Raw genomic sequence first — 115,676 nt, 5'->3', positions numbered from 1 at the left:
CGGGTGATCACCAAATCGAGTGGGTGGCCGTGACTGTGAGTGGGGGAGTTTATGTGTAAGGAGAGGTTGAGTGAGGAGAGCAGGGAAGAGAAGTCTGTGGAGATGGAGCAGGAGGGGGTGAAGTGTAGGTTAAAGTCGCCCAGGATGATGAGGCGATCAGAGCAGAGGCAAAGAGATGTGAGGAGTGTTGAAATGTCAGAGATGAAGGTGGGAGAGGTTTTAGGGGGCCGGTAGAGGAGGAGGATTTTAAGGGAGAGGAATGAGGGGTGGGAGAGGGTGAGGTGCTCAAAGGAGGGGAAAGAGCCAGTGGAGTAGGGGATAGGGCAAGTGGTGTCCTTGAGATAAGGGCAACACCACCGCCACGGCGGTTGGGGCGGGGGATGTGGTGGGAGGTGTAGCCGGGTGGCGTGGCCTCCGTGAGGGGGAAGGTGTCGCCTGGGGTGAGCCAGGTTTCTGTTAAGGCCATGATATCAACGTTCTCATCAAGGATGAGATCGTTGATGACCAGGGCCTTGTTGCAGAGGGAGCGGACATTTTGCAGTCCGATGTGGAGGGAGCGGTTGACAGAAGGGTGTGTGGGAGGGGAGGGGGTCCAGGTTGTGAGGCAGGGGTGGGGGGATTGGGATAAGGAAGGAGAGGTTGACTCCCCGGGTCTGTGTCCGGGGTGGCTGGCGAGAGTGGTGGGGAATGGGGCAGTCGGTGTGGCTGCTGCTGGACAGCCAACGCCGAGTGCCACGGTGAGCCCGGCGGAGGATTCCCAGGCTGGAACAGAGGGAGGTTGTGGGAGGGTCAAGTGGGGATAGAAGGCGAGAGGGACGGAGAGAGAGGAGGAGAGAGCGGGAGAGATGCAGAGGGGGAGGGTTTGGGGGGAGAGAGGAGGGGGGCGGGAGGGAGGGGGTGAGGGGGCTCGGGTCAAAGCGGCAGCCATAGTGCGCACGCGGGGACCGGGAGCGAGCGGTCAGGTGGATGGCATTATCCCGTAGATTGGGGCAGCCAACCCAACAGGACCATAGTGGGCTCTGATGTGAGCCCTGGGGGGGGGGCGCAGAGGTTTTTTTTTGTTTGTTTGTTTTTTGTTGCGCATGCACGCGCCTGAAAAATAATCTATGACGTCAGCGGTTCCCCCGCTCCGCCCCCACACCTCCCCCCCCACCCAGCTGATCTCGCTCCGGCGTCGAGTTTAAGTACCTGGGTCAGTAGGCCCAGGCTCCTCCCCGCGCTGTCCTGCCGCCGCTCCCCGACATAAAAACCTAAATGGAGTAGAGGAGCAAAGGGATCTAGGGGTACAATTCACTAAAAGTAGCAACGCAGGGTTCTAGACGGTTAGAAATGAAAAGCAGGGAAGTTATGGTAAACTTCTACAGAGCCTTGGTTAGACCACACTTAGAATACAGTGTGCAGTTCTGGTCCCCACATTATACAAGGGATGTAGAGGCACTGGAGAGGGTGAAAAGGAGATTCACAAGGATGATCCCAGAACTGAGAGGTTATACCTATCAGGAATGGCTGAACATGCTTGGACTCTTTTCTCTTGAAAAGAGGAGTGTAAGGGGGTGACGTGATAGAGGTCTTTAAAATGATGAAAGGTTTTGATAGGGTAGACATAGGGAAGATGTTTCCACTTGTGGGGGAGACCAAAACCAGGGGCCATCAATATAAAATAGTCACAAATAGATCAAATAGGGAAGTTAGAAGAAATTTCTTTACACAGAGAGTAATGGGAATGTGGAACATGCTCCCACAAGGAGTTGTTGAGGCAAATAGCTTGGATGTATTTAAGGGAAAGCTAGATAGATACATGAGGGAGAAAGGAATAGATGGTTATGTTTGAGGCCTAGTTGAGGAAGGGCAGGAGGAGGCTCATGTGGAGCATAAACACCAGCATAGACCAGTCGGGCCGAATGACTTGTTTTTGTGCTATATATTCCAATGTATTCCAATGTATTCTAGGATATTGTATAGAAAGGTGATCCTAGCTGGAGAAGCAGCAGGAAACTTGCCAGGTAATGTTCTCAGTGGCAAGCTGCACTATTTTAGCTTGTTAAACTCCAGTCAAACCCCAATGCACACCTTAAGGCCCCTAAGCCCTTGTTCTTGCCATTTGTGCCTAATAATAATAATAATCCTTGCATTTGATACAGTGCCTTATCACATCTTCGAGAAGTCTCAAAACGCTTTACAGAATATACTGTAAAATTAATTGACTGTATATTTTGTGGGCGAAACATACAGACAATAAGGCACAGCAGTGACCCACAAACAGTGACCAAATTGAGTGACCAAATTATTTATTAGTTTATTTTTGAAGGGAACTTTACCCCCAGAAAAGCGATCTGCCAATCGGCTAACAATGGGGTTCCTACTTACTGCTAGGTAAACAGGTGTGTGGAGTAAGAAAACTTGCCCAATGCTTCGTTTTGCCCGGGAATCAAACCCAAGTCTCTCGCTTGTGAGGTGAATGCTCTAACCACTGAGCTACAGGACCCCGTGGAAGTGAGCAGGGAGCGTCCCTCCAGGGGGAAGGAGTGCACACTTCATTCCAGCAAACGGCCAAATGAAAATCTCCATGCATACGTGGAACTCTCAGTAAGTTTGAGTAAGTTTAAGTATGATTTTCGGCACCCAGCTTACCTAAAACAATCTCACAGGACAAGCCTTCTCAGACCTAAATGTATGCTTTGTCATTTATAAAACGGATACAAGTTGTGATTCTGAGAACATTAATTGAGTTACTGACATAGTTAATATACTTGCTGTGTTTATAATGCTGTCTACTGGAAGTAATAAAATCTCTTTACTCCTATTTACACAACTAGTATCAACTCGTATGCATTGAGGCGTGGAAGCTGGACATGTCCCAAATGTTTCTTAATGTGGGATTCCTATTTGGGGCAGCGTTCACCAGATATTGTGCAAACAGGTGGGCTTTAGGTGTATTCTAATTAACATCAAAGATGTTATTAACCTGAATTTTTACTTCAACAAGAATGTGGTTTCTACTGAACCCCATGATTCCTTTTGCAGGTACGGCCGTAAATCTTCCATTCTTGCCTGCTCATTTGGAACGGGTCTTTGCGATGCTTTGGTCGCTGACACACCCAACTTCCCGATGTTCTTGACTTTTCGCGTCCTGCATGGCGGATTTGGAAAAGGAATGTGGGTGACGGCCTACATCACAGGTAAACCTGGAAGCTCAGGGTGGTTGAGGAAAGAGCTAAAGATTCTCCTCAGTCAAGGATCAATAAGCATATAGTCCCTCAGCAACAATTTGCACTTCAATACCACCTTTCACATAGGATAACAGCTTGAAGAGCCTTATAGACTTGGACTGAACACCCAAGCAAGATATAAATGGGGGAAGGATAGGAAGAAGTTGACCAAAGGTGAGGTCAAAGAGATAGGTTTTTAGAATAATTTTAAAAGCATAGAAGGAGGGTGCAAAGTGGATGGATTTGGGGAGAAAGTTCCAGAGAGCAGGGTTTAATTGGTTGATAGCTCAACCACCAAAAGTGAGGCTGAGAGGGCAGGTCATGCAACAGGTTTGCAGAACTGAGGAATGGGAGGAAGAGTGAGGGATGGAGAAGATTGTGGAGGCAGGATGGGGCAAGGGCATGGAGGCTATTGAAGGTCAGAACAAGGATCTTGTCTGTGTGAGAACAGGGAGCCAATGGAGTTTGGCAAGTATGGGAGTTATGGGTTTAGTGTGGGAGTGAATGTGTAGTTGTGGATTTTTTGTGTCAGACTTGACAATGAATATCATTGCTTTTGAACACATTGGTTGGTTAGTTAATGTGATATTATCACTGATGATACTATTGCCTGCTGCAGTTTTCCATCCTTTTGTGGAGTCCTGTAGCTCAGTGATTAGAGCACTCGCTTTGCAAGCGAGAGACCTGAGTTCAATTCCAGGCAGGGCGAAACTTTGGACAAGTTTCCTTACTCCACACGCCTAATAATAATCCCTCCAAAACCAAAAACAATAATAAATTGGTCATTTTCAATCTACGACTGTTTGTGGGACATTGCTGTGCGCAATTGGCTGCCGCGTTCGCCCACAAATATACAGTCAATTCACTTTACAGTGTATTCTGTGAAGTGCTTTGGGCGTCGTCCTCCCAACGTGAAAAGCGCTATATCAAATGCAAAGATTATTATTATTATCCTGTAATCTTGAAAGTATATCTCTCTTTGACCATGTCTTTGGTCAACATCCTTAAATCTTCCTTTTCCCTGCTTGGGACCAGCGCTTTGGGACGTCCTCCTGATGTGAAAGGCACTCTATTAAATGTAATTTTGTTGCTGTTGTTGTTACCAGTATATCCAATAAACACTTTAAGAGGTGAATGGGGCTTTACATGTGTAAGTGTAAGTTGTTGTTGTTGTATATTGATGTAGAAGCACAGATGCACTGTTATGATTCTTCAGTCCTCTGTTTTATTTTATAGTGTACGTATCATTGATTTTAGGTTTGTGAGTGCTGTGGTGTTTCAAGGACTTGTTATGTGCTTGGGACTGCTGGCTGGTAATCTTTACTTGGATTCTTTCACCTCTGGAGTCATGGAGCTACCGGCAGCATTCTCTTCTTCTCTGGCTGCCAGATTGAGTGGGACGCCGAATACCTTTGGCAATGTCGAACGCAGTCAATGGGAGTGGGTTGTCTCATAACCATCCTTATACCAGACAGTAAGCTGTTTCCAATTGCACGCTATCAACGCATTAAGATTGGAGCCACAGTGTTTTAGAACAGCATCATTTCCTCCTCAGGCCTCGAGTCTGATCTCAACCCACAGAGAAGCAATGGAGAAAACAAAACTCCTTTTCTCCACGCGTTGTTAGAGGTCCCATGAGGTTCCTGTAGGTTTAACTTCCCAATAATGTGGTGCCCATTTATGAAATTGTCCTCAAGGCTGACATTTGATAAATTACAGCTGATCTTCATAGATCTCATTTAGTGGTGCAGGGCTGTGCTCAGATTCCCATATTAGTATTAAACTGTAAAGTGAATTGACTGTATAATTTGTGGGCAAATTGCAACAACCAATTGCACACAGCAGTATCCCACAAACAGTCATGGATTGAGTAATCAAATTATTATTATTATGATTAATTTTGAAGGGATTATTATTATTACCCCCAGAAAAGCAATACGCCAATTGACTAACAACCGGGTTCCTACTTACTGCTAGGTAAACAGAGGCATGTGAAGTAAGGAAACTTGCCCAACAATTCAGCCTGCCTGGGAATCGAACCCAGGTCCTCTCATTTGCGAGGCGAGTGCTCTAACCACTGAGTTACAGGACCCCATGCAATTGGAAAAGAAAAGGGAGTTTCACCCAGTGTCTTAGCCAACGAATGGCCTGTCTCTGTGCTGTATATTCTCATGTATTCTAATGTATTATTAAAGTTAAGCATCTATGGCTGCAAGCACTTCTTAAATGTGACCTAACATCACATAAAAGATTACTGTATTTTAGGCTGATTCCATTAACATTTAATAATATTGTGGTTTACTATAGGTTTTTTTGCTTTGCTATGTGGTGCTTTGTTATTCCTTTTGCCAGAAACAAGAGGCGTCGATTTGCTGGAAACCATTGACGAGGTGAAAAACATGGGAAAAAAGGTACATTCGATTTGTTTTGAGAACATCACTTAAACTACAAGTGGTTGTTTCATCTGTTTTCTTTATACAGATTATATGAGCAAGACAATGGAAAGGAAATGATCGCACTTAAGTCTTCTCGATAGAGAAGTTTCTCTTGGAAGAAAATGTTGGTGTTGAGGTTTCATTTTCCATGTAGCTTAACCGTGTGGTTTAAATTAAAAAATTAATTCGGTACAAAATATAACTTAACCTCATATGTTACAGACCCTTTTTACAACACGCAGGATTATTTGCACAGGAACAGATTACTGGGAAATGTGGTACAGACTGTATTGATTATGAAACGGCTCAATGCTGTGATGCGAGGAAACTAGAGTTGGCATTCTGGAAAGATGAAATCAAATGAGCCAAAAGGGTCTTCTTTATTTGAATTATATTGTGTATAAAAACGTGTTTAAGCAGCTAAATTTGACTTGGCCACTTTACTGATGTGACTGGGTCAATCTACAATATCTTACATTTGAACAGTCCTAAAATAGGCCATTAGGTCTAGTTTTAATCAGAGACCAATATTTATGTCAGTTGTAGAATGGAGAGACAGACATTGGTCACAGAGGAATGATGGTACATTATTGCCCATTAAGAAAAAGTATCAAAGAGTGTAGAATATCAATCTGTCTAATACCATATAGAAGTAAAGTTAGAATAATGAATTGGAGAAGAAAATAAAATTGAGCAAAAGGAAAAATTGAGCCAACAGAAGTTACCGTATCACCACCAAAGTGATAACATTGCAGCTCACACATTAACCAGAGCAGATTAACTGGACACTTTGATGAGATAATTCTCACAGTCAATTACACTGCTTACAAAAAAAATATTTTCATTTATCTGCTGCCCATCTAAACTGATTTAAAAAATTGTGCTCTTTTTAAATTCAGTATTTCACAACTTCTTTGGATAACACTTTTTTACCCAAAGTCCTAACCCTAGCCTTGGCTGTGAGGTGATGCTGGATTTCCTTGAGTCCAAAATTGAGGGGATCCATTCAGCTGCCTCCGTCCTCCCAACCACCACTCCCTCCCCATCTCCCCCCCACACTCCGCCCCCTACCCATCCCTCCATCCACATTTTCAAACCTGTCTCCCCCTCCTCTCTCATCACCACCATATCCAGCATGAAACACAGCACCTGCTCACTTTACCCCATCCCCACCCCTCTCACCTCCCAGCTCCACCTCCTCCCCTCTACTCTCCAACACCGTTGATCTCTCCCAATCATTTGGCACCATACCTATCCCCTTCAAAACAGCCATAATCACCCCCATCCTGAAAAAACCATGGACCATCCTGGACCCATCCCTGCTTTCTAACTACTGGCCCATCTCCAACCTCCTTTTTCTTTCCAAGGACCTTGAAAGAATCGTTGATTCCCAGCTTCACTCATTCCTGTCCTACCACTTCCTTCACGAGCCCCTCCAATCAGATTTCTGTGCTGCTTACAGCATGGAAACTGCTCTGGCCAAGGTAACAAATGACATCCTGTCCAACTGTCATCAGGGCTCCCTTTGTCTCCTTGTCCTTCTCGACCTCTCTGCTGCCTTTGATATAGTGGACCTCTCCTCTCACCTCAACCTTCAACATTCTGTCCTTGAACAGTGCAGGTCTTAACTCTCACACCGTCTCCAGTTTGTTTCCGCCAACGGTTTCTCCTCCAGCCCTCACACAATTTTGAGCGGTGTTCCTGAGGGCTCTGTCCTCGTTCCCCTCCTCTTCAACCTCTACATGCTCCCCTTTGGTGACATCATCCAGAGACATGGGGTCAACTTCTCTCTCTGCCTCCATCTTCGATTCCAGGAAACTGACATTTTGACATTAAGTCCTGAATGAGAGCTAACTTTCTACAGCTGAATGTCAGCAAGACCGAGGCCCTCCTGATTGGCTTGTGCCAGCGCCTCCGCACCTCAGGCACCGGCAGCAACAGCATCCTGGAAGCACACTCCACCTCGTCAAGCCAGTCAGGAACCCGGGGGTCTTGTTCAACCTCCAACTATCCTTTCTCCCCCTTATTCCCGCTCTGCCATACCCCACCTCTGCAACATTGCCCGAGTCTACCACTGCCTCACCCCTCAAGCTACCGAAACCCTCAACTCCCTCCTTGTCGGCCTCCCCAACACTTCTCTCCACAAGCTGCAGATCATCAGAACTTTGCAGCTCATGTCCTTTCCTGCACTAGGCTCCGTGACTCTATCACCCTCACCCTCACCAGCTCCACTGGCTCCCCATCCCTCAGAGGATAGAATTCAAAATCCTCATCCTCACTTTCAAGGCCCTCCATGGCCTTGCCCCCTCCTACATCTCAATGCTACCCCCTATCAACCATCCACTCCCTCCGCTCAGTGAGCTCCAGCCTGCTCCATGTCGCCCGCCCGACCATCGGCGGCCGGGCTTTCAGCCTCTCTGCCCCTACTGTTTGGAATTCCATCCCACAATCCCTTTGCCTTGCTCCCTCTCTTGCCTCCTTCAAGCACGACTCAAGACCCTCCTTTTCGACCATGTCTTCAGCCGCCCTCCAAACTCGCTACCCTCCCTCACCCCAACTCTGACCCCCATGCTGGGGTCGACTGTTCAGCGCCTTGGGACGTTCTCCCGCTGGGAAAGGTGCTTTCCAACTGTAATTTTGTTGTCATTTTAATTATACATCTGTGATTCTCTTCATGGCAGTCTGCACATAAAATCATTCTCAAACCCAGGTATCAGAGTCCAGTTCATGCTGATCTCATGGTCTCACAGGGTTAGGCTCACTTAAAAGTATCCCACCTCACAAATTGTTCCTTTTTTATTCTGCATTTTTGCCTGCAAATTGCACACTCACTACACTTTGTAGGATGTCCTCTCGCATTGAATGGCTCTCTATCAAATGTAAAAACTATTTTTATTTTGCTGCATGGTTGACGGGGGATATCTGGCGGGAGTGGAAATCTTTGAGATTTTGGTGGCAATTCACTACCAAAGCTGGAGTAAAGTGAGTCTCACCGGGTCTGACACCCAAGTGAGTCTCATACAGTCTGACACCAAACAGAGGAGGTAGTTTCAGAAACGGAGAGATTGACACTCCACAGTATAAACCTGGGAAGTTTGAACTACGAGAGATTTCTTTCTTCACACTATCCGTCCAACTGTTCGTTGGTATCACTTTCACCTTTGAGGCCGGAGGTTGTTGGTTCAAGCTCCAAATTGGAACTTTGAACTCATGGTCTGGGCTGATGCTCCAATACAGTGCTGTGATGTCCTCTTCGTTGTTGGAGGTCCCTTCCTTTGGATAAGGTGTTTAAACCGAGGTTCCATCTACCTGTTCAGGTGGACATTAAAGATCCCATGACATGATGGCTGTGTGTGGGAAATCGCTCTGCGCAAATTGGCTGCCGCATTTGCCCTCAAAATACAGCCACGACACTTTACAGTGAAATCCTGTGAAGTACTTTGAGACGTCTCAATGACAAGGCATTAAATAAAATGCAAGGTTTATTAGTATTAAGACGGTGAAAAGGATTGCATTTACATTGCATTTACATTTAGGTCCGGCACATGTGTTTCACTTTGTATACATGCGTTTACACAAGGTTAACAAAACTTGTAAATTAGAGCTCAATTGGACACAAAAGGTATGAAAAATAGATTAGATGGGAGCCGATGCAACTAGGATTGTTTCCTGCTCCTGTTTCTGATATCGCTGACAACCTCCACCAAGTAGAATATTTCCCCCAGATTTCAATGATTTTTCCCTCCATTTATTCCTTGCAGGCTGGAATATTGCAATATTCCCATCTTGTTTTTAGATCATTGGTGTAACACCAGGGGATTACCTCGCCATCAAATTTCCTGCAGTAGTTTAACTTCAATCCTCTGAAATAATCAAAGAGAAATAATCTGAGGTTAGTATTCCTTTGTAACTCCTTCACCTTGTTCAAGGTCCATTTCAAGACCTACTCTGACTGCACTTTTAGTCACCTTACCCCTTCCCACCCCCCTTCGCACCCACTCCCAGTTTGGGTACCAAGCCAGGATTGTTAAGCTCCTTGGGACATCCTCCTAACATGAAAAGCACTGTATCAATGTAAATGTGTATAGTGTCTTTTCGTAATTCCATTGTTTTTAAATATTGGAATCAATATTATCGATTGAATTCCATTGGCAATGTCAGAATCAAGTCAAACCAATGTTGCAGTTTTTTTCCAGTTCCAGAGTACTCCAAGACACTGCTAATAACAGTCCATCCAGCCTGGCACTAAGAGGAGTGATTCTTCCAACTCAGTTCCTATGAATCCTGCATGCCAAAGATCTCACAGGCAGGTGATCCTAAATGGACAAAAGTAGCAAAAAGCTTGCCATTCACTCTCAATGGCAAGCTACACAGATTTAGCTGGCTAAAGACCGACAGTACACCAACACACAGTCTGTGGTCCCAAACCATGACTCTCACCAACCTACAGCTAATACTGTCCAGAATTAAGTAAGCAGGGAAAGAGTACACATTCCATTTCAGATTCAGGGAAATTGCCATGTGCACATGACTGACATAAATGAAAATCTGTCCCATTTAAGCATGGCGATAGGTTACCATATGTGTCAGGCACCAAACAACACCTGAATTAAACTGATAAGAGTGAGGATAATTAATGACTGGAATAGGTTGCCAGGAATGTTGTTCGAGGCTAGGACACTGAACTCATTTAAAAACTGTGTTAAAGGGATGGTAGGGTGGGTGCTCTGGAAGGTTTAGATGATTGCCCAAGAGGAGTGCAGAGGAGAGCAATGAAGATGATCCCAGTGCTAGAGGAATGAGCCATGAGCAACAACTAGTCAAGCTAGTGCTCTTCAGTCTTGAGAGAAGACGATTCAGACAAGTCGGGATCGGGAGCAGAGGGAATCTCATAGAAGTGTGTAAAATGTGAAATGGGATTGAAAAAATAAACCCAGCTCATTACTTTAAGATACATTGTGATAGTAGAACAAGAGAACATAGGTTTAGAGTTATGAAGGGCAATTTCAGGACAGATACCATGAAGTTATTCTTTACATAGAGTAATCAACAACTGGAACAGGTTGCCAGGAGAGGTAGTAGAGGCTGGGACATTAGATTCATTTAAAAGGAGCTTGCCGGAGTGATACTGGCACAGTTGGATGATTGTTCTGGAGGGATGAGTTCAGATGGGCCAAAGAGCCTTTCTGTCAAAACCAATCTTGTGATGTTTCGATAAAATGAGAAGCATTCAGCTAATTGGGCTGCATGTGGAACTTCACCCACAAAATATACAGTCAATTCACTTTGCAGTATATTCTGCGAAAGGCTTTGAGATATCTCAAAGACGTGATAAGGCGCCATATCAAATGCAAGGATTATTATTATTATTAACACTACATTTTGTGTTCCCCGAATAGACTATTTATTCTTACTCATAAGGGTAGTTCTCAGGAGTTCTTGAATGCTCGTGAGGTGCCTGTGATTCCCAGCACTGACATGTTTTACCAGACACAGTTTGCGATGCAGTCCCCCTGTATGTGGCGTCTTTTTTATAACAAAACGCATCAACATCAACTGCGGGCAGCTTGCGAACTTTGAAAAAAAAACATAGACACATATGACTTGATCAACTATTTGAGTTAAACAGGTATAAATTAATCGATGAATGAAAATAAATGTTATTTTAACATTTTAATTCAAACTACCCGCGTTTGTTCTTTTATCCCATTTGCTGTTATTTCTTTTTCTTCCTTGTCTGTCATTTCTCCTCATCCCAATTTCACATTTCCCTTTTTCTCCCCTCATTCTCTCTTGAATAGTGTTAACTCTTTCCTTAGTGACAGTTCCGCAATCACCAGTCTTAACGAATGACTATTCCTCATGTTCAAGTGTAGACTGGTTGATGGATGACTTTGAACCAGAAGGGACATGGTAACTGTGTCCAATTTTATCCTCATCCGATGCCAAAACACTGCACTTTCCAGCACTACTTTACTCACTGATAGAGCTGACGGCAATTGGTAGCCAGAAGTTTTCATTTAAATGTTTAATGTTTAAATGCACTCTTTCCAATTAACTTATGCTCCCATTCTTTCCTCTCACATGTGCCCTTTCCACCTCCATCTCCCCAACCCAGCTCTGCACGCCACAAGCTCAAAATCATCCATAACTCTGCAGCCCACATTCTCTCCCACACAAGGTTCCAAGATCCCATCACCCCAATCCTCACCTGACTATACTGGCTCCCTATTCTACAACAGATTAACTCTCATCTTGAAATTCAACCACAGTCTTGCCCCACTCTACATCTCCAGCAGTCTTACTCCCCTGCCCCGACCCTTCTTCCACACAGATCTAGAAACATAGGAACAGGAGGATGCCATTCAGCCCGTTAAGTATGGTCCACCATTTAATTAGATCATGGCTGATCTGTACCTCAACCACTCCTTTCAATTCCAATTTCCCACTTTCTCCCCATATCCCTTAACACCCTGACCTACCAAAGATCTATGAACCTCACTCTTGAAGGTGTGGATGGATCCAGCAGTGGTTGGGGGAGACAATTCCAGATTTCTACCATCCTTTGAGTGGAAAAAATGCTTCCTGATTTCACTCTTAAAAGGCCTGGTTCTAATTTTAAGATTAAACCTCCTTAGTTTAGATTCCCCCACCAGAGCAAATAGCTTCTCTGTATCTACCCTATCAAATCCCTTCATCATCTTCAATACCTCAATCAAATTACCCCCCAACCTTCTAAACTCAAACGCAAATTTCGATATAAAACTTTCTAGTCCTTCATCCAAGTCATTTATATATGTGGCGAATAGCTGGGGTCTCAGTACAGACTCCTGGGGGGCACCACTTGTCACATCCCGCCAATCAGGGAACATTCCCTTTATCCCCACCAATTGCCAAGCCACATCACAAGGTTACCTCCAACTCCATGGGCTACCATTTTCGTTAATAATCTTTTGTTTGGACCCTTATCGAATACCTTCTGAAAGTCCATATAAAGTCCATAGACACTCTCTTATCTAATATTTTAGTGCCTTCCTTAAAAATTTAACTAGATTAGTCAGAGACGACCTACTGTTCACAAACCCATGCTGATTCTTTTTGACTAGCTCATAACTGTCCAAGTGTTCATTCACTCTGTCCCTGATGATGGATTCCAGTATTTTCCCTACAACTGACATTAAGCTGGCAGGTCTGGTGTTTCCTGGTTTCTCCCTCCCTTCTTATATAAAGGGGTGACATTTGCAATTTTCCAATCTAAGGGCACAATTCTCAAATCTAGTGAGCTTTGGAAAATGATGACGAATGCATCTGAAATTTCCTCTCCTGTTTCCTTTAACACCCTGGGATGAAAACTCTCAGGTCCTGGAGATTTGTCTATCTTGAGTCACATTACTTTCTCCATTACCATTTTTTTATTTATATTAATTTTATTAAGCATTTCTCTTTGACTTATTTTTAGGTTCCCCTGTATGGCTGGTATTTTGTCCTCATCCTCATCGGTAGCAAAGTATTTATTTAACAAGTCAGCCATTTCCTTATTTTCCGTTATAGTCTCACCTACATCTGTCTTTAACCACCCCACATTCCCCTTGACCATTTTTTTTCTCTTAATATATTTATAAAAGCTTTTACTATTGATTTTAGCAACCCTTGCAAATTTTTCTCATACTCCATTTTTGCTCCTCATTACTTTCTTATATCCCTTTGTTGCCTTTTGTAGTTCTCCCAATCCTTTGCATTCCCACTTTTTCTTGCATTTGAGTAAGCCTTTTCTTTTAGCTTGATACAGTCTCTAACGTCTTTTGTCCACTATGGTTACTAAAGTGCACAATTGGAGCTTTTGCGTTTTAGGGGTATATACTTGTTCTTGTACTTGTATCAAATACTTTTTTGAATACTTCCCATTGTTCATCTGCAGATTTACCCACTAATAGTTCAGCCCAGTTTACTGTGGTTAATATATTTTTTATCCCATAGAAGTTTACTTTACTTAAATTTAAAACTTTGGTTTGGTACTCTCCCTTTTCTCTCTCAAATCCAATGACAAATTTAATCATGTTATGATCTATATTTGCAAGATGTTCCCTTACTGTCAGATTGTTAACTAGTTCTGGCTTATTATTCATCACCAAATCCAGCATGGCTTGTTCCCTTGTTGGTTCTAAAACATATTGTTGCAAAAAAACTATCCTGAATTAAAAAAACTATCCTAGAAATTTGTTGCCTTTACTACCTGAGGTGTAAAGACAACAAATACTTCTGCTTCTCCCAGTCTATGCAAAATTTCAAATCTCCCATTATAACCACATTGTTTTTGCTGCATGCTTCTCTGATTTCCATATTTATAAAGTTCCCCACTACATCACAACTCTCTGGAGGTCTGTAGACTACTCCCAACAGAGTCTTACCTCATTTGCTGTTCCTTAATTCTACCCACAGTGTTTCCACTACCTGATCACCCTTACTGAAATCTTTCCTTTCCACTGCTGTAATGTCTCTTTTATCAATATTGCTACTCCTCCTCCTTTCCCAATGTCCCTGTCTTTTCTAAAGATTTTATAGTTTGGAATATTTAGCTCCCAGTCCTGCCCAGATTGTAACCGGGTCTCTGCTGAATTTGTGCTTCTAACTCACTTATTTTATTTCTTATGCTTCATGCATTTGTATACATAGCTCTTATTTGGGTAATTGCCTATGCCCCCCGATGATGTTCTTCTCACACATTTTAACTTGTTACACCTTTTGTGATAAGTTTCTATTAGCTTTTTCTTTCCTGCAGTATTTATGTTATCTTTATCACTATTTTTATTCTGACCGTTGCTCTCATCCTCTCCTTGCCTTATGTTTTAGTTTCCATCCGAACTCCCACCCTTACTGGTTCAAAGCTTTTTCTACAGTTCTATTTATCCTTTTTGCTAGTACCTTGGTCCCAGCCCTGTTCAGGTGCAGCCCATCCCAGCAGTACAGCTCATTCCTGTCCTAGTGCTGGTGCCAGTGACCCATGAAATGGAACCCCTCTTTCTCATACTACTGTTTCAGCCACACATTCATTTCCCTGATCTGTTTACCTCCATGCCAATTTGCACGTGGCTTGGGTAGCAATCCAGAGATTAACACCTTTGAGGTCCTGTTTTTTTAATTTAACCCCTGGCTCTTGATACTCCCTGAGCAGAACCCCCTTCTTGCTCTTTCCTATGTCATTGGGTCCCACATGGATAACAACAGCTGGTTCTTTCCCCTCCCTTTCCAAGTTCCTTTTCAGCTGCTTTGAAATATCACTTACCCTGGCACCGGGAAGGCAACACACCCTCCTGCAGAGGATACTCAATCCCTTAATTATTTAATCCCCTATAACTACAACATTTCTATTCTGCTCCTCCCCCACTAGCACTGCCTTCTGCTCTATGGTGCTTTGGTTTGCATTCAGGCTTCCTTCCCCACAGACTTCTCCTTCATCCAATGTAGCAAATACATTGTACCTGTTGGACAGGACCAGTGCCCCCTCCTTTGCCTCTACTGAGTAAATGCTACCCTGCTGGCTATCAATCTCACACTCCTCTTCCTGAACCTCTGAATATGATGTGGCTATGATCTGAAGTAAATTGTCCAAATATTCCTCCTCCTCCCTTATCCTGTAGGGAGGAGTCCTGTAGCTCAGTGGTTAGAGCACTCGCTTTGCAAGTGAGAGACCTGAGTTCAATTCCAGGCAGAGGGCGAAACCTTGGGCAAGTTTCCTTACTCCACACGCTAATAATAATCCCTCCAAAAAACAAAACATTAATAAATTGGTCATTTTCAATCTACGACTGTTTGTGGGACATTGCTGTGCGCAATTGGCTGCCGCGTTCGCCCACAAATATACAGTCAATTCACTTTACAGTATATTCTGTGAAGCGCTTTGGGACGTCCTCCCAACATGAAAAGCGCTATATCAAATGCAAGGATTATTATTATTATTATCCGTTGGAGTGTCTCTAACGGGCACTTCAGGTCAAAAACCCTGAGCTTGCGTGACTCAAGACATATGCACTTCTCACAAATGTGACCATCAGGGACAGTCTTACTGTCCACGAATTCCCACATACTGCAGGTCAGTATTACTTGTGTTGCCATTATCCCTCTATAGCTTCTATTCCACTTCATATTTAGGATTATTTATATATATATGCTTATTAATATATATTATATATTACATTTATTTAAATTTACAAAGCTTTTCCTTCATCTTTTATTTGTTTTTAGTTATTTTCCCCTCAATCTATTTTACCATTAACAATTTCAGGATAAATAGGTAAAGAAGTAATTTTGCGCCTCTTGTCCCTTGCTCACTCCTTAATATTAACACCTACTTACTCAGGAATGTTACCGTTGGTCTAGGAGCCCTTGTGTCTAGACCAACTGAAACTCCTGTCTTCTACACTTGACTTCACTCTCCGATCCCCCGCAAGCCCCGAAAAGGCTCCCGCATTGAGCTCTCTCGCTGTTTCTGTTTCTACTTTACAAGCAAATCAAAACAAGTTCCCACTCTGCATTCCTTCACACTCTGCACCTCCTTCGCACTCTGCACCTCCTTCGCACTCTCACCAAATTCCTTAACAGAATTCTCACTCTGTTCCACCTCACTCGGTTCCCTCCTCACGCTGCTGGCCACTCTGCTTCATGTTCCCCAACCACCATTGATTGATGAGCAATTAGCCATTTTATCCAACTCTCTGAAACGTTCTCACTTAAATCCATCTGGCTCACTCCCACTCTCTCTAGTTTCAGAAATCAAAATCTGCTTCGTAACTATACCTTCAGCAATCTTCCCCCCTTCCCTCCTCCCATCCCCTCATCTCTCACCTTGCTCAGACTTCATCCTGCAAAGGGTTTTGAGATGTTTTCCTATGTGAAAGATGCTAGATCAAATTATTATCTCACCAGAGTTGTATTCCTCACAGGACAGAATTGAGCAATATTCCCATCTTACATCGGGGTCCATGGTGTAACACCATGGAGCCTCACCATCACCGGGATTTCTGCAGTAGTTTTCTATTAGCCCTCTGAAATATTAGAACAAGACACTGTCACTCTTTACAAAAGTTAATTTCAAATGACGATGGATGTAAAATGCGATTGTTTACAAACCAGAAGATCCTGAATCTCACTTTTGCCAGCTTTTTTTTTTTGGTGGGGGGGGGGTGTGCGGGGGGAGAGAGTTTGCAGCTTTGAATTTGCAATTTGTTGTTTTTATGAATGTCGCTGTGAATGTTGCTATCTGATATATTTGTACTTCTAACCACCATCAAATTGAAAGGTCTCCAAATGTTTCACACTCAGTACAGTGAAATGTAGTCATTGTTTTTGTAGGCAATCACAGCAGCGATTTGTCCCAGCAAAGACCCACAGACATCTATCAGGTGAATGAACAATTTACTGTATAGATGAGCACTCCAGGATGCTACCCCACGTGAAGGGCGCTATATAAATTCAAGTTGTTGTTGTTGACCAATTCAGCTGGAGGGTTGTTGCCCATGACATTGGGAGACTCTCACTTTTCTTTTCAAAGAGTGTTATGGGATATTTTATGTCAAATAGGCAGATGGGACCACAGATGTCTCATTCCAAAAGACAACACTTCTGACAAAGCAGTGATCCTCCCAGCAATGTAATGAAGTACCAGGCTAGACTAGGAACTCAAAATCCCAACCTGGGGCTTGAACCCACAACTTTCTCACTTGGAGGCTATCCACTGCAGCAGGATAATGCCTTACATACCCATAGTAATAATAATAATAATCCTTGCATTTGATATAGCGCTTTTCACCTCTTCTAGACGTTCCAAAGCGCTTCACAGAATATATTGTAAAGTGAATTGACTGTATATTTGTGGGTGAATGCGGCAGCCAATTGCGCACAGCAATGTCCCACAAACAGTCGTGGATTGAAAATGACCAATTTATTATTGTTTTGTTTCGGAGGGATTATTATTAGGCTCTGTGTGGAGTAAGGAAACTTGCCCAGGGTTTCACCCTCTGCCTGGAATTGAACTCAGGTCTCTCACTTGCAAAGCGAGTGCTCTAACCACTGAGCTACAAGACTCAGTGCTCTACATCATTACATGGTTACATCAGTGCTTGAACTGCTTAGCTTTGGCTAAGTGATCCACTTTGGTTCAGTGATCAATATTATTTTTCTTTACAATGGGATCTATATGTGATGAATTATATAAGATTTCTTATTAAAGAAATGTGACAAAATCAAGTTGTTTTGATATGCAACCAATTTCCTTATTAAGGGAATCCAGTTAGAAATGACCAATTAATAAATCCCATAGAAAAACAATGTAGAACTCCCATAAATGTAGACTCTCTTACTTGTTAGGATAGTCTTTATATATTCTGATATGCTGATGGGGTTTCTGTGAGTCCCATCGTTGGCAGGTTTTACCAGACTTGGTTGTTTGCACAATCCCTCGATATGTTGTACCAGTTTTTCCTGTGTAACACTGCATCTCTGTTGCAACAGAAGGGAGTTTGAGGATATTAGGATAAAAATAAAACAACCTATCTTAAGAGTAGATTACCTTTCTGTTCAATAAAGCTGACAAACCACAATAGCTGATGTTTCTAAACGCATTGTACCAGTGATGTGACCTTTGGTAATTTTTGCAAAGAGGCAAATTTTGGCCAATTTAACACCATTCACTCAGACTGCAAGCTCTCCACATTGTTCCTGAAAATGTGATTCTCGTATTTCAATAATCTAGTAATTATGGGGTGAAAATGCAATACTCCATAACATAGTTGATAAAACATGTCAAGAGTTCTAATTTGAGAAAAGCTCTAACCTGGCCAATCTTTCTTGATACTACACATCTTTGGTAACATCCTTGTAAATCTAAATATTTTACATACTAAATAGTACAATTTACACATATATAGCTTCATTCAAGACACAAGGGTGTCTCAAAGCTTTAAATATTAATATAAATAATTTTTTTGTTTACTAAAGAAGATTTGTATTTTTTTCACCTGGCTGATAGTCCTCACATTTTGGAATAGGACAATATTCCCATCTTTTTTGGGGGTCAGTTGTGTAACACCATGGTGCTTTTTCATCGTCAGGATTTCTGCAGTAATTTTCTGTCATTCCCCTGAAATATAAGATATTGTCGCTCTTCTTCAGCTTTAAAATTAGGTAAAAAATTATTCAATTCTAAAAGTTCATTTTCCAATGAATTGCACTTAAAACATATCCTGAAGGAATAGACCATATTTAACTTTCTTTGTGAAAATACTCTTATCTTCACCTATCTACAAAAAAAACCAAGATTAATTTGAATGCTCTTTGGCTCTTTTGATACTATCTTTCCAGAATAGCAACCATACCAGCTTTGAATTACATCACCAAACTGCTTCTTGATTTGATCAAATGGGTTCAGTATCCTGGCCTGAACCACTCTATCTGGTAATCCTTTCCCTTTGATTACTCTCTATGTAACAAAATGCTTCCCGGTTTCTATCTGAAATTAACAACCCTGAACTTGTGCTCTTTTGTCTTGCTGACTTAGTGTATCTGAATGTTTTTCTGGTTTATTTCACTATCCCATCTAGCATCTTATACACCTCCATAAGTTAGAGGAGTGGGGTGTAAGCAGATCAGCGAGGTAGGGAGGTGCCAGGGCATGAAATGATTCAAACATGAGTGTGAGGATCTTGAAATCGATCCGTTCTGTATTAGGAAGCCACTGAAGCTTGGCAAGAACTGGGGTGATGGGGATGTGGTTTAGTAGGGGCAATAACATTTTGAATTAATTGGATTTTATGAATGGTGGTGATGGGGAGAACTACAAGGAGGGTTCTGGAAAAATCAAAGTGGGAGGTGACAAATAAAAGATGAGGGTTTCAGCTGTGTTCCATGTGAGGTACAGTCAGAGTTAGGTGATTCAGGGGAGGCGGAGGAAAGCAGTCATATCCAACACTAAGGATCAGCCTCATTGCTCTGCACAGCTAGATATGTACAGAGTCTAATACCAGAGATCAGCCTCATAACTCTTCTCTGCTAGATTCATACAAAATCTAACACTGCAGGTAGAACACATTGCTCTGCATTGCTGTACAAATGCATACAGTCTAACACTGGGATCAATCTCATTGCTCTCTGCCCACCAATGCTTGACTATATTCAGTGATCAATGCTTAGCATATATATATTTAAACATTTTGGTGTTTCTTACTTGTAAGGATAGTTCTGAACTGTACGTTGATGCTCATGGGGATCCTGTGAGTCCCAGCGTTGGCATGTTTTACCAGACACAGTTGTAGACACAATCCCTCTGTAGGTACTACCAGTATAACAGTCTGCCTCTGTTTAGATGATGAATAGACATCATTTTTAAGATATCAGTGAATTGTTTTAGAATGGAATGTGAGGTATAGAATTTTTTATAAAAAATATTTTTCTAGTAAAATTGATTGATACAACTACTAAATACATCATCCAAATCAGAAGCTAGGTTTATAGTGAATACAGCTTCTATAAACTGCCTACCAACATGCCGTTCAGCGGTCTCTGGTCTGCTCCATGTCTCCCGCCCTACCATTGGTGGCCGGGCTTTCAGCCCACACTCTGGAACTCCATCCCACGGTACCTTCGCCTCGCTTCCTCCCTTGCCTCCTTCAAGGCCCATCTCAAGACCCTTCTCTTCGTCCATGCTTTTGGTTGCCCTCCCACCTCTCTGCCTTCCCTCACCCCTACATCACCCCTCCCCCATGCTCCGACCCCGACACCTGACTGTTCAGCGCTTTGGGACGTCCTCCCGACGTGAAAGGCGCTCTATAAATGTAATTTTGTTGTTGTTATTGTTCCTCCCCAGACATAATCATCATCCTTGCTTTTGATGTAGTACTTTATCACATCATTAATGTCTCAAAGAGCTTCACAAGATTTTCTGTAAAGTGTAGTAACTCTGTATTTTGTAGGCAAACACTTTAGCCAATTTGTACACAGCAATGTGCCACAAACAGCAAGCTGGTAAATGATCAATTTTACTTTGAGGACTTTTGGCAAGGAGACCAGGAGAAACTCTCTTCTTTTCGAGTAGTAGCATAAGAACATCCACCTGAACAGGCAGACCGGACCGAAGGCCTGAAGGATGGCACCTCCAAAAATCAGTGCTCCCCCAGCACTAGAGAGTCATTCACTTCATGACTGTTTGTGAGACAATACTGTTTGCAAATTGACTGTGCATTCACCTACAAATATGCAATCGTTACATTTCACAGTAAATTGTGTTTGAGAGGTCTTGATGATGTGACAAGGCACTATATCAGTGGAAATATTGTTATTATTATTATCACAAGCCATATATATCTAAGGTATTAAATGGTGAAAAAGGGAATAACCTGGAGTTTCATCATTACAGTATAGTATTGGACAATATTCCCATCTTGTTTTGGAGTCTGTGGTGTAACACCAGGGTATTTTCGCCTCAACATCTCTACAGTAGTTTTCTGTCAGTGCCCTGAAATATCAGAACAAGATGTTGTCAGTGTTCCAGCATGTCCAAGATTCTGTGGACAAATAACTAACCCTCAAAATGTCATCTCATGGAGAATAAGGTGGATAATGTAATATTAGCAAACCAAAAGGCACTGTACTTTGATGTACAATTTGTGATGAGATTAGATATTTGGGGAAAAAAGGGGTAAAAATCTGATTTGAAAAACTGCAAAGGCGGTTTTCAGTACGTTGTTTTGGATTATGATCTATTTCCAAAAAAAATCTGGTTTCCAATGAATAGGAGCTGATGGTGACATAACAAGTCAGGAGTCAACACCCTTTAACTTGGGATGTCAAATTCCTGTGTGCTATAAAGCAAGTGCTGCTGACTATGTCAGATGGAAATGGAGCTAACCCACATCTTTAGGATTTTTTGAGAAAGTAAATGTTGAGGTCCATATCTCAACAATGTCGGACAAAACTGCAATCTAATGAAGCATTTTATAATGCTTCCACTTTATTTGGCTAACCAAAGCATTTTTCACAAATTCAGAAATAATGCAAATTCAAATATTACACAACATTTAGTAAATTGAAAAATCTCTTACCTGCCAGGGTAGTTTTCAGGTATGAACTTATGCTTATGAGGTTTCTGTGAGTCCCAACGTTGGCAGGTTTTACCACTCACAGTTGAAGACACAACCCCTCGATATATAGAACTGCTGGATTCAGTGTAACACTTGATTTCTTGTACATTAGAAGGCAATTTGAGAACATCAATAATTCTTAGAATCATAGAATTATAGAGCAAAAAAGAGGCCAATTGACCCATCCTTTCTATCCCGGCTCTTTGAAAAGAGCTACCCAAATCAATCCCACTCCTCCACGCTCTCCCCATAGCCTTGCAAACTTGACCTCCCCAAATAATTATCTACTCTCTTAAAAGTTGTTTTAATAGTTGTGAAAATCACACTGAAATAAACTATTGAACAAACTTGAAACAATGTCAGTACTAAATCAGTTAATCTCTTCGTTCACTCTTATATAGTTATGAATATTTCAGAAAACAGTTTTTCATACAAAGGGTTATGAAAATGTGGAATTCAGTACCCAAAAGATTGTGGATGTCTGGCGAATTGAAACTTTTAAAAGGCGCCAAATGAATGTTTGGTGATGTATTGTTTCAAGGGAAATGGTATTAAGTTGCAGATCAGCACAATCGAATAAAATAGTGGAGACGACTTGACAGCTGGGCAGTCTCCTCCTATTCCTCGCTTATATTCTTATGAGTGTGTTTTGATTGCTCAGTTTTCTTTGATAAACTCAGCCACTCAGAAATGAAAGATATCATTTACAATCTGTGCTAAATTCTGCAGCTCAATGGTTGGAGCACTCGCCTCACAAGATACCTGGGTTTAATTCCCTCAGGGCGAAACTTTGGGCAAGTTTCCTTACTCCACACGTCTGATAATAATCCCTCAAGAAAAAATAACAATAATAAATTGGTCACTTCAATCCACGACTGTTTGTGGGACACTGCAGTGTGTAATTGGCTGCCACTTTTCGTCCACAAATATGCAGTCAATTCACTTTACAGTATATTCTGTGAAGTGCTTTGAGATGTCCCAAAAGACATGAAAAGCGCCATATCAAATTCAAGGATAATTATATATTATATAAATCAGCTGGGCTATGGCTGGGGCGGGGCTGGGGGCAGGGCCCCCCAGCCCCGCCCCAGCCATAGCCCACAACACTGATATATTCAGTAAGTCTTTTATTCTCTGCTCTCAATACTCCAATCATAAACCCATCCCTGGTTCCCTTCCCAGGATTGTTTTATGCTTCTATTTCAGTGAAATAGAAAGGTCAAACACTCAATAGGAATTCTAACGGGATTTCTTATGAACGTTTTTTCTGATTCCTGTGCAATGTGTTTCAATTGACAGAAGGGTTAAAAAAATGAATTTATGAAGAATGTTTTCTTTTTCACCTGTGTTGTAATCCTCACACTTTGATATTAAGCAGGTTTCCCATGTTGTTTGGGGGTCAGTGGTGTAACACCAGGGAGCTGCCTCACCACCAGGTTGTCTGCAGTAGTTTTCTATCAGACCTCTGAAATATGAGAACATTCTGATTTGGGAGTTTGAACCACACAGAAATCAATGAACTTGGAGATTTTCTGCAAAGGCTCATTTTATGGACAATATAGTAAAGCTTAAACCATTTACTGAGCGAAAAGATGAATGGTAATTTTCCTCTCTCTGACATAGAACAATAGAAATTTACAGCACAGAAGAAGGCTACTCAGTGCATTATGTCTGTGCTGACTCTCTTAAAAGGCCATCTTGTTGAATATTGCTTGCATTAGCCATGCTACAATTGAAATACAAATTATGGGCAGATGGCTGTTTAAGAGTGTCCAAACCAGACTGAAAGTTCACACATGGAAATTCCTGTATTGGAATGGAATAAACACTCTCTCCGCAGATGGACATGCCCTTCTTACCTAATTCCGGAGATTATTTGGTGAAGGTTAAGGTCAAGAGCCAAGGCTTGGGGACTCGAAAGTACGTGTTGGAGTAGAGCATAGCATGGTTTGCTAAAAGTGAACTCTCAGTCTAGGTTTGGACACTCTTAACCATGTTTCAGACACCCTGCTGCCCATAATTTTTATTTCAATTGGAAGCCTTGTTTGGTAAGATTCCCACTTGTGCAGATGGGAAACCAGGGCTTTGGCTGGCATTGTTAACAGGAGGTGAAGTCAAAGACTCACTGCCCACAGTGACTGGTCTGCCCCTCCAAGTCCTGAGATGAACCAGGGTGACTGGTCTGTTATCAGCAGTGCACTAGAGTACTTTTGGATCTGACTGGTGCAGGAGCTGGATTACCAAGACCACAAAAGAGGACTGACTCAGCTCTAACATTCTTCTGCCGAGCCACCTGATTACAAGGTGCCATGTCACTTGTAGCCAGTTCAGCTCCAAGGAGATCTCCCCCCCACCAACCAAAAAAGTATAATCACAATATTAAATTATAGAGCAATTGTCTTAAGAGTCCTCTGAAGTTCAGGACTCAGAAGTGAAACTTTACTCTAGTAGCAGATTAGGTTTCCTAAATCTTACTGATCAGTGAACTTCTCAGGTGTTATCGTGTGTTTATGAGGTGCCTGTGAGTCCCAGCGTTGACAGTGTTTACCAGACACAGTTGTAGACACAGTCCCTCGATAGGTAGTCTCATTTCCATTGTAACAACGTGCCTCTGTTGCAAAAGAAAGTTTCGGAAAACTTATAAAAGTGAGAAAATAACTGTCTCTCAATCCCTATGCCATGTATTACTTCTCTTCAAACCGTTATCCAATAACCTAATAAATCTATTAAATTTTGACTTACTTTTTAATGATTGCATATACTACACAATTACTATCAACATAAGTTCACAATTAAGAACTTTTCAAATTCTTCCCAGTGTTTAAATCAATGTTTTGGGCCTAGTTATCTTTCTAAATGGCCTGCTAACATATCTCTTCAGCTGAACCCTCCACAAGCTCCAAATTCATCCAGACTTGCATAGCCCCCATTCTTGTCCACACAAGGCTCTGTGAGCCCATTGCTCTCCACCCCACTCTCGACAGGCTCCACTGATTCCCTTGTCAGATTAACTTTAAGATCCTCGCCCTCACCTTCAAATGCCTTGCTTTGCCCCATCCCATTTCTTTAATCTATTACAGTTTTATTCCCCTGCCCCGTCCATCAACTCTGGCGTACTTCATGTCCCCAGTCCCCTCTGCATGTCCCCAGTCCCCTCCTTATTAAATTATTCATTAATAAATATCATAATGCATGCATTTAATCATGTATAAGGTCTGTTTTAGAGCCCTCATTAAAACAAATCTATAGATAACATTTTCAGTGTTGTCACCACCTTGATTTTGATGCCAAGGGTCAAGACATACAATTTCTCAATCTAGATGCTGCCTCTGGAGTTGTTTTTATAGGATACTGGCTGAATAAAGCCAATACCCTATTTTTAGTTCATAAAATCTGCCATTTTCCACTATCAGGTGGGTTAAATATCCCATTGACACTCTAATTTAATTTTAAATCCAGGAGCTATCCTAGAAAACAAATATTAAAGAATAATCACCAAGTTCACTTTAAATTCAAAATTAATGTGTTGTTTTATTCAACCCCTAAGGTGTGCACAACATTTGGATAGTTCTGGCTGGAAATCATTTTACAAATCAGTAGCAAATATGATTATGGAGGACTACGCTGTGGAGGCATCTCTAATGTGTAACAACATCTTGGGAATTAGTGTTAAAGAAAGGGTACATGCATAGACTAAGAGAAAACAATAAGAAAACCCATTGCTAAGTAAGAGAGGCAAACAGTGAGATGTTAGCAAGTGAGCATATCTTTCTGTATAATATCCTGTGTTGTTCTTACCTGGCTGATAGTCTTCACATTTTGGTACTGAACAATATTCCCATCTTTTTTGGGGGTCTGTGGTGTAACACCACGGTACTTTCTCTTGATCAGTTGTTCTGCAGTAATTTTCACCAGTCCACTGGAATATTGGAATATCCATTAGTCCAATAGACAAAAACATCAATGTTCAAAAAGATAAATTTACTCCACCAATATTTTCTCTTTCTTTCCTCTCCTGAAAGCATCTTTTTCCCATCTCCTGAGTTACTATTGCAAGCAACGGTTGCCCCAAAGGGTCATTATTCATGGATGAACCTTTACAGTAAATAGCAGCAGGTTGTTTGACTAATAATAATAATCCTTGCATTTGATATAGCGCTTTTCATGTCGGGAGGACGTCCCAAAGCGCTTTACAGAACACACTGTAAAGTGAATTGACTGTATATTTGTGGGCGAACGCGGCAGCCAATTGCACACAGCAATGTCCCACAAACAGTCGTAGATTGAAAATGACCAATTTGTTATTGTTTTTGGTTTTGGAGGGATTATTATTAGGCGTGTGGAGTAAGGAAACTTGCCCAAGGTTTCGCCCTCTGCCTGGAATTGAACTCAGGTTTCTCGCTTGCAAAGCGAGTGCTCTAACCACTGAGCTACAGGACTAGTGGGGTGGGGGAGCAGTACATCAGCTAAGTCAATACTTCATTACTCTGCATCCAAAGGTGAAGTTGAGGCCAAATGTACAGCTCCACTAGCTAACTCAGCACAGACTGAGAATTTAACCCTCCCATGTCTATCAGTGTGCTTCTCTGTCAGTCAAATCCTTTCTTTCCAAGCAGAGTGCTTAAGATATGGAATGTCCTGCCGGCAGCAGTGGTTGAAGCAGAATCCGTATTAGATTTCAAAAGGGGAACTTGATACATATTTAAAAAGATATTTTCAGAGGTGCGGGGAACTGGCAGGTAAATGGGACTGAAAAGATTGCTCTTTAAAACTCTTTCAAAGAGCCAATCCAGGCACAATGGGCTGAATGGTTTTCATCTGTGCTGTAAATTTCAATGGTTCTACAACCTGTGTGGCCAGCTAGTCACTGGATAGATACACTGAACCAACAGGCAACCCCATTCATAACATTTTAAGTTAAATAGAAATAGAGCAATTTCTCAACGGATATTTTGATGAAAATATAATACTCGCTCAAACTGTGAATAAAGTTTTATGTGTAATCTTCCTTTGAAAGTTATTTATATCTTCCAACAACAAGATTACATTTGTATAGAGCCTTTCACGTCCACAAAGTATATAGTAAATAATCCATCTCCAATAATATTGTTTTCTCCATATTAATTCATACAGTTGTTCCCATCGCCTCCTCTCTCTGTAGATCTTAACACATAGAAACTGGAGTAGGCCATTCAGCCCCTCAAGCGTGTTCCACCAATCTTTAAGAAGATGGCTGATCCCACTAATAGACTCTGAGAGCAGAGCTTGCCATATAAGATACTATGGTCCATCCTCGCTGGAGTGTGTTTCTCTGGTGTTTATTTGAAAGAAGAATGATCCCTACTATGCTTGCATTGGAGACAGACATCTCATCAAGGGAATCTATTTCTGCACAGTCTTCAAATTATACTTTACCAGACAGAACGTTGATAACATATTGCTTACTTCCTGGGGTAGTTATCAGCTGCTATAGAATGCTCATGGGGTGTCTGTGAGTCCCAGCGTTGGCATGTTCTACCGGACACTGTTGTAGACACGACCCCTCGGTACTTATATCCATTGTTTTCAGTGTAACAGAGCATCTCTGTTGGTTACAACAGACACAGGTTGAGTGAAGTGGGGAAAAATAAATGACTGATAAGTGAGTCTGAATGAGTAGACAAACAATTATGTTCTCCAAAGTTACTAAACAACAAAGCAGTTGATGTCCAAACTAAGGGGTAAATCAGCAATGTTTTATAACTTGGTTGATGTGATAATTATTATCATGTGCAATCTATTTTGTGTTCGATTAGGGTTAGACAGGTAAGGGCAGAGCACCCTTCTGAATTGGAGAATGGTTTCTCCCTCCTCCTTATTTTCAACTTGATCAGCGCCAAATTGTTTCAAAATAAAGCATGGGCGTTTAATTTTTAACTTCTACACTCCAGAACGGCTTTTAAATTTAAAATAGTTCCTTGTTGGTCTAAGCTTTCTTCCTACCATTTCTAGTCTTCAATATGAGACTCAATGACGTGAATTCAGAATCATAGTTGCGAGATCAGAATTAAAGTTTCAAGCTCTTAGTAACATGGAGAAATATAATGTTTAACCTCACCTATCAAAAAGCCATTTCGGCTTATTCCTGTTCATTTTGTGGATCAGTTTGGAATTGGACATAAGTTAATTAAGCGCTCTGAGATGCCGTCAGGCGTGGAGGGTGCTATATAAATCCAAGTTGTAGTTGTTGTTGTTGCTGACAGAAAGCACATGCTTCTGATTTCAGAATCCCAAACCCTATCTGGCTAAAGCATTAAAATATGTAGGAATGTTCAACATAAAAAGAAAATAATTTATCACCTCGATCATAATGATCACAATGTGGTATTGGACAATATTCCCATTTTGTTTGGGGGTCTGTGGTGTAACACCAGGGTTGTTTTTCACCATCAGGATTTCTGCAGTAGTTTTCTGATAATCCTCTGAAATATCAGAACAAGATGCCATCACTGATCCACTGCTAGAATATTGTGTGCAGTTTTGGTCTCCTTATAATAATAATAATAATAATAATAATCCTTGCATTTGATATAGCGCTTTTCACGTCGGGAGGACGTCCCAAAGCACTTCACAGAACACACTGTAAAGTGAATTGACTGTATATTTGTGGGCGAACGTGGCAGCCAATTGCGAACAGCAATGTCCCACAAACAGTCGTAGATTGAAAATGACCAATTTTTTTTATTATTGTTTTTTGGTTTTTTTGGAGGGATTATTATTATCTTGTTGATACTCGTCAACAAGGTGATGTCTCACCACTGTAATCATAGACAGACTGCAGACATGGTTGGGAAGAGAGACTGCAGACATGGATGCAGTGGGCATGGAGAGAAGGAATAACATGACCAAATCCAGTGGCAGCCAGTTTCATAGCCAAGACCAATAATTTATATTTTGAAATAGACTGAGAACAGGAGAACTGTCTGCAATTGTTGTAGGCCTAGAAGCTTTCTTGCTTAAAAGCAGATATTTGAAAAGGTTAATGATGTCCTTTGAGAACACAGACTTCAGATGAAGTGCACATATACATACCAAATGTTGCACACATCAGTTTTGAACCCTGCACCTGCTTGATTTGGATACAGTGACAGCTGACTTGAGCCCAGGTCCCATCACTGCATACAGGCTGGGGCGGGGGGAGGCGGATTACACCTCCATTTGCGACTCTGCTGTACCAGTGCAGTCACCACCATGGTCAAAAAATGGCAAAGAAAGGACATACTCGCCTTAGAGGGGGTGCAGCGTAGATTCACTAGGTTGGTTCCTGGGATGAGGGGATTGACATATGAGGATACGCTGAATAAACTAGGCCTATATTATCTAAATATAGAAGAATTAGAGGCGATCTTATAGAAACCTATAAGATTCTTAAGGGTTTTGACAGGGTAGATGCCGTGAGACTGTTTCCCCTGGTTGGAGAATCTAAAACAAGGGGTCATAGTCTCAAGATTAAGGGTCAGCCTTTTCGAACTGAGTTGAGGAAACATTTCTTCACTCAGAAGGTAGTGAATTTATGGAATTCTCTACCCCAGAAGGCTGTGGATGCTCAGACCTTGAACATATTCAAGACTGCTGTTGATAGATTTCTAAAGGATACAGGGATTAAGGGATGGGGGGATAGGGCGGGTAAATGGAATTACGTTAGAAGATCAGCCATGATCTTATTAAATGGCGGGGCAGGATCGAGGGGCCGAATGGCCTACTCCTGCTCCTACATCGTATGGTCTTATGATCCAGCACATTCAGCATTGTGCGAACCGTTCCTAATTCATAAAGAGTCATCTTATATGATCTGATACAACCTAATTTTCTTTTTGGCTGAACACTTATCTGCTTGTTCTCCTTGCATGTCATTGATCATGATCAATTCCATGTTTGACACAATTCTTCCAGGTATCTTATATGAAGTTTATTTTGGAATATAATTTACACTGTTCATTCTTCTATATGTGTGTTCCACACATTATAATTTTTCCAGGAAGATAGTTGGACCCAATGTAGGACCAAGCCCTCGTAAGTAGTCTTCTATAACTGAATTCTAAATTAGCAAACATATTTTGGGAGAGTTTTCCCTTGACATTTCCGGTCATCTCTCTTAGAAGTGATTTATCTTCCCTGGGCATTTCTTCACAACAGACTGACCAACTCCTCCATTGATGACTTCAGAGTTATCCTCTGAATGATCACTGGAAAGGTTTGAATAAAAAAGGCCCTTCGCCCATTTGATCTCATCCTTCTAGAATACCCACTTTACTGTCCTCCTATCACAGCATCATGCTGTTTTTAAATGAGTTCAACATCCTGGCCTCAACAAATCATCCCAGTAACCTGTTAAATTATCCTCTATGTAAAAAAATACTTTGTGCATGTTTTACAACAATGGACCTATGCTCTCCTTTTCTGCTTTCTTGGCGTATCTGAAATTATTGTTCCGGGCTTACTTTCTTAACCCCTTTTAAAATCGTATCTCTTCTGAGACATCTCTTTTGAGAGCTGAAGAGCCCTAGTCTATCTAATCATTCAAGCTTTCAAGATGAAAATTTGTGGCTCATGCGTGGCTTACCATTACTTCCCACAAAAAGGTCACATCTAAACTATGTTGCATGCTTAATAAATTGATTTTCTAGTGAAGTGAATGGAATGTGTACAACACATTTTGTGAGGCTTTGTCCTTTCAAGATTACACAACTATGCAAAACATGTGACATTCCTTACTTATCTGCGTAGTGTTCCTGTGTACTGGAATGTTTGTGGGGTTCCTGTGAATCCCAGCGTTGGCAGGTTTTACCAGATGCAGTGTAGGACACAATCCCTCGGTACGTATCACCATTGTCTCCAGTGTAACACCACATCTCTGTTATAACAACAGGGAGATTCAGAACATTGAAACAGATCATTGAATAGAAATTTGATCATAAGGGTCTGTATTATACACATATTCCTCTCCCTTCACTAGAAAATTAATTTATTAAGCATGCAGTACATAGTACAAAGAAGCAAAGAATGTAGTACCAAAGAACTTGAGTATGTTAAGTGTTGAACCTCAAGATGTGAGGAATAACATTTGTACTCCTGTGGTGTGGTAACAAGCTAAGAAAAGCTTCTGATGGAAGCAACTTTTTATGCAGAAGATCATGTGTTATTTTAATGGTCAGCGGGTGTTTGCTACATGCAAAAATCCAGCACCATGTTTAAGAGTATCGAAACCAGACTTATGGTATCTACACATAGAAATTTCCTGTGTGTGAAATGAAATGCATATTCCCTCCCTGGAGGGACACACCGTGTTTAACTAATCTCAGAGTGTATCAAGGATAGGTTGGCAACAGGCAACTCTTAAGGATGCCAGAGTGTGTGTTGAATATGTCAGTATGTGCTGGAGTTTAACCAGATAAACTTTGCATAACATAGCTTAACTCATGAATTTAGCATGTAAAGTTATAGGGTTAGCAGCAAGAGAGAAACAAAACATGTAGCTCTTTAATATGTACAAAAGACAATGTACCTTGTTGAATCATGTGTGGAATGCTTTCTACAGAAATGAGAAGGATTGTTACTTGCCTGGCTTATAGTCCTCACAGTTTGGAACTGGGCAGTATTCCCATGTCGTGTTTTGATCTGTGGTATAACACCAGGGAGCTTTCTTGCAATCGGGATTTCTGCAGTAGTTATGTATTAGTCCCCTAAAATATTCATCAGAAGGTTGCTTCAGTATTCTTTACTTTAAAGAAAAAATATCAGTGGGGCTAAACTGTGATACTTCTTAATGGAATGATTAAAATTAATAATATTGGAAATCCCAACAAACTACAGGAACTCCTTTCCAGAAATGGATGGTGTCTAAGCAGTATTCCCATGGGTTGGAAGGATTTACTTCTTGCTACCAGAAGGAACCGTTAATTGCATGACTCAGATTACCTAGGAACCTGGAGATCTTGTTCGACTCTCAACTGTTCTTTCTCCACCATATCCGTGCCATGACCCACTCTGCCTTTTTCCGCAACATTGCTCGACTCCACCACTGCCTCACCCCTCAGGCTGCCGAAACCCTCATACACCTATTCGTCACCTCGAGACTTGACTACGGAAACTCCCTCCTTGTCAGCCTCCTTAACTCTTCCCTCTACCAGCTGCAGATCATCCAGAACTCTACAGCTCATGTCCTCTCCAGCACCAGACTCTGTGAACCCATTACCCCCACCCTCGCCCGGCTCCTTTGGCTTCCCATCCCTCAGAGGATAGAATTCAAAATCCTAGTCCTCACTTTTCAAGGCCCTCCATAGCCTTGACCCCCTCCCCCCCACACTGTCCACTCCATCCACTCAGCAGGCTCTGGCCTGCTCCAACTCTCCCGCCTGACCTGCTCTACCATCGATAGACGAGCTTTCAGCCTCTCTGCCCCCACCCTTTGGAACTCAATCCCTTCTCCTTGCTCCCTCTCTTGCCTCCTTCAAGGCCCAACTCAAGACCTTCCTTTTTGACCATGCCTTTAGCCGCCCTCCTACCTCTCTATCCTCCCTCACCCCAACCCTACCCCCACGCTCAGGTCCTGATCCTTGATTGTTCAGCACCTTGGGACGCCCTCCCAATGTGAAAGGCGCTTTACAAATGTAATTTTGCTGTTGTTGTCAGACCTTCTTCAGGAATCCCAAGAGAAAAAAACACATTTTAGATCACTCCATTAGGTTTTCAGCTTCTTGAGCATTGTTTAGTTAAATCCATCCTCTGTAAGGTTACCAAATAATAATAACGTAGTTAAGGGAGAATGGAATCTCGCAAATAAAATTGGTACGTTCACTTCATGGCTGTTTGTGGGACATTTCTGTGCATTAATTGGCTGCTGCATTGACCTTCAAATACATAGTCACTGCTACGCTTCACAGTAAAATCCTGAGAAACACTTTGAGATGTCTCAATGATAAGGCGCTTTAACAAATGCAAGGATGATTATTATTATTTATTATTATAGTGCCTTTCACAATGGGAAGACGTCTAAAAGCTCTTCACAGGATATTCTTCCTATGTAACAATGTGACCGCTTTATCCATGTGAGTGGCCTGCTATCTTTTAAAAATGTACATGGATAAAAGTTTATTATCTGGTAAGGCACAAGAGATGTAAAACATGAAATTACAAAGGTCAAATGTAGTGACTATTTATTTTGTAGGTGAATACAACAGCTAATTTGCGCACAGCAAAGTCCCACAAAAACCCATGACACGAATTACCAATTTTAGCTGAGGGATTGTTGGCCAAAATAACAGAAGGAATTCCCTTCACTTTTCAAATAATGCCATGAGATCTTTAATGTCTACTGAACAGGAAGAAGAAGCATTGGTTTATCGTCTCATCTGAAACGTTAGTCAGTCTTGTCCCGACATAGGTCCATTCAAAGTATATATTTTCTTACTTATCCAGATATTGTCCAGGAGTTCTGGTATGCTCATGCGGTTCTTGCGAATCCCAGCGTTGGCAGGTTTTGCCAGAAACTGTTTTAGACACGGTCCCTTTGTATGCAGCACCACTTCCTGTGAAACACTGGGTCTGCTTTATCCATGTGAGTGGCCTGATATCTTTTAAAAATGTAGATAGATTAAAACGTTTAGTATTTGGCGAGGCATAATGGAGTGTAAAACATGAACTTCACACATTTGTGGATTTGAATGACTAGCTGTGACTAATTGTGCTTGCAAAAATTGGATTATGAAATTCGCAGTGAGATAGCCAAGAGACAAATCGCAAGTCCAAAAGAAGTCGCCAAAAACTTTACAATCTGATATTCACAAAACGGCATTCATAGCTAAAAACTCAAATCTGGTTTTAGTCACCACTCTCCCCACTCCCCCACCTTGTATTTCTTACAAGGCCTTGAGTCCTGTAGCTTAGCGGTTAGAGCTCTAGCCTTGCAAGCGGGTTTGATTCCCAGGCAGGGAGAAACGTTGAGCAAGTTTCCTTACTTCACCCACCTGATAATATTCCCTCAAGAAAATAAAAAGAATAATAAAATTGGTCATGTCAATCCACGACTGTTTGTGGGACACTGCTATGCGCAATTGGCTGCCCGGTTTCAGCCACAAATATACAGTCAATTCACTTTGCTGTATATTTTGTGCAGCGCTTTGAGACGTCTAGAAGATGTGAAAAGAGTTATATCAAATGCAAGGATTATTATTATTGCTTTCCAAGTATCTATCTATCTCCTTTTTAGACATCTTCAATAGTCAGAAGCAATTGAAGATGTCTGAAAAGGAGAAAGGTAGACCTTCAATCCTTCCGTGCATTCCACTTTCTCTAAATCTTCTGTATTTGAAATTTGGAAGAAATGTTTTCTGATCTCACTCGTAACTGTACTTGCTCAATGTTTGCTTTCTCTTTATCTTACCCTTCCTTGTTGACCTCAGTGGTCTTCGTGAAACTGTTTACTCTGAATCTACATACGTCAGTGACAAACTATTAAGCCGGAAACAAAATGGAAGACGTTCCCAATTCAAAACAGAACATACTCAACAACAAGCTATTTATAATACATTAGGGCCTGCAATGTTACCTTGTCTTTGCCTGCAATTTGAATTTTTTTTTACTGCTTTTATTGATCAACCAGGTGTGTGACACATGTGTAAATCCATCACCATACTCAAGAGTATTCAAACTAAACTGAAAATTTCATGCATCCCACTTATACATGGCAATTCCCATGCATTGGAATGGATTGCCCACTCTCTTCCTGGAGGGATGCATCACCCTTATCTAATTCCAGAATGTATAAGGGGCAGGTCGGCAAGAGCCAAGTCTTGGGGATCCCAGAGTGTGTGTTGGGGTACTGCAGGAATCTAATCAGCTAAAACTGCATAGCTTGCCATTGAGAGTACTGCCTGGCAAGCTTCTCCTGTTGCATATCCAGCTAGAGCAATCCTACCAGTTAAGGCTTTATCTTGCAAGATTCTCAGCATGGCAAGAATCCCTGCCCCACTAAACTCCCTGTTTACCTCCCCCTGCCCCAACAATAGTTTGCTAACTAGTTTAGTTTTCAGTTTAGTTCAGTTAATATGGCTTTCACTGCTCACCTATTGTCTGTGAACTCTCACCTTGAGAATGATTTGCCTGACATTTTGGTATCTCACAATATTCCCATTGGGATTCAGGATCAGTGGTGTAACACCAGGGATATTTTTCACAATTCGGGTTCCGGCAGTAATTGTGTTTCAGGTCTCTGAAATAAGTGAATTGTATACAAATCAAGGCATCAGGTGATCTTACTCATCCAGAATACAATCTTCCCATTATAATGTCAAGGCATTTCTTAAATCAGTACTGGCTTCAACCTCCCTTCATGAGAACACATTCCAACTGTTAGTGTAAAGAAATTCTTCCTACAGTCTGTTTTGAAACTGCACTTTGCAACTCTGAATCTGCATCCTCTTTTCCTTGAAAACAATGTTTCAATAAAAAAGGGGAAAATGTTGTGTTTGTTACAGGTAAAGCTCTGCCCCTGCAGTACCTATTCTTACTATCATTAATAACTTTGTGCAGTTTCTTGTTGCTTGTCCAGCGAAGGATGCACATTCCGCTTTACTAAGCCAGTCCGGAACCTTGGCGTCTTGTTTGACCCTCAACTCTCCTTTCTACCCCACATCCGTTCCATGACCCACTCTGCCTTCCCCCACTTCAGCAACATCGCCCTGCTCTGCCACTGTCTTACACTGCAGGCTGTCGAAACTCTCATACACGCATTCATAACATCCAGCCTTGACGATGCAAAGTCCCTGCTTGTCAGCCTCCCCAACTCCTCCCTCCATAGGCTGCAGACCATCCAGAACTCTGCAGCCCATGTCCTCTCCCGCACCAGACTCCGTGACCCTAGCACCCCATCCTCACCCGATTCTACTGGCTTCCCATCACACAGAGGATACATATCATGATTCTGGTCCTCACCTTCAAAACTCTCCATAGCCTTGCTCCCCACTACTTCTGCAACCTCCTAACCCCCTACCAACCTGCCTGCTCCCTCCACCTCACCCCCTCCTTTGCCTCCTTTAAGACCCATCTCAAGACCCACCACTTCAACCATGTCTTTGGTCACTCTCCTCCCCCTGCCCTCCACCCTTACTGAACCCGACCCCCAGCTCAGGTCCGCAATACTGATTGTCCAGTGCCTTGGGACGTCCTTCCGACGTGAAAGGTGCTGTACAAATGTAATTTTGTTGTTGTTGGTGGTGGTGGTGGCACTCTCACCTCTTTGTCAGTGAGTTGTGTGTTCAAGTCCTCAATCAGGACTTTGAGTTCTTAGTCAATGCAATAATAGGGGAGCACTTTTGGATGAGATATTAAATTGAGGTCCCATCTCCCCATCAAGTGGACAAGAAAACTCCATTTGCAAAAGAGAAAATAGATTCTGCCAATGCCATAACCAACAATTTTCTAGATAAAATTAATCATTCACTTCATGAGGTTTATGACATTGCCTCTTACATTTGCCTACAAAATACACAATCACCATACTTTACAATACATCCTGTGAAGTGCTGTGAGACTTGTGTCATGAAAGGCACTTTATCAAATGCAATAACAAATTCAAATATTATTATTATAAATATTATTAATAATTGCTACGGTTTCATAAAAAAACGGTCTAAATAAGCCTGACCAGAGGAAAATATTAGTCCCCTGGTTCTATATGCAATAAGTATGTCCCTTACCCATTCGGATAGTTTTTGGCCGTCTTTGTATGTTTATGAGGTTCCTGAGAATCCCAGCTTTGACATGTTTTACCAGTTTGCGAATTATGCACTGTTCCTCTGTATGCAAAGCCAGTGCCAAAGTAGCAGTTTTCCTCTACTTGATTTCCACACGTTTTGTCTGTTTGAAAATGTAAGAGCATTACAATGCACAGAACATAAAAAGGCATTCGGCCCATCAAGCCTCCTCCCTCTACAGCTAGACAAACCCTCCACCGCCGTTGACTTTTTGGCACCCTGTCTACTGGAGAAAAATACTTCAGAGTCAGTCCTTGAACTTCCAAGGTAAACACACAAAAACTCATGCCAGTAAATCAAACAGATGTTAAAGCTACCTGACCTTAGCTCTCAATGTGTATTCACTTACCCACCACTCAGTGGAAAGAGTATTGGGTAAGTGGAAACATATTTCAAAAGACGTAAGTGGCAATTTCTCACATTGAATATAATCTTCGCATTTTGGAATTGGACAATAATTCCACCTTGTACTGGGATTTGTGGTGTAACACCAGGGTTTGGATGATTGATCAGGATTTCTGCAGTAGTTTTCCTTCAATCCCCTGAAACATTAAAAGAAGATACCATTACATTTCAGCAGGTCTATGATTGTGCAGATATTGCCCCCGACCCACACCCCCAAGAGAGCACAACAAAATAAAGTTTTAATTTTGCAACCTTTAATCCACTGTAATTCAACCTTTCTTTGAATCATGATGCAAATTGCATTAAATTGTACGTATAAAAACTCATGCAACCATCAAACATGGAACTTTTATGTTAGTTGGCCCTAGTGGTCTAAGATCATCGATAGATTCCAAGTTTTGCAGATCAGAAAATCTTCATGTAAGGCCAACTGCTGCCCTGGAATTTACATCAAATTTCTTGAGGACGTGTATATTACCTTTTTTTTGTGTGTCCTGAAAGGGATGAGTGGTTCTCCTTAGCCCAAGTTAGTCAATCCCTCTGCCTTGCCCCTCTGTGACCATCTTCAGAATCTCACCTGAAGACCTTCATCTTCAACCGTGCCTTTAACGTCTCCCCTCTCTCCCCAGCTCGACATCAAACTCCACCACTGTTAAGCCCATTGATAAGCTACTCAACATGAAGGATGCGATACAAATGCAAGTTGTTGTTGTTGTAGTCATAGTCTTGGTCAACAGTCACTTGACGATGGCACAGGTTGGCTTCCAATTTCTCATCCTTCTCAGTAAGGTCATGTCTCTAGTGAGATACTGTACTCAGTACCTCCCCCAATTGCTTGGCCAAGACTAAACTCTCTATCTAAGGTTAGTGTGAGTTTTTGATTCAAACACTCAAACTGAAAAACAAATTCTGAGAATAACATGATTATTATAGTTTACCAGCCACACTTTGCAGCTATGAGCTAAATTGAATTTTCAAAATCTGGTGTCAATGTAGAAAATACTGGAAATACGCAGGCTATTGATTAACATGTAAAGAAGGAGAGGGCAGCAGTTTAAGGTAGATCTCCTTTTGATAATTCTAGTTCTGATGAAGAGCTCACACCAAAAAAAATTAAGATCGTACTTGTGTTTTACAGGTTTACAAATCAAGAAGATACATTTTTTCACCAGCTCATTAACACTCGAAAAACTGTATTTAATCTGGTGCTAGGAAATTTGTCTATTTTTCAATCTACTTCTACTGAATGTAGAAAGCTAAATACCTCTGAAAAGCGATAAAACCCAGTTAATTGAACTCCAGGCTTATTAAACCATTGGCCTCCACACTTATAAAGAGCGAACTGAATATTAACCTGTTTTTCTCTTCAGTAACTGCTTCTTGATCTACAGTACTGTTCATTCTCATCGTAGGAACATCGGAACAGGAGTAGGCCATTCAGCCCCTTGAGCCTGTTCCGCCATTCTATTAGATTATGGCTGATCTATACCTCAACTCCAATTACCCGCCTTTGCCCCATATCTTTCATATCCTAACCTAAGAATATTAATTCAGGATTCAGCATCTATGGGGCCTTTTGGGGGAGAGAGTTCCAGATTTCCACTATCCTTTGCATGAATAATGCTTCCTGATTTCACTCCTAAATGGCCTAGCTCCAATTTTAAGATTATGAATCATAGATATAAAAGCTATCACTTACTTGTCAGGGTACTGTGCCACTGTTCTTGCGTGCTTGTGCGGTGTCTGTGAATCCCAACGTTGGCAGGTTTTACCAAATTCGGTTTCAGACATTTTTCCTCGGTAGGTAGCACCGTTTCCACTGTAACACTTTTCATCTGTGACAATATTTTGTGCTTTGGAAGCAATGACAAGATGTGAAAGATAAACTAATCTATTTAGGAGCAGTGAATTCAAGAGGACGAGGTGCTTTCTTTACTTACTTTCCTGTATGCAATTGGCTGCTGCGTTTCGCTCACAAAATATACAGTCAATTCACTTTACAGTAAATTCTGTGAAGCGCTTTGAGATGTCTCGAAGTCATGATAATATTAATAATAATAATAATCCTTGTATTTGATATAGCGCTTTTCACGTCGGGAGGACGTCCCAAAGCACTTCACAGAATACACTGTAAAGTGAATTGACTGTATATTTGTGGGCGAACGCGGCAGCCAATTGCGCACAGCAATGTCCCACAAACAGTCGTAGATTGAAAATGACCAATTTATTATTGTTTTTGGTTTTGGAGGGGTTATTATTAGGCGTGTGGAGTAAGGAAACTTGCCCAAGGTTTCGCCCTGCCTGGAATTGAACTCAGGTATCTTGCTTGCAAAGAGAGTGCTCTAACCACTGAGCTACAGGACTCCAAAGGCGCTATATCAAATGCAAAGATTATTATTATTATTTCTCTGGCCACAGATATTGTTTCACGGATGATGTGTTTCAACTGATATTGATTAAGCCCTAAAAAGGCTGTAGTTTGAATAGTTGATTGATAGGAAGCCGAAGTGGAGTTGTTTAGGAATGGAGCTGTCAAAGGAAAAAACAAAATGCTTCCCCACAGTGGGATCTGGATATCTATCAAGGCTGTTTCTGATATGCAGGAATTGCAGAAAACCGAGAGGTACAGACATATCGGTAAATACGACTGATATGTGCAATTTCTAACAGGATCCCTTAACAATTAACATGACCCTGATCCATGGAAAATTTTGCTCTGACATAATGTACTTCTGGAGTAGAGTTCCTATTGGATTGATTGGAATGCCTGGGAAATTGCCTTTTAGACTCCAAAGTCATTTGATCCTCCGATTTGTGTATCCATTCGTTCCTTTTGCAGATGAGAGGGATTAAGGGCTGTGGGTATAAGGCGGCCAGATGGAGTTAGGTTAGAAGATCAGCCATGATCTTATTGAATGGCCGGGCAGACTCGAGGGGCCGAATGGCCTACTCCTGCTCCTAATTCCTATGTTTCCTATGGGGTATGTAAGAGCTGCAGTTACATTTTTCATCTCTTGTAATTGAATCGTGCTTGCAGCACTCCGAGGGCACTTTATAAATGCAAGTTATTTTGTTGTGGAGCTTTTTAAAAAATAAATAGTTGGTTCAAAGAATGAGACGATGAGCTCCAGATGGAAAACAAAACTGTTATTTTTGACATTGAACTAAGAAATGAGGACCTTGTTTAGGAAATGGCACTGCTTTCAATATAAGTGTCCAAGCAAAAGGTGTATTGTAGGCAAACGTGACAGCTTAATTGCACACAGCAATGTCACACAAACAGCCACGAGGTGAGTGACCAATTTTAATTGGGGGATTGTTATAATAATAATAATAATAATAATAATAATAATAATAATAATAATAATCCTTGCATTTGATATAGCGCTTTTCACGTCGGGAGGACGTCCCAAAGTGCTTCACAGATCACACTGTAAAGTGAATTGACTGTATATTTGTGGGCGAACGCGGCAGCCAATTGCGCACAGCAATGTCCCACAAACAGTCGTAGATTGAAAATGACCAATTTATTATTGCCTTTGGTTTTTTGGAGGGATTATTATTAGGCGTGGGGAGTAAGGAAACTTGCCCAAGGTTTCGCCCTCTACCTGGAATTGAACTCAGGTCTCTCGCTTGCAAAGCGAGTGCTCTAACCACTGAGCTACAGGACTCTTGATGTTAGCCTGGACATCAAGAGAAACGCCCTTTCGTTTTCAAACAGTGCCATGAAAATTTTAACGTCCACCTGAACAGGAAGACGGCAAGTCTATGTAACAACACAACAACTTAATAAATATATATGCACACCCAATGTGGAGCTTGAATCCACAAACTTCTGAATCAGAGGCGAGAGTAGATACAGCTGTAGATTAAGATTGCATAGGTGCACATAAAATCATGGATTTTACTTACCTGAATTTAAAAATTCCAGCCACAGGATAATTCCTATTTGCAAGAGCATTTTAAACTTGACTTGTGAGCTCCAGCTCAGCGGGATGTGTGGTCATATATATTTACTAAATTGTGTTGTTACGTAGACTTGCCAATAATTGAAGGTCACAGAACTGCAAACCACACAGCAAATAAATTATTAAAATAGATACAAACTAAACAGTTTCACAAAGACCACTGAGGTCAACAAGGAAGGGTAAGATTAAGAGAAAGCAAACATTGAACAAGTACAGTTACAAGTGAGATCAGAAATTATTTCTTCCAAATTTCAAATACCGAAGGTTTAGAGAAAGTGGAATGCACTGCACAGAAGGATTGAACGTCTACCTTTCTCCTTTTCAGACATCTTCAATTGCTTCTGACTGTTGAAGATGTCTAAAAAGGAGGGAGGGAGGGAGGGAGGGAGGGAGGAAGGTACCACTCATCAAACATCCTATCCCTCTGGTCCTCCACCCGCGGAGATCCTGAAACAGCCGTCCAGCTGCTCCATGATCGCCTCCCCTCCACCTTCAACTCCCTCGTGCCCCTGAAATTTAGGACCATCTCCAAACCCACCCGATCCCCCTGGTACAACAATAATCTCCGTCGCCAAAAAACCAAGCCCGTCTGCTCGAGCGCAGATGGCAGAAAACTGGCCTGACAGTTCACCGCCAACTGTTGCTCGAGCATCTCCACAGCTTCCGCCGTTCTTTGACTAGTACAAAAACGGCCTTCTACTCCAACATCATCTTGGAGATTAAGCACAACCCAAAAATCCTTTTTTCCACCAACCACTACCTCCTCCGTGCCCCCACTCAGGCTTCCTCAATCTTCATATCAAATGCCAGGTGCGAGGAGGTCATGGACTTCTTTTCTTCTAAAATACTTAACATCCGTGAGGCAGCCTCATCCACCTGTCCCTTGTCACCCACCGCCTCGCCCTCTCTGTCCCCCTCACCTTCCTCATCATCTGCTCCTATCACCACCCCCATTCTACATTCCTTCCTCCCCATCTCTCCCTCCTCCCTCTCACCCACCATCACCTCCATGAAACCCACCACCTGCTGCCTCGACCCCCTCCCCACCAACTTACTGGTCACCCAGCTCCCCCTCCTCTTCCCACTACTGGCTGATGTCATCAACCAATCCCTCTCCTCCGGATCAGTCCCTGCCCCCCTCAAAACTGCTGTCATCATCCTCTCCTGAAAAACCCTCCCTTGATCCCTCAAACCCCGGCATCTACCGCCCCATTACTAACCTGCTCTTCCTCTCAAAAGTTCTAGAACGCGTTGTTGCCAACCAACTCCTCACACACCTCTCCTCCCACTCCCTCTTTGAACCCCTCCAGTCCGGTTTCCGCCCACAGTACAGAGACTGCGCTTGTCAAAGTCACAAACGACATCCTCTCTATCTGTGACCAGGGCTCCCTCTGCCTCCTTGTCCTCCTGGACCTCTCCGCCGCGCTTGACACAGTCGATCACGCCGTCCTCCTCCACCGCCTTTCCTCCGTCATCCACCTCAGTGGGACCGCACTCGCCTGGTTTGAGTCCTACCTCACAAACCGTCAGCAGTACATCGGACGGCTTCTCACAAACGGCTTCTGCTCCTGCTCTCACCCGGTTACCTGCGGGGTACCCCAAGGATCTATCCTTGGCCCCCTCCTCTTTCTGATCTACATGTTCCTACTGTTCCTCTGTATGCAAAGCCAGTGCCAAAGTAGCAGTTTTCCTCTACTTGATTTCCACACGTCTTGTCTGTTTGAAAATGTAAGAGCATTACAATGCACAGAACATAAAAAGGCATTCGGCCCATCAAGCCTCCTCCCTCTACAGCTAGACAAACCCTCCACCGCCGTTGACTTTTTGGCACCCTGTCTACTGGAGAAAAATACTTCAGAGTCAGTCCTTGAACTTCCAAGGTAAACACACAAAAACTCATGCCAGTAAATCAAACAGATGTTAAAGCTACCTGACCTTAGCTCTCAATGTGTATTCACTTACCCACCACTCAGTGGAAAGAGTATTGGGTAAGTGGAAACATATTTCAAAAGACGTAAGTGGCAATTTCTCACATTGAATATAATCTTCGCATTTTGGAATTGGACAATAATTCCACCTTGTACTGGGATTTGTGGTGTAACACCAGGGTTTGGATGATTGATCAGGATTTCTGCAGTAGTTTTCCTTCAATCCCCTGAAACATTAAAAGAAGATACCATTACATTTCAGCAGGTCTATGATTGTGCAGATATTGCCCCCGACCCACACCCCCAAGAGAGCACAACAAAATAAAGTTTTAATTTTGCAACCTTTAATCCACTGTAATTCAACCTTTCTTTGAATCATGATGCAAATTGCATTAAATTGTACGTATAAAAACTCATGCAACCATCAAACATGGAACTTTTATGTTAGTTGGCCCTAGTGGTCTAAGATCATCGATAGATTCCAAGTTTTGCAGATCAGAAAATCTTCATGTAAGGCCAACTGCTGCCCTGGAATTTACATCAAATTTCTTGAGGACGTGTATATTACCTTTTTTTTGTGTGTCCTGAAAGGGATGAGTGGTTCTCCTTAGCCCAAGTTAGTCAATCCCTCTGCCTTGCCCCTCTGTGACCATCTTCAGAATCTCACCTGAAGACCTTCATCTTCAACCGTGCCTTTAACGTCTCCCCTCTCTCCCCAGCTCGACATCAAACGCCACCACTGTTAAGCCCATTGATAAGCTACTCAACATGAAGGATGCGATACAAATGCAAGTTGTTGTTGTTGTAGTCATAGTCTTGGTCAACAGTCACTTGACGATGGCACAGGTTGGCTTCCAATTTCTCATCCTTCTCAGTAAGGTCATGTCTCTAGTGAGATACTGTACTCAGTACCTCCCCCAATTGCTTGGCCAAGACTAAACTCTCTATCTAAGGTTAGTGTGAGTTTTTGATTCAAACACTCAAACTGAAAAACAAATTCTGAGAATAACATGATTATTATAGTTTACCAGCCACACTTTGCAGCTATGAGCTAAATTGAATTTTCAAAATCTGGTGTCAATGTAGAAAATACTGGAAATACGCAGGCTATTGATTAACATGTAAAGAAGGAGAGGGCAGCAGTTTAAGGTAGATCTCCTTTTGATAATTCTAGTTCTGATGAAGAGCTCACACCAAAAAAAATTAAGATCGTACTTGTGTTTTACAGGTTTACAAATCAAGAAGATACATTTTTTCACCAGCTCATTAACACTCGAAAAACTGTATTTAATCTGGTGCTAGGAAATTTGTCTATTTTTCAATCTACTTCTACTGAATGTAGAAAGCTAAATACCTCTGAAAAGCGATAAAACCCAGTTAATTGAACTCCAGGCTTATTAAACCATTGGCCTCCACACTTATAAAGAGCGAACTGAATATTAACCTGTTTTTCTCTTCAGTAACTGCTTCTTGATCTACAGTACTGTTCATTCTCATCGTAGGAACATCGGAACAGGAGTAGGCCATTCAGCCCCTTGAGCCTGTTCCGCCATTCTATTAGATTATGGCTGATCTATACCTCAACTCCAATTACCCGCCTTTGCCCCATATCTTTCATATCCTAACCTAAGAATATTAATTCAGGATTCAGCATCTATGGGGCCTTTTGGGGGAGAGAGTTCCAGATTTCCACTATCCTTTGCATGAATAATGCTTCCTGATTTCACTCCTAAATGGCCTAGCTCCAATTTTAAGATTATGAATCATAGATATAAAAGCTATCACTTACTTGTCAGGGTACTGTGCCACTGTTCTTGCGTGCTTGTGCGGTGTCTGTGAATCCCAACGTTGGCAGGTTTTACCAAATTCGGTTTCAGACATTTTTCCTCGGTAGGTAGCACCGTTTCCACTGTAACACTTTTCATCTGTGACAATATTTTGTGCTTTGGAAGCAATGACAAGATGTGAAAGATAAACTAATCTATTTAGGAGCAGTGAATTCAAGAGGACGAGGTGCTTTCTTTACTTACTTTCCTGTATGCAATTGGCTGCTGCGTTTCGCTCACAAAATATACAGTCAATTCACTTTACAGTAAATTCTGTGAAGCGCTTTGAGATGTCTCGAAGTCATGATAATATTAATAATAATAATAATCCTTGTATTTGATATAGCGCTTTTCACGTCGGGAGGACGTCCCAAAGCACTTCACAGAATACACTGTAAAGTGAATTGACTGTATATTTGTGGGCGAACGCGGCAGCCAATTGCGCACAGCAATGTCCCACAAACAGTCGTAGATTGAAAATGACCAATTTATTATTGTCTTTGGTTTTTTGGAGGGATTATTATTAGGCGTGGGGAGTAAGGAAACTTGCCCAAGGTTTCGCCCTCTACCTGGAATTGAACTCAGGTCTCTCGCTTGCAAAGCGAGTGCTCTAACCACTGAGCTACAGGACTCTTGATGTTAGCCTGGACATCAAGAGAAACGCCCTTTCGTTTTCAAACAGTGCCATGAAAATTTTAACGTCCACCTGAACAGGAAGACGGCAAGTCTATGTAACAACACAACAACTTAATAAATATATATGCACACCCAATGTGGAGCTTGAATCCACAAACTTCTGAATCAGAGGCGAGAGTAGATACAGCTGTAGATTAAGTTTGCATAGGTGCACATAAAATCATGGATTTTACTTACCTGAATTTAAAAATTCCAGCCACAGGATAATTCCTATTTGCAAGAGCATTTTAAACTTGACTTGTGAGCTCCAGCTCAGCGGGATGTGTGGTCATATATATTTACTAAATTGTGTTGTTACGTAGACTTGCCAATAATTGAAGGTCACAGAACTGCAAACCACACAGCAAATAAATTATTAAAATAGATACAAACTAAACAGTTTCACAAAGACCACTGAGGTCAACAAGGAAGGGTAAGATTAAGAGAAAGCAAACATTGAACAAGTACAGTTACAAGTGAGATCAGAAATTATTTCTTCCAAATTTCAAATACCGAAGGTTTAGAGAAAGTGGAATGCACTGCACAGAAGGATTGAACGTCTACCTTTCTCCTTTTCAGACATCTTCAATTGCTTCTGACTGTTGAAGATGTCTAAAAAGGAGGGAGGAGGGAGGGAGGGAGGAGGGAGGAAGGTACCACTCATCAAACATCCTATCCCTCTGGTCCTCCACCCGCGGAGATCCTGAAACAGCCGTCCAGCTGCTCCATGATCGCCTCCCCTCCACCTTCAACTCCCTCGTGCCCCTGAAATTTAGGACCATCTCCAAACCCACCCGATCCCCCTGGTACAACAATAATCTCCGTCGCCAAAAAACCAAGCCCGTCTGCTCGAGCGCAGATGGCAGAAAACTGGCCTGACAGTTCACCGCCAACTGTTGCTCGAGCATCTCCACAGCTTCCGCCGTTCTTTGACTAGTACAAAAACGGCCTTCTACTCCAACATCATCTTGGAGATTAAGCACAACCCAAAAATCCTTTTTNCCACCAACCACTACCTCCTCCGTGCCCCCACTCAGGCTTCCTCAATCTTCATATCAAAGGCCAGGTGCGAGGAGGTCATGGACTTCTTTTCTTCTAAAATACTTAACATCCGTGAGGCAGCCTCATCCACCTGTCCCTTGTCACCCACCGCCTCGCCCTCTCTGTCCCCCTCACCTTCCTCATCATCTGCTCCTATCACCACCCCCATTCTACATTCCTTCCTCCCCATCTCTCCCTCCTCCCTCTCACCCACCATCACCTCCATGAAACCCACCACCTGCTGCCTCGACCCCCTCCCCACCAACTTACTGGTCACCCAGCTCCCCCTCCTCTTCCCACTACTGGCTGATGTCATCAACCAATCCCTCTCCTCCGGATCAGTCCCTGCCCCCCTCAAAACTGCTGTCATCATCCTCTCCTGAAAAACCCTCCCTTGATCCCTCAAACCCCGGCATCTACCGCCCCATTACTAACCTGCTCTTCCTCTCAAAAGTTCTAGAACGCGTTGTTGCCAACCAACTCCTCACACGCCTCTCCTCCCACTCCCTCTTTGAACCCCTCCAGTCCGGTTTCCGCCCACAGTACAGAGACTGCGCTTGTCAAAGTCACAAACGACATCCTCTCTATCTGTGACCAGGGCTCCCTCTGCCTCCTTGTCCTCCTGGACCTCTCCGCCGCGCTCGACACAGTTGATCACGCCGTCCTCCTCCACCGCCTTTCCTCCGTCATCCACCTCAGTGAGACCGCACTCGCCTGGTTTGAGTCCTACCTCACAAACCGTGACTTGGCTTCTCACAAACGGCTTCTGCTCCTGCTCTCACCTGGTTACCTGCGGGGTACCCCAAGGATCTATCCTTGGCCCCCTCCTCTTTCTGATCTACATGCTCCCTCTTGGGGATGTCATCCATAGACATGGGGTACATTGTGGAGTCCTGTAGCTCAGTGGGTAGACCACTCGCTTTGCAAGTGAGAGACCTGTGTTCAATCCCAGGCAGAGCGAAACCTTGGGCAAGTTTCCTTACTCCATACGTCTAATAATAATCCCTCCAAAAACCAAAAATAATAATAAATTGGTCATTTTCAACCTACGACTGTTTGTGGGACATCGCTGTGCGCAATTGGCTGCCGCGTTCGCCCACAAATATACAGTCAATTCACTTTATAGTCTATTCTGTGAAGCGCTTTGGGACGTTCTCCCGACGTGATAAGCGCTATATCAAATGCAAGGATTATTATTTCCATATGTATGCAGATGATACCCTACTCTATTTTTCCACCTCTCCTTGCGACCCCCAGTCCCCTGATGTTTTGTCAGCCTGCCTGTCAGATCTCAGGGGCTGGATGAGCACGAACTTTCTTCAGCTGAACGTTGACAAGACGGAAGCCATACTCTTTGGCTCTCGTCAACGTCTAAAATCTCACAGCTCTCAGCTCCTCCAACTACCCGACCTGCCCCTACAACTCTCCAAACCCGTACGCAACCTGAGCGTCAGGTTCGACCCCCAATTATCCTTCCACCCCCACATCCGATCCCTCACCAGCACCGCTTTCTACCACTTCCGACGCATCGCCCGTCTCCGCCAATACCTCTCCCCAAAAGTCGCCAAAACCCTGGTCCATGCCTTTGTCACCTCTCGGCTGGACATCTCCAACGCCCTCCTCACTGGTCTCCCATGCACTACCATCCATAAAATCCAAATCATTGAAAACTCTGCCACCCGCATTCTCACCCACACAAAACCCCGCTCCCTGATCACCCCACACCTTACCAGACTGCACTGACTGCCTATCCCAGAGAGGATCGATTTCAAGATCCTCACCCTCATATTCAAGTCCCTGCACTCATATGCGCCTCCCTACCTCTCTGACCTCCTCTCTCCTCAAAACAGTACCCATTGCCTTCGTTCCTCCGGGTCTGGCCTCCTCCTCGTCCCCCGAGTCCTCCGCTACACCCTCGGCGGCCGTGCCTTCAGCTACTATGCCCCGAGGCTCTGGAACTACCTTCCTCACTCCCTTCGTCTCGCTTCCTCCCTTCAGATTTTCAGGTCTCTGCTGAAGACCTTTCTTTTCGACCGCGCCTTTGGTCACGTTCCTCCCCCTACCCCTGGCTCGGTCCAGGGATCCATTACTGTAAAGCGCACTGAGACGCCATCCAGCGTGGAGGGCACAATATAAATCCACGTTATTGTAGGTAGATAGGCATGTAGGTAGGTATGGATAGTAATAATAATAATCCATGCATTTGACATAGCGCTTTCCACGTTTTCTAGACATCTCAAAGCGCTGTTCACAGCACAAAACATACTGTAACGTGAATTGACTGGATAGTTGTGGGTGAAATCCAGCAGCTAATTACGCACAGCAGTGTCCCACAAACAGTCGTGGATTGATGTGACCAATTTATCATTCTTTTCATTTTCTTGAGGGATTATTATCAGGCGTGTGGAGCAAGGAAACTTGCCCAAGGTTTCACCCTGCCAGGAATGGAGCCCAGGTCATTCGCTTGCAAGGCGAGAAGTGCTCTGAGACGCTATTCGGTCTGGAGGGCGCTATATAAATCCAAGTTGTTGTGATTGAGTCCTCTAACCACTAAGCTACAGGACTCCTGTAAGACTATTAATAGGTATGGGGAAAAGTCAGGAAAAGGGTTTGAAAAGATCTGTCATAAACTAATAAACTAGTAGTGTCGGCTCAACAATCCATCAGATAAAATTGGTCATTCACTTTATGGCTATTTGTGGAACATTGCTGTACAAAATTTGGCTGCTGCAGAGCAAACAAAATATAGTCACGGCACTTTACAGTACATTCGTGAAGCGCTTCGAGTCATCTTTCTGACTTGAAAGGTGCAATAGCAAGTTTTTTTATTGTTATTGTTTGACTATTATTTAGTGCTACTCTTCAGAGTTAGCCACAGGTAGGAAGGATTTGTGATACAGGAACTCCTCTCATCTCAACCTTCATGGTTCTGACTTGACTGGTTCAGATCATTCCTCTCACACCGTCTCCACTTCATCACTACAAATGGTTTCTCCTCTAATCCCCACACCGTCTCGTGTGGCATTCCTCAGGGCTCTGTCCTTGGTCCCTACCTTTTCAATACCTATATGCTGCCTCTCGCTGATATCATCTGCAGACATGGGGTCAACTTCCATTCTTTGCGGATGACACCCAACGGTACCTCTCTGCCTCCACCCTGGTCTCCAGGACCACTGCTGTCCTGACAGAATGTCTGCCAGACATCAAGTCCTGGATGAAAGCTAACTTTCTGCAGCTGAAAGTCAACAAGGCCGAGGCCCTCCTGTTTGGCTCCCGTCACCGCCTCCACACCTCAGGCACTGACAGCATCACCATCCAAAGATGCACATTCCACCTCACTGAGCCAGTCCGGAACTTTGGCATCTTCATTGATCCACAACTATCCCTTCTACTCTACATTTGTGCCATGTCCCGCTCCGCCTTCCCCACATCCACAACATCCCCCTGCTCTGCCACTGTCTCACACCACAGGCTGCCGAAACCCTCATACATGCATTCATGACATCCAGGCTCGACTGAGCAAACTCCCTGCTTGTCGGCCTCCCCAACTCCTCCCTCCGGAGGCTACAGATCATCCAGAACTCTGCAGCCCATGTCCTCTACCTCACCAGGCTCCGTGACACTATCACCCCCATCCGCGCCCGACTCCACTGGCTTCCCATCACACAGAGGATACAGTTCAAGATCTTGGACCTCACTTTCAAGGCCCTCCATGGCCTTGCTCCCCCTACCTCTGTGACCTCCTAAGCCCCTACCAACCCGCCCGCTCCCGCCACTCAGTGGGTTCCGGCCTGCTTCATGTCCCCTTCTGCCACTCTGACCCACCATCTGGAACTCCATCCTGCAATCCCTCTGCCTCGCCCCTCCCTTGCCTCATTCATGACCCATCTCAAGAGCCTCCTCATCAACTGTGCCTTCCATCACCCTGCTTCCACACTTGCCTTCCACCCTCCCCAATCCCGACCCCTGTTCAGGTCCGAAACACTGATTGTCCAGCACCTTGGGGTACCTCCCAACGTGAAAGGTGCTATCCAAAAGTAATTGTGTTGTTGATGTTGTTGTCCTATTCATTCTTCTCTAAAGTTTATATGTTGTGTACCACTGTGCAATTTAGTCCTGATAAGATCTTGATGACTCGGAAAAATGACTATCCATTGCAATGACTATAGATTTATGGCTTGAGCAAGTGTAGATTATTTGACCATGGCTTTTTTATTAATCTTGTGCAAAACTATTTTCAAGAAAGAGTGATCCATTAATGGCAGAATGGTAAGTGCTTTGTCTCGTGTGCAACTTAATCATATAGAACAGGAAGGTACCCAGACGTCCCAAAGTGCTTCACAGGATATATTGTGTGTCAGTCTGACTCAGTTTGTAGCTTCTGAGTCAGAAGATTGTGGATTCAAGCCCCTTGGACTTGGACTTGGACTCATGTAGTCTAAGCTGAGACTCCAACGCCTTGTTGGGGTTGTGCTGCATTGTTGAGGATGCTGTCCTTCAGATGAGATGTTAAACCGAGGACCCATCAAGTTTTGGTGAACGTTATGCTGCAGGGGCAGAGGGCAATATCACCCAGCGACTGGCGCCATAACACAATGATTACTTTTAACCATTACCTCTTTAGATAAGATACAGTTGCTATGGTAGCCATGTCAAGAGTAGGTACCCTGAGAGTCAGTCAAAGAGACTCAATGAGTTTGTCATTACATTGACTGCTACTAGCATCTTTCAGGAATGAGCTAAATCTATATTTTACAAAGGTTTATTCAAAAGCAACAAGCTTACTGTTTAATATTTACCTAACTTAGCCCTTCAATTGCAATCCATCAGCACCACTAAAATGAAATGCAAGTAATAGACAGTCTTTACTTTGCTGTAGTTATGGGATGCCAGTTTATTGGTGAACATGTAACAATCCAGATTATTAAAGACATTTTCATGCATTAAAACAGAAAGGTATCCTGAAATAAATCTTTCACTTGTTACATTAGTGAATGTTAATTCTAATAATAATTATTAATTATTATAATTAATTATACCTCAACTATCCTTTCTACCCCACGTCCATGCCATGACTCGCTCTGCCTTCCCCCATCTCCACAATATTGCCCGGGTCGATCACTGTCTCACACCGCAGGCCGTCGAAACCCTCATACACGCATTCATAACATCTAGGCTTGACTATGCAAACTCCTTGCATGTCGGCCTCCCCAACTCCTCCCTCCATAGGCTGCCGATCATCCAGAACCTTGCAGCCTGTGTCTTCTCCTGCGCCAGGCTCTGTGACCCTATCACCCCCATCCTCTCCCGACTCCACTAGCTTCCTATCACATAGAGGATACAGTTCAAGATTCTGGTCCTCTCCTTCAAAGCCCTCCATGGCCTCCCTCCATCCTACATCTACTACCTCCTAACTCCTTATCATTCTGTTCGCTCCCACTGCTCAGCGGACTCATCTGCTTGATGTCCCCTGCCTCGACAGCCCCACTATTGGCAGGCGGACCTTCTCCCACTCTGCCCCTACCCTCTGAAACTGCAAACCGCTGGCCCTCCACCTTGCCTCCTTCGAAATCCGTCACAAGACCCTCCTCTTCGACATTGCCTTCGGTCACCCACCTTCACCCCCTGCCCTCCACCCACACTGATCCCGACCCCCACCTTGGGTCCGAAACAATGATTGTCCAGCACCTTGGGATGTCCTCCTGACGTGAAAGGTGCTGTACAAATGTAGACCGAGAGGTACAGACATATCGGTGAGTACGATTGATATGTGCAATTCCCAAAAGGTTCCCTTAAATCTGAGTCATTGCAAGTAGAGACTGCTTCCTGCAATTAACATGACCCTGATCCATGGAAAATTTTGCTCTGACATAAGGTACTTCTGGAGTAGAGTTCCTATTGGATTGATTGGAATTCCTGGAAAATGCCTTTCAGACTCCAAAGTCATTTGATCCTCCGATTTGTGTATCTATTTGTTCCTTTTACAGATGAGATGTCCTCCCTACATGGAATTGGGGTATTTAAGAATTGCAGTTACATTTTTCATCTCACAGAATAATTCTTCTTTGCAAGACCATTTTAAGCTTGACTTGTGAGCTCCAGCTCGGCGGGATGTGTGGTCAAATATATTTACTAAATTGTGTTGTTACATAGACTTGCCAATAATTGAAGGTCACAGAACTGCAAACCAGATAGAAAATAAATTATTACATAAATACAGAGTAAACAGTTTCACAAAGACCACTGAGGTCAACAAGGAAGGGTAAGATTAAGAGAAAACAAACATTGAGCAAGTACAGTTACAAGTGAAATCAGAAATTATTTCTTCCAAATTTCAAATACAGAAGGTTGAGAGACAATGGAATGCACTGCACAGAAGGATTGAAGGTCTACCTTTCTCCTTTTCAGACATCTTCAATTGCTGCTGACGATTGACGATAATAATAATAATACTCCTTGCTAAAAGGGAGATAGACCGACAGACAGACAGACAGACAGACAGACAGACAGACAGGCAGGCAGGCAGGCAGGCAGGCAGGCAGGCAGGCAGGCAGGCAGACATTTGGAAAGTAATAATAATAATAATAATAATCCTTGCATTTGACATAGCGCTTTCCACATTTTCTAGACGTCTCAAAGTGCTTCACAAAATATACTGCAAAGTGAATTGATTGTATATTTGAGGGTGAAACCCGACAGCTAATTACGCACAGCAGTGTCCCACAAACAGTCGTGGATTGATGTGACCAATTTATTATTCTTTTCATTTTCTTGAGGGATTATTATCAGGCGTGTGGAGCAAGGAAACTTGCCCAAGGTTTCACCCTGCCAGGAATGGAGCCCAGGTCATTCGCTTGCAAGGCGAGAAGTGCTCTGAGACGCCATTCGGTCTGGAGGAAGCTACATAAATCCAAGTTGTTGTGATTGAGTCCTCTAACCACTAAGCTACAGGACTTCTGTAAGACTATTAATAGGTATGGGGAAAAGTCAGGAAAAAGGTTTGAAAAGATCTGTCATAAACTAATAAACTAGTAGTGTCGGCTCAACAATCCATCAGATAAAATTGGTCATTCACTTTATGGCTATTTGTGGAACATTGCTGTACAAAATTTGGCTGCTGCAAAGCAAACAAAATATAGTCACGGCACTTTACAGTACATTCGTGAAGCGCTTCGAGTCATCTTTCTGACTTGAAAGGTGCAATAGCAAGTTTTTTTTATTGTTATTGTTTGACTATTATTTAGTGCTACTCTTCAGAGTTAGCCACAGGTAGGAAGGATTTGTGATACAGGAACTCCTCTCATCTCAACCTTCATGGTTCTGACTTGACTGGTTCAGATCATTCCTCTCACACCGTCTCCACTTCATCACTACAAATGGTTTCTCCTCTAATCCCCACACCGTCTCGTGTGGCATTCCTCAGGGCTCTGTCCTTGGTCCCTACCTTTTCAATACCTATATGCTGCCTCTCGCTGATATCATCTGCAGACATGGGGTCAACTTCCATTCTTTGCGGATGACACCCAACGGTACCTCTCTGCCTCCACCCTGGTCTCCAGGACCACTGCTGTCCTGACAGAATGTCTGCCAGACATCAAGTCCTGGATGAAAGCTAACTTTCTGCAGCTGAAAGTCAACAAGGCCGAGGCCCTCCTGTTTGGCTCCCGTCACCGCCTCCACACCTCAGGCACTGACAGCATCACCATCCAAAGATGCACATTCCACCTCACTGAGCCAGTCCGGAACTTTGGCATCTTCATTGATCCACAACTATCCCTTCTACTCTACATTTGTGCCATGTCCCGCTCCGCCTTCCCCACATCCACAACATCCCCCTGCTCTGCCACTGTCTCACACCGCAGGCTGCCGAAACCCTCATACATGCATTCATGACATCCAGGCTCGACTGAGCAAACTCCCTGCTTGTCGGCCTCCCCAACTCCTCCCTCCGGAGGCTACAGATCATCCAGAACTCTGCAGCCCATGTCCTCTCCCGCACTAGGCTCCGTGACACTATCACCCCCATCCGCGCCCGACTCCACTGGCTTCCCATCACACAGAGGATACAGTTCAAGATCTTGGACCTCACTTTCAAGGCCCTCCATGGCCTTGCTCCCCCTACCTCTGTGACCTCCTAAGCCCCTACCAACCCGCCCGCTCCCTCCACTCAGTGGGTTCCGGCCTGCTTCATGTCCCCTTCTGCCACTCTGACCCACCATCTGGAACTCCATCCTGCAATCCCTCTGCCTCGCCCCTCCCTTGCCTCATTCATGACCCATCTCAAGAGCCTCCTCATCAACTGTGCCTTCCATCACCCTGCTTCCACACTTGTCTTCCACCCTCCCCAATCCCGACCCCCGTTCAGGTCCGAAACACTGATTGTCCAGCACCTTGGGGTACCTCCCAACGTGAAAGGTGCTATCCAAAAGTAATTGTGTTGTTGATGTTGTTGTCCTATTCATTCTTCTCTAAAGTTTATATGTTGTGTACCACTGTGCAATTTAGTCCTGATAAGATCTTGATGACTCGGAAAAATGACTATCCATTGCAATGACTATAGATTTATGGCTTGAGCAAGTGTAGATTATTTGACCATGGCTTTTTTATTAATCTTGTGCAAAACTATTTTCAAGAAAGAGTGATCCATTAATGGCAGAATGGTAAGTGCTTTGTCTCGTGTGCAACTTAATCATATAGAACAGGAAGGTACCCAGACGTCCCAAAGTGCTTCACAGGATATATTGTGTGTCAGTCTGACTCAGTTTGTAGCTTCTGAGTCAGAAGATTGTGGATTCAAGCCACTTGGACTTGGACTCATGTAGTCGAAGCTGAGACTCCAATGCCTTGTTGGGGTTGTGCTGCATTGTTGAGGATGCTGTCCTTCAGATGAGATGTTAAACCGAGGACCCATCAAGTTTTGGTGAACGTTATGCTGCAGGGGCAGAGGGCAATATCACCCAGCGACTGGCGCCATAACACAATGATTACTTTTAACCATTACCTCTTTAAGATAAGATACAGTTGCTATGGTAGCCATGTCAAGAGTAGGTACCCTGAGAGTCAGTCAAAGAGACTCAATGAGTTTGTCATTACATTGACTGCTACTAGCATCTTTCAGGAATGAGCTAAATCTATATTTTACAAAGGTTTATTCAAAAGCAACAAGCTTACTGTTTAATATTTACCTAACTTAGCCCTTCAATTGCAATCCATCAGCACCACTAAAATGAAATGCAAGTAATAGACAGTCTTTACTTTGCTGTAGTTATGGGATGCCAGTTTATTGGTGAACATGTAACAATCCAGATTATTAAAGACATTTTCATGCATTAAAACAGAAAGGTATCCTGAAATAAATCTTTCACTTGTTACATTAGTGAATGTTAATTCTAATAATAATTATTAATTATTATAATTAATTATACCTCAACTATCCTTTCTACCCCACGTCCATGCCATGACTCGCTCTGCCTTCCCCCATCTCCACAATATTGCCCGGGTCGATCACTGTCTCACACCGCAGGCCGTCGAAACCCTCATACACGCATTCATAACATCTAGGCTTGACTATGCAAACTCCTTGCATGTCGGCCTCCCCAACTCCTCCCTCCATAGGCTGCCGATCATCCAGAACCTTGCAGCCTGTGTCTTCTCCTGCGCCAGGCTCTGTGACCCTATCACCCCCATCCTCTCCCGACTCCACTAGCTTCCTATCACATAGAGGATACAGTTCAAGATTCTGGTCCTCTCCTTCAAAGCCCTCCATGGCCTCCCTCCATCCTACATCTACTACCTCCTAACTCCTTATCATTCTGTTCGCTCCCACTGCTCAGCGGACTCATCTGCTTGATGTCCCCTGCCTCGACAGCCCCACTATTGGCAGGCGGACCTTCTCCCACTCTGCCCCTACCCTCTGAAACTGCAAACCGCTGGCCCTCCACCTTGCCTCCTTCGAAATCCGTCACAAGACCCTCCTCTTCGACATTGCCTTCGGTCACCCACCTTCACCCCCTGCCCTCCACCCACACTGATCCCGACCCCCACCTTGGGTCCGAAACAATGATTGTCCAGCACCTTGGGATGTCCTCCTGACGTGAAAGGTGCTGTACAAATGTAGACCGAGAGGTACAGACATATCGGTGAGTACGATTGATATGTGCAATTCCCAAAAGGTTCCCTTAAATCTGAGTCATTGCAAGTAGAGACTGCTTCCTGCAATTAACATGACCCTGATCCATGGAAAATTTTGCTCTGACATAAGGTACTTCTGGAGTAGAGTTCCTATTGGATTGATTGGAATTCCTGGAAAATGCCTTTCAGACTCCAAAGTCATTTGATCCTCCGATTTGTGTATCTATTTGTTCCTTTTACAGATGAGATGTCCTCCCTACATGGAATTGGGGTATTTAAGAATTGCAGTTACATTTTTCATCTCACAGAATAATTCTTCTTTGCAAGACCATTTTAAGCTTGACTTGTGAGCTCCAGCTCGGCGGGATGTGTGGTCAAATATATTTACTAAATTGTGTTGTTACATAGACTTGCCAATAATTGAAGGTCACAGAACTGCAAACCAGATAGAAAATAAATTATTACATAAATACAGAGTAAACAGTTTCACAAAGACCACTGAGGTCAACAAGGAAGGGTAAGATTAAGAGAAAACAAACATTGAGCAAGTACAGTTACAAGTGAAATCAGAAATTATTTCTTCCAAATTTCAAATACAGAAGGTTTAGAGACAATGGAATGCACTGCACAGAAGGATTGAAGGTCTACCTTTCTCCTTTTCAGACATCTTCAATTGCTGCTGACGATTGACGATAATAATAATAATACTCCTTGCTAAAAGGGAGATAGACCGACAGACAGACAGACAGACAGACAGGCAGGCAGGCAGGCATTTGGAAAGTAATAATAATAATAATAATAATAGTAATCCTTGCATTTGACATAGCGCTTTCCACATTTTCTAGACGTCTCAAAGTGCTTCACAAAATATACTGCAAAGTGAATTGATTGTATATTTTGAGGGTGAAACCCGACAGCTAATTACGCACAGCAGTGTCCCACAAACAGTCGTGGATTGATGTGACCAATTTATTATTCTTTTCATTTTCTTGAGGGATTATTATCAGGCGTGTGGAGCAAGGAAACTTACACAAGGTTTCACCCTGCCAGGAATGGAGCCCAGGTCATTCGCTTGCAAGGCGAGAAGTGCTCTGAGACGCCATCCGGTCTGGAGGGAGCTATATAAATCCAAGTTGTTGTGATTGAGTCCTCTAACCACTAAGCTACAGGACTCCTGTAAGACTATTAATAGGTATGGGGAAAAGTCAGGAAAAGGGTTTGAAAAGATCTGTCATAAACTAATAAACTGGTAGTGTCGGCTCAACAATCCATCAGATAAAATTGGTCATTCACTTTATGGCTATTTGTGGAACATTGCTGTACAAAATTTGGCTGCTGCGGAGCAAACAAAATATAGTCACGGCACTTTACAGTACATTCGTGAAGCGCTTCGAGTCATCTTTCTGACTTGAAAGGTGCTATAACAAGTTTTTTTTATTGTTATTGTTTGACTATTATTTAGTGCTACTCTTCAGAGTTAGCCACAGGTAGGAAGGATTTGTGATACAGGAACTCCTCTCATCTCAACCTTCATGGTTCTGACTTGACTGGTTCAGATCATTCCTCTCACACCGTCTCCACTTCATCACTACAAATGGTTTCTCCTCTAATCCCCACACCGTCTCGTGTGGCATTCCTCAGGGCTCTGTCCTTGGTCCCTACCTTTTCAATACCTATATGCTGCCTCTCGCTGATATCATCTGCAGACATGGGGTCAACTTCCATTCTTTGCGGATGACACCCAACGGTACCTCTCTGCCTCCACCCTGGTCTCCAGGACCACTGCTGTCCTGACAGAATGTCTGCCAGACATCAAGTCCTGGATGAAAGCTAACTTTCTGCAGCTGAAAGTCAACAAGGCCGAGGCCCTCCTGTTTGGCTCCCGTCACCGCCTCCACACCTCAGGCACTGACAGCATCACCATCCAAAGATGCACATTCCACCTCACTGAGCCAGTCCGGAACTTTGGCATCTTCATTGATCCACAACTATCCCTTCTACTCTACATTTGTGCCATGTCCCGCTCCGCCTTCCCCACATCCACAACATCCCCCTGCTCTGCCACTGTCTCACACCGCAGGCTGCCGAAACCCTCATACATGCATTCATGACATCCAGGCTCGACTGAGCAAACTCCCTGCTTGTCGGCCTCCCCAACTCCTCCCTCTGTAGGCTACAGATCATCCAGAACTCTGCAGCCCATGTCCTCTCCCTCACCAGGCTCCGTGACACTATCACCCCCATCCGCGCCCGACTCCACTGGCTTCCCATCACACAGAGGATACAGTTCAAGATCTTGGACCTCACTTTCAAAGCCCTCCATGGCGTTGCTCCCCCTACCTCTGTGACCTCCTAAGCCGCTACCATCCTGCTCGCTCCCTTGCTCAACAAACTCCAGTCTGCTTCACGTCCCCTGCCTCGCCCGCTTCACCATTGGCGGGTGGACCTTCTGCCACTCTACCCTCTCCCTCTGGAACTCCAAACCACAGTCTGCCCAACTCATCCCCACATTTGCCTCCTTCAAGACCCATCTTAAGAACCTCCTGTTCGACCGTGCTTTCAATCACCTTGCTTCCCCTCCCCTGCCCTCCACACTCCTCAATCTCAACCCCCAGCTCAGGTCCAAAACACTGACTGTCCATTGCCTTGGGACATCCTCCCAACGTGAAAGGCTCCATACAAATGTAATTTTTGTTGTTGTTGTAGTAATCCTTGCATTTGACATAGCGCCTTATTACGTCATTGAGATGTCTCAAAGAACTTTACAGGATATACTGTAAAGTGGATTGATTATATTTTGTGGGTGAAATATGGCAACCAGTTGTGCACAGCAATGTCCTCATTCTTTAATCAAGTGCAGCTTTGCTATGAGTTGGCTGAAATCGCCAAAATTCTAAGCTTGTAATTTTTCCCATTTATAATACAATACAAAGTTATATTTATACAGTACCTTTCACTCGGGAGAATATATAAAAGAGCTGCACAGTAGTGGCTGGGCACCCGAGCTGGAAACCGATGTGGGGAGGTGAGAGATTACCAAGGAAGTAGGTCTTGAGACGGACCTTGATGAATATTGGAGTAATTTGAACCACATTTGCCTACAAAATACACAAACAGCCAAGAAGTGAATTTTATTTGATTGGGATTTTGGACCAGGACACCAGGAGATACTCCCTTCTCTTTTCAAATAGTGCCATGGAAGTCTTAACCAAAAGCAGATGGTATCTTGAATAACATAATATCTGAAGGACTGAACCTATGTTTAATGCAGCATAACCCCAGCACTGCACTGGAATATCAGCCTAGACTAGGTGAGTTCAAGGTCCCCACTTGGGCCTTCAACACATAATCTTCTGACTCAGAGCAAGAATGCTACCAACTGAGCCAAGCTGACACCTGGCTGTTGCAAGCTAAAGATGGAACTCCCATTCTGAAGATAGAACAAATATGATTAGTGATTGAAGTATAACAAATCTCTTAATTGAGAATAACAGTCAAACATTGAAAGTATAAAAATAGATGAACACCAGCACCCATGGATTTATGGTTCCCATATGCATCTCATAAATAAAAAAAATCCAACCACTAGCTTGAGACAAGATGAAATTAGGGATTTTTTTTATTAAGATTTTAAATTAAGAGTTAGTAGATAATTATTTGGGGAGGACAGGTTTGCAGGGCTATGGGGAGAGAGCGGGGGAGTGGGATTGAATTGGATAGCTCTTTTCAAAGAACCGTCACAGACACGATGGGCCAAATGGCCTCTTTCTGTGCTGTATAATTCTATGAAAGCAGTTTATATATATCATTTTATAGAACTTTTAACTGGAATTTTTCCAGATTTACCAGCAGCACTTGCCCACACAAAAAAATACACAGTCACTACATGTTACAGTATGTCCTGTGAAGCACTTTGAGATGTCCCCTCGACATGAAAGGTACCATACCAAAGTATTTATCATTATCATTATTTTTTAAATAAACAGAGGCATGTCTCACTTGAAGTGAAGGAAGAGTTTAATGGTTTGTGATGAGAATTTTACATTGCAAATGAAAGGAAGCACCTCATTATGTTTCAGATGTTCATGCTTTTCTATCCTTTTTAATCTTTTTTAATATTATGATATGGTACTTTCGATCCAGTCAATAAAACTTGAAACTCGCACATATATTCCTGGCTTCATTCGCCTTGCACATCCATAACCCCATGATGTTACTCCCTGAAGAACATACCGTTTGGAACTGTCTGGACAAACTAAGGGGCCTCCACTGTCACCCTAGAAAGAAACATAAGGAAAAGATTAGCACTCAAATGTTAAGAGTAAAGTGAAGACCATCATAACCAGGAATAGACCAGCAGTACTTTTACCTAAATTCTTAAAAACCTATGCTTTGGTTAGTGTATCGTTTTCTTTGTAATCCATAAACATTTCACTGTGGTGTTACCCTCTGATATTATGGCTTAACTTTGATCCAAAGATGTCTACCTAACATAAATTTTAAAGTAAATAATGGAATGTAGATTTGCATTCTGGGCATTGTGTTCCCAATCTCCGCCTTGCTGACTTGGAAAAGTAAGACAAAATATACACAAGATGAAAAAGCTACAACAGTAGTGGGAGATCAGAGAAACCCAAGCGTTATCATATACAAATTCATAAAGGTGTGAACGAAAAAACAAATTAGTTCTTGGTTGTATAAATAGGGTATGGAATGGAAAAGCAAAACGGCAAGCCAATAACCAGTACTAAGACAGTTTCAAGTATTGTGTCCAGTTCTGATTGTTCTACCATAGGAAGGATCTCAAGATGACAGTGGAGATTTATTAGGATGACCTGTACTAAACAAAAAGGGTTTTCCTATAAGGATAGACTAGAGAAACTAGGATTGTTTTGAATAGAACATAAAAGGTTGAGTGGAGACCTGATGGGGGTGTTCAACATTCTAAGTAAATAGAGAGAAGCTACTTTTACTGGTTGAAACTTTTTCTCTAAAGATGAAATTGTTTCTAATGTTTTACACATGTTTTGTCAGTAAGAAAAAAATTGGTTGTCTCGTCCATGACTAAAGTCCCTGATTATCCAGCGTCTTGGGACGTCCTCCCGACGTGCAAGATGTTATACAAATGTAATTTGTTTTTGTTGTTGTTATTTTGAGTGCATTGGGAACCATACCTGACAGGTGTCATGACCACCATCAATATCTCCAGCACACAATTCCTTGGAAGTAACTACTCCATTCAGAAATTCAGGACGATTGCAAATTTTATTGTCAAAGACTGGAAAGCCTGTTTCCTTCAGATATTTATCCCCTCCAGTTCCTAAAATGAATGTAGAAAAATAAGCAAGAGGATTATTTTACGTTTGTGAACATTAAAGTCTGCCTTTGCTTCACCTCTAGTTTTAGGCACAACTTTCAAGGCTTTAAATTTAAAAAAAAATGATCTCAATGAAAGGATATGTAAACGAGTCCTTTATGTATTTACAGAATCAGTTTTGAGTCTCAGAAGCTATACACTGAATAATTAGAAACTACTCATTAGTGAGGACAAGATGTTTTATTGCTCATTGGACCTAATTTGAAGTAATTCTTTCAGGAATCCTTAATAGGTGATACAACTCAAACAAATTAGGTATAAATGTAATACAGTCACCAGATGTATGTAATGCCAACGAGCATAAATGTCCACTTAGGAATATTAATCATAATTCTTGCATTTGATATAACGCTTTATCACATCACTGAGAAGTCACAAAGACTATAATAAAAGTATAAGTAAAGTGGTGTGACTGTGTATTGTGAGTGGATGCAGTAACCAATTTGCACACATCAACGTCTCACAAACAGCCATTGAGTGAGTGACCAATTGTATTTAGGGATTGTTGGCCAAGACACCGGTAGATACTCCTTTCTCTTTAAAATCCCTTTAAGAAACCCCCGCTACCCAGACGAATGAGGGAGGTGAGACGGAATTTCCAGCTAAGGGTAATTGCAATGCCGGTGGTACCAGGATTTAAATACTGGCGTTTTTCAGTACTGAAAAATGCGTTGGAATTGTTTGAATCAGAAGATAGCAAATAAGGTATCTTTTGCTCACGGGATTCAAACAATCTGAGTCAAAGTCGATATCCCTGGCCACTGTGACAGCTAGCAAGGATTGTGAGGCGGGAAACAAATCGCGTGGGCTCCTCAGCGCGGTGTTGCCAGGTGAGTTGGGCTGGCGGGCACACAGAAATTATGTTTTTAATTTTTGGTTTCGGGCCTGGTCCGGCTAGTTTCAAATTTCGGATACCTGGAGCATGGTAAGCCGGGGTTTACTGTACCACACATCAAACTCCAATACTGCTTCAATAAAACGATAAACTAATGTTATCTCAATTTCAAAATGCTGACAATCATGTACCTTGTGTCTCACCCCATCCTGTAACAAAACACCCAGTTCCACTCGGTACTATGTAGTCCTTTTCGGGTAAACAAACCACAGATACTTTGTCATTCAGGATTGCTGGCCTAAAAACAACAGAAGATGTGATGAAATCATTCTACTTTGTGTTCACTCTAAACTATTACTTAACTATCACCACATATATATATACACAGGGGATACAACTTGCAATATTTGTAAGTAGCAAAACCTACAGGTACCTGAAGGTATCCGAGGCAACACCTTAGGAATTGTACTTGGATGTTGATCTTTTGCCAGACAGGTGCCTAGATTTTACTTTGGTCACAATTCAACTTCATGAAAATTAATACTGAGATTGAAGTCTGAGTGCCTTTTTGGAGGGTCAGCCCCGGGCACATTCAGATACTTGAAGGACTCCCTATTTACATATATATTTGTTTGGGAGTTTCACAAATTCAATCCCAGTTATATATTTTTTACTCTTAAGCTGGTAAACTAGTAAAGACACTGGATACCAATCTGCTCTGTTCTTCCAATCTGACTATTTTGCAGAAAACAAAGATTTCTCTTCCATTAATGACGCCAAACTGAATAACTGAAATGACAAGTAACAGATGACAAGTGACTTGTTTGCTATTCAAATTCACAATACATCTACCAAAATATATACCATTATGTGACATTTTCCACATAGAAGAGTTCCACACACATGAGGTGAATGATCAATTAATCTGGAGGATTGTTGTCCATTTCATCAAGGCTGAAACTGCTTCCTCATCTAGTCATTCCTTATAGCTCATCCATTCAAAACTGGGGATTGATCTTCTTGCTCTCCTCTGTGCTGCCATGTAAGGGTGTCTACTTACGTTGTTGTGAGCAGAACTATAAGAATTACTCCTGTTCCAGGCTAACCAGAGCACAATTTAAATTATTTATATGAATATGTTACTTGAATTAACAGATCCATTCTTACATTTATCATGTTGTCATGTTGTCCCTCTCTTCCCCACCCAAACTTCACACCCATGATTGTAAATGTAAAACTGAGCTGCGATTTGAATCAATGTTCAGTATTTTACTGTTCCTTCTGTTAATATTCAAATATCTGAGAGTACAAATGTGCATTATTCACACCTCTTGACTCAGCTGCATATAAGAGGAAAGAGCTGGGAGCAGTATTAGACACTGGGTCTCATTTGCAGGATTTCTTAACATGTTTTCTTAATAAGGCATTCCTCTTATATTTGAAAATTTCCAAAAGTATTTACCTGCTAAGTCTTACTAAAGCAATGTCAGAATTATCAGGTCCCATAACCAGTTTGTCAACATCTCTAATTTGTTTTGAACGCTCGTCCGAATCTTCTTTGTAAATTCCAAGATAGATTCTATAAGCAGAAGGTCTTGTGGATCTGCAACGGATATGATGGTTTGATTAAATGTTAACAATTCTTAAGATCCATTCTCAAAATGAGAAACATTGAACAGTTTCTCCCCTTACCGTTTTAGACAGTGTCGAGCTGTGAGAACCCATTTTGGAGCAATAAGAGTTCCTCCGCAGAAATGAAAGCCATACCTGCAATGTACACCAGGTTCAAAATTAGGAACAAGTACAATTAACGTTAATAGTGTTATATCATAGAATCATAGAATTATACAGCACCGAAGGAGGCCATTCGGCCCATCGTGTCTGTGCCAGCCTTTTGATAAGAGCTATCCACACCAATCCCACTCCCCCCGCGCTCTCCCCATAGCCCTGCAAACTTGTCCTCCCCAACATCACAATGGAAGAAAAAAATCCTTGCATTTGACACAGCGTCTTATCACGTATTCGAGACGTCTCAAATGCCTCACAGAATATATTGTAAAGTGAATTGACTGTGTATTTTGTGGGCGAAATGTGGCAGCCAATTTTACACAGCAGTGTCCCACAAACCAATCCTGGATTGACACGACCAATTTATTATTATTAATTTTTTTAAGGAATTATTATCCCAGAAAAGTGATCCGCCAATCGATTAATAACTGGGTTCCTAATTACTGCTAGGTAAAGAGAGGCACGTGGAGTAAGGAAACTTGCCCAACATTTCGCCCTGCCGGGAATCGAACCCAGGTCTCTCGCTTGTGAGACGAGTGCTCTAACCACCGAGCTGCAGGACTCCACTTGAAAAACATCCTTTATGAAGTTCTTACATAATCTCTCCACAATCTCACCTCACCCTATCTCTGCAACCTTCTCAAACATTATCAACGTGGCCGTTCTCTTCACTCACACCTGCCTGATTCATATCCCCCACCTTACCCATCCACTATTGGCAGGCAAGCTTTCAGCCTATCTGTTCCCATTCTCTGGAACTCCATCCCAGAATCCCTCTGTTTCTTTCTCTTATTTTCACTTTGTTTAAGGTCCATCTAAAGATTTACCTTTTTGACCATGCTTTTGGTCATCTTTCAACTCCCCCTTCGGCTCCACCCCTCCCCCATCTTGGGTGCTAAGCCATTATTGATAAGTAACTCGGGATATCCTCCTAGCACGAAAGATATTATAAATGGAAATCTGTACTGTAAGGTTTCTACATTTTATCTAGGGACTGTAAATTACTGTATTTCTTAGTGGGATTCCTTAATAAAGAACCTTATTTGAATTCCCATAGATAAGGGCTTCTGATTTTCATTTTTAATTGATAAATACCGATAAAACATCCGCAATATGAAAAATAATGAAATTATGTATATCCAATAAACACCAGAAAAACACTAGAAATGGTTCCTCAACTCTGAGGTGAGATTTCCTCTCTCGCACATGCTCTCAGCAATACCCTGGTATAAGAACATAAGAATTTGCTTGGCAAAAGAAGACCAAGGTCCATCCAATTCATCTTCCACCATCCTGGCAGTGGCATGCTATGTCCCAAATTGCATATTGTATGGTGTAGTATGATATGATACGGTATGATATGGTATGCCAACTGCAAATGCATTGCTCTCACTCTCTGTCTCTTCTCCATGTGCATTGGCATATCTGAGGAAGTATTTGTATGAAAGAGGAGGGAGGCACTGGGCATGTGTGAGAGTGCCTCTCCCCTCTCCATGTGCACAGGCATGTCTTCTCATTACAGTAGACCCCTCAAAATCCCTGATTTATAAAAACTCAAAAATTGTTCAAAAAAGAATAACCCCCGAAAATGAAATTAATAAACACCAAAAAATACAGAAGTTGTATCATAGACCTATGGAAACTCTGCTCAGGAAGGAGATCACGTCTCATGGATTGGAGTGACATACATCCAAATTATTGGAAAACGTTGTCCAATAGAATGACTTGGCTTTCTTATTAAGGAATCTCAATGGGAAATACCGTATATTGGACATGATCTCTGCATGTGTATTTTATTATCCAGCACATCCATGCCCTGAAATAAATATCTTTTGGTTTCAAACACAAAAACAATATTTATAATAAATAATAAATTTGCATTTGATATAGCACCTTTCATATCAGAAGGACATCCCAAAGTGATTCACAGGACACACTGTAAAGTGCAATGACTGTGTATTTTATGGGTGAACACAGCAGCCAATTTATGCACGTCTATATCCTACAAACAGGCATGAAGTGAATGATCTATTTTATTGAATTTATAATTAAGGCATTACTGGAGCCAGACATAATTATTGGAATTACTGTACTTGTGGCAGATCAAATTCTGTTAAGATGAGTTGGTAAAACAAATCTGAACCCAGAAAAGGTAAAATGATCCAAGCCGTACAGTACATAATTTGCGCCATGATTATGGCATGTTTTATATCATCTTGAAGTAATTCACTCACCCTGTACGAACACTGACTTGCCAAGGCCAGGAATATGGATTGGATACACAACCACCAACAATTCTTCCATAACAGTTCTTAGGTTCAATTGCTGGTTTTCCACATTTAGTAGAGAGTTCTAGCATAAACAAATAACATTTGGTTTATCCTAGTAATGCTTTTCCTTTAAATCTAAGAACCTTACTATGATGCTTCCAAGTTAAACCAAGCATGCTATGGACTCCAACCTTCTCCATGGCCATTATCACATGACCAGTGGTTTAAATCTACAAACCAGCAATTGTTTTGTAAGATTCCCCTCCTCTCCTTCTAGAATAGATCATTCTTCAATAATAATCCTTGCATTTGATATAGTGCTTTTCATGTCTTCCAGACGTCTCAAAGCGCTTCACAGAATATACTGTAAAGTGAATTGACTGTATATTTGTGGGCGAAACACTGCAGCAAATTGCGCACAGCAGTGTCCCACAAGCAGTCGTGGATTGAGTCACCAATTTTTTTTTAAGGATTATTATCCTTACTCCACACGCCTGATAATAATCTCTCAAGAAAAAAAGCAATAATAAATTGGTCACTTGAATCCACGACTGTTTGTGGGACACTGCTGTGCGCAATTGGCTGCCGCATTTCACCCACAAATATACAGTCAATTCACGTTTCTGTGAAGCGCTTTGAGACGTCTAGAAGACGTGAAAAGCGCTATATCAAATGCAAGAATTATTATTATTATATTATGTTACTCCTGGAAAAGTGATTCTCCAATCGATTAATAACTGGTTCCTAATTACTGCTAGGTAAAGAGAGGCATGTGGAGTAAGGAAACTTGCCCAACATTTTGCCCTGCCAGGAATAGAATCCACCTTGCGAGGTGAGTGCTCTAACCACTGAGCTACAGGACTTACTGCTTCTTAATCATGACAAGCCTAAACCCAAGGAAAAAAACATCTGGGAAAATTGATCAATCAAGCCTTCAGCATACTGAGGACTACAGTGCCACCTACAGTATTACACTTACACAGTAACTGCATCTGCACTGGTACTTTTCTGAATCTTACATGAAACAGTGATGCAATTCAGGATTTGTCTGCAGACTAAACTCACCAAATAAGGGTAGGGAGTCCACAAGATAGACAACATCTAGTAAATTTAAGGTCCTGATCCATAAACAAGAATTTCAGGGTATACAGAAGTATGGAAGAGGGGATCAGGGCAGCTGAAGGCTCATGTAGAGTATAAGTATAAACATTGGCAGAGATGAGTTGGACCCAATAGTGTGTTTCCGTGATGTAACAATATATGTAATTCTAATTAATTGGTTCTACTATATTTGACAAATAAGAATTGAACAGGAAATAGATTCAATATTATATTGTATCCAGTGACATACATAAGAAAACATGTTGTACACTTTAACTAATAATTGTGATTGAAATAAACTAATACAAGTAAATATTGGCATGTCTACAGCTGTAACTTGTGAAAGATAACAAATGAAGAAGCAAGGTGATTTACCGCACTGGGGAATATCATCGCAGTAGTCGTACTTCTTTTCTCTGTCTGTTGTGTAACACCACGGACCATTCGCATCATTGTCTGGATTTCTGCAATGCTACATTCAATTGACAATGAATTACACTTTTAATTCAAATGCAGTGAACTTCATACAACTTCTATAATCCAAGTTTAGAGTCTTTTATTTTGCAGCATTAAAGTTCTTTAAATTTTCTTCAGTAAATGTTTTGTAAAATCAATTGATTTTTTTTATAATTACATTTTGCTCAAGATTAGTACTGGAAACTGAAGCACCTATTTTGAGCATCCAGAGTCAATTATCCCATGGCAAAATGCAAAATAAAACTTTCCTACTCTGCCTCATCCTCTAAAAACACCCTGTACTTCACAAGTATTATATTTTTCACACTAGGTATCCTTAGATTATCATTTCAGTCTTGTACCTGAATTCCCTTATCTGATTTGGAGTTGCTTGCTCCAACTGCCTACATGAGAACTCGATGTAGGGGGAGCTTCTATGTAGGAACAGAGGTTGGAAGCAGCATATCAGCTACATTAAGTAATAAATTTGTGGTGTTTAGTAAGTCATTCTTTGTGCTAATCAAAAATGAGTTAAGAAACTATTGCAAATTTTACCTGCTTGTACCCTTCCAATTTCTAAAAAAACTTTATTGCTGTACCGTGCGAAAATCAGTTTTAGCAACAAAACTAAATCACAGTGGAATTAGTGCAATCAGGAATTGTACATCGGTTTACAATTAAAGCAGAGGCCACATTTCTGTTGGCTACATTGGCAACTTACGTTTCCCTCTAATCCTTTATTCGGGTTTACTTCAGGAGTAAAAGTAACATGAATGTGTGGGGTCATGGATGACCATTCTTGACATGTTCTACCAGAAGATGTGATTGATCTTGAGCCTCGATATGTTACTCCGTTACCTATTATGCACTCTATCAAAATAAATGAATAGAGAAGAGTCATCTGCCCTTGTTTTATGTTCTATATTGCTTTTTTTTTAAATTCAACAAATTATCACAGAGAATAAATGTTTGTGTGGGTTGTCAACAAGTAGAGGGTTCATAACGTGGTTTGATGAATCAGTGTCCTAACCATCAGGACAGAAAAAGGATGGAAAACAGCATTGGATTGAAGTCGAACAACAAGGCGAGTCATTTTTGTGTTCATGATTAAGAGCGACAAATGTTCTTTTACTAATCTTGAATCGAATATTTTGACATGCTTACATGTCACTTATTCCTCACAAGGTAATTTAAGTTTGCTTTTTAAAAGAAATCCCCTGTTTTCTCTTGAACTCAGTAACCAGCCCCTAGAGACAATGCAGAGACGTCCTAAGAGTTTGAACCCCATTGTTAGAGGGATGAGCCATGAGCACTGATTAGTAAAGCTAAGGTCTTCAGTGGCATCTCAGACTTATAGAGCGCTACTAGATTTTTAATTGGATTAAGAAAATAAACCCACAACAATAATTTCAGATGCACTGAGAACAAAAGAACATGAGTATAACAACAACAACAATAAGATTCCATTTATAGAGCGCCTTTCACGTCGGGAGGACGTCCCAAGGCGCTGTACAGTTGGGTCAGGACCCGAACAGGGGGGAAATGATCAGGGAGGGAAGGGACGGAGCGAGGAGGGGGTAGAGAGTCGAGAGGGGACTCTCTTGCAAAGGGCAATTTCAGGACACACAACTTGATGTATGTTTTTACCCAATGAGAAATTAAAGCATTTGCCTACCATTTGCACAGTCACTACACAAGCGTTTTGAGAATTCCTTCCAATGTGAAAGGTGCTTATTTAACAACCGAAAAAGGTTAGCAGGAAGGGTGGTTGAGGCCAGGATTTTGGACTCATTTAAATAAACAGCTAGTGCTCTGTTTGGAAGACATAGGGTGAGTTTTCTGGAAAGATGAAAACAAATGAGCTGAAAGGCCTTCTTCATCCAAACCTCTCATGATCTTGTGACTGGAGCTCAAGTACACACATTTTCAATCCTACAGAACCTGGCTCAAGTGGTCACTTACCATCTCTGAGTTTGAACAGTCTAAGTGGACAATTTGAATATAGGGACATTGCAACAAAGAAAGAAGAACAGCTTCGGAATGAAGTCTAATTTTACAGTGTTTGGGGCTGCAAAATCAAGTATATAATGGGGGACTTTAAGATGGCCAATGGCAGCACTTCTAGGTCATCAGGTCACAATGACATCACTTCCTCCAAACGGGACATGCACATGGGGCACAGGAAGCAGCACTGACATATAGGGACATGTTACTATATTCTCCATGCTTAATTCCTGATTACTTTTGTACAAATTACCTTTCTCTGGTGCCACAGATGGACGATTCGATGGAGGTGGGCGAGAAGGTAAAATTACAACACTAAGGCACTTTTTAATATTACAGAATTCCCATCGGGTTGATGGATCAGTTGTGAAACACCACGGAGCTCTATCTCGATCAGGATTTCTACAGAGGTTGTCTTCCAGTCCCCTGTACACAGAAAAATGTTCTTTAAAAGCAAAGCAACAACCATCATTGCTTCTGGCAGATTTCTGCCTAATCTGATTCCTTTCATTATTTTTCACAGAATCATATACATTGCAAAACAAATAATCCAGGGATCTCTACATAGATATCCTGCATGATGCCAGTAATGGAGTTCATTGTGATCTGGATAATATCAATTTAAAATTATTGAGAGGCTAAAGATAAAACCCTAGTGCCTATAATTGTACTAAGAGCCTTTTAAATCCATATCTGTCTGTAATCTTGCTTAACCTCCAATTGGGTTTCCATGCCACCCACAGCACAGAAACAGCCTTGGTTAAAGTGGCAAATGACATTCTGTCCATCTGCGGCCAGGGCTCCCTCTGCCTCCTCGCCCTCCTTGACCTCTCTGCTGCCTTCGACACTGTTGACCACCCTATCCTCATCCACCGCCTCTTCTCTCACCTCAGCTTTCATGATTCTGTCCTTGGCTGGTTCAGATCGTACCTCTCATACTGCCTCAACGTCATCTCCACAAATGGCTTCTCCTCTAGCCCCTGCACCGTCTCGTGCGGTGTTCCTCAGGGCTCTGTCCTTGGTTCCCTCCTCTTCAATATCTATTTGCTCCCTCTTGGTGACATCATCCGCAGACATGGGGTCAACTTCCACATGTATGCAGATGACACCCAACTCTACCTCTCTGCCTCAAACCTTTACTCCAGGACCACTGCTGTCCTGACAGACTGTCTGTCAGACATTAGGTCCTGGATGAGAGCTAACTTTCTACAGTTGAATGTCAACAAGACCGAGGCTCTCCTGATTGGCTCCCGTCAGCGCCTCCACCCCTCAGGCACCAAGAGCATCACCATCCGTGGTTGCACACTCCACCTCACTGAGCCAGTCCGGAACCTCGGCATCTTGTTAGACTCTTAACTATCCTTTCTACCTATCCTATATTTGTGCTATGTTCCGCTCTGCCTTCCTCACCTCCGCAACATCGCCCAGCTCCGCCATTATCTCACACTGTAGGCCACCAAGATCCTCATACACGCATTCATAACATCCAGGTTCGACAATGCAAACTCTTTGCTTGTCGGACTCCCCAACTCCTCCCTCCAGATGCTGCCAGAACTCTGCAGCCTGTGTCCGCTCCCGCACTAGGCTCCGCGACCCTATCACCTCCATCCTCGCCTGACTCCACTAGCTTCCCATCACACAGAGAATACAGTTCAAGATCCTGGTCCTCACCTTCAAAGCCCCACATGGCCTCGTTCCCCAAACTTCTGCGATCTCCTAACCTCCTACCAGCCTGCCTGCTCCCTCCACCGAGCAGGCTCCAGCCTGCTTCAGGCACCCCACCTCGCCCACCCCACCAACGGGCCTTCAGACATTCTTCCCCCACCCTCTGGAACTGCATCCTGCAGTCCCTCCATCTCGCCTCATCTGTTGCCTCCTTCAAGACCCACCTCAAGACCCTCCTCTTTGACCATGCTTTCGATCATGCTTTCCCCTCCTGCCCTCCACCCTCCCCAATCCAGACCCCCAGCTCAGGTCCAAAATGCTGTCTGTTTAGCGCCTGAGGCATCCTCCTAACATGAAAGGTGCTATACAAATGTAATGTTGTTATTATTTTGTACATACGAGTTGGGAAAATTCTTGGGTGTCTTCAAATGTCTGTGTGGTTTCATGGACTCCCATGCTTGGCATCGTTTTCCTGATATGGTCATAGATACAGTTCCACGATAGTCCACACCTGTTCCATTGTAGCATTCAGGAGGACTATCTTCATCTAAAGGCACTAAAGGGTTTTCAATGAAAAAATGGGAGAAAGCCACAAGCATTTCAATAACTGTAAGTGTTTCACATTCTTCAGTATTTTTACCAAATGAAGCCTAATACAGTCTTGAAAAATCATTGGCAAGGTAATGTAATATCAAATTAAAACCTAGCAAAGGTTAAAATCAAATCTACTTCAGTAATAATAATAATCCTTGCATTTGATATAGGGCCTTATCACGTCTTTAAGACATCTCAAAGCGCTTCACAGAATATACTGTAAAGTGAATTGACTGTATACTTTTGGGGCAAAACGCAGCAGCCAATTGCGCTCAGCAGTGTCCCACAAACAGTCGTGGATTGAAGTCAATTGATTATCATTTTTTTGAAGGAATTATTACCCCCAGAAAAATGATCCGTCAATCGACTAACAACCAGGTTCCTACTTACTGCTAGGTAAACAGAGGCATGTGGAGTCAGGAAACTTGCGCAACATTTTGCCCTGCCAGGAATCAAACCCAGGTCTCTCGCTTGTGAGGCGAGTGCTCTAACCATTGAGCTACAGTTTCCTTACCGGGTATAAACAAAATTTATGCCCATGTACTCCTGTATGGCATACAAACCAATGGATGAATAGCAGACAGAATAACAATGAGTTATTTCTGGGCTCAAAATTCAGAGCAATAGCTTTTCGAAATATTGGTAAAATCTCACCTCTCGTTTGATTGCCGCACTTTGGCACTTGGCAATATTCCCACCTTGTAGATGCATCAGTCGTGTAACACCAGGGTTCCTTCTCAGAATCAGGGTTTCGGCAGTAGTTGCTCTCCAGTCCTCTGAAATGGACATACAGAACAGCAGTTGGATTTTACCTATCTGACAGAGGCAATGGCAGAGACTTGTACCAGACTGAATGCCTTATGATTGCATTCTGAGTCCTGTATAATAACATTAATAGTTCAAGTAAAGGCTGCCATAACCTTCTTATAGGGGGGTGAACTGCCAGAGAACAAAACTATGCAACACTCAGCACAAAGCACCATTCTCACTCACAAAGAATGAATGACAAAAAACATGGAATTCCCACTAGCACTAACTTGCTTTTCAAAAGTTAGGATTAAAAGTCACTTACCTGCAAGGGTAGTTTCTATGTGTTCTTGAATGAACGTGGGGATCCTTTGAATCCCAGTGCTGACACGTTTTACCAGACCTGGTTGTAGATATATTCCCACGGTACAGTTGACCTCGTTCTGTGTAGCATTTGGTTTCTATCTCAATGCTTGGGGGCTCACCACCTTCAGGGTAAAAAACATTTTGAAAGTTTAATATATTATCTTTTACGTTCACGTCACAGTGGGGAGATCCCATTTACAAATAAGTGTTGAAAGATTGGTGTTTTTAGTAATCAGTGTAAGGTGCTTTCTCTCCCGCCAACCCCATGTTTAATTGGTTTCAGTAAACTGCAAGTTTTGTTTATTTGTCTTCTCAATGTTCTCCACTGCTGAAGGTGTGACTTGTGCCGATGCGGCCCCAGAAACACTGACTACTCTCCAATACATCTCCCAAGTGGCCAATTTTGTAAGTCTGGACAGTGAGTGGATAAGGACATTACATTCAAGCTCAAGCCTGTCCTCTCTCAAAATCCATACATTTCTGTAGTTTCCATAAATGGGGTCACTGCCCAGCAATCGTGGGAACCATAGAATTTTAGAATGTTTCAGCGCAGAGGAAACCATTCAGCCCATCGAGCCTGTGCTGACTATCCATTTAGTTATAATAATGTAATGATCCTTGCATTTGATATAGCGCCTTATCACACCATTGAAACATCTCAAAGCGCTTCACAGAATATACAGTAAAATGAATTGACTGTATATTTTGTGGGCAAAGCATAGCAGTGTCCCACAAATAGTTGTGGATTGAGTGACCAAATTATATTTTTTTAAGGGATCATTAACCCCGAAAAACAATCCACCAATCAACCAACAACCGGGTTCCTATTTACTACTAGGTAAACAGAGGTGTGTGGAGTAAGGAAACTTGCCTTATGTTTTGCCATGCCTGGGAATCAAACCTGTTCCATTCCGCCTTCCATTTCTTCATACCCTTTTATATTTTTCCTTTTCAAATATATGTTTAATTCCCTTAAAAGGTGCTGTAGATTATGGATTAGCACTTCTCTTACAATCATGCTATTCTTTCATTCATTACATCTATTAATTCTATTTTCTATTTTCTCTAGTTTTCCATTGATTCTTCTCTTCCATTGTTTCTCCTCTACCATTAACTCTACAACAGACTTGAATAAAATAAAGTAATAATAATAATAATTATTGTACTTGGTGTAGCACCTGATCACAACAGAAGGATCAAAGTGCTTCACAGGAGTTTCTGTAAAATGGAGTGAAATGGAGTGTAGTAGGCAAATGGGGCAACACAATTGCACACAGCAATATCCCACAAACAGCCATGAAGTGAATGACCAATTTTTTATTTGGGGGTTATTAGCCAGTATACTGGAGGAAATTCCCCACACTTTTCAATTAGCATCATGGGATCTTTAACATCCACCTAAACAGGTAGACAGGATTAGACAAGTTTAACTCTCATCCAAAGGACAGGACAGAACTGCATTGAAGTGTTATCTTAGACTCAGTGAGTTTCAAGTCCCCACATGGGGCTTGAACCCACAACCTTCTGACTCATATGTGAAAGTGCTACCACTATACTAAGCTGCATTACCGTTGACTCTACACTGCCATCAACTTTACATTGCCATTGACTCTACACTGCCATTAATTCTACTCTACCTTTGACTTGACCCAACCATTGACTCCTTCATGGACTCTACACTGCCATAATTCTACTTTTCATCCTGTAGGTGATTCTCACCTTTGGTTTTCTCTTTCCTAATTCAGAAGTGGTAAGAGCAAGTTTGATACCTCTACTGCTGCCTTGGATGAGACCAGCTAAGTCAGCACAGAGAAAGTTGTCAGCTAATTATTGGAACAGCACAGCCAGCCCTTGTGGGGAATGGTAAATATAATCAACACAACTTTCCTTTTGAACATTTTGGCAGATGGGAAGAGCATATGTGACCAAAGATGGATCTATAAAAAAGGCACACATGACCCTCAAGCTCCAACTAATTCAGCCTTTTCCCTCATACTGGGAAGGGAAGCCAAAGCCACCTTTCTACCAGCATTACTTGCCCTCCATAAATCTCCAGAACAGGCTAACATAGGCGCAACGTCAAGGAAAAAAAATGAAACACTCACTGCATCGTTTAATGTTGCAGAATGCCCAGCGTCGATCAAGAGCAGTTGTAAAACACCAGGGCCTGGGTTCTCCATCTGGATTCCGGCAGTAGTTTTCCTGGAGATATTTATCTGCAAAACTGAATCAGCATCTTAATGATAATCCGTATATTTGACATAGAGCCTTATCGCACAGAAACATCCCAAAGCAATTCTGAGATTTTTTGTCAAGTGAAGTTGCAGGCAAACACAGCCAATTTATGGGCAAAAGAGTCCAGCAATCAGCCATGAAGTAATGTCCAATTTTATCTGGAGGTCAGTTGACCGAGATGTATTCCCTTCTTTTGTTGAAAGTGGGATGAGATTATAAACATCCACTAGAACAGGGGATATGGGACTTCAGTCTAATGAATCATTTCCTTGCCCTCCTTCCCTCCTGATCCAACCCCAAGCTCGGGTACAAATTCTTGACTGTCCAATTCCTAAAGATGTTCTCCCAACATGAACAGTGCTATACAAAATTTAATTTGTTGTTATTGTCGTCTCATCCCAAGGACTGCAACTCTGACAATACAGCACTCTCCCAGCACTGTATTGGATTGCCAAGACTATGAGCTAAACATCTTGACATGGAGCTTGGACACACACCATATAACTCAGAAACAACAGTACCACCAACTAAGTCAGACTGACACCTTATTATTATTTAAGACAAATTTGCATTTATATAGGGCCTTGCTTCATAAAATAAATATCTCAATGTGCTTTATGAAATTAGATTGATTAGAAATCAAGTGAATGTTGTTATCTAGGAAAACCTAATACCAAATTTACACCGACAATGTCCCACAAAATAACTGAGTTGAGTGGTCAGTTATTTCAAATTCGGGGGTAAACTTGGATGCGTTGGGAATACAAAGCTGGATAACCAGGAAAAAAACTCCACACTTCTTTTAAACAGCTTTGTAAGGGAGGGCGGGAGAGGAGGCCTTAGTGACCATTTGATTCACAAAGTGATGATCCTCCAGTCACTGGTTGGTTGTGTTTGGATTGAAAGTTCTCAAGAAAGCGAATAACATTTTCTTTCAGTCTTGATCATCTCAAAGTGCTGGCCAAACTGTAGCCTGCAGGCCAGTTCAAGCTGCCGGCTTCCCCCCCCCCGAACATTCACACTGATCTAGGTAAGTCTGTGTTCAATCGGTTGTGTATTTCCAGATATTTCTTGATTGAACATTTCTTAATTTATTGGAATGAATCACAAAATATTCAATCAAGAAAATTTATTTTGTTGGCCGAACAAAAAGATTGACCACCCCGGCATTGGGTTTACTGAAGGTTTTGATACTCATTATAAAGAAAGACAAAATAAATGAAGATGAAAAAAGAAAAAGAGAAAAGAAACAAATACATAGAGGAGTTCTGCCACTTACAAACTGGGATTGTATCCATGACGGTGAGGTACTTGGGAATTCCACGCCTGACATTTAACTCCATCCTCGGTTTGTGAAACTTGACCACGATAGTTTTCTCCGCTGCAGTACATACAAGTGTCTATAATGAAAGGATAACACAGAATCATAAAATAATAGAATCATAGAATCTTACAGCACAGAAGCGGGCAATGGGCCTATTGTACCTGTGCCGGCTCTTTGAAAGAGTTATTCAATTAGTGCCTTTCCCCTGCTCTTTCCCCACAGCCTTCCCCATGTGTTAAAGGACCCTTGTTACTAGAGGAATCAGAGTGAGCAGCCTGACAATGACTGAATGGAATAAGAATGTGAATGAGAAAACTTGAAATTTGTCCCTTCAAGCTCACAATTTATAAACACCTATGTCCATTAAATAAACATCTATGTTCATACTCTCCTCCTACACGCCTGAAGGAAAAAAGTGAAACCTAAGTGAAACAAACCCAAACACATCTTGTATTTTTAAGCGAAAAGGAGCCAGTGGAAGCTAAAGTGATTCCCAGCAAAAAAGAGAGATGAAAAATTGAAGACGACAATTGAGCTTGAGGTATAGGGGAAAATTAAGGGCCACTGACAAATCAGGTGGCTCGTCCCAATAGCATTGACAAATGCATTGACAAATGCCGAGAAGGAGTCTGTACACTGGATGTCTCAGGAAAAAGGCAAGGCAAAAAGGAAGAGGATTCATAATTTTGCATTAAAATAACACTTAAGTCTCTCGCCCCACCGCTTGGAACTCTATCCCACAATCCCTTCGCCTCGTTCTCTCCCGACATGAAAGGCACTATACAAATGTGATTTTTTCCACATTTTTGAACATTTTTGAAAAATGCACTTTTTTTCCATCATTGTAGTCACAGCCTGAATATTTGATGAGTTTGATTTAGCGAGTGTGGAAGGAGAAGGTTTCTTATACAGAAATTGGCCACACCTTCACATTCTGGTAATCTGCAGTATTCCCATCGCTTTTTTGGATCTTGAGTGTAGCACCAAGGACCACCAGTATCATTGTCTGGATTTCTGCAAAAATTGGCTTCCAGACCAGCATATGGAAAATTATTTGGTTTGTACCTGTAGGAAATCACAGAGAAAACTCACTGAAAGGGTAACTTTATTGGACCGAGTCATAATTTGAAGGTGAGATACAGTGTTATGGAACTTAAGGCAGGAAATACCCATTGCCACTAAGTGCAGAGACTTGAAAGATATAATGGGAGTTTCCCAATAATCACACGGACTGCTAAATTCTTAAATGCAGTCTTAATTTGGAACCAGTTCTTAAAAGTTGAAGAATTTTCCAAAATTCTGGGTGATCTGAATTCAAGACTAAGAATTCAAGGATCTTAATAATTATTATAATAATAATTCCTTGCATTTGATCTTGCGCCTTATCACATTTTCAAGACGTCTCAAAAACCAAGAGAAATTTCCATGCTTCTGTCTGATTGTGAAGGCCACAGCTTTGAAGAATTCTGAATTGAAAGGGGTGTGTTAGCAGTGCTGTTCCACTAGGGATCACCATTTCAATGCACTGGAATGTAAGCCAAACTATGAACTCAAAATCCCAACATAGAGCTTGAGCCCACAACCTATCAAAGGAGCAAGGCTAACCATTGTAACACTACAGTAATAATGTAACTCCTGGTGTCACAGTAACTTTACTACTGTCCTCACCCTCACTGACCCCTCTTCTGCTCTCACCCTCCTCCACAACACCCTTTCCTCCACACTCGACACTCTTACCTCCATCATCTCCCATACTGTCTCTTACTCTCGCTCCTCCCCCTGGTTCTCCACCCACCTCCGCTCACTGAAGAGCCAGGTGCGGGCCGCTGAACGCACCTGCCTCAAATCTGGCCTAACGGTACACCGGCAAATCTGGCTGGACCTCCTCAAAACCTACCGCTCCACTCTAGCCTCGGCCAAGTCGTCCTTCTACTCCAGGATAATCCTGGAGGCGAAGAACAACCCCAGGCTTCTGTTCTCTACCACATCCCGACTCCTCTGTACCCCCCAACACCTGCGCAGGTCATCTCCTCCAACCGTCACTGCGAGGAGATGCTGGATTTCCTTGAATCCAAAATCAAGGGAATCCGTTCCGCGGTCACTGCCCCTCCAACTTCCACCCACCCCCCACCCCTTCCCTCCCACACTCCGACTCCTACCCATCCTCCCCTACACACCTTCGAACCCGTTTCCCCACCCTCTGTCACCAAACTCATCCTGCCCTCGAAACCCACCACCTGCTCCCTTGACCCCATCCCCACTCCACTCCTTATCTCCCAGCTCCACCTCCTTGCCCCACGTCTCACAGACACCGTTAACCTGTCCCTCTCCTCTGGCTCTGTTCCCATTCCCCTCAAAACTGCCACCATCACTCCAATACTGAAAAAACCCTCCCTTGATGCGTTGCAGCCATCAAGCTACCGGCCCATCTCCAACCTCCCCTTCCTGTCCAAGGTCTCGAAATAGTCGTCGCCTCCCAGCTGCGCTCTTTCCTCTCCACCCACTCACTATTTGAACCCCTCCAGTCGCGTTTCCATGCTGCCCATAGCACAGAAACCGCCCTGGTCAAGGTCACCAATGACATCCTGACCATCTGCGACCAGGGCTCCTTCTGCCTTCTCGTCCTCCTCGACCTATCAGCCGCATTTGATACGGTCGACAACTCTATCCTCCTCCACCGCTTGTCCTCCCACCTCAACCTTCAAGGCCCTGTCCTTGAGTGGCTTAGGTCCTACCTCTTCCACCATCTTCCTTTTGTCTCTGCAAATGGCTTTTCCTCCAGCCTCCGCACTGTCTCGTGCGGTGTCCCTCAGGGCTCTGTCCTCGGTCCCCTCCTCTTCACCCTCTATATGCTCCCCCTTGGTGACATCATCCGCAGACATGGGGTTGACTTCCACATGTATGCGGATGACACCCAACTCTACCTTTCCTCTTCTATCCTCAACTCCACGACCACCGATGTCCTGACAGCCTGCCTGTCTGACATTGAGTCCTGGCCGAGAGACAACTTTCTTCAGCTCAACGTGCACAAAACTGAGGCCCTCCTGATTGTCTCGCGTTAGCGCCTCCGCACCTCAGGCGCTGACAGCATCAGCATCCAAGGCTGCACTCTCCACCTCTCAAAGCCAGTCAGGAACCTCGGGGTTCTGTTTGACCCTGAGCTGTCCTTTCTCCCTCATATCGACCCTTCTTCCCCACATCCGCGCCACAACTGGAAATGCCTTCCACCACCTCCGGAATATCGCCAGACTACGGCACTACCTCACCCCTCACGCTGCTGAAACACTGGTCCACGCCTTTATCACCTCAAGGCGGAACTACGGGAACTCTCTCCTCGTCGGCCTTCCCGGCACCTCCCTCCACAAGCTGCAGGTCATTCAGAACTCTGCAGCTCGTGTACTGTCCCGCACCAGGCTTCGCGACCACATCACTCCCACCCTCGCTCGCCTCCACTGGCTCCCCATCCCCCAGAGGATCGAATTCAAGATCCTCATCCTCACCTACAAGGCCATTCACGGCCTTGCACCCTCCTACCTCTCCGGCCTACTATCCCTCCACTTACCTGCCCGTACCCTCCGATCCTCTGGCTCCGGTCTGCTCCACGTATCCCGCCCCAACCGCCCTACCATCGGTGGCCGGGCCTTCAGCCTCTCAGCCCCGAGGCTCTGGAACTCCATCCCCCAGTGCCTTCGCCGCCTCCTCCCTTTCCTCCTTCAAGGCCGGTCTCAAGACCTTTCTCTTCGACCGTGCCTTCAGCTCCCCTCTCGACTCTCTACCCCCTCCTCGCTCCCTCCCTTCCCTCCTCTAACCCTGACCATTTCCCCCCTGCTCGGGTCCCGACCCAACTGTCCAGCGACTTGGGAAGTCCTCCCGACGTGAAAGGCACTCTATAAATGCAATCATGTTGTTGTTGTTGTTGTACTGCAATATAAGCATTATTTTACTGCATCACAATGCTTGAGAAAGGATTTTTTCTGAACCTACCAGCAGGTTGAGGAATAATTAGATGAATCCTACTAGAATTTACTTTATTTAGTTTCATTGTATTTTTTAAAAAAAATAAGATTTCTTGTCCTGCAATGTATAGTTGGGTGTCAGTTGGTCGCACTTTCGCCTCTGAGACAGAAAGTTGTGGGTGGAAGCCTCATGGTTGGAAATTTGAACTCATATAGTTTCGACTGGCATTGCATGCAGGGCTGAATTTTTGAGGGTGCCATCTTCAGAGTTCCTTGGTTTCCTGGCCAACTTGTCCAAATTGCTCATTCACTTCATGGCTATCTTAGGACACTGCTGAGTGCAAAATGCCATGTTTGCCTACGAAATAGACATTCACCACATTTTGCAGTAAATCTTGTGAATCACTTTGAGACATCCCCTTGACGTCAAACAACAACAACAACAAAATGTTACATTTATATAGTCTTTCACGTTGGGATGACGTCCCAAGGCGCAATATCAGATGAAAGGATTACTATTGTTTCTTTATGATGCAGCTTGTTTGACTAAGCAATTTAAAACCAATCCGAGCCTTAAATAGGTACATGCCTTGGGACGTGAGGGGTGCTGCTGCTCCATTTCTGGCAGGTTATTCCAGAAACTGTTTGTGATTTTGTTCCTCTGTAGGTAAATCCAGAGCCTCTTCTGCATTCTAAAAGAAAATCTGAAGGAAACAGAGAAACATGTTCATGAAGGAGCTCACGGTGTCTCTGGTGCGTGTTCAGTGGCCACAGCCTTCCCTATAAGCATCAACAAATTAAACTAAACAAATAAATTGGTACTTAATGTTAGAATGATACACAAGTCATAGTCTTGTTTTCATAAATAAACCATGAGGCTTCCACCCACAACTTTCTGTCTCAGAGGCAAAAGTGCGACCAACTGACACCCAACTATTCATTGCAGGACAAGAAATCTTATTATTTTAAAAATACAATGAAACTAAATAAAGTAAATTCTAGTAGGGATTCATGTAATTATTCCTCAATGCCTGCGCTCACCATATTGAACGATATCAGAGCCGGGGGCAGAGCTGTTGATGCTATTTGTATTCCATTTCAGCACCAAGTACTCCCAGCTCACATACAGCATGAGCCAGCTGCAGATAAACCTGCTCCATATTATGTGCCTGAAATGAATTCAGTACAATACAATTTTCATTTGTACAGTGCCTTTCATATCTGGAGGATATCCTCAAGCCCTTGACAATTCTGGCTGGCACCAAAGCTAAGGGTGGATGCTGGAGAGAGGAGGAGGGGAAAGATGACTGAAAGCACAGTCAAGGAGATTCCAGTTGACCTCTTGTAAAGCACCAGGGTAACATTTTCCATTTCCTGTTACTGCCTTTCTGAGAACCACCATGGTCAAGGTCAATGTGTAGCATTCTCCAGACACTGCACCCAGCACAATGAGGAGACTTGCATCCCATCAGTTTTGTCTGAATTTGAATCCAGGTTTCAGAAGTAAAGAGAACAATGTGAAATCCTATCATAATGACTTAACAAAAAAGATTGCTAGTGTTGACAACAAGAAGACAGTGATATGGCAAAATGTGGATGATTTCCAGTATCCCCAGCACCCTGTTTAGTGTCCAGGCTGCAGTCAGAGGCTAGATTATTATTAGATGATGATTTCCAACTGGACAGTGGAGTCATTCCTGCCTCTCCCAGAGTCAGGTCTCAAAGCAGAGTAAGTGCAAGCCTGGGATCAGGATACCCATATTCTGGACCACTAGTAAAGTTTAGCAAACAGAGGATGAAATAACACAAAAAGAAGAGATCTGTAGACTTGTGCTGAACAAAACAGATCCAATTGAATTACATTTCTCACTTTGATGATAGTATCCCCAAGGTACTGATATAACGGTTCTCGACACTGCAATGTGTCAGCTGTCACAGCTGCTCTCTTCAACAGGCTTTACTGCTCTTTCAGAGTTCCCAGAGCTTTTACGCATTGAAACTGAACGTAGAATCTTGTTGATGTTCACAGCTCCCTATTGCTGTTGCAAAGTGTAATGTTTGCGAACAAAAAATCAGAATTATTCTCTGGATTTCAACACTGACTTTTCCCTGAGATCAAATATTTCAACTAAGTGAAATGCTGACTAAACAATTCTTTTTGTTTGCATGTTCCCAATAGGTATTTGTTTAGCCTGTCTGATCCCTCTGCCACTGTTCACAAATGGTGAACTTTCAACCAACTTAAAATGGTCCCCCAGATAACAATTTGGGTTTGTGTGCGCGTGTGGAGATGTGTGTGGGGGTGGGGTGGGTTTGAGTGTAGGAGGATCTGTGTGTGTGGTGGGAGGGTATTAAGAACTAGGAACTACCTCACAGTCCACCACAAATCGCACTGAACCCCATTCCCAACACTACCTAGAGAAGGTAGTTTTAAGAGCATAGTGATTTGCCCCACAGAAATATAAACCCACAGGCATGAATGGTACTGTTTCTTTGTATATTATCAATTCTTCTCATCATTTTAAAATGTTAATCATGTTCCCTCATAATTCATACTTATCCACTATAAATAAAAACAACTATAAATAAAAACAAAGTACTCTTTTCCCTCTTTAACATTAAACATTGAACTGAATAGATTTCCTCTAAGACCAAAGAATATAATAGCTCCATTGCTATTGCTCCGTGTCTCATTATATTAGCATTCTGTTTCAGCTTTGGTGTAAGATTTAAAAAGATAATCGGGGGGGTGGGGGGTAGAATCTTATCTGTTCATGCCAACTGATATAAATCTCCACTTACCTTTTTTCTCATAAAGAACTGTATTAGTTCTTCTCAGCAGCTGAGTAGTCTTACTGTTATCTGCTGTAATAAGGCACTCATTTTCCTTCTGAGTGAAAAGAAAGGCTCTAAAAAGGAAAACGTGTATTTAGGAATAGTGATGGACAAAATAATTACTCTTGCCAGGCTGAACTAATACACAGGAATAACACTGGACATGAAAACCACTATTCTTACTTTGTTTCATTAAAACTGCACAAACAAATGAAACCAAGATATGTTTTTTAAAAAAATTATTTGATGCAAAATGAAGACTTTCCAGCATTAATTCCAAATTCAAAATACATCTCAATAAATGCTTCTCTATAATATGAAACCACTTTACTGAATTCATAGTTTTGACTCACAATGAGGAAAACTTGTGGGCATTTGCCCATAAATACACACCGCTTTACAATAAATCCTGTAAAACGCTTTGAGACATCCTCTTGCCATCAAAAATTTTATAATAATAACAATAATAATCTTCCATTTGGTAGAGTGCCTTATCACATCACTGAAACATCTCAGAGCCCTTCACAGCATTTTACTGTGTTGTGACTATGTGTTTGTAGGCGATATCAAATGTAAGGATTATTATTATTATACTCTGGTATTGTTTTGTTACACAAAATATGTGATAAATTAACCTAATTTACATCTTTGTCACATAACGCCTCATTTTTAAATCTAATTATTATGAAACCAGGAAACCAAATAGTACCTGCAAATAAATGTAGTTTCTCTGCTACATTTTGCAGCACATTCTTCAACGCTTAATTGCACATATGTTGATTTTATTGTAGAATAAATCCAGGCCCCTTCTGTTTTATCGTACTCGGAATGTAAATCAGCTCTTACTGTACAAAAAAGAAGGCAACAAAATATGCTTTATTTGCACCACAAGCTATATGCAAAACCATGTAGCACGTTATTAGTTTTACTCACCAAAACGTGACAAAGTCAGTAAAAGGAGTCCTGCGTAAGGAAGCATTTTAATTCTGATTTGAACCACAATGGCGCCACGTTGTAAGTCAATGCATCTTACTGAGGGTTTTATACCAGTGAGCAAACAGTGCACGCTAGTAGTCACTGTGTTTGGAGCTAGTGAATCATTCTCTAACCAAAACCAATGTGAATTTCCTAACTTCACAGGACGTTGATAAAACTCTGAACAGTATTAATTATTTTAGTGTATATTTTTTTCAGATAATCTGAGGTGATTGTTCCAAATTGTAGTCACTTTATGTGAATTAAACTTCTAGCAGCCTAACAATGCATAAGTATTTAATACGTGGAGAATGCGTGGAGATTTTTCACAACAACAACAACAAAATTAAACTTGTATAGGGTCTCTCAAGTTGGGAGGGTGTCCCAAGGCACTGGACAGTCAGTGTTTTGGATCCGAGCTGAGAGTCGGGATTGGGGAGGTTGGAGGGCGGGGGGGGAAGGAGGGTGATCAAAAGCATGGACAAAGAGGAGGGTCTTGAGATAGGTCTTGAAGGAGGCAACGGAGGGGGTGAGGCAATGGGACTGCGGGATGGAGTTCCAGAGGGTGAGAGCAGAGTGGCTGAGGGCCCGCCAGCCAATGGTGGGGCGAGCGAGGCAGGCCGGAGCCCGCTGAGCGGGCCGGAGCCCGCTGAGCGGAGGGAGCGGGCAGGTTGATAGGGAGTTAGGAGGTCACAGAGATAGTGGGGAGCGAGGCCGTTGAAGGTGAGCATTAACAGCATTACTTAACAAGAATGCAAATGGGACTACCTACCAATCTTTGGAAGTATATAGCATCGACTTGTATGTATTTTGTTTTGAGAATAGGTCACATCGGAGCATACTTCCTCTGGTCATAGTGTAACATACTTCCAGTTTCCTTATTAAAAAAAGTTCAACATTTGACACTCATATCTATTGGCCCCCATATCAGCACTATTTGGAAATATTTTGAAGATAATTAGGCAGTATTTTCCCAGTCTTCTTTATTAGTTTGTAACATTAATACTGCTACGTTAATACAAAACAAAGATGAATTTACAAGGTAAAGTAAAGCCTTATATGCCATTATTTGAAAAATAAATTGAAATACTGTTCAGATATGCCTCCATGGTGTCTGTACAGCATTGATTCTGTACAATAGTTTGAAGAGAAGGCACAACCTGACCTCCTAACACATAATTTTTGTCTGGAATAGGAAGCTCGTATATATTTTTTTCATATAAACAAATGTGATCACTCAATAATATATGACTGTTTGTAGGACATCGCTGTGCACAACTGACTGCTGCTTTTCGCTCATGAAATACACAGTCAATCCACTTTACAATATATTCTGTGAAGCACTTTGAGATGGCTAAACAACATGATAAGGCGCTATATCAAATGCAAGGATTATTATCATTAAAACCAACAGTATGAAACCTTTCAAACTGCCAAATTCCTTTTTTTTAAGCACCAAACAAGTACACTAACTTAACCCTGTCAACTGCTTAATCCATTCTGAGTTAGATTTACATCAATGATTCCTATCGTGCTACAGAATTTGCTTATATTGTCTGCTCCACAGCAACCTCGGCCTGATCTCACTTGATTGGACTCAACCAGCTTAGTTGGGAGTTGCTCAGGTTACCACTCTAAATTATAACCAATATTTCATGCCAAGTGCAGATATGTGGCAGAAAAACATCCAAAAACTGGTGCAAAACAAAACATTCTTTCATGGTTTAGGAATGGCCAGGAACAGATTTCATTTCTCGGAACTCATTGGAAAGTTGGCAGAGAAACAGATTCAAGCTATAATTGTTTGTAGAGCCTCACTAATAACATCCATAAAACCAGGATTTTGTGGAAAATAATGTGAACATAAGGTAAGCGGATTCCCTTTGGGTCTGAGTTGGTTTCAAGGTGACATGTCTGGAATTGGAAGATCAGAATTGATTCAATGAAGATGACTGAGTGGTAGTCCATTTCCTGAGGCAGGCAACTTCGCAGTATTTCAGTGCAAAGTTGATGCTAGACCTAGCAGCCTAACTTGTTAGCAGAACTTGCAGGAACAGACTAGTCACTGGGAGCTGGGATTCTTCCCACTTGGCTCCAAACCATAATGAACAGGATGTCTTAGCTGAATAAGCGACAAGAAGCTTCCCAGACAGTTCTCTACACTGGTACTCTGTGTGGTTTTTGCTGGTTAAACTCTTCATGCTCATTCCAGATATCCAAACTTAGGTTATTGTAAACCTAAATTCTCCAGGATAAGATATAAGGAGGGCATTCCTCTGGGGGGAGAGTACAATCCTTACCAAATAAAAAGCAATCATGAATTTGCAGAACTCTCGCCTCTAAGTCATAAAGGTGTGATTTCAAGCAGCATGTCAGGACTTGGAACTCATAGTGTAGGTAGGCTGATACTCCAGTGCATTGCTGGTAGTGTCCTGCATTACTGAAGGTGCGTTAAAGGTGCTGGGAGTGCGTTCCATTGCTTTTTAAATGAAACACTACACTGAACTCTGTTCAGTGGATGATAAACATCCCAAGGCACAATGTAAAATGAGAAGTTATTCACACTGTAACTTTATAATATGTGTCAGCCTGGCTCAGTTAGTACCACTCTCACCGCTGAGTCAGAAAGTTGTGGGGTCAAAGCACTACATTGGGAACTTTGAATTCACAGTCGAGGCTGACACTCCAGTGCAGGTTGGGGCACATTGCATTTTTGGAGGTGCCGTCTTTCAGATGAGATGTTAAAACAAGGCCTCATCTACCCGTTCAGGTCCCATTACACTATTCTCTAAAAGAGAAGGGAGGTTCTCCCATTGTCCTCTAAATAAGATCGATTACTCACTTCATGAATGTTTGTGGGATATTGCTTTGCATAAATTGCCTGCTGTAATTGCCTAGAAATCCACAGTAACTACATTCACAGTAAAATCCTGTGAAGTGCTTTGAGACATCCCAACAAAGTTACAAGGCACTGTATCGAATGCAAGTATTATTATTGTTTTTGTTATTATTATAATCCTTGCACCCTGTTATAAGCCAGATTCAATTATAAGACAAATAGTTCATAGTGCAAATGTACAGCGCAGAGGAAGTGACTTTAGTGGTGACCTGGTAACCCTGAAGTTAGCCATTTTCTAGCATGGGAAGCCTCTGCACATGTTAATTCTTGGAAGTGGAAATAGCGAAGTTTTTGCCAACTGAGTCTCAGTTGTTACATTGTACTTCATTAATAACAATGATATTTCATTCCATGTTTTCGCTAAATTGTGCATGTCAAATACTGGGACATGAAGGTTGAGAAATGTTAACCTTTTGACTGAACTGATACTAGCATGCGGCAGTTTACATAGTGACCTCCCTATCAAAGGAGAAGGTAATTATTAATCACTTAGCTCTTCTGACAAAAAAACATTACAAATATTTTGCACAAACTGGTCAGGAACTTTCAAGAACTTTCTGCTTTTTGTTCCTTTTGTGTGTGGTGGGGGGAGGGGAGTGGAAAGTACTGCTGAATGAGATTGTATGTAGGACGCTCTACATTTCAATAAATAAAATGCTTATTTAGTGGTGACTATCCTATCCAAGGTCTTCCTGCTGGTTCACGTCAGCACCTCCTTACCTCAGGCACTGGCAGCATCACTATTCACGGATGCACTTCATTTCATTAAGCCAGTACACAACCTGGGTGTCTCGTTCGATCCTCAACTGTCCCTTAAACCCAAATCCATGCCATGACCTGTTCAGCCTTCCCCCACCTCTGCAACATTGGCCGCCTCTGCCACTACCTCTCCCCCCAGGAAACCAAGACCATAATCCATGCTTTCGGAACATCCAGGCTTGACTACCCCATCTCCCTGCTCAATAGTTTTCCGAACTTCACTCAATAAGCTGCAGATTATTCAGAACTCTGCAACTCGTGTCCTCTCCCACACTAAGCTTTGTGACCCAAATACCCCCTATCCTCCCCCCAGCTTCACTGGCTCTCCATTCCCCAGAGGTTCAAGTTTAAAATCCTAGCCCTCATCTTTAAAGCCCTCCATGGTCTTGCTCCACCCTACCTCTGTGTGACCTCCTGGAACCCTACCAACCCGTCTGCTCCCTCCGCTCAGCAGGTACTGGCCTGCTGCACTTCCCTGCACTGTCCCTCCGCCATCGTAGGTTGGGCTTTACTTTGGCTCAATTAGTAGAGCTCTTGCTCCTGGGTCAGAAAGCTGTGAGTTCAATCTCCATATTGGGACTTGAGGTGATAGTCAAGACTGAGATGCCAGTTCAGTTTTGGGGGAAATGCTGCATTGTTGGAGGTGTTGTTGTCTGGTTGAGACATTAAAATAATGGCCCACCTGCCTGTTCTGGATCTAAGGATCTTATGACTCTACTCAAAAATAGAAAGGATTTTCTTTCAGTCCTGGCAGTGTCATATACTATTACTATTTGTAATCCTATGAGCATTCTCTAATAATAGAATTACATAGAATGTACTATAACAAGCATCTTGGGCCCAACTATTCCATGCTGCTGTTTATACTCCACATGAGTCTCCAACCTTCCTAATCCCCTCTCCCTATCTCCCTCCCATAACCCTCACATTATTACTACATGCAGACACCATGTTTTCTGTTAAATGCATTGATGCTCTTTTGCTTCAATTACAGTTCCTGGCAGTACCCGTTCTCTAGCTGTGATATCCTGTGATAAGGGTGGTCCGAAACCCAATGCAATATTCCACTGTTTACATGTTCAGGACTTATTGATAAGCCAGAAAGGTTGGTCAACATTCAATAATGCCTTGGACATATTTTGTCACAAGTAGTGTTCCACAAACAGACATGGATTGAGTGACCAAATTATTTTTATTTACTTTTGAAGGAATTATTACCCCTGGAAAAGTGATCCGCTAATCGACTAACAACCAGGTTCCTACTTACTGCCAGGTAAACAGGCTTGTGGAGTAAGGAAACCTGCCCAACGTTTTGCCCTGCCAGTGAATAGAATCCAGGTCCTCTAACTTGCGAGGCGAGTGTTCTAACGAATGCTGTTTTGAGTTTATATATATATATTGGGAAATCCAGATCTTTGAGTGGATTCCATAAGCAGTACATCTCATACTGTCTGCAAAGAAAGTCAGACAATACATTACAATTTATATTTATGATAGCACATTTCGTGTTGGGAGGTCATCTCAAAGCACTTACAATCAACTGTTCAAATGGCAATTTGTGTGCAGCAGGTCAGATATTCTTCACATAACATTGTTGGAGGTTTGGTAGCCAAGGCATGTCAGCTTGACTCACTTGGTAGCATTCTCATATAATCATAGAATTATACAGCACAGAAGGAGGCCATTTGGCCAATTGTTTTCACAAGCTGCAGAAAACTGTCTGTCGAATTTTAAAAAATCACTCAATCTTAAATTTTAAGAAAAAAATAGTTTTACGGCCTGAGACCACATGGAATTTCAGGTCTAAAGTTTGTCTTGTTCAGCATTTCTTCTTCATGTTGCGATTGTTTATCAGGGTTGTTTCACAGATGACAAAAGCTGTTGTTACTGACTTATAGCTCTTCTGATTTAGTGAAGGTCAAGTTCAGCTTATCCAAATAATGGAAGGTCTTTCTGTGACAGGAGTTCAAAATCCAGGGAAAGCAGACCTGAATCAACCCATCAGCATGTTCATTCCTTTCTGAACGAAGCTATTGTTATATTCTCAGTGTTTCAAGTATCAGTGAATAAAAATAATAACGATTCTTGCATTTGATATAGTTTATTTCAAGAGGATATCTTAAAGAGCTTCATAGGATTTAAAGAGCATATTTTGTAAGCAAACCCAGCAGCTAATTTGCATACACCAATGTCCCACAAACAGTTACAAAGTGAATAATCATTTTTATCTGGAAATTATTAGCCAGGAAACAAGCAGAAACTCTACTCTCTCTTCGAACAGTGTCATGGGATCTATGATGTCTATCCAAACAAGTACACAGGACATTGCTTAAGGTCTCATTAGAAGGGTGCCTACTTCCAACACCAATTTACTTAGTAAAGCACTTTGTGAGGGCATCTCAAAGGTCTTTGTGGAACTATCTGGGAGCCGAGGCATGGTGCAATGTTGAACAGCTCGGAGGTGGAATCCAATAGTAGCGAGGAGGAAGAAGAATATAATATTGAGAAAATGGAAATTACAAGGAAAATGGATGGAGAAGAACAAGGATAAAGAATGGGTGATATCACTATGGTGCATGAAAGTGGAAAAATACATACAGTGTAAAATGGACACAGGAGCACAAGATAGCGTGATGTCATCAGAGGAGTATATGAGGCTGGGAGAACCACAAAGGGAAATGATGGAAATAGGAAAAGGAAAATTAGTGGCATACGACAGAGGTGAAATTGAAACTGTAGGAAGAGTAGAAATAGAAACAAGGTATAAAAATAAAATATATAAACTACCATCTTACATAGTGAAAGTAAAGGTAGACACATTATTGGGTCTGTAGGACATAATTAAAATGGGACTGTTGAAAAGAATGCAAAATGTGAAGAAAGAAGAAAAGAAAAGATTAGAAACAGAGAACATAATGGGAAAATACAAACAAGTTTTGGGGAAAAGAGGGATAATGAAAGGGGAGTATGAGATAAGGTTAAGGATAAAACCGATAATACTGCTCCTGGGACGAGTACCCGAAGCCATGAAAGAAAGATTTAGAGACATGTCAAAGAAAATGGAAATGGAGAAAATCATAAAGAAAGTAGAAAAACTTAGTTCAATAGTAATTGTAGAAAAGTGCAAACATTCAAGAAAATGTTGAAGAAAGCAGAAAACGTAAAAGAAAATGAATGTTTAGTAATTTAAATGTACAGAAACATACCAATAAAGACAAATGAAAGATCGCTAGCACAAATGGTAATGTCAGGAGGATTAAGGGACAGATTAATAGCGGAGAAAACAGATTAAAACCGCAACTGTGAAGAAAGAATAGAAATTCAAGACAAAAGGGAGAAGGAAAAGAGAAAAGATTCTAAATAAAGGAGAAGGTATGGTTCCGAAAGAAGAATATCAAATCAGGGGGGTGGACAAAAGGGAAACAACAACAACAACAAAATTACAGTTATAGTGCGCCTTTCACATCGGGAGGATGTCCCAAAGCACTGAACAGTCTGGTGTCGCGGCCCGAGCATGGGGAGTGGGGGGTGGTGTAGGGGTGAGGGAAGGCAGAGAGATGGGAGGGAGACCAATAATAATAATAATAATAATAATCCTTGCATTTGATATAGCGCTTTTCACGTCGGGAGGACGTCCCAAAGCGCTTCACAGAACACACTGTAAAGGGAATTGACTGTATATTTGTGGGCGAACGCGGCAGCCAATTGCGCACAGCAGTGTCCCACAAACAGTCATAGATTGAAAATGACCAATTTATTATTGTTTTTGTTTTTTGGAGGGATTATTGTTAGACATGTGGAGTAAGCAAACTTGCCCTAGGTTTCGCCCTGCCTGGGATTGAACTCAGATCTCTCACTTGCAAAGCGAGTGCTCTAACCACTGAACTACAGGACTCCATGAGTCCTGGAAAGGCACGGTCGAAGAGAAGGATTTTGAGACCGGCCTTGAAGGAGGCAAGGGAGGAAGCGAGGTGAAGGGATCGTGGGATGGAGTTCCTTTGGGGGCAAAGAGGCTGAAAGCCTGGCCACCGATGGTAGGGTGGGTCGGGCGGGAGACATGGAGCAGGCTGGAGCCCAACGAATGGAGGGAGTGGGCAGGTTGGGAGGGAGGAAAATAGTGAAACCAGATAAACCACCAAGATCATATTGGATAGAAGAAGCGCAGGAAGTACAAAAGGACACTGGGAGTGGAACAAAGTGCTGGATTTATGAGTGTTTGGATTGACAAATATAGAATTAACACACCCTTGAGTTGGATTGAGATATACTACACTCAGAGCCTGGTGCAGGAGAGGCCACAGGCTGCAGAGGTCTGAGTAGTCTTACAGCTTGTGGAGGAAGGCGCTGGGGGATCCAGCAAAGTGAACATTTGAACAGGCAAACCTGAACACAATGATGGTGTGAATGAGGGTCTGGGCAACCAAAAGAGAGAGGATCGATGGACGCGGGGATGTTATAGAGGTGAAGCCAAGTGAGTGAGAACCTATACATAAGGTTACAAGAACAAGAAAAAAGCCGTGCAGTTCTCCCTTTTGCATAGTTCTATGCAGTATTGCTATTCATCTTCTGGTTTCTATCTCTATCTCGCTCTATCAGTTAATATACCTTTGTTGCTTTGGTAACAAGACTCTAAGCTTCTGACATTGTGCTAAAGATACAGGTCTTATCCCAGTTAAAGGCTTTCAATTAATTGTAACGGCTACTGGTAGAAGGCTGGCTTTATGTCGTATTGTGTAAAAACTGAACATCTTTTGAATGGTGAAATTCCTCTTGCTGGTAAATGTACCGACATTGACAAAATGTTTTTATAACAGGAAAAGCTCGCAATGACCAGATGTCATGAAGAATACAATACAATTTTTTTTGGGGGGGGTTGGGTGCGGAGAGTCAGCATCAGCCAGGTGTCTAACACATGCAGAATCCCATCAGTAAGCTTAAGAGCATCCAAACCAAATTGAGAATTCTATGCATCCCACATATATATGGAAATTCCAGAGATAGTTACTGGAATGGAATATGTATTCCCTCATTCGAGGGACGCATTCTGCTTACCTAATTCCAGACAGTATTTGGCTCAGGTTGGCAAGAGCCCAGGCTTGGGGACCCCAGAGTCTAACTAGTTAAAAGAACATAGTTTGCCATTGAAAGCACATTCCTGCAAGCTTTTCCAGCGCTTGCCCAGCTAGAACTACCCTACCCATTAGGGCTTCAATTTGCAGGTTTAATGGAAGCTGAGTGGGAAGAGTCCATATCCCAAATGACTGGTCTGCCTTCCCAAGTCCTGCTTGATTACCGAGACCACCACAGAAGGCTGGCTCGATTCATTACCATACATATCACCTTGGAGTCAAGACCCTGCTCACTACCCCCACCCTCTCCTAGAGGGATAGTGACTAGTTTGTCATTTGATACCTGACTAGCGTGGATTTCATTAAGTGGAATGTAGGTACCAGGAACTCCCTGCGAGCACTGTTGCTTTCTGTAAATGTGTTTAATCTGCACTGGTGCCATGACCATCAGCTTTCTGACTGGTGCTACAGGCTACAGGGGAATCAGAGTTTAAAGAAATGTTGAAAGTCAACGCGACTACAATTGTGCAAATTGGAGATGTGCGAATCCCAAGTGTGTTGTCATTTGAGGAACAGTCCTTTGGTTCATTTGACCTCATCCTTCTGGAACACCTGCTCCACCCATCTTCCAATCATAACTTCAAGCGGTTTCTTAAGTGAGATCCAATGATCTGGTCTTTTGGTAAGCCATTAAAGCTCTGTGTGAATAAACACGTCCTAGTGTATGACCAGAAATGACCTTTTTACATGCCTTAGGCCTGTGACCTCCTGCCGTGTTGCCTTAGCATATCTTACAAATATTGTTTTCTGCTTAATTTCTCTATCCCACTTAACATTATAAGGTCACTTCTGAGATGACACCTCTCAAAGCTATAGAGTACTTCACTGTTCTTTCACAGCTCATCTTTCTAATGCTGGGGATCAGCCTCATTGCTCTCCTCCACACTGTCGTCAAATGTTTCACATTTTTAAAAATTTTCATTGGCAGGGCAGATATTTAATTTACTAGGATTCCCAATCTGGAATTCAGACTCAATGTTAACAGCTTCTGTTAGGAATTGCATGAAATTAGACCCTATTATTATCTGATCACTTTGACCATATTTATATAGAAATTGTACATCTAACAGGCCTGAAATTGCATCTTGTCTTAACCTATAAATAGTATTTTGTCTTAAAATTAACGATCTGCAGAATTGTGGAAAATTCTTAAATCCAATCTTAACTTAAAAGTTGGTTCTGTCTATGAACTGTGAAAAACCGCTTCCAAATTAAGACTGAATTTAAGAGTTTTACACAATTCTGCACAATCTTACATTTTAAGTGAAGATTGTCTTCTTAAACACTAAAATTGGCCTTGGTTGTTTAGAGTTGGGTTTAAAAAAAAACACACTTTTGGTCAGGAGGGCCACATACATAAGTGATTTTAGGTACAGATAGATATCTCTTATAGAACTGAGAAGTGCACAGCATAGAGTCAACCACTGAACGGGAGGTAATCTGATATGATGTAGGATTATATACAAAAGGTTTTCTATTGGTACTTTCCCAGTATGTCACAATGTAGCCTAGCACAATTTTTTGCTTTTGTTTGAATTCCTTTTATTTTTAAATGATTCATGTTCCTTTCTCTTAATCCCAGAATATAACTTTCCAGATGGGCTGGGCGGTGCTGCAGGTATAGAAATGAAAACCTTTTCCCTGGTATCTGTTAAGAGTCCTAAGGGAAGGGGTTTCAGATGCCTCCATTGAGATGTTACGGGTGTGTTCCTTAATACGGTATTCTGTTTCAAAACAGCCGCAGATCTGCAGCTTTTCAAAGGCTCAATGAGGATTAAAGTGAGGTTGTGAAAATAACTACCTGTTAGCAATTAGGACCCTAAAACATAGAAGCCTTCAATAATATTGAAGAGAATAATAACTCTGCAAATTCTAGGAAATCTGAGTGGAAATTACGTCTTATTCAGTAACAAATATCTTTAGGCATAACATGTGCTTTGGCCTTATAAATCTTGCATTTAACTGTTAATTACATTCATTCAAAATTCATACACAGATGGAATATTACCAATTAAACCAATCAGTATAGGGTTTAAAAGAGAGCAGAGGGTCAAACAAAATACCAAATTGGTGCACTGACTAAGTCAGTTTGTGGGACATTGCTGTGCGCAATTGGCTGCCGCGTTCGCCCACAAATGTACAGTCAATTCACTTTACAGTATATTCTGTGAAGAGCTTTGGGACATCTAGAAGACGTGAAAAGCAGTATATCAAATGCAAGAATTATTATTATTATTATAAGTCAGTTCAGTGGTTTCAGTGATCTATCTGCCAGTTATCCCCCTTCCAAAACCCTATTCTGTGTCATGGGAATACTGTTTAATTAATTATGTTTAATCTTTATATTGTCATCCTCATTCTGATCACTCTATATTTGTGCTCATTAAATTGCATTTGCCACTTGTCAGCCCAACTCCCCAGTCTGTCTACATCACTCGATATTTGGCGAGCTTGCTCCTTCTTATTTGCCAATGTTATTCTCCAATAGCAAACAAAGATAACTTGGCTTCCAGATCCACTTCCAAATAAGTTACATTCATGGAAATAGTGTCAGGTGTCAGACTGGTTCAGTTGATAGCACCCTCTGAGTTAGAAGGTTGTGGGTTCAAGAACAATGTTGGGGCTTTGAACACAGTCTAGACTGACACTCCATTGCAGTGTTGGGGTTGCACTACATTTTGGAGCCACCATCCTTCAGATGAGACATTAAACCAAAGATTCCTTTTGTCTGTTCAGATGGATTTTAAAGTTCCTACTTAAAAAGAGAAGGGACTTTCCCTTTGTGTCCTGGGCAAAAATCCCCCAAATAAAACATGGCTGCTGTGCACAAATTGGCTGCCACTTTGGCCTCAAATCCAGTCACTACACTCATTTCCTGTGAAGCACTTTGAGCTCCTTGATGATGTGAGAAGCCATTGTATCAAATAGGATGTTTTAAGATTGTATGGTGTTATCAGACAGGTTTCAAAAGGAGGGAACAGCTATTACACTCTTTTCCTGAACAACGTAACTCTTGAAGCATGTCTTTTTCCCTGAAATAATTTTGATTATTCACTTTGTTTTACCCACTTTACAGTGTGTTCTGTGAAGTGCATTGAGCCATCACGATAACACGAGAAGGTGCTATATCAAATGCAAGGATTATTATGATTAATAGTAGTAGTATTAATAATAATCCTTGCATTTGAAATAGCCCCATATCATGTTATCGAAACATCTCAAAGCGCTTCACAAAATATACTGTAAAGTCGTTTAACTGTGTATTTTGTAGGCAAAACGATTTTTAATCCTGTTGTTATTATCATTACTAATGTAAAGGCATGTATATGCAGTATTCAAGGAGAAATTCTACTTGAGTCTAGATTTACTCATGTAACATGTTACAGTGTTCATTTGGCAAATTGTTGAATTCTGTCTGAACTTTGTGTTAGTTTTTCTTAGCTCTTAAAAAAAACCTCACAGACTACAAAACTAATTTCAAAATTAATAAAATAATCCTTGCATTTGATATAGCACTTTTCACATCTTCTAGACATCTCAAAGCACTTCACACAATATGCTGTAAAGTGAATTGACTGCATATTTGTGGGCGAAACGTGGCAGCCAATTACGCAGAGCAGTGTCCCACAAACAGTCGTGGATTGAGTGACCAAATTATTATTGGGTTTTTTTCAAGCATTATTATCCCTGGAAAAGTGACCCGCCAATCGACTAACAACTGGGTTCCCATTTTCTGCTAGGTAAACAGAGGCGTGTGGAGTAAGGAAACTTGTCCAACATTTTGTTCTGCTGGGAATAGAACCCAGGTCTCTCGCTTGCAATTTGTAGTATATTCTGCGAAGCACTTTGAGATGTCTAGAAGACGTGAAAAGCATTATATCAAATGCAGGATTATTATTATTATTATTAATTTTAAAAAAAAATTGAAGTCTGTGAGTTTTTTAAAAATTAAGCCAGTATTTAACAATTTGATAAACTCTGGATGTTCTGAAATGCTAAATATCCATTTTTCGGTGTCCAAGGTGCTATCCTGTGTGAAGAGTGCTTTATAAATGCAAATTATTATTTTAAAGCTTATTATTAGCTTTCAAATGTGCAGTATAAATCAAAATTCATGAATGAAGGAAGGAAGCTCTTTGAGATATTTCAACGATATGATAAGCCGCTATATCAAATGTAATGATTATTATTAAATAGATTAGAATGCAAGAAAATGTGCAAATCTTTGACAAGATTCTGTAAAATTAACTGAAGGAATCATTACACTTAAACAATTTAATTAACTACATGTGTAAATGTTTTTTTTCCATATAATTGAAAGGGAAATACTAAGATTCATGCAAAATGAGTAACGTTTGACAATGCCATGTTTCCATAGTTTGTATAGTTTAAACTGTTTCCCATGTTAAACTATGCTACTGATCAGCCACTAGGTGGCAGCACATCATGCCTGTCACAGTTCTGAGGGAGCTCTCCATTCAGTTCCACTCCAATTACCCCCCACTCCCCCATACACATACCCTTTTATAATGTACCTTTTGGATATTTCCTTGTAAAAGCTATTCACAGTATAATAGCTGGCCAACAACCCCTTGAATAAAACTGGTCATTCACTTATTGACTGTTCATGGGACATCTTTGTGCACAAATTGGCCGCTGTGCGCCATGTTCACCTACAAAATATATACTGTATTTTATAGGTACTATTTGGACCGGAGTTATAATAGATGCTTTTCCTATTACAAGCAATCAAAATCATTGGAAGGCGCATAAGATCTATTCTTACCTCGGCCCATTTTGGAAGTTTTTAAGTGGCTTTGATGTTTGACATAACGTGATGCCAAACAAAGTTGGAATAAAATTTATTTTTATTATTGCCATTGAGAGCATGATTCAGAAGAATTTCTTGTGCGGCATCTTGATGGTTTTGAACAGTTTTAGCACATGGACATTTAGATGGTGCTTTGTGTACCTCTTTCAGTTCCATTTGAACTTCACTTTTGCCTTTATTGTTGGGCAGTCTTTCCAATAGAGGCTTTCAAAATTCTGAGTGGTTTAATAAGGAAAGAGGGAAAAACTATTCCCACTGGTTGGGGAGTCAGCAAATAGTATGTTAAGGATCATTTTCACATGTTGAGGCACTAGAGAAACAAAACAAAAATTCTTCCTTTCTTTCAGCCATATTTTTAACATTCATTATTGGTGATTTACAGAATTTAGACCAGTTCGGTTTGATAACATTTATAAATGGAGATGAATCTGATATATTTCAGTCAAGGTAAATGGTCTTTAAAGTGTTCCATGTGGGCAAAGTTGCAGAATCACAAACTAGACGATAATAAATACTCTTCATGCATTTTTTAAGAGTAACAAAAGGGTGTAACACTTTAACCCTTACCACTTGTAGGGGTTAAAGTGGTACACATGCTGCAACAATAAGTAGCGAAAGTGTTATTGGCAGGAGTAACTAAGCATTTGGTTTCAGTGGAAGCGTAACAGACATGTGCTAGTATTGCTTGTTAACGCCCTTTAAGAATGATTAATGGCTTTGTATGTACAATTACTAAATCATCAGTGATGTGCTAATGGCCCTGAACTAGTGTCAAGGCTATGCTCAGCGAATAGTTCCTTATGAGTGCTTTTTCAATGAGTTTGATAAGAATTAAACGTACACAGACCATATTTGGACATCTTTAATCATTGAGCACAGTAAAAGATTGCTTTCTCTTTGAAAATTTACATTTTGTTTGCACTATGAGGTTACCTGGAATAAATCATAAGCAAAGATGACAGGATGCAATATATATGCAGAAAGTAGACATTCAAGGACAAATGACATCTGGGTTTGTGGGTGAAATTGTTCCATAATAATAACCCTCGCATTTGATATAGCGCCTTATCACGTCTTCAAGATGTCTCAAAGTGCTTCACAGAATATACTATAAAGTAAATTGACTGTATATTTTGTTTGCAAAACTCGGCAGCTAATTGCGCACAGCAGTGTCCCACAAATAGTTGTAGATTGAAGTAACCCAATTTTTTTTAAGGAATTATTATGTAAAATGATCCGCCAATCAACTAACAACCGGGTTCCTACTTACTGCTAGGTAAACAGAGCCGTGTGGAGTAAGGAGACTTGCCCAACATTTCGCCCTGCCGGGAATTGTACCTAGGTCTCTTGCTTGCAAGGTTCGTGCTATAACCACTGAGCTACAGGACTTTGTGTGAAGATGAATATATATCTAACCTCTGTTTTGCAGTGCACATAATGACAGAGCCGATGAAAGTGAAGCAATGTTCTTTACTACACTTGTCAACGCTTCTCATTGGGGACACGCCCACACTTGCATCCAGACGGAAGAAGCCTGGAAAAAGGTTATGCAGCTAATAGCTATTGAGAGCATTTTCAGTACAAAACAAATGCTGGTGAGGTAAGTATATCATTACATTGAAATATATCATAGTTTCTAGGAAAAGTATTTTAATTAGAAAAGCACAAATGGCAACAGATGAGTAGAAACTCAATAGAATTTGCAGGGCTATTTTTGAAAGGATCATGAGATGTTTGACTTCATGATTCCGCACAAAACACTTTTGAGAGTGTTGGCTCTTGGTTGCAATTTCTACAACATGAAGAGGTTTGGGCCCTTATCTCCAAGAAATGGCTGATGAGGATAATTTTGTGATCCATGAGGATAGTTACAGTGGCTAAGAAGAGCGCTCGGGCTTCTAAAGGCTGACTTTCAATCTTCTGCCAGATCTTCTTATGCAGTAGTATTTTTAGCTGTGGCATCCTTGAAGCAAGGAACATCAGCAATCCAGATATTTTAAATGCTTTGGGAGTTGAATAGTACCAATGGACATTCAGAGTCCAGTAGCCAACTGTCTGAAGCAGGCAACTACGCAGAGCAGATCAACATGGATTAAAATCTCTTCAATTTGGGAGACTTTCGAACTTTGAAGGCTGAACCACAGTACTTATTCCTGTGATGTCAATAATACATACAGCTACTATGCCCCTAACCTGCACATTAAATGATGAATTTAATAGGGATTAATTTAATAGGCAGAGTAGGGATGATATTTTGGAATTAAGGATTTGGGGAGAAGATGAGCAGAATTTGTCCCATAAAACGTACGCATAAACAAATCCTAGAGCCTTGTGCTGGTATTTGTATCCTTCATTTGTCCCTATCCCTCCTCTCTCTCCATTCTATAAAATCGTACGTAACAATTCTCTTTGCCCCTTTCCTAATTAACAACCTGTCCTCTGCATTTTATTATCTTTGCATTTGATATAATAATAATCCTTGCATTTGATATAGCGCTTTTCACGCCTTCTAGATGTCTCAAAGCGCTTCACAGAATAGACTATAAAGTGAATTTACCGTATATTTGTGGGCGAAACGCAGCAGCCAATTGCGCACAGCAGTGTCCCACAAACAGCCGTGGATTGAAGTAAACAATTTATTATTGTTTTTTTTGCCTATTGCATGCATGCGCGCGGACATGCACACAGTTTGAAGGACAGGTCAACCTTATTCAACCACATGGGTTGAGCCATTCCTTGTTTATGTTTTGCAATATTCTTATGAGAACTAAATTAAATGATTTGTACTTCCCGTTCCAGTTAGAAATCAATTTTTGCCAATTTAAACCCTTTTACAAATCCACAAATTGCATATTCAATAAACATTTTTCTGACAAACAAACCTTGCTCTCAAGTCTCATTAGCTAGAATCAATTGCCTGCTTTCTGCATCTCTCCTTGCCTACAGTTTGTTCTTAATTGCTGGATTTAAGGCATTTAGCAATCTAGATCCTAGTTAGCTATTTAATCCTCTATCTATTAAAACATAACAGGCCTTCTTGTATCCCAAATATTGATTAATACGTCAGAAAACAATGTCAACAACAACTTGTGGGACGAAACCTAAGGCAACTTTCCTTATTCCACACACACATGCCTCTGTTTACCTAGCAGTAAGTAGGAACCCGGTTGTTAATCGATTGGCAGTTCACTTTCTGGGGGTAATAATCCCTTCAAAGAATAATAATAATAATTTGGTCACTCAATCCACAACTGTTTGTGGGACACTGCTGTGGGCAATTGACTGCCGCGTTTCGCCCACAAAATATACAGTTATTACACTTTACAGTATGTCCTGTGAAGGGCTTTGAGAGGTTTTGAAGACATAATAAGGCGCTATATCAAATGTAAGGATTAGTATTATCATTATGTAGCAACCCTCATGCAGGGTAGCGTCGCAGAGTGCTTGAAACCAATGTTAAAGTTAGTAATGTATATGACACCTGCCTCCCAGGCCCTAGAGCAGTGGTGAGCAACGTGAGGCCCACAGGGTCATCAAAAAGCTTCCCCCACCCAAACATTCGCCCAAGTCTAGGTAAGTCCGTGTTCGATCGGTCGTGGCTTTTTAGTTTTTTCTTGATGGAATATTATTTGATTTATGGCATAAATCAAGAAAAATATTCAATAAGAAAAATGTATTTTGTTGGCTGACCATAAAGGTTGGCCGCCACTGCCCGAGCGTAATTCATTCTTTCTCTATGCCGTCCTCTCTTTCCTTTACTATTCTGTTCTTGGAGTCATTGCAGGCCATCATTACCATCTCACAGCCCAACTCTAACTGATCAAATTGGTTGGCCCTTCTTTTCTTTAATCTCCATCAATTCAATCAAACTCTCTGAACTTCCCATTTAGCCAATCAATTCCCTGTTGAAGCTGAATATGCCTGGCAAGTTATTTGACAAACGATTGAGAAAACTCACTTAGCTTTTCTTCTTTCACCATCCAAGGATACACACTCCACCTCACTGAGCCAGTCTGAAACCTCTACATCTTGTTTGACCCTCAACTGTCCTTTCTACCCTATATTTTTGCCATGTCCCGCTCTGCCTTCCTCACCTCTGCAACATCGCCCAGCTCCGCCATTGTCTCACACCGCAGGCCACCAAGACCCTCATAACATCCAGGCTTGACTATGCAAACTCATTGCTTGTTGGCCTCCCCAACTTTTTCCTCCATAGGCTGCAGATCATCCAGAACTCTGCAGCCTGTCTTCTCTCCCGCACCAGGCTTCATGAACCATATCACCCCCCTCCTTGCCCGACTCCACTGGCTTCCCATCACATAAAGGTTACAGTTCAAGATCCTGGTCTTCACTTTCAAAGCCCTCCATGGCTTTGCATCCCCCTATCTTTGCAACCTCCTAACCCCCTACCAATCTGCCCACTCCCTCTGCTCAGTGGGCTTTGGCTTACTTCACCTCCCCCACCTCGCCCACTCCACCTTTGGCAGATGAGCCTTCAGCCACTCTGCCCCCATCTTCTGGAACTTCACCCTGCAGTACCATTGCCTCGCCCCCTCCCTTGTCTCCTTCAAGACCCGTCTCAAAGCCCTCCCCTTCGACCGTGCCTTCGGTCACCCTCCTTCCCCCACCCCCACCCTGCCCTCCACCCTAAACTGATTGTCCAGTGCTTTGGGACGTCCTCTCGACATGAAAGACGCTATACAAATGTTGTTCCAAACAGACATCCCACTCATCTTAACCCAGAGTCAATTCCATATGTGAATTCAGAGGGAAATGATAAACAAATTAGTCTCTCGTCCAGATCCAGAGGTCATGCTCCAGCTGTACACTTGTCTGGTCAGGCTGTGTTTGGAATACTGTGAACAATTCTGTTCGCTCTGATCTAAGGGGACAGCTCAGGTCTTTGAGGTAGTTCAGAGGAGCAATTTGCAGAGGAACAAGTTATGTAGAAAAAATACTTGCATTTGATAATATCCCCTATTATGTTGAAATGTCTCAAAGAACTTCATTAAAAAAAACTGCTGTCAAATGTAGTGACTGTGAATTTGCAAACAAAAGCTTAGACTCATAAGCTTTGAAAAAGATGTCTCTGAGGCAATGTTATAGAATTATGAAAGATCTTAAATAGATTGAAAATGAACCGCCCCCCCACCCCCACCAAAACAAGATATTTTCAGATGTACTAAAGCAGCAGGACACAAGGAAAGGCACAATTACAATACACCAGGAAGTCTTTCCTTAGACGACAATCAACAGCTGGAAAGGATTACTAGGAAAGGTGGTCGAAGCCAGAACACAAAACCCATTTACAACAACAAATTATTGTATTTAATAAAAAGCTCAACGTTGTAACGGCTAGAATACTGAGTGTTTTACTGATTAGTATTCCATAATGATAAGATCAAGCTGATCAATGAGTCTTATTTATTCAAACCTTTCTTCTGGTGGTGTGAGTTAACTGATGTAGCATCAACTTCTTTGTTACAGAGATCAGGCTATGTATGAACAGGGCTCTCCAGCAGTAACACGATATTTATAACCATCCCATGAATGTTCAGCTCCCTTTGAATTCCTTCCTTAATGATGTTTAATATTTGATTATAGACATCCCTCCACCACTCCACCAGTCAGATGTCATGGAAGTGAAACTGCAGATATTGAGCACCAGAACCAATTTAGTGTCTGTGAATGACAGGCATATCAATCTGTGGATTTGTTGTATGCTTGAACGACGCTCTGATCCTTAAAGAAAGATGCTGCAGAGTGTGTTTAGGAAGATACCATACCACAAGTTGTTTTTTTTGGGGGGAAACGGTTGAAACAAAAGAGTGCAGCAGAGGTCCTCAGGCAACATGCTTTCAGATGCATGAAGTGTGACTCATTAATAAGCTGTGAAATGAGGGTTTTATTTCATAGAGAGGAATACAATAAAAGGCAGCTGCAAGCAATATGCAGAACTCTCCCTCTGTGCTGAGTAAACCTTCCAAGGATAAGTACTGAAAATGGGTCTTTGTTATCATATTCATACCAGAAGCTGTGACTGACTCAGACACTTTCAGTATACATACATATTTTTATTTATTTATTTAAAAAAATTCAATATTATAACCTGTTCAGATTTTAAGAGTATTATTATTGGTTAATCTGTCACTGGACACTGTCAAATTTTGAGTGTCCTCTCTGTCAGCAAAGTGGGTCTATATATTTTCATAGAAAAAACAAACTCACTGGGAATACTCAGCAGGTCAGGCAGCATCTATGGGGAGAGGAAAGTGGGTTAACGTTTCAGGTCGATGACCTTTCGTCAGAGGAAACGTGCTGAGTGTTCCCAGCATTTTTATTTCAGATTTCCAACATCTGCAGTATTTTGCTTTTATACTTTTTCATGTTGCTCATTCTAACCGTGAAAAACGTTAACATTACAGTGGGGAAGCGAGTCAAACATCAGCTTTCATTTGCTGTAATGTGAAACCTGAATTTTATAAGATAAGTACGAAACCATTCCTCATGGTCTTAGCCTTAAGTTCATTGAATTAAAATTTAGGATTGTGTGGAATTTTGAATGAATCTTAAATTGATTCTCCACTTGGAACACGATTTTGCACAGGTCTTTTTTGATACTGTTTTCTAAAATGTTGCAAAATTGTTAAGCTTAAGGACATGAGAAATGTCAGGCCCAAGGTCTTTTTGAGGTCAAGCATACTGTACAAAAATGAGGGTGGGTTCAAATGGCCTTTTTGTTACAGTGCCATCTAGAGGATACATTGTATTTGTCCACACATTAGCACGATATTAGAAACAAGTTTTTATAACTATAATAATAATAATCCTTGCATTTGATATAGCGCTTTTCACATCTTCTAGACGTCCCAAAGCGCTTCACAGAACATACTGTAAAGTAAATTGACTGTATATTTGTGGGCGAACGCGGCAGCCAATTGCGCAGAGCAATGTCCCACAAACAGTCGTGGATTGAAAATGACCAATTTATTATTGTTTTTGGTTTTTGGAGGGATTATTGTTAGGCTCTGTGTGGAGTAAGGAAACTTGCCCAAGGTTTCGCCCTGACTGGAATTGAACTCAGGTCTCTCGCTTGCAAAGCAAGTGCTCTAACCACTGAGCTACAGGGCTCCACGGTACCCATTGCAGCTACGCTTGAAACTAAAGGATCCAATATGGAATGTAGATTTCAGTGATACCACTCACACACCGTTTAACATGGTATAAAGACTGTGTATACAACTTAAGCAAAACAATGAGCTTGTTTAGGTCATAGCTTATGAACGAAAGAAGATCCTATAAAAGCTACGCTAACCAAAGGGGTTTACTGTGTAATCCGGAAGGTACTCGAGTTATTGCAAGGCTTCTGTGTAGATGACATTTGCAGTTTTTCCTCCTTCGGCCAAGATGTACAGGTTTTAAGATGAACTCACACATGAGCATCCAACATAGGAAAAGCAGGGTGTATTCAAGAAGAGGCCATCAACCTTTAAGCTCTGCCCCTTTGCCTTGTTAATTGATATGGCAAAACACATTTGAACAGGGAGCTGGAGCCTTTTGAACTCAAATGGTTAGTGACTTGAAAGCAGTGGGGTGCGAGGAATGAATATACCTTCCCCTTTGAACTGACCAGTCAGAATAGTTACTTCTATAACATGTGGTATCAACTGGTTTACCACCAACTTTGTGTCATTGCATAGCTTTGGTGCACCTCGATTCCTTAGCAGTATGATTATGAATCCAAACTTTCTTATAAGTTTGTGTCTGGTGGCAAAGAAATTAAAAACTCAGTGGGTAGTTGACAGCATTTTCAATGTCAGCAACAGCATCTATGGACTTGTAAACATGTATGTGGCACTTTATCAAATGCCTTTTGCAAATTCATATAATCTACATCAACTGCATTACCTTCATCCACTTTCTCCGTTACTTCATCAAAAACTCTATCAGGTTTGTCAGACATAATTTGCCTTTAACTAATCCATGTTGGCTGTCCTTTATTAACCCATATTTTTCTAAGTAAAAATTTATTTGTCCCAGGTTATAGTCTCTAGATGTTTCCCCACTACTGGCGTTAGGCTGACTAGCCTGTAGTTCTTGGGTTTATCCTTCTGACCCTTTTTGTACAAGGGAATAACATTTGCAACCCTCCAGTCCTCTGGCACCACCCCGGTGTCCAAGAAGGATTGAAAGATTGTGGCCAGAGCCTCCATTATTTCCACCCTTACTTCCCTCAGTAACCTAAGATGCATCCCGTCCGGACAGGGTTACTTATCTACCTTGAGCACCGTCAACCATTTTAGTACCTCCTCTCGGTTTATTCTTATCTTATCCAATTTCTCTCCTCTCCTCCGATACTGTGGCCTTGGCAGCATCCTCTTCTTTTGTGAAGACAGATGCAAAGTACTCATTCAGTACGTCAGCCACCACAAGAAGTTTTCCTCTTTGGTTCCTAATTGGACCCACCCCATCTTTGACTAAGCTTTTATTCTTTATGTGCTAAAAAATTACCTTAGGGTTCCCTTTTATGTTACCCGCTCCTCTTTCCTCATACAATGTCTTTGCGCCTCTTATTTCCTTTTTCAGTTCTCCTCTGCACTTTCTATATTCTATTTGATTATGTTCTGTATTTTGGACCTGACATTTATCATAAGCCTGCTTTTTCTGTTTTATTTTAATTCCAATTTTTGTATTCATCCAGTTGAGTATCTTCACCTTTGTTCCTTGTCCCTTTCCATAAGTACTCTAAACCTAATGATGTTGTGATCACTGTTGTCCAGATGCTCTCCTACTGGAGTCCTGTAGCTCAGTGGTTAGAGCACTCGCTTTGCAAGTGAGAGACCTGGGTTCAATTCCAGGCAGAGGGCGAAACCTAGGGCAAGTTTCCTTACTCCACACGCCTAATAATAATCCCTCCAAAAAAACAAAACAATAATAAATTGGTCATTTTCAATCCATGACTATTTGTGGGACATTGCTGTGCGCAATTGGCTGCCGCGTTCGCCCACAAATATACAGTCAATTCGCTTTACAGTATATTCTGTGAAGCGCTTTGGGACGTCTAGAAGACGTGAAAAGCGCTATATCAAATGCAAGGATTATTATTATTATTATTATTATTATTATTACTGAAACCTGCTCCACGTACCCCACTTCATTCTCCAGAATTAGATCCAGCGCTGCTTCCTTCTTCGTTGGGCTGGAAACCTACATCCTGCACACATATCAGGAATCCTTCACCCTCCTCGCCCTTTACACTGTTATTTTGCCAGTCTATATTAGGATAATTGAAGTCCCCCATTATCATTACTCTATTGGTTTTGCATCTTTCTGAAACCTGCTTGCAGATTTGCTCGTCTATCTCCTTCCCACTATTTGGTGGTATATTGTATACACCTAACAGAGTAACAATGGCTCCTTTTCTGCTCCTTAACTCAACCAAATAGACTCTGTTTTTGGACCCTCTAGCACATCGTCCCTTTCCAGGGCCGTAACCGTATCTTTAATCAATGTTGCCACCCCACTGCTTTTTTTCCTTCCCTATCCCTCCTGAATACATTGTTGCCAGGAATATTCAGCTCCCATTCCTGCCCTTGTTCGAGCCAGGTCTCCGTTATTGCCACTACATTATAACCCCATGTGGCAACTTGAGCCGCAGCTCATCAATCTTATTTGTCATACTCCGTGCATTTATGCACTTGCACTCCACGACCGACTGAGTCTGCTCTGCATTTCTCCCCCATCTAATCCCTCCTTTTTCTGGATTACTCCTTTATTACATTGCTATTCGTCTCTCCCAGCACTCTATGTAACTTGTTTGTCCTCTCTGATACTACAGCCAGATTCCCTTCCCCCCTCAAAATCAGTTTAAATCCTTCCCCACAGCACAAGTTAACCTTCCTGCAAGGACATTGAGGGAAGTACTTAATTCAGTGCTTAATGTATTTAATATACAGGTGTGATATTACAGCCATCATACAATTTAGAAAAAGAGTCAAGATTTATTTTAATACTATTTGGGGTGGTTGCTACTATTCCAGCTTTTGATCCACTAGATATCTGAAAATCCATTTGAATTGAGAGCAGGGATCTGTTTGTTAGTCACAAGCTGCTAAGCCAAAGGATTTTCCAAAATCTTTTTTTCAAAATATGGTCTTGGTGAACACATTGCAATGTTTAGTGAAAAAAATACTTTGAGCAAGCTTGTGGTTTGTTTTATCTCAGAACAAACAGTAAGATTTGTCTAGTTTATTTTCTGCAAAATAATTAATATTAAGTAAAATTCACCGTCAGGTGTTTCTTTAAAAAACAATATTTTTGATCATACTATTTTGCATGAAAATACAGTACATGCTTGTTGTACTGTTCAGCTGTTGAAGCAATTGATTTCCAGGCTCCTTTAAAAAGCATTGCTTGGGGAATGCTATGTATTAACACACTTTTCACCTCTGGGACCTGTATTAAATTGTAGCTCAGACTGACAGAGTGAATGTTTCCACAAACTACCATCTGTAAATGTTCCAGGTGAGCCCACACCCTGCAAATCTCTTCCCTCATCCCCATCCCCCACTCAGTGTTTTGGACCCGAGCTGGAGGTCGGGATCAGGGAGGATGGAAGGCAGGGGGTAATGGAGGGTGACCAAAGGCACAATCAAAGAGAAGGGCCTTGAGATGGGTCTTGAAGGAGGCAAGGGAGGGGCGAGGCGGAGGGACTGCAGGGTGGAGATCCAGAGGGTGGAAGCAGAGTGGCTGGAGGCCAACGGTGGGCAGGCGAGGATGGGGACATGAAGCAGGCCGGAGTCCACTGAGCAGAGGCAGCAGGCAGCTTGGTAGGGGGTTAGGAGGTCGCAGAGGTAGGGGTTAGCAAGACCATGGAGGACTTTGAAGGTGAATACCAGGATCTTGAACTGTATCCTCGGGTGAGATTTGGTCGTGGAGCCTGGTGTGGGAGAGGACACGGTCTACAGATTTCTGGATGATCTGCAGCCTATGGAGGGACAGCAGTGGTCCTGGAGACAAGGGTGGAGGCAGAGGTAGAGTTGGGTGTCATCTGCATATATGTGGAAGTTGACTCCATGTCTGCAGATGATATCACCAAGAGGGAGCATACAGATATTGAAGAGGAGGGGACCAAGGACAGAGCCCTGAGGAATGCTGCACGAGTCGGTGTGGGGGCTGGAGGAGAAGCCGTTTATGGAGATGAAGTGGAGATGGTATGATCTGAACCAGTCAAGGACAGAACCATGAAGGTTGAGGTGAGAGGAGAGGTGGTGGAGGAGGATAGAGTGGTCAAAGGCGTTAAAAGAAAATTCTATACAGAGTTAATTTTTGATATCCCTTCACCAAAGTCTGCATTCTCAGAATGAAACGACTACTTCTTCTCCGAGCTAATAGCCAAAGTGTTTTGCTCCAAGAGCTTTTTGAAGTACAACCCACACGATATGCTTGATATAGCATTCAGTCGATTGGTTTGCTGATAAAGATAAAGCTGTCTGTAGTTGTGGAAATTATACATTTAAACTTGATGATTAGAGCTGAGATATGCATCTGCGTTCAGATTAAGGAGCCTGAGAATGAATTTACAAAACACCCGATTTATGCACTTTATCATAAAATAGTTTTTTTCTGAGTTAGCACAGACCCTCCTATTTTCTGTTTAAATTCCACTGACCCTATCAAGCCAAACTATTTCTGTGGTAAAAAGTGCATGCTGTTCCCTAGCATCTAAGTGTTGCTTTTTAGGTTCTTTCCTTGCCATGTATGGTTACTTGTGGTGTACCCTGGGCTTTATTCTGGCCCCCTCCTCCTTGTAGCTATCATCTGCAGATATGTGGTGAATATCCGCATCCAAATTTGACACCCAAATCTGCCTCTCTGTTTTCAACCTTGATTCCAGATCCATCGATGTTCTAGCTGCCTGATTGTTAGATATCAAGTCCTGCGTGAGCTTTAACTTCCTTGAGCTCAACATTGATTAAAAACAACAGTCATGTACTGGGGTATGGGGACTAATAACCCCTGTCACTGACTCCAATTATCTCAACCTTCCCAATTGCTCTAATTTGTCGAGATTAACTAGTGTCCCGCTGACCTAGATGTGAAATCTGGTTAATGGTTAAATGTATATTCATATTTTATATAACATGTTATCTAAATCAAAATGGCTCAAAGCACTTCACAGAATGTTTCTGTAAAGATAGAAAATGATTATAAATTGCAAATGTGTATAGAATTTTTCATGTAATGTCGGAAATGAACAATTTGCTTTGAGTTATTTTGGCACATTATAAGGCACTGTATAAATGCAAGGATTATTACTTATTAATATTCTGTCAGGCAGGCTTCTGTATTTGACAGTATGGAAAGTATTTCTCTATTGCATTTAGTTGTACAATCTCTTCATCACTTAACCTTTCCTCAGCGCTACTTTCCATTGCTATATCAATTAACACAGCAAGAGAAGATTGGTACTAATACACATACTATCCCCCTAATCTACCAGAGAGCCTGCATATCTCCCATTGCACATTACAAAGTCCTGTACTGCTGCTGAGGTATGGCTGGTAGAGGCAATGGGGGCACGTGTCACTGTTAGGAGTCGTCATTTTTTAATTGTAGCATCTCTTTGCAAAAGATAATTATGATTTGGAGGAGTTGCTTCTGATTTATGACTGGAAACTACATAAAAAGAAGCCTTTCCAGGGATTTTATAGGTACACCAGGAGGGTTAGTTATAGTAGGTAAGAAAAGGCTGTTCAGTCCGTAGCTTGCCATTTAAGTCCACTTCTAGACAGCGATAAATTAAAATGTTATGCAAAAACAAACATACAAGGCCATAATACCAATGTAGCAATAAGGCAAACATACAGATTTTTATCCAGATTTTCTTTGAGCTATTAAATCTTCCTCTTTTTACCCAAAATGAAGCCTTGTGTGCAAATACAGATCAGGAAAGTGTCAACTAAGTCACCAGACTACAGTTTATTGTTGCCTAATTTAAGCAGTTGACATTTTTGCACAAAGGGTTATTATAGTGTGGATCACATTGCCACAGAGTCGATTATGCCATTAAAATGGGAATTAGATGCTTACAAAATAACAAAATATAAAAGGATATAGAAAAAGAGCGACAGAATGGGATTACAACAGATAGGTGCATTAGAGGAGCAAGCACGAGATATGGACAATGAGTTTAAATGGTCACTTCCTGTGCTGATATTCCTGTCATTCAAGCTGCATGGTATTTTCCTTGCCTCCAAATTACATTATATTATTACATTAATATGAATTAATGCAGACTTGTGGAAAATTCTTATATTCAGTCTCAATTTGGGAAATGATTTTCCACAGTTCAGTAAGCAGCTTCCAAATTGTGCTCAAATTATAAACAAATCCACAATCGGATGCAATTTATACTTTGAGATAGAATGGATTCACAGGTTAAATGGAACTTTGGGCAGCTACAAGCCAGACATAAGTAAATGGAGCCCACATCACTGTTGCTTGTCAGTTAACACAATAAAGGTAACATTTTGCTTGTAGGTAATATTACTGACCTCAGTGTTGTGCTCATACTGGGAGAATTCTGTTAAAAGAGCAATTTTAACGACCAACAACGTTTCATCCCAAAAGTGCTTCTCATCCCCAAACAGCCCTGGTCAAAGTGACAAATGACATTCTGTCCATCTGTGACCAGGGTTCCCTTTGCCTCCTCATCCTCCTTGACCTCTCTGCTGCTTTTGACACCGTCGACCACTCTATCCTCATCCACCGCCTATCCTCTCACCTCAACCTTCACGGCTCTGTCCTTGACTGGTTCAGATCGTGCCTCTCACACCGCCTCCATTTCATTTCCACAAACGGTTTCCCCTCGAGCCCCCTGTTCCTCAGGGCTCTGTCCTTGGTCCCCTCCTCTTCAATATCTAGATACTCTCTCTTGGTGATATCATCCGTAGACATAGGGTCAACTTCCACATGTATGCAGATGACACCCAACTCTACCTCTCTACCTCCACCCTTGACTCCAGGACCGCTGCTGTACTGACAGAATGTCTGTCAGACATCAAGTCCTGGAAGAGAGCTAATTTTCTCCAGTTGAACGTCAACAAGACCACCGAGGCTCTCCTGATTGGTTCCCGTCAGCGCCTCCTCATCTCGGGCACTGACAGCATCGCCATCCATGGTTGCACATTCCACCTTGCTAAGACAGTTCAGAACCTTGGGTCTTGTTTGACCCTCAACTATCCTTTCTACCCTACATCTGCGCCATGACCTGCTCTGACTTCCTCCACCTCCCCAACATTGCCTGGGTCTGCCACTGTCTCACTCTGCAGGCCATTGAAATCCTCATACATTACATCGAGGCTTGACTCTGCAAACTCATTGCTTGTCGGCCTCCCCAACTCCTCCCTCCATAGGCTGCAGATCATGCAGAACTCTGAAGCCCGTGTCCTCTCCCGCACCAGGTTCCATGACCCTATCACCCCCATCCTTGCCCAACTCCACTGGCTTCCCATCTCACAGAGGATACAGTTCAAAGCCTGGCCTCACCTTCAAAGCCCTCCATGGTCTTGCTCCCCTACCTCTGCAACCTCCTAACCCCCTATCATCGAGCTCATTCCCTCCGCACAGCGGGCTCCGGCCTGCTTCACCTTCCCCTGCCTCACTCACCCCACTGTTGGTGGGCGGGCCTTCTGCCATTCTGTCCTCACCCTCTGGAACCTCTAGTCCCTCTGCTTTGCCCCCCTCCCTTGCCACTTTCAAGACCCATCTCAAGACCTTCCTCTTTGACTGTACTTTCGATCTCCCTGCTTCCCCCGCCTCCACCTTCCTGACCCCGACCTCCAGCTCGGGTCCGAAATACTGACTGTCCAGCGCCTTGGGATGTCCTCCCGACATGAAAGGTGCTTTACAAATGTAATTTTGTTGTGTTGTTGTTGTTGCTTTTCACATTGCTGATTCTTCCTCCCATACAAAACTTGCACTTTCAACTAGCTTGAGGTTGAAAGGGCATTTGCAGACAAATCTCCATTTTAACCCTGATTAGAGAAATGTTGCAGTTTATCTCTTTTTGATGTATTCCTAGAAATTGGTCCTAGCTGTTACTTACTCTCTGGGTAAAGAAATGCTGTCCCAAATTGACTTTCACAACCCTGAACTTGTGCCCTCTTGTTCTGTTGCCTTGGTGTATCTGAAAGTGCTGTTCTGTGTTTACTTTCTCAATTTAATTTGGTTGATAACAAATGCATTTGCATAATTATTCCCACTCTCCATTTCCAAGTATCTAATACAAGTTACACAAAAAGATAACAGATAAAGATATAAACTTTGGACCCACCATTTAAGCACAATACAATTTCAGGCTGATTGCTTGCAGTACCTTCCTCTTTAGTAATGTATCAAATGCAAGGATTTTTCCTTAAAGAATAATCATGTCTGCATGTAGCCGTGCTCTGGTGAGTGAGCAGAAGATAGCTAAGTTTACCATACATTGTATTCACGCGCAAAAAAAATGCATTACCAATAGTAATTACACTTAGCTGGAAATTCCAATTCACTGGATCGGATTTTCTCCCCCCACCCACTATTAGTCCTGCTAGCTGGGATTTTAGTGCAGTGCCTTTTGTATAAAAGAATGTTTCAAAGTACTTGACCAATGCTGCAGTGATAAGAAAATGTTAAAGGGGGCTTAAAGGGGTATAGATAAAACAGTGTGGTGGAACTGAGGTGAATTCATTGATCTGTGAGCTGCTGCAGACTCGATGGCCAAACTGTCATTTTTCTATTTTTTTATGTGCAGTAGATTTCTTTGAATGAAATGCCTGGGTAGGGTTGCCAGAAATTAAAATATATTTGTAGCCCAATGTGCACCAAATACTAGCCCCAAAGTAGCCCAATATTATGCATCGCCTACTTGTGGGTACCTAGTGAACAATTTAAGTTAGTTCTTTGGAAACTAGGTAAGAAAAGATTTTGAAAGGGGAGGAGGGTAGAGAATAAAAATGTGTAGGTGGGATCCATGGAAATCTCAGTTTGGATACCCTTAAGCACTGGGGATGGGTTTCCGTGTGTCAGACGCCCGGCTCCCCCCAAAAAAGAAATAAAAGTATTGCAGGTTTCATTTAAAAATTAAAAAATTAGGCAACTACCCAAAATGTGTTTTTCAGTGCAGCGTAACATAAAACATGTGAAGCCGCCCAATCTGACAGCATTTACTAGAGTGCAGTGGGTGGAGGGTGCTGCCAAATTGGGACCACCTCAAGCCCAAATTGAGCTGTGTTTATTTTTTGGTTTTGTTACTGCATGTGTAAAAGAAAACAGATTTGGGGCCGGTGCATCATTTTGAAAAAATTATTTTGTTTTAATTTAAACCTGCAAAATACGTTTCCCCCTCTCCCATTCTTTGAAGCCCTCTACTTACAGTTCGAAAAGCACTAGATCCCTCTGCTACCCATAGGAGCGTGACAAAAATAAAACTTGCAAAACGTTTGGGTTTTTACCCCTTTGAAGACTTTCTTTTACAGTTTGCTTTAAAAAGCAATCCAAGCTGGGGGTGGAGGGGAGCGGGGCGGAGGTAGCTATAAGCATGGTGGAAGAGTAAGATTTTCAGGCGGGACTTGAAAAAGGGGAGAAAGGGGGCAAGGCAGAGGGATTGAGTGAGAGTGTTCCAGTTTTGGGGCATAGTGGTTAAAAGTGCGACCTTCAATGGTGGGGCGGCGGGTGCGAGGGACGAGCAGGAGGTCGGTGCCAGTCGAGCGGAGGTGCTGGGTGGTGGATTGGGGAGTGAGGAGGTCGGAGAGGTAGGGAGGTGCCAAAGAGTGAAGGGACTTGAACACAAGTGTGAGGATCCTGAACTCGATCCGTTCGGTGATGGGGAGCCAGCGGAGCCCGGCCAGAACGGGTGAGATGTGGGGACGGAGTTTGGTTTGGGCAGCGGAGTTCTGAACGAGCTGGAGCTTGTGAGCAGCGGGGGAGTGCGTTTGAGTAATCC

General features: G+C 42.1%; 2 protein-coding genes across 2 annotated transcripts; both read right to left on the bottom strand.

Annotated features, from left to right (window-relative positions):
- Positions 1 to 9,113: 9,113 nt before the first annotated feature.
- LOC103173073 (apolipoprotein(a)-like) lies at positions 9,114 to 45,971 on the bottom strand. The gene is given in 25 exon segments (XM_042333123.1): positions 9,114 to 9,507; positions 11,059 to 11,218; positions 16,565 to 16,686; positions 18,001 to 18,139; positions 18,658 to 18,779; positions 19,863 to 19,992; positions 21,031 to 21,149; positions 21,736 to 22,019; positions 22,238 to 22,269; positions 23,118 to 23,239; positions 24,250 to 24,385; positions 25,573 to 25,633; positions 25,636 to 25,693; positions 27,220 to 27,358; positions 28,114 to 28,235; positions 30,529 to 30,667; positions 31,375 to 31,496; positions 33,224 to 33,386; positions 34,899 to 35,023; positions 36,510 to 36,669; positions 36,987 to 37,108; positions 38,671 to 38,824; positions 42,973 to 43,094; positions 44,657 to 44,810; positions 45,567 to 45,971. Coding segments are annotated over 25 exon segments (3,171 nt in total). The 5' UTR covers positions 45,616 to 45,971; the 3' UTR covers positions 9,114 to 9,392.
- A 14,568-nt stretch (positions 45,972 to 60,539) lies between these two features.
- Positions 60,540 to 85,125, bottom strand: LOC103175937 (plasminogen). Its single transcript, XM_042332958.1, has 19 exons — positions 85,027 to 85,125; positions 84,803 to 84,938; positions 84,061 to 84,167; positions 81,848 to 81,962; positions 78,228 to 78,367; positions 77,258 to 77,378; positions 75,849 to 75,967; positions 73,703 to 73,865; positions 73,285 to 73,406; positions 72,436 to 72,592; positions 70,625 to 70,797; positions 69,089 to 69,237; positions 68,287 to 68,383; positions 66,775 to 66,892; positions 64,445 to 64,519; positions 64,215 to 64,355; positions 62,944 to 63,050; positions 61,715 to 61,860; positions 60,540 to 60,817 (listed from the first exon to the last, which is right to left on the bottom strand). Exons 1-19 carry the CDS (start codon positions 85,070 to 85,072, stop codon positions 60,659 to 60,661), a joined length of 2,391 nt encoding a protein of 796 aa, XP_042188892.1. The 5' UTR covers positions 85,073 to 85,125; the 3' UTR covers positions 60,540 to 60,658.
- Between the last annotated feature and the right edge of the window lie 30,551 nt (positions 85,126 to 115,676).

The sequence above is a fragment of the Callorhinchus milii genome, unplaced genomic scaffold, assembly GCF_018977255.1.
Source record: "Callorhinchus milii isolate IMCB2004 unplaced genomic scaffold, IMCB_Cmil_1.0 Scaffold3, whole genome shotgun sequence".
Classification (NCBI taxonomy): domain Eukaryota; kingdom Metazoa; phylum Chordata; class Chondrichthyes; order Chimaeriformes; family Callorhinchidae; genus Callorhinchus; species Callorhinchus milii.
Note: the sequence above shows the minus strand (reverse complement) of the source record. Positions and strands in the feature narration are given on the sequence as shown.

Excerpts from the sequence above, each read along its gene's own strand:
- LOC103175937 (XM_042332958.1), bottom strand. The coding sequence starts at position 85,072 with ATGCTTCCTTACGCAGGACTCCTTTTACTGACTTTGTCACGTTTTG. Across the intron at positions 84,168-84,802 it reads GAAACTACATTTATTTGCAG|AGCCTTTCTTTTCACTCAGA; the intron begins GTACTATTTGGT and ends TTTCCTTTTTAG. Across the intron at positions 75,968-77,257 it reads CATGGATACAATCCCAGTTT|TTTTGCAGATAAATATCTCC; the intron begins GTAAGTGGCAGA and ends ATGCTGATTCAG.